Below are 130218 nucleotides of genomic sequence, written 5' to 3'. Positions count from 1 at the left end.
GCCTATTCCACTCATCCACCGCCCCATTAGTAAACCAATTCTTGCTCTATGTCCCTGTTGAATCTGGAATTTATCCAGTTTAAACCCATTACTTCGTGTCCTACCCGGATTCTCTTTACGAACAAAACCTTATGAATGTCTCTCCTTATTAAAGCTCCTTCATCCATTTGGTAAACTCAGACTATGTTCTCCACGCACCCTTCGCCTTTCTAGAGAATGCAAGTTTAACTGTTTGAGTCTTTCCTCGTATGGCAAGTTTCTCAACTCCCGAATCATCTTAGTCATCCTCCTCTGCACCGATTCTAACATTTTGATATCCATTCTATAGTAAGGTGACTCTCTCTCTCTCTCTCTCTCTCTCTCTCTCTCTCTCTCTCTCTCTCTCTCTCTCTCTCTCTCTCTCTGTTTAAATGTATATAACACTACTAGAGTAATAGTAGAATAGTAAAGGCGCAGGTGCAGCTTCCATTGTGACTGGCGGCCTTGAGGGAAGAGCCTTGAGATCTGTCTAAAATAATAAGTCCTCGCAGCTGGCGATGGGTGGGATGGCGACTGGGCTGAAATAATCAAGGGTCTGTGGGCTGGAAGTTTTAGCTATGAGAGTAACTTCAGAAATTTCCCGTCGCCTGAGCAGGTGTGCTGCTTTGGTGATGTTCTGTCTCACCCAGGTAGTTATGACTTGTGTACCTTTCTCAACACGACTGTCTTGCCGTCTGCTGCGATCCCGGAAAAGTTCAGTGTTTTTGAGGCACGTCCGTCTGTGTGAGGCCACACCAACACCTTTGTTTTTTTTAAGTTGCAGGGAGGGTAGTGAGAGGTGGCAGGGCGCACATTGTTTTCCCACACGACACGCACACTCGCACACAGAGACACTTGCAGCAGTGCAGTGTGGCGGCCTTTTAGTCACTCTTCGTTCGCGTTGTCCTGACCTTGTTTTGCCTCACACGGCCCAGCTCCACAACAGCTAATTCTTAGTTACATTTATATACTCTCTAATTTCCTGCTGCTGGAGTTAAGCTGAATATTTGCCCTCTCCTTTCCTCTCTGCTACCTTAAGTAGACTTTCTTATTTTGTGTTTCCTACTTTCTCCGTAAGTATCACAACAGCCCGGAAACTGCGGCAGATCAATCTCTGTTCGGTATGTTCTGTTCGCCTCACAGGAGCAGTGTGTTGAAGACAAATTATATCATTAGACAAATCAGTGAAACCGAAGATTTATTGGTCTACTGAATGTGTCAAAAGGAAGAGAAAATTATGATTCTTTAAATATTTTTTCATAACTGTATACATGAAACGAGAATGTCTTAAGTTTATATAGTATTATTAAATGGAAATCCCGTTAATATATCAAGAGGATGAATAATTTTGACGTAACTACTTTTTGCTTACCTGAAAATGGTCGGGAGCAGCGAGCAGCGAGATTGCTCGGCGTCGTGAAGCAGCTCGATGGGAAGATTTGGATGTCGCGACCTCACCTCCTGGACGGTCGACGTGTTGAACCACGGCAGGGAGAGGTTCAGGAAGGCAACCGTGTCGTTACTTTCGGGCCATGGTATGTTCGAGCAGTCACAGATCGATGCGTCTCGAGGCGCGGAGGTGACGAGGGGCGGAGGGTTGGTAGAGTGAGGCAGGACAGGCCTGGCGCCATCCTCCTTGATGACGAGGGGCGAAGGGTTGGGAGAGTGAGGCAGGACAGGCCTGGCGCCATCCTTCTTGATGACGAGGGGCGGAGGGTTGGGAGAGTGAGGCAGGACAGGCCTGGCGCCATCCTTCTTGATGACGAGGGGCGGAGGGTTGGGAGAGTGAGGCAGGACAGGCCTGGCGCCATCCTCCTTGATGACGAGGGGCGGAGGGTTGGGAGAGTGAGGCAGGACAGGCCTGGCGCCATCCTTCTTGATGACGAGGGGCGGAGGGTTGGGAGAGTGAGGCAGGACAGGCATGGCGCCATCCTTCTTGATGACGAGGGGCGGAGGGTTGGGAGAGTGAGGCAGGACAGGCCTGGCGCCATCCTCCTTGATGACGAGGGGCGGAAGGTTGGGAGAGTGAGGCAGGACAGGCCTGGCGCCATCCTTCTTGATGACGAGGGGCGGAGGGTTGGGAGAGTGAGGCAGGACAGGCCTGGCGCCATCCTCTTTGATGACGAGGGGCGAAGGGTTGGGAGAGTGAGGCAGGACAGGCCTGGCGCCATCCTTCTTGGTGACGAGAAGGATTACGATGACCGCCATGATTATCGTCGCTGCTGTAATTCTGATGAGAACAAAAAGAGTTGTGATAAAAAAAAACATTTTGTTAAAACGTGTCACTTTAATTACTGCAACCTGCACCACCTCAACCAGTGTAATGCTGGAATAATAATTGAACTTGTTTTTTAAATGGATATTAAAAGTAAAGTATTTGATCGTTTTGGCATTGTAGAAAAAGGCAATGAAGCAATGAAGAAATAATGACACACACACACACACACACACACACACACACACACACACACACACATATATATATATATATATATATATATATATATATATATATATATATATATATATATATATATATATATATATATATATATATATATATATATATATATTAAGCTCCTCATTAGTGGTCCTGATAAAAATTGGCCCAACCCGTTGTGGCGCAGGTGATGTTTATAGTATGCATCTTGCATTGGCTCCTTACCTTACGTAGCTCATGGCCTGGCCTCTCTTTGGAGAGATTATCTTGGTCAGGTTGATGGAGGAACTTCAGGGGCGGCATGTGGGTAGTCTTAGGCCGCAAGCGACCTGAATAATCCCAACTGTGTTCAGCCAAGATTCAACTGGCATCCCTCCTGGATCTCCCCAAGCGATGGCAGCAGCAGCTATCCTCTGTAGCCAAAATGATGAAAAAATTTGAGGAAAAAGGAGGCTGATGACTGGCTGGAATTGGGTCTGGGATGACAGAAATGATAATATGGTGTGGAGTTAGAAAGAGAGGAGAGATAGTGCTCCCTCACCAGGTTTCCTTCATGTAGGGAGCATGTAAACATGGTTGGTTCTTTGAGGCCCACTGTGATTACAGGGAGCTTGATATCGTATTTCACGGAATGTCATGGAGTGTAGGCATTAGAAATCCTCACACTATCAGTGTTTTTATAAAACTGTTCCTGAAGAAGTACGAGCTATATTTTTTCTATATTTGATATTGTTTGCACTTTATTTCTGATGAATTGAATTTTTATACAAGTATAATTTCAATTACCAATTTTTCATATAATAAGCCATATGCCTATGTTGTAGAATTTGTTTGATTTTAGTCATTCCACGCTACTGTCATCTGAGGGCCATAACTGAAAAATAATTCTAGGTTTGTAATACATCAAGTAAAAGCTGAAAACTTCATAGTTTCAAATTCAGAAAACGAAAATATAAACCAATTTTTGTGTAAAATTTTGAAGTTAGAAAATAGTGAAAAAAAATTTTTTGCAAAAAATACAATTTATTTTCCATTTTCATTAAATGAAAGGCTGTTGATTCAAGCCTTGATGTATGTTAAGTATGGTCAATGCTGTATTAGGTTAGGATGTAGTTGGTAATTCCTAAGCAATTTCGGTACTCAGTAATAATTAATTATGTAAGAAGCAATGTTGATTAAACTGACATGCTGAAAATTTGATGTTTGTTTTATGGAGTCAGTGATTTTTCAGGAGCAACAATATAACTTCCTTATCCAATTTAAGATTTAGTTGAAGGTACCTATGCACCATTAGCCTTTTCTCTCTATGGATATCTATTTTTTCTGTAATTACGTTCTTGATCGTTTCATAAAGGGTGAGCGTTTAGTCTGACAGCTTTTGTTGCCTGTGTGTAAGAATGAATCAGGATGCAGCAGCGCAACCTTCAACCTCTAGTGGTCCCTTTGCTTCGCGACAATCTTTAGGGAAAGCAGTCAAGCGTGTTACCAGTGCTCTTCCACGAAGCCCAAGAAAGCTGAAATTTGTAGCATCAAAAATTGCTACAATTGCTGGACTTCAGTTAAGTCACACCTACTACATCTCAATCATTAAGAGGTATTACACAACAAGTTAAGGAAAATGTGATCAAGTTCTACAAAAGAGATGATATCTCTAGGCAACTACCAGGTCGGAAGGATGTCATTAGGATTAAAGACCCAGTAACAGGTGAAAAGACTTCTGTTCCCAAACGAGTGATGATGTTTAACTTACGAGAGGCATATGCTATCTTTAAAGAAACTCATCCAACTGATGAAATAGGGTTATCAAAGTTCTGCACTTTGAGATCACATGAAGTGGGCATTGTTTCTAGCAAGTCTGAGAAGTTTGCTGTTGTCCCATATTAGAGAATGGTTTATATTCACTGCTTTCCAGATGGAAAGATGCTGAACTGAAACAATATCTGACAGTAGCTGCACAGTGGTGTGTGCTTGAGCCTCCATCGCCTACGCCATGAAGTATCAATGTAAGGGTGTCATATGCTACTGACCTTCAAGTGCAACTTACTCCAAGAAGCTCATGGATGATGACAGTAATTGCTGGTGAAGCAATGATGAAAGGAGGAGTCTATTGGAGATAAAGAGTTTGCAGTTACTGAGCTGTGTGAAATACATTCACAAATGTACAGTACCTAAAACACATAACATGAAGACACAAAACAATGCATTCCTGGAACAGAAGAACCTAACAGTAAGGCATCATTATTCAAACAGGCTGCTGAGGAATTATGCCATTAAACATAAATGAAATGTTAGCAGCCCACATGGATGCCAAGCACAGGAGATTCTGTGACTATATACACCTCAGTTGTCCACTATGCAAGATGAAGAACAACATACCAGAAGCATACTTGTGATTTCCCGAACACCACATGGCACATTTCCAAAGCCTTGAGGGCACAGGTGTTCAACAGTAAAATAATTGATGACCTGACTAACTCTGTTCCACATCAGCACATTTCTCTTTGGACAGATGGAGCAGCAGCCCATTTTATGAATAGATTGCTCACAACTGCTCTCACCTTCTGCCAGTCAGATCCATGAGGCTACTGCAGTGGAACTTTTTTGAAAGCTATCATGGGAAAGCGCTCATGATGTTGATGATTACTTGCTAATCAAGTGGAATATTAACTGCGTAAGTGCTTTACAGACACGATGCACTGTTACGCTCAGCATTGGACCTGTCTGGTACCTGAGATATCAAACAAAACAACCAACACTGTACACGTCTCGAAATGGAAATTGAAAGTGAAAAAAGCTTGAGCTAACGAGAAAATTTGGAAAGGATGTGAACAACACATAATACAAGTGTAGAAGTGTTAAGACTCTTGGACACTGTCGGTGGCACTATACTCTTTACCCACGATGACACTGCTTTCTCAATTGGCAATCTGGAACCCTGGCATCTCGATTCTGATGATGAACTTTTGACTAGTAAGCTCTACCACTGGCGTGAGTTTTCAGTGATGAGGATGTTGCATCGACAGGCATCAACGGTTAGATCTGATGTCGAAGATGTTTCTGTCACAGATACAAAACTTGAAAAATGCTTGGCAGTCTTCATGACATCACTTCTGTTTGTGAAAGAATGATGGGGTCCTATGTACTTTATTCAAAATATGTTTAGGAAGAGATGAGTTTACTTTGCTTGATTGTAGAAGAAAAGAACTAGTTGATGAGTGAGATGTTAGATCAATATAAGAATTGTTTGAAGTTGTCAGGCAAGAGATGTTGCAGGGGACCTCACATTTGTGTTCCCCTAAAATATGGAGATCTATTGACACTATTCAAAACTGACATGATTCTCAAGAATCTCCAGTGCAAGTATTACATGAGGACTATACATTTTGCAAATGTGTCATTTCTGTACTATCAATAAAATAATATTTCCTGTCTATATATATATATATATATATATATGAATATATATATATATATATATATATATATATATATATATATATATATATATATATATATATATATATAGAGATATAGTTTTTTTTTTTACAGCAAAGGAGACAGCTCAAGGCACAAAAAAGTAAACATTAATAAAAAAAGCCTGCTACTCGCTGCTCCTAAAAAGAATCCAAAGAGGTGGCCGAAAGATAGGTCAGTTTCGGGAGGAGAGGTGTCCTGATACCCTCCTCTTGAAAGAGTTCAAGTCGTAGGCAGGAGGAAATACAGATGAAGGAAGATTGTTCCAGAGTTTACCAGCGTGAGGGATGAAAGAGTGAAGATGCTGGTTAACTCTGCATAAGGGGTTTGGACAGTATAGGGATGAGCATGAGTAGAAAGTCGAGTGCAGCGTGCGGGGGGGAGGCATGCAGTTAGCAAGTTCAGAAGAGCAGTCAGCGTGGAAATATCGATAGAAGATAGAAAGAGAGGCAACATTGCGGCGGAATTTAAGAGGTAGAAGACTATCAGTATGAGGAGGAGAGCTGATGAGACGAAGAGCCTTAGCCTCCACTCTGTCCAGAAGAGCTGTGTGAGGGAGCCCCCACACATGAGATGCATACTCCATAATGAGGGCGGACAAGGCCCTGTATATGGACAGCAACTGTGCAGGGGAGAAGAACTGGCGGAGACGGCAGAACGCCCAGCCTCGAGGAAGCTGATTTAGTAAGAGATGAGATATGAAGTTTCCAGTTGAGATTTTGAGTTAAGGATAGACCGAGGATGTTTAGTGTTGAGGAAGGTGATAGCTGGGTGTTGTCAAAGAATAGGGATAGTTGTTTGAAGATTGTGTCGAGTGGATAGGTGGAGAAACTGTGTTTTGAGGCGTTGAAGGACACCAGGTTCTTCTTGCCCCAATCGGAAATAATAGTAAGGTCTGAGGCTAAGCGTTCTGCAGCCTCCAGCCTGAGTCGTTAAGTTCCTGAAGGGTGGGTCTTCTATTAAAAGAAGTTGAATAATGCAGAGGAATCATCGGCGTAGGAATGGATAGGACAGTTCGTTTTGGAAAGAAGATCATCAATGAACAACAGAAAAGAGGGAGATAGGACAGAACCCCTGTGGGACACCACTGTTAATAGATTTAGGGAAGAACAGTGACCGTCTACCACGGCAGAAATAGAACGGTCAGAAAGGAAACTGAGATAAAGGTACAGAGAGAAGGATAGAAACCGTAGGAGGGTAGTTTAGAAAGCAAAGATTTGTGCCAGACCCTATCAAAAGCTTTTGATATGTCCAGCGCAATAGCAAAAGTTTCACCGAAACGGCTAAGAGAGGATGACCAAGAGTCAGTTAAGAGCATAGAGATCACCAGTAGAACGCCCCTTGCGGAACCCATACTGGCGATCAGATAGAAGGTCAGAAGTGGAAAGGTGCTTTGAATCTTCCGGTTAAGGATTGATTCAAAAGATTTAGATAGACTAGAAAGTAAAGCAACAGGACGGTAGTTTGAGGGATTGGAGCGGTCACCCTTCTTAGGTACAGGCTGTATGAAGGCATACTTCCAGCAAGAAGGAAAGGTAGATGTTGACAGGCAGAGGCGAAAGAGTTTGACCAGGCAGGGTGACAGCACGGAGGCACAGTTTTAAGGACAATAGAGGCACCCATCAGGTCCATGTTTCTGAGGATTGAGGCCAGAGAGGGCCTGGAAAACATCATTTTGAAGAATCTTTATAACAGGCATAAAGGAGTCAGAGGGGGATGAGTAGGAGGAATATGCCCAGAATCGTCCAGAGTGGAGTTTTAGAAAAGTTTGAGAGAAGAGTTCAGCCTTAGAGATAGATGAGACGGCAGTGTTGTCAGGACTGAGGAGTGGAGGAAAGATGAAGAAGTGAAGTTGGAGGAGATGTTTTTGGCTAGATGCCAGAAGTCACGGGAAGAGTTAGAGAAAGCAAGGTTTTGACATTTTCTATTAATGAAAGAATTTTGGTTAGTCGGAGAATAGATTTGGTACGATTTCGGGCAGAAATGTAAAGTTCATAATTAGCATTAGTTTGAAGGCTCTGGTATCTTTGTGAGCTACCTCTCTATCATTGACAGCACGAGAACAAGCGTGATTAAACCAAGGCTTTTTAGCGTGAGGAGTAGAGAAGAACGAGGAATGTATGCCCATTCCAGAGACAATCACCTCTGTGATGCGCTGAGCACACAGAGGGTCTCTATCCTGGAAGCAACAATCATTCCACGAAATCTGAAAAGTACATCTCAGGTCGTCCCACTGAGCTGAAGCAAATGCCAGAAGCATCGCTCGGTGGGTCCAGAGGATGTACAGGAGGCGATAGGACAGGATGCAAATAAGATTGTGATCGAGGAGCCCAACGGAGAGAAATAGTTTTGACAAGAGGAATAAGCAGAAGGGTTTAAGGTGAGGAAGAGGTTCAGAATGTTGGGGCCGATCAGACTTCCAAGACGGTCAGGAATACGTGTGGTGCTGGACCAACTGCTCTGGAGTCGTTGAGATAACCAAAGTTGTGGCTTGTTCTGGGATGGTCAGTGAGATGAAAGCTAAAACTGGTGGTGAACATTAGAAATCTCCTAGGATGGAGATATATATATATATTAGTGGTCCAAAAAGCATAATGTCCTGGTACTTAATTATTGCCATTATTTTGCTTTATTTCTTAAGGAAATTGCAGTGAAACTTAAGTAACAAAATTTTGAAGCTTAATCAGAACGGCGTTCTTTATTTTTGTATGAAAAACTGAAATGGTAATTGACAAAACCTATACATATTTGCATAACTTAAAGCTTCATCTATAACATGCATATAAAATATTTGGAAATTTCTTTGTATTCTCACAGAGTTTTGCATATGTACAACACTAAGTCAAACTGCGGGTTGCATTTGTGAAACGACCGTAACGTCCTCTTCAACAATAAATAACAAGAACAACAATAAACACAGAATGTTCCGGATAGTCTCATTAACCTCTTTAGCCATTAGTACTATCTTGGTAAAAATCATATCAAGCTAACCGCATAACTTCTAGAGATACAGGTAAGAGTGCACCAATAAGTTACTTCCGAATGAAACGACCGTAACGGTGGAATGACCCTTTTCCAACTTTCCTCCAAGGAAATTTTACAAAAATGATGCCTACTTTATATCAATAGAAAAAAGGTTTTACACTGAGTAAAGTGTCACAATATGGCAGCAACACTAATTTACAAGCCTTTTCTATAGTCTAAGTTCCCGAAACAATGAAGTGAATGAAGTATTTTGCATTTTAGAAAAGATTCATTTTATCTTCTTTTTTTTTGCCAGTTTTGTAACAATTTTGGACTTTTTTCAAAATTTCACACATTTTTTAAGTAAAATAAATGCCATACATGAAAAAGGTAAGGTCTTTTCTCGATGTACGAGTTATATGAAGCCAACTGGTGCAGTTTCTTTTTTTGGGGGGGGTATATGACTCAACCTTGAAAAACCCCCAAAAAGCTCCACTCTGCATTATTCAACTTCTTTCAATAGGAGACCATCCGAACAGGAATTACATGACTCAAGACTGGAGGCTGCAGAGCGCTTAACCTAAGACCTTGCTATTATTTCCGATTGGGGTAAAAGAAACCTTGTGTCCTTCAATGCCTCAAAAACTCAATTTCTCCACCTATCAACTCGACATAATCTTCCAAACACCTATCCCCTATTCTTCAACAACACTCAGCTGTCATCTTTTCCTACACTAAACATCCTCGGCCTATCCTTAACTCAAAATAAAAAAAATGGAAACCACATCTCTTCTCTCACTAAATCAGCTTCCTCAAGGTTGGGCATTCTGTATCGTCTCCGCCAGTTTTTCTCTTCAGCACAGATGCTGTCCATATACAATAGCCTTGTCAGTCCTTATATGGAGTATGCATCTCACGTGTGGGGGGGCTCCACACACACAGCTCTTTTGGACAAAGTAGAGTCTTAGGCTCTTCGTCTCATTAACTCCTCTCCTCTTACTGACTGTCTTCTACCTCTCAAATTCCGTCGCAAAATATCTTGATATTTTCACACCGACTGCTCTTCTGAACTTGCTGACTACATGCCTCCCCCATTCCTGCAGTCCAGGGCACTGCACTTGACTTTCTATTCTTACTTACTCATATACTGTCCAGATCCCTTATGCAAGAGTTAACCAGCACCTTCATTCTTTTATACCTCTTGCTGGTAAACTCTGGAACAGCCTTCCTTTGTCTGTATTTCCTTCTACCTATGGCTTGACATCTTTCAAGAGAGGAGTGCCAAGACTCCTCTTCTGAAATTGACCTCTCTTTTGGCCTTTTGTTTCAGTTGCTGTTGTTGGAGCAGCGCCTGGAGGGTTATATTGTTGCTTTATTGTTTTGTGCCCTTGAGCTGTCTCCCTTGCTGTAAAAAACAAATAAAATAAAATAAATAAATAAATAAAATCCTAAAATAAGGTGACTATTTCTCTGTCAATGTCTAGACAAAATCTAAATCTCTTCTGAGTCTCCTGTTTCTTGTCCCCGCTGCCTGGCACCACTTGGAGCATGTGGCACCTCATTTGTCTTTGTTTTTCAGTTCTGGAATATTTGTCAACCACTTCAGAGCATTCGGACTACAGGTAACTCTCGATTTACGCGAGTTTGGTTTACGCGTTTTTTAAATAACGCGGGGTCCAAAATCCAAATAAATGTTTAATTTACATGTTTTTTTCACTTATACGCGATATTTTATGGAGTGGCCACCAGATGTCTCACGCAACTGGACTCACACGGCGCCGCGGCCACACAGCTGAGCTCAGTTCTTCCCGCGCGCCACTTGAACAACAATACACTACCCACGCTGCCACGCTACTCAGCAATAGGGGTGGGCAGGTACCGGTACTAACGGTACCAGCTATACGGTACGGTACCGGACCAGGCTGCTCGGTACCGGTACCAATACTAGCCAGCCGCTCATGGTGTCCCTCATTTCTTCCTCACACGAGTGAGGCTGAGACTGAGTGCCTGAGTGGATATCTCGGTGATATGGATATTCTCTCTCTCTCTCTCCACTGAATGAAGTGAATAAGCATATTATTCCCACCATCACTCGTAGGTTATGACAGACAACTAGGCAAGACACAATTCACACGGTTCTGGTGACACGCGGCATGCAGCTGTTTGTTGTATGGGTGTGGCTGTGTAGTTTGTAAACAATGCAAATGGCGGCCTGGCTGGTATTGCGTGAAATAACTCCTCGTACAAGACTCATGATGTACAGTTTCTGCTGTCATATTTACCCCATTATTCTCACTAATATTAACAATTAATAATGAACACATGGATATTTTTTTCCAATATGATTTTTTATGTAGCTTGTACTGCTCCTTAGTCATACAATCTTAAGCCACCTGTGACATCAAGATCAAGATCATACAAATGGCGCCCGACGGAAAAACGGGATAACAGCAAGGCATGGGCGATCCTCCACCGATTTAATTTTTGTATAGTAGTTATTTGATCGCCCTGTATTCTATGGTAACATATTATAAGACAGCTACAGACTATGAAGGATTATAAACAATAATAAAGGTAAGTTTGCCGTTGTTATTGGATAAGACGAAAAACAGATCCTTAAAAACACCCCAAAGAAGAAAAAGAATCATAAAAAATTTGTACATTCGGCGTATAACGCGCAGGGCTAAACTTTCAAGCATTTTTTATGTGAAAAAGGTGCCGCTATACGCCGAGAAATGCGGTATTTATTTTTCGACAGAAACCTACCTCTTGTTTGATTTACATTTTTTTTGATTTACGCGACCTCTTCAAGGACGCAATAATCGCGTATATCGAGAATTACCTGTATTGGGATTTTGGGGTTACCCGTGTTATGATTATAGGACTGTTACTGTATAAAGCTCAGCTGGATAAACCAAGGTATGGAGGTAGGACAAGATGGGACTAACTCATCCTGCATACAATATCTGGGTAAATATTAACACACTCAAAGTACACAAATACAATAAATGGATTAGTAGATAAGTAGTTGGCACATTCACATATAAGACAAAAAAGTGAATCAAGGCTTCTTAAACTGCACCGTATAGCTCTGGTAGGCTTTTCATGGCCGTCTGGGTTAATGGGTGGTCATCAGGACAGCATCTTGATTGTTTTCAGCCATGGCAATGATTGAAAATTGTTAGCTTGTAGCAGGAGATGAGACTTGAACCCAGGTCTTCCAGGGCCGCACCCGCACGCTGACCACTCACCCGCTGCCTACCTGAATTCTCTCCACAGTTCAGGACAGTTCTTTTCAGAAATAGTATTTTATGCTCAGGACCTCAAGTTTGGAATTCTTTGCCAGTAGAAATAAAAAATCTCCTTAATAGTAATAATTTCTCTCTATTTAAAAAGTCAGTAAAAACACACTTATTTGCAATCCAAAACAATCACGGTTAAAATTATAATTTATTCCTGAAACATGAACACAAATTTACATTATTAAATCTAATCAGTGAATTGCATAGTACTATTGTCCATATTATTTTTATTATTGTTATTATTATTATTATTATTATTATTGTTATTATTATTATTATTATTATTGTTATTATTATTATTATTGTTGATGCTGTTGTAGTTGTTATTGTAGTTAACATTTTAGATATAACTATTATAACTTCATCTGGTATTATAGTTAATGTTGTTATTTATTGTATATTTGTATTTAGCTTTATGGTTGGGAGCTATCTGCAACCTTTAGAAATATATTAATAGTGCAGTGAAATAAATATACAGTCTGTCGGGAAGCTTCGGCTTGACAGGCTAGATTCGTTGCCAGAATTATAATTATATTTATATGTATATATCAATGTGTGTATATTATGGCAATAAACATTACTTACTTACTTACTTACTTAAATTCAGTCAATCTTCTCATCTGCCTCAGTGATGGGAGTGCCTCGGGACACTTTGAATGCACCTAACAACATTAATCTTAGCCAATGCACCTGTGGCAGCAGCACCATTAGTGAGCCAAGGTTGCAATGTACTGGAATTTTCCTCACTACTTGAAGAATACTGAGGTCATACTGGGTGCCATAGGCAAAGTACATGTAGGGGAAGACAGCCACTCGGCACAGCGCAAAACTGGTGATCATGAGGAGCCCATTCACACTGTACCATCTGAGGAAAGGAAATTGTTTGTTACTTTATAGAAAAAAAAATTCTTTATATCAGAAAAAGTGAGATAATGTTACTAAAGTAATAGTATAATTTAAAAGAAAAGAAAAACTGAAGCCAAAAATATTTGTGTGACTAATAAAAAGTTTTAAAATACCTTCATTTTAACAATTACCAAATAATTCAAAACTTGCTGTTGTTATGATATATTCAGAGCAATGATCTCATCACAAAAGAAGAAATCTTCAGGGAAATACTTAAACAGTGGGCATATTTATGATGTCATGGATAAAGGCTGAGCATTTTCCTAGCTATGGGGATCACAATGAACCAATGACTAGTTGGTAATATGCAATGACATCACAACTTTTAAAAGCTTATGGTAAATACAGCAACAAAGTCTATTTATAAAACAAAGACTATGAAATACATTATTGTGGCTAACATCACAGCTGGTTAAGGGAAGAGGTGTGGAGTGGTAGAAGAAGTGAAGCAACAGACTTTAAAGTGGTTTGATCACATGGAGCAAATGGAGGAGAGTAAGATGACCAGGAGGGTGTATGTGAGTGAGATAGAGGGAGGGAATGTTAGAGGACGACCTCCAGTGAAATGGAGGGATAGGGTGCAGGAGTACGTTAGGGAGAGGGGGGAAAGATCCTTGAGAAACTCTGAGCAGGCAAGGAGGGAGTGTCTGGATAGAGAAAGATGGAAACTCTTTTGCTGTGGCCATCCCCTGGCGGGAGCTCCTAGGAGCAGACGTCGATGAGATGATGATGATCACGCCTGTACCTAAAGAATCATCATGTGTCTGACTTTTGACCCATATCAATTACCGTATTCCAGTTTTATCAAAGGTCTTTGAAAATCATTTGTCCACCCATTCTTGGCTAATGCAAAGTTCTGGCTTCACATATTGTATGTAAGGAAAACCTGAGTAACACTGATCATTTCTGATCAATGATCATAAACATTAGAATGCCCTGGATAATGGACCTGGTGCCAGACTGGGGCAGTTAGATTTGTCTAGGGCATTTGATTGTGTCAACCATGATGGCCCAAGGGATAGGAGTGGTGTCAAGTCAGCTGATGAAACAGTCCTGAGTGAGTTTGCTGCACATGACAACTTGTTGCATGCAACCTCTCACTCTTGTCAATGTACCTCACTGCCATCTATTGAGTGTGGTATGGCATCAAAGGCCTCTACAAGTGCTGGAAGGAGCACGGAGGGGACCTGGACAAAGACAAACCTCAAAGGAAGAAAAAAAAAGAGCCAAAATGCAGGTATGATGCGAGAAAGAAATTCAGGGCAGGACAGGACAGGGTGTGGCCGGTGTCACCACTGCTGCGCCTTCTTACCTTCTCCCGGAATCGTGCCAAATCTATTCTCCGACTTACCAAAACTTTTTTTATTAATAGAAAATGTCAACACCTTGCTTCTTCTAATTCTTCCCGTGACTTCTGGCAGCTAGCCAAAAATATCTCCTCCAATTTCACTTCTTCCTCTTTCCCTCCACTCCTTAACCCCGACGGCAGCACTGCCGTCCCATGTGTCTTTAAAGCTGAACTCTTCGCTCAAATTTTCTGTAAGAACTCCACCCTGGACGATTCTGGGCGTATTCCTCCTACTCATCCCCCCTCTGACTCCTTTATGCCTGTTATTAAGATTCTTCCAAATGATGTTTTCTATGCCCTCTCTGGCCTCAACTCTTAGAAGGCTTATGGACCTGATGGAGTGCCTCCTATTGTCCTTAAAAACTGTGCTTCTGTGCTGACACCCTGCCTGGTCAAACTCTTTCCTCTCTGCCTATCAACATCTTTCTTTCCTTCCTGCTGGAAGTATGCCTTTGTACAGCCTGCGCCTAAGAAGGGTGACCGTTCCAATCCCTCAAACGACCGCCCTATAGCTTTACTTTCCTGTCTATCTAAAGCTTTTGAATCAATCCTTAACCAGAAGATTCAAAAGCACCTTTCCACTTCTAACCTTCTATCTGATCGCCAGTATGGATTCCGCAAGGGGCGTTCTACTGGCGATCTTCTTGCTCTCTTAACTGACTCTTGGTCATCCCCTCTTAGCCGTTTCGGTGAAACTTTCTCTGTTGCACTAGACATATCGAAAGCCTTCGATAGAGTCTGGCACCAGTCTTTGCTTTCTAAACTGCCCTCTTTCGGATTCTATCCCTCTCTCTGTTCCTTTATCTCCAGTTTCCTTTCCGGCCGTTCCATCTCTGCGGCGGTAGACGATCACTGCTCTTCCCCTAAACCTATCAACAGTGGCGTTCCGCAGGGCTCTGTCCTATCACCCACTCTCTTCCTGTTATTCATCAATGATCTTCTTTCCATAACAAACTGTCCTGTCCACTTATACGCCGACAACTCCACTCTGCATTATTCAACCTCTTTCAATAGAAGGCCATCAACACAGGAAGTACACGACTCCAGACTGGAGGCTGCAGAACACTTAACCTCAGACCTTGCTATCATTTCCGATTGGGCCAGAAGGAACCTTGTGTCCTTCAATGCCTCAAAAACTCAATTTCTCCACCTATCAACTCGACACAATCTTCCAAACATATATCCCCTATTCTTCGACAACACTCAGCTGTCACCTTCAACACTAAACATCCTTGGTCTATCCTGAACTCAAAATCTCAACTGGAAACTTTATATCTCCTCTCTTGCTAAATCAGCTTCCTCGAGGTTGGGCGTTCTGAATCGTTTCCGCCAGTTCTTCTCCCCCCCGCAGTTGCTGTCCATATACAGGGGCCTTGTCCGCCCTCGTATGGAGTATGAATCTCACGTGTGGGGGGGCTCCACTCACACAGCTCTTCTGGACAGAGTGGAGTCTAAGGCTCTTCGTCTCATCAGCTCTCCTCCTCATACTGATAGCCTTCTACCTCTTAAATTCCACCGCGATGTTGCTTCTCTTTCTATCTTCTATCGATATTTCCACGCTGACTGCTCTTCTGAACTTACTAACTGCATGCCTCCCCCCCTCCCGCGGCCCCGCTGCACACGACTTTCTACTCATGCTCATCCCTACACTGTCCAAACCCCTTCTGCACGAGTTAACCAGCATCTTCACTCTTTCATCCTTCACGTTGGTAAACTCTGGAACAACCTTCCTTCATCTGTATTTCCTCCTGCCTACAACTTGAACTCTTTCAAGAGGAAGGTATCAGGACACCTCTCCCCCCGAAATTGATCTTTCTTTCGGCCACCTCTTTTAATTCTTTTTTGGGAGCAGCGAGTAGCGGGCTTTTTTTTATTATTGTTTTCTTTTTTTGTACCCTTGAGCTGCCTCCTTTGTTGTAAAAAAAAAAAAAATAATAAAATGTTTTGTTCAACAAAGATTGCAGTTTCTGCTAAATGGTGGCCTATATGAGCTGTCGAGGGGACATTGTTGGTAACCATTTTGTTGCATTTGGCTGATTGACTGTCGGGTTTGGTGCGCAGAGCATTACGTGACTAAAAAGTGAACCGTACCTGCCCATTGGCCTCTTCATAAGTGCAAGAGGTTTTTCCGCTGTGGGGTATTAGAGATGTTAGCCCTGTTACAAGTATGTTAGTCATAACTCGCATGTGTTGAAACTCTAGGACTACCTTATTGCAGACGGTAGGCCTATAAACCAGCAGAGTAGGACTGCAGTAGGGTGGGGGTGGGGGTGCAGAAGTGCTATATTAACAGACTGCTGTGGTGGGAAATTTAAAATGTCAACTCATTTTTTAACCATGTATTACTAATATCATTGGCCTTGTCGTAAGTGAGAGCGATTGTAAGTCGCATATGTCACAACTTTTTTGAGGACTATGTGTACTAACTAGTTTAACTACATGAGAGTATAGTGGCTGGTTATTATAAATAGTTGTCTAGAAATCCCACAGCTACTTCAATTCAGAAAAATCATAAAAACAAAGTCCAAAATAAAACAAATATAAATAGACAGAAGACTGAGCTAAACTTCTTTCGAATATGGTGAAATTGAGTCTCTTTCTAATCGTAATGTCCTCAGTCTGTATGATCTCCCTATCATGACATTTGGGTCAGAGACACTGATTCTGACCAAATATTTGGAAAGGTAATTGAGAGATGTCCAGAGAGCTTTGGAGAACTCAGTGGTGGATAAGAAATACCACAAATGGTTTTACACTTACAGCATGGATGGGTCTGACAGCAGCCGTGCACATCGTCTAGGTGTTTTTGCTTGAATTGAGGTGTTTTCCATGTCAAATTATTAGGCAGTACAACTATGAAACATGTCATTGTTTACTTGAATCCTTCTGCGGTAATCAGTGACAACTAGCTTCTTAGGTGTCATCGTTTCATCACAGTGAGGTGAGGAAACAACATATTTTCTGCCCCACCGCACCCTTCAGTGATCGACGTGTTTGCGTGGGTGTGCCATGTCAGGAATGTGGCTCCTCACATCAGGCACCACACTGCACTATAGGGATTATATACTCTTATTGATATTTTTGTTATTATACTGATTATGATTATGAGTACAGTAAACCCTCAGTTATCCGGGTGCACCATATCTGACCTCGCTCGTATCCGGGAGTTTTAAAAAATATTTGATCCCCCCCCCCCCCAAAGAATGTCGCGCACTGCCAAAAGTCATTCAAATTGCCCGCGCGATGCCTCTAAACTCTGCCCGGGCGGCGTACCACACCCGTAAGGTGTGCCCCAGCTTGCACGTAGCAACGTAGCAATGCTATTGACGTCTTGGTGCGAAGGTTTGCAGGAAAGCTGTGTGCTTTGCAGTACAACTGGCACGTAAATGTTCTTGCCGAGCGTTGCAGACCATATCAAAGTGACTAGAGTCAAGGTAGTGCAGGTTTAAATGGCGGGAGTGTCAAAGAACTGTTTAAATGAAACACACAGTGCAAACCTTAGCTTAAGCCTTGATGGCTGCCTAAATCCAGACTGGACTAGGTGAGTAGGGCTTCGTACCCGTGGAGAAGGCGTGCGGGTCTGCTAGCACCCCTGCATGAGTGAGGGCGGAATAAGAAATGTGGATAAGTACTGCCCTCGGTCCAACATGTGAAAGAAGGATTTTACCATGCTTACAGTAAGGCGGGTAAAGGGGCCCACAGTGGTTCGGGAGTCCCGTGGGCCAGCCCGATCTGGAGGTGCTGGCTGTAAATCATGGTTACTTCTTGTGGCTGGCCTTCCCGTGGTCCCACTGAATGCACTGTGAAGGTGGTACCCGCCCCATCTGGATAGAAAGGGAAACACAGTGTACCTAAACAGCAACAGATCAAATCGCAAGTGGATGTGCCAGACTATCATTGACTCCTAAGACTCCCCTCACGCCAGAGTTGGGCGATCTGGCGTGCCCGGCGCCTATGGGCTTGGCTCATTGCTGGGTTAAAAGGGTAGCGCCTGGGTGCCTGCCCGGCGTCCGTATAGAAGCCTGCTTTGAGCACTTGATGCCCATTGCCGCCCAGACCGCTTAGGGTATTACTCCGCATGCCTTCTGGTTGACCCAGATGGTAAAGCCCACGGTGCTCATAGCTACGAGGTTGCTAACGCAGCTACGCAGCAATAAAGCCACAGGCTCACACCTAAGAACAGCACAGAGCATCGGCCTTCCAGTTTTGTAAAACTGGACCCGTAAAAAGTTTCTTGTGGCAGTGCTGGGTCTGCTAGAAAGCCTACATGGTAAATATGATGGTGCAGACTTGGGCGGTTAAGCTGCCACAAATACCTGGGCTTTTCTGGGTTGGGTCCAGGCCCCGCTGCTGTGATTGGCCAGGCAGGGGAACATTAGCTGCTGCCTGTGAACCCGGGGCTAGGCACCCCAGCAATGGGTTAGCGGCTGAGGCTATCGTGCCTAATTGCCGAATCCCAAGTAACAGATCCCCACAAGGTGCAGCAGGACTGCGATAAGCCAGGGAGAAATTGCTGCAAGTGCTAACCGTGACGACGCTGCTCGAACCCTTTTCTCAGCGCCCGAAGCACGTCAATCACGCGCATTTCACTCCCTGGTGCAGACTGACTGCTACAAAGCCATGGCGCATTATATTATGAGTATGGACAGAAGCACCTATGCAGTACTCTGTCGGTGCCTTTATGGCAGGCCATGATCAAAAGTTGTTTTCGGGTCCGTAGACTTAACCTACACCATATCCGAGGTTTTCTCATATCCGGGTGCCCCCGTGACTCTATTAACCCAGATACCAGAGGGTTTACTGTATAATTATTATTACTATTATAAATATAATTATCCTATTCCTGTTAATGCAGTAAAAGTCCTTTAATCTGGAATGCTGGGGGTCACAGACCTTCTGGATTGGCAGATATTCTAGATTACTAGCAGGGAACTTCTGAATGTGAAAAACACCATTCCCAGACTCAGTCTGATAATCGCCAATAATCAGCAACTGCTCCAGACTTTTAGCACACTTTGCATGGCACATTCAAGCATCACATCTTAATATATTAACTACAACTAGTTATTTGAACACTTGCATTACATGATAAACAATGGATGCACCATCAGCGGCAGTCATGAAGTGTCCACCATTTCCTCTTTTGATTCAAGTGATAAACAAGAAAGTGAATTATTTACTAATGAATGCTTCTTTTAATAAGAATCAATTATGTAATAAATATGACCTGGGTAATTAAAACAATTGTGACTACATGACTACAAGCAGCAGCTGCTGCTGCCGCTAAGTTGATACATGTAAACAAACATGACGTGTCAGCGGTGGCAATGCCATGTTCGCCGTTTTCCTTTTGGCAACAGTGATTGCATAATACCTCCTCTTCTCCATGGAGGGTGGCATAGAGGGAGCCGATGCAGTGGAGGAATACAGATAAAACCGAGTGAATGGAGTAGACAACAGTGTAAGGGACGGCAGGCCAAGTAACGATGCGTGAGCTGGGTGGCTCACCGTGCCAGCATGGCTGCTGCAACTGACAATTTGCGCACCACTCACCTATTTTCCAGTAGTTCTTTATTTTTCCCGTTTTCTCAGTCACCAAGAAAAGCTGAAATTGACCAAAAATTCCAAACAATCAGGATTTCCAAATTATTGGATGTTGCTGGATCATTGGACTTTTATGGTATTAATGGCATTCATATTTTTATTACTAAGATTTTTATAAATAATATTATAATTACTAGTAATGGTAGTAGTTTATTATCAATGTTATTGTTATTATTATTATTATTATTACTAATATCATTATTATTATTATTATTATTATTATTATTAATGAGGTGGACGTGGTACTGAAAAATCAGTAGTGCGGTTGCGGTAGTGCGGTCCATATTTTTCTTTCCCAGCGGTAGGCGGTGCATCGGTGGCAGTAGTCAGAATAAAAAATACTTCAATGCCTATCCTGGCTGTCCAAACAAAGAAAACATGCTTAACACTTAAAGCGCGGGTTAGATTTTGCCGCGCCTGGCCTGCCACGCCTGGCCTGCCACGCCTGGCCTGCCACGCCTGGCCCGCCACGCCTGGCCTGCCACGCCTGGCCTGCCACGCCTGGCCTGCCACGCCTGGCCTGCCACGCCTGGCCTGCCACGCGGGCATATTCGCTCAAAAACACACCTCACTTCAACCTCAAGTATCTTCTCTCTTACTGAGCTAACGTTGCTGAATGAGGTGTCATTGTAAAGTCCTTTTCCTTAGCTGTCCTTTGACGTTAATTTGAACACCTATAAGCATTGGTAGAACGAGTACAGAGTTGGTGAGTTAGGAACTATGAAACATATTATTTATTATGATACCCAATTCTATTGTTTTCTATTTCTATTATTTAGTAATAAAAGCATCACTTTTTACAGTTTTGTGTACCACATCCCCATATAAACATAAAGCTCAAAACAAAGTCATTGCATTTGGATTCTGATAAACAATCCAAAAAATCTATGCAAGCGCTGCCTATTAAAAAAATGCCATGTCCACTATTAGATTGTTTCACGAGCCAGAGCCTGATTGAGTTGACAATTCGCCGCTTATGGGTTAACTTAAGCGCCGGGTGTCCACAACAGTGACAGCCGGGAGGGCTCTCCTCGTAGCTGGCAATTTCCCCCAAAAAATACATTTTTCGAGCCATACCTCAAAATTGTTTTTTTTACAGTTTTGTCATCCCTGAAATAATGCGGGTTTTCTGTGAACACCGCATCCACTTATCTCAATTCTTTCTTTTTTAAAATGCGCTTTGTTTACCGTCAACTAAAGGTTCTTTAAATGTCCCGCTCGCGTGGTGGCATGTATGCCGTCACTCTGCATCATTTTGAAGCATTTTTTTGGGGGGGCGATTTTTTAAAGTATTTTACAATTTTGAGCATCGTATGGCAATACCGAGTGTCGGTGGTGGTTTCATAGACTGTCATACGGGAAGGTTGTTGTCACCACCCTTGCCAGCGTTACCCTTCCATTGAACGCCTTACTTGACAGTTTTTCTTGGTTGTTTTTGTTTTCACATCAAGATGGGACGACTAAAAAGGCATAAGCGCAATCTGAGAAACCTTATGGCAGCTATAAATCAGCGAAGAGGGCTGCCAACCTCTGAAGAGGGTACCTCCACAGAGCGTGATGAGACTATCGCTGATAGTGATGGGAAGGAACGGAATATCACTGAAATTAGTGAAAAAATTGGTGTATGAAGCCCTCATCAATACCCTTGGAGCACCTGGACTGAACCGCATCATTGCAGCCCTCAGCATGCCTTCCATTTCTCAGGGTAAGTTTGACAGGTACGCAAGATACCTGTACAAGAGGATGGAGAGTCATTATGAAGATATAATGAAGAAGGGAATAGAGGCAGTTTTTCAGCACTACAAGAACACTGGTGTGGGGCCTGATGCAGCTACGGGATACCTGGATATTGCTGTATCCTACGATGGCACCTGGCAGAAAAGAGGACACACTTCTCACATGTAAAAGGGGATCAGGTGCCTTTTCTGAAAAATTATGCTCATAATAAAATGGGAAAAGAAGTCTTTATATCCTTAGTAGCCTTCAAATACACTATTACAACAATACACACAAATATTTTGATATGTTTATGTGGGAGCAACCATAAGTTTACAGAAAACAGGCCATATCTCGAAACGTAGGTTTTTGTTATTAAAGCTGATATTACTCACTTATTACAGGTAACTCTCAATTTGTGCGAGTTTGTTTTAAACGTTTCTGAAATAACGCGGGGTCCAAAATCCAAATAAATGTTTAATTTACACGTTTTTTCCACTTATACGCGATATTTTATGGAGTGGCCACCATATGTCTCACGCAACTTCGAAACATATATTCAGCTAAAAAGGTTGGCCCACAATATTTCGAGCTAGCGAGTGGGGAAGAGTTGGTGCTTAAGATTTGTTGTCTACAATACTCTATATGGAGACTTGAAACAAGTCTGTATTGTTTATATATTATATTTTCCTCTATTTTTATTTGCGCGTGTTTTAGTACAAGTCTTTATGAAGCCATTGATACCAAATGCATGGTGAGTGGAACAGAAACTTTTTGGAAACTTACGGTGCACGAAAGGGTTAATAGAAAATAATTACTTAAATATCAAATACATAAGAAATCATTTTGAACTCACAATTCAAAGTTTGATTGAAAAGTTATTTATAATAATAAGTGGCATTATATCGGAGTTGAAAGAATGATGCATACATTATTAAATATGCAAAGACTCTACATCTGTATTTAAAATCTGAAAATAATAAAAACTTTTAAACGTTTACCGTTTTCTATGAGTTTTTTGGGTTAGCGGACTTGAGTTAATGGAAGGTAAATGTAACAGAAGTTAATTAGTCCGATAATGATTTCCAAAGTTAACGTAAAAGTTAAATCGTTAACGAAAATGTTAACTTCGTTAATTAACAATTAACAGATTAACGATTTAGTGCCCAGGTTTGAGTAGTAGTAGTAGTAGTAGTAGTAGTAGTAGTAGTAGTAGTAGTAGTAGTAGCAGTAGTAATAAATGAGGTGCTTAGAATCACACTGTACCAAGTGCCATATTTTAAAAATCAAGAAAATCGCCTCCAAAGTTTGCCGACATTTAAACACACATATTTCAGGAACTAGAAGAGATATTCCATTGCATTTTCTTTGTAAATGTTGTGTAACATCTCTGCTATCACATTGTCATACTACTCATCACAATAATGACAGTAATAATGTATGTAATGATGATTAATTTAACTACAGTGATCATGAGAATACTAATATTGAAATTTGTTGTTTCCACTTTATCGGGTCCCTCGACCTTTTCCTGCCTCTCACAGGGTATGCAACTTCTCCCCCTTCCCTTTCACCACTTGAAGAACTCATAGGGATCATATTTCGGTGGTAAAACAGCACAGATATGATAATGCTTGTGTCTCCACCGTGTGTAAAGAGAATCTGGCACCAGCAATGGAATCGTGGATGCAGTATGGCCAGGAGGGCATGTCTCCCCCACTCCCTTTCACCTAGAAGAGCTCGACGGTGCCATGGTTTTGCATTGCTAACTCTCATTGGCTGAGAGTTCTCGACACCACAAGGTGCCTTTAACCCGTAGCGTGTGGGTGTCGGCAATAGTCGACAAATGGTGCCTGGGCTCGAATCGCAGGTGTCGACTAATAGTCAAAGGATTTTTTAATTAGCGCAGCGTCAAATTGAGTTTGTTTGTGCTGAAGTAGGGTTAGCATGTCGTTTTCTTTCAAACAATACCCAACCATGCTCCCTTGACTAATTATTGGTCAGTGTATGCCTTGTGTTAGCTTTGAGAAGATGTCTGCTAGACATCCACCTCTTCTCATTTTCCAGTGAATTTCATCAACAAGATGGGGGCCCTTCGACCTCAACATACATCAAGGGCATCAGGAAGGTCCGGAAGTTAGTTTTTTTTGGGTGTGTTTCACATAAACTGTATAAAAGTTATGCTTTTTATTACTAAATCATGGAAGGGAAGTCCACTAGCGGTGAAAAACTGTCTATAATAATGTGCTTTCAGCAGGGTTGGCAGTTTAAACCAAATGGTTTAAACCAATAAAAAAAAACCAGTGGTTTAAACCAACTAATAAAACAATTTTTTTTTCTTTTGTGTGTATCTTTGTTAGTTTCATCAGTATTGTGGTTTTAACTATATGTAAGATTTTAATTATGTACAGCAGGGTTGGCGGTTTAAACCAGGGGTGTCAAACTCAAAACCCTTGGAGGGCCAATTCATACTCTGAAGTGCCGTCATGGGGGCCAACAAGGGTAGAAAATACATTGACAAGATTGAAGTTACCGTGATACCGCGGGCCATTTATGACTATCCCGCAGGCCATGGGTTTGACACCCCTGGTTTAAACCAAAAAAACATCAATAAAACCAGTGTTTTTTGTGAATCTTTTTTAGTTTCATCAGGTATTGTGGTTTTAATTATATGTGGTTTTATTATTTTTTATCATGCACACTCATTTTACTAACACCAGGATGAAAACATCAGTTGGTAAACTCAAATCTCTATTCAAATGCTGTAACTCAGAGTAACTGGAAACATAATTTGGGTACATTATATATATATATATATATATATATATATATATATATATATATATATATATATATATATATATATATATATATATATATATATATATATATATATATATATTTTATTTTTTTATTTTTTTCCCCAGTTACTCTGAGTTACAGCATTTGAATAGAGATTTGAGTTTACCAACTGATGTTTTCATCCTGGTGTTAGTAAAATGAGTGTGCATGATAAAAAATAATAAAACCACATAATTAAAACCACAATACCTGATGAAACTACAAAAGATTCAAAAACACTGGTTTTATTGATGTTTTTTTGGATTATTTCCTGCCCGGGTGACTCTCAGCAACGGGGTGCACTTTTCAAAAATTTTTTTTCTCCCATTATGTCAGAGGAAATTAAACATAGGTTTATGAAAAGCAGTGTCAAAATGATGAAAAGTGTCAAATGTAAGTCAGAATTGTCGCGTCAGATATGTACGACGCCACGCTGAAGGTGACCAGCCTGTAGGCTATGCACGACGCCGACGCCAGAGAGGGTTAAACCAGGGGTGTCAAACCCATGGTTCAAGGGATAGTCATAAATGGCCCATGTATCACGGTAACTTCAATCTTGTCAATGTATTTTCTACCCTTGTTGGCCCCCATGACGGCACTTCAGAGTATGAATTGGCCCTCCAAGGGTTTTGAGTTTGACACCCCTGATTTAAACCCTGCTGTACATAATTAAAATCTTACATATAGTTAAAACCATAATACTGATGAAACTAACAAAGATACACACAAAAGAAAAAAAATGGTTTTATGAGTTGGTTTAGGCCACTGGTTATTTTTATTGGTTTAAACCATTTGTGGCTTAGTGCAGTACAGTATGTTATATGCATTTGCTCAGTAAGTTTCAGAAAACAATAAGTTTGAATAAGTTTTGTACTACATTTGAATTTACACATAATCTAGCTACCAGTATTTTTCTGTATGCATTGTTGGAAAGGATTTTTTTCAACAATTTATCTGTTGTTTAGTAGTGGCAAACATATATATATATATATATATATATATATATATATATATATATATATATATATATATATATATATATATATATATATATATATATATGTATGTATATATGTATGTATATGTATATATATATATATATATATATATATATATATGTATAAATAAATATATATATATATATATAAATATATATATATATATATATATATATATATATATTTGCCACTTCATTAAACAGCAGATGAATTAAAAAAAAAACAGAAAGCCCCCTCTCTCTCTCTCTCTCTCTCTCTCTCTCTCTCTCTCTCTCTCTCTTACAACTGTTTTTGTAGCATGCAACTGGAAAGTTAGAAGAGGTCTTTCATGTTTTACTACTCTTTAACATTGCAATTAAAAAGCATGTTAGAGAAGCTGCATTTTGCCTCTTTTACAGATTGTATGAAGATCAAATGAATATTTTCCTAAATCCATCTCTAAATCTATCTATAATTACTTTTCAAACTCAAATATGTATATACGGATAGAACTGCTGGAATAAACATACTGAAAAAAAAAAAAAAAAAATGTAGTTTAAACCAAACAAAAAAGTTTAAACCAAAAAAAACATGGTTTTTGTTAAAAAAAAAATAGTTTTTTGCCAACATTGGCTTTCAGTGATCCTAATTCAATATTCTGTACTTGCTCTACCAATGGTCATATAGTCTTCAACTTAACGTCAAAGGACAGGCAAGGGTATGTACTTTACAATGATGCTTCATTGCGTCATATGAGTGAAGTAGGAGTGAAGGTATGAAAGGTTGAATTGAGGTATGTTTTTGCCTGAATATGCCTGCCTGGGAGGACAGGCACGGCAAAACAAGCCCGCGCTTTAAGGGTTAAGAAGAAGGTTGGTATCTTATGCTTCCAAGCTCTGGGCTTATTTAGAGGCTGTACGATGGAGGGGCTAAAGTAATGTTTACTTAATGGGAATTTCGACCTTAGTGCGGCATGCATTCTGTACCTCTGACTCGTTTGCCAGATAGAGGGATGTTTGGGGAACACAGTACTATGCGGTACTATGGCGCTTGGTACAGTATGATTCTAAGCGCCTCAAATGTAGTAGTAGCAGTAGTAGAAATAGTAGTAGTAGCAGTAGTAGAAATAGTAGTAGTAGCAGTAGTAGTGGTAGTAGAAGTAGCAATGACTAATTGTAGTTGGGAAGTTACAGCAGAAGTAGTGGGCTGTTTTCCTCCCTCAGTCTCATCTGGCCCTTGTTTTCCCTCCTGCCATCAATATTACTTTGCTTTCTTTTCCACCCTGTTTGTCACTCTTTTTACACTGTCATTTGCCCTTAACAGCATGGTGAAGGTGTCCAACCAGTTATGTATTGTGGTGTCTGACGAGAAACTGAGCACATTAATGCGCAGCGGCGTCTGACAGCAGACTGAGCCTTATCATGTAGGCTGTACATTTTCCACAGATAGTGATTGTGAGGCTACAGAACTCAGAATCATATAAAAAGACTAACTCTATGAATGTGAACAGAAATAAAGCTTAACCTCTACGGGACGGGCCGGGTTGTAATTTCCTGTCTCGCCACACAGGCAAACACGCTCTTATTTTTACTCTTATTTTCATCGACATTCACTTTATCAATTCTCTTTAACTAGAGAAACGAGGTGAATGAAATATGCGTTCTGACTATCATTAACTCTTTCTCTTTCAAATGGAATCTTCCCAAATTGTCTATATTCTGTAGTTATTGAGATACAGTGTGTTGACTGGGAGTAATTACTGCAGATATTTGGTGACAGAGTCACTGTGTCCGTTTTCTTTCTCGACTCTGGCTTGCTATGGCTTAGACTAACACGCTGTGGAGGTGTGATAACATTATCACCCCGCACTCCCCTTCCCCTCCCAACTCGTGTTTGTCTTGCTCTCCTCCCTCTTATTCCTCTTCTGCCTGCCCTTCCTCGTGTATGGCCTCTTGCATCACTTCTGGGAGGAGAAGATTCAGCAGAGGAAGAGGATAATGCAAACTCAATCCTCCTCCTGGACCTTGGAGGAGATACAGGTGGAGAAGAACGTAGCAAAGATGTAAGGGGAGCAGAAGGCTGCCTTTTCCAAAGTCTATATATACCAAGTTAAGTCATACACAGCTTTGTTGGAGGACGTTGCTTGGAGCCAAACTAGAGAATGTAGATACTGGGATTTAGAGAGAATGAGGAAAGGCTGACTAATTTAAATCAATCATTTCAACATGCACCTCCCTCACACCCCACACTGCCATTTGTAGGCATTGAAATTACAGTCACGCATAGCACAATAAAAAGGCATATTTTTTTCGTCAATGGCTTGCCTGAATGCACGGTGAAAGAAGGCGAGAGACCACATCCAAAGTGCACACACCACCACAGCTTTAGTTACCCGTGAACTGGCGGGTATTTGGATTCAAATGACGTCACCACGCTGCTCCACCCCAAACAGTCCACTGCGTGTGCTAGAAGCAATTTTGAAGGCAGAGTGACTTGACTTGGCATGTATAGACTTTGGCCTTGTCATTTCCTGCCCTCTGGTGGACGGGGCAGTAACAGGTGTGGAAAGTGTCACAGCAGTGCACGTGGTCAGAGCTGGTGGACCTGAGGTGGTTGCCCCATCATCATCGCTACCTGTACTATGCCACTCAGAATCACTGTCACTCCACTCAGAATCACTTTCCAGTGTTACAACAGAAATATCAAGTTCATGTTCTATTGCACTGTCGGAAGGTCTAGCACTCAATTGAGCGATCAGTATGTGATGAATTAGCTATCGGAGTGGACGTAGCCACTGGCCGCACGGACCGACGAACGCAGACCACTAAGGAAGCCTCAGACGCAATGACTCGATGATACAAGTACTCAGGACAAGTGTTGACATATTTGGGGAGGAAAAAATTTGGGATAATGGCTAACATGAGTGAAATATAAGCAGAGCGGCATTTGCCGCTCCCCGTCCCACAGGGGTCAATCTCCCACATTTTGTTAGCCGAGGCCAGCCCTATATAGACACCACAAATACAGTGGAATCTACTCATATTTAGTGTATCATGGATCTTAACAATTAGAGCATACCGCTGAGCTCAACATCAAATTCGAAGGATATTCCAGAACATCACCTCATCATTGAGCCCATGATACTCATGACGTTTCAGAATATCACCCGTCCTCTGAGGGTTAATGGAACTGACAGAGATAGATCACATAATTAAAAGGAATTCACATTCTAAAAATTGTAATGGGTAGGATACATATTTAGGAGGGAGGACAACAGAGGAGCAAAATGAGTGACAGACTAGGAAGTAACTGAGAAAAAGACCCAAGGAAAGGAAATTAAGGTTATGAAATGTTTACACTGGAACTGGAAACTAGAGGAGCAGGACAGCAACTAGTGGAGAGACTTGGAAGAGGCCAATACCCTGCAGTGGAGCGATAAAGGCGATGATGATTATTAACCCTTTCCCGGCGGAGGATCTATATATAAACATTTTGAAATTGAGACTTTTTGTCGGCGCGTCTATATATAGATGTTTGCTCTCATTTGCCCACATTAGATTGTAGCATGGTCTATATATAGAAGATTCCTTACTACTAACAAAATTAACAAAATAAATCGTTATTAGGCATCTCAAACCCCGACACTTACCGACATTGCCTCTCAAGGACAGTCACCGCTTGTGCTTTGTCGGTGGTGGATGTGCAAGGCACCTCAGCTAACACTGGGAATTGTTGCATTTTGTCTATTTTCTTTTGTTATTATAGTCTATCATGTCAAGGAGAAAGATGCCTCTTAAGCTGGAAGAAATGACTTCTTTGGCAGCTGAGGATATAGTTGCTGATTTTTTTAATGATTTTGATGATCCTGGTTCATCTACTGTCAGTGATTACACTCTAAACCTTCATATAATTTTATAAATATACATATAACCAATCTAACTTAAATAACATCTATATATAGATTCAAATGTTTGTTCAGTTTTGCAGCAGAGTCAATATATAGACGTTAATCTGGAATGCCCACTTGTGGGGAATCTATATATACATGTATGGATGAAAATCGACAGCGTCTATACACAGACGATTTTTTTTTTGGTAGTACATACATCTGCCCTGCTGCCGGGAAGGGGTTAAGAAAATCACATGGGAAGTTTGTTTAACCCACCCATCAAGTTAAGATATCCAGTGCAGCCCCTGAAAGTCTCCTTACTAGTGTGACAGGGAGAAGGTCAACAATTTTCCCACAAATAAAATATGTTATGAGAGAGAAAGTAGTTGGAAAGTTTCGTTTAGTCGGCACAACATCTGTGGTCATATGCCGGAGAGAGACAGGAGGGGGAAGGAATTATAGGAGAAGGGAACAGATCCCAAGAGACGGGACACAACCCCCAATTAATACCTGGTACCCATTCACTGCTGGGTGGACAGGGGCGCAGAGTATCGGAAAAAAAGCCCAAATTTTTCCACTCCACCCGGGAATCGAACCCGGGCTCTTTCGATTGTGAGCCAAGTGTGCTAACCACTGCACCACAAAGCCCCCTGTTATGAAAGGGAGCCATCGTACCTTGAAGTCTTGAGGCCGAGTCTGCTCAACACAACTCTCATGTTAGTGAAAGGTCCACTAAGCTCCACACAGTAAAAGCAGCCCACAAAGAAGTCTCCCAGCCCGCTCCTGTACACCAGCACCTGAAAAAGAAGTGTTCTATATTTCATCTTATTCAACTAAACCAATTAACCTAAAAACAGTTCCTATTTTATTGATATTCATAAGTAAAGTCATGGTTGGATGATTACGGTTAGGTCACAGTGGTCACATGATCTCCGTGTATGCTCCACCATGAATGTATACAGAATCTTATTGAAGTCAATCCTTAACATTTGCTGATTTAAATAGAGCTGTCATGCCTCCACTCCTCCTCCTCCTCCTCCCTTCCCTTTTAATTGTCCCTATTCTTTCCCATTTCCCTCCCTACCTCCTGTTCCCTCTCTCCCTCCCCTACCCTGATCCCTTCCTTTGCCTTCTTGATCTCCACTTCTCTTCTTCCTTTTCCTTTTTCCATTCTTCCCTCTCTTCATCTTCCTACTTTGTTTCCTTTCTATTGATATTTCCTCTTCTCCTCCTCCTCCTCCTCCTCCTCCTCCTTCTTCTTGAGCATTTTTGTAGACAGCCAAAGTGCATCAGGCTCACTGCACACCCTCCCACCACCCTGCTCATGATCATGCTGTTAATGCTGCTTACTTTTCTCTTTTTTGAGCAGGCTTTTTTTCCTACACTATCTTTTTGTTGCCCTGAAAAAAAAAAAAAAAAAAGTTAACCCGGTAGCATCGACGGGCTAAATTTGTAGCTTAACCGTGTACCAGCGACGGGCCAAATTTGTAGCTTAACCGTGTACCAGCGACGGGCCAAATTTGTAGCTTTACCGTGTACCAGCGACGGGCCAAATTTGTAGCTTAACCGTGTACCAGCGACGGGCCAAATTTGTAGCTTTACCGTGTACCAGCGACGGGCCAAATTTGTAGCTTTACCGTGTACCAGCGACAGGCCAAATTTGTAGCTTAACCGTGTACCAGCGACGGGCCAAATTTGTAGCTTAACCGTGTACCAGCGACGGGCCAAATTTGTAGCTTAACCGTGTACCAGCGACGGGCCAAATTTGTAGCTTTACCGTGTACCAGCGACGGGCCAAATTTGTAGCTTTACCGTGTACCAGCGACGGGCCAAATTTGTAGCTTTACCATGTACCAGCGACAGGCCAAATTTTTGCCATGATATAAACCCCCCAAAATAAATGATGCATAAACTGATCACAAATGCGTTAATATATATTATGAAATGGTTTGAGTGATGTTTTTTTCTCATTTTCTCGCTTAGAGGGGCCTTTAAGAAACATGATCCTCGCAGCTACCACGTTAACTATTTGTAAGAAATGTGTAAGAAATATACAAAATGCATTCCAAAGGATGTATTTAATAAAACACATATAAATGATCATATGCACCCAGTACATGTGTATGAAGCTGTTCTAATTACAGGTAGGGAGGGGCAGGTCTATCTGGATGAGGAAAGTAGCGTCCTCAACCTCTATGGGCTGACTTTCTTTTTCTTTCCTGCTTATGCTTCTTTCTTTGGGTAACCAAGGGACCTATCCTCAGTCCAGCCTGTTACCTGGGCTGGTTTAAGGGATGAGTTTGCACCTCCAACCCCAACAAAAAACATATGCTAGCCAAAACCAAGACAGGAAGTAGAGGTTGGGGTCATGGCATGAGCCTTGACCCTGATCCAGTTTTGCTGAGGGGCCTGACCACAAGGCAGGTTCCCCTGATGTATTCACATTCGGGGAGCCTGCTGTCAGTGATGGGCGCAGGGCAAAGCCTACGGGACCCCCACCTTCACCTTCTTGTGCAATGCCTCAAGAGCCATCGTCAGAAAAACAAGGTCAGTGAATCTGGTATTGCCAACAGATGCTCCACAACAACTCTGGTCCACACCTCTGCCTAGTACCCAGTCTGTACAAGTGTTGAAGAATGATGGGGTAAGGACAGCCTTGTCTCACTCCCACATTCATGAGAAAGAAGCTGGACAAGCCCCCCCCACACTTCACAGCACTCTCATTCCCACAGTACAGGCCAGTCAATAGACTAACAGCCTTGCAGGAATCTCATTATGTCTGGAGATCCTAGAGAGCCTCAAGATGCACTGAATCAAACGCCTTCTTGAGGTCGACATAGGCTGCAAGCATCCCCCATTAAAATTACTGCTATAGCAGGTTCACTTAAGCTAGATTCCTGGCGCCTAGGCAGATTGGTGAGCTTGCAACTGATTGGCTGAACCGCTCTCTCGCAGACACTCATGTCGGACCACATCTTGTATGCTCGAGTGAGACATGTTTTTTTGTTATATGCCATAGCTCACCTCATATACGAGATAGCCAGTTTTGGTTGACACCATGAGACTCAGCAGTGACTGTAGAATCAAGATGTATTGTAAAAACTACAAAACAAAAAAGAAAATGGTATTACGATGAGTTGAACCGTGTAAATGTTAAAACATGTTCATAACATGTTTTACTTATGCTGGCTGTTTTCAACAGTTGTTCATTTACTGCGGAAATATATTACCACGTTACGTAGGAAAACCTCTTGTGAACACGGAAAGCGTGATCAGAATACAGATATTGAAAACACAGAGTTATTTATAGCAACATGTCACTCGCTGCAACCATCACAGCGCAAGCGACACTCGGCGTGTGGAGGCAGTGAAGTTGGACACTAAACAACTGCTGATTAGAAAGTTTTGTTGTATGTATTGATGATGAGGAAACTGACGATGAATGTATGTAACACGCCATTATCTTCTGAGTAAAATCAGAAGGAATAGAGAAATATATATACAGGAGCAGGCTACAGTTATTGCTACATAACATGTTATTCAAAATACTATGTACATCTTTATCCTTACTCGTTTTTATTTTGTATTTGACATTACTCACATACTTTGCTACGATGATGAAGCTTATGATGAAAGTAACTTTGTTTTTCCTTCTTTGTAAATACAGGAAATCCCCTATATACGAAAGGGTTAGGGACTGAAAAAACCTTTCGTTTATCGATTTTTCGTATATCGAAGCCATTTCCCCCATAGGATTGTTAATAAATAGGGGGGTTAGGGACCAGCGCCAGCAAAAAAAAAAAAAAAAAAAAAAGAAAAAAAAAGTTAAATATAACTATGCTTAAAAGCAATTTACTACTCACAATACAATGAAACGCAAGGCTCATAAATAATTAAAAACAATTACCATTTCCTGTTCCTTTACTGTTATAGAAATGCATTACATATGTTAGGACAATCCCCTCTAACTCGTCACTACAACTCATCACTTAACATTGCCAATGTTTACTTCCCAAGCTGTGAAAGGCCAGTTTCGACTCGTGCTTGAAACACGTGCCAAACAGTACACCACCGCTTTTCCACTCAAGCCCCCCAACCTCCATCACCCTCACGTTTCCTCACGCTGGCTGGGATGTGTTTGGATTCGAGTCGAAGCAAGGGGTTCATAAACTGGCAACGCTAAGTGATGGCGTTGAAGTGGAGGACTGGACATGGGCACTTGCTGCCTAATCACTGCTTGGTGGTGCTGCTGCTGATGGCTGTGGGGCTAAAGCTGGCTTGAAATAAGCTGTGATTCTCTGCTGCTTCTTTTCCATTTGCTTGGACCTCAAGAGCTCCTCGTAGCACCGTATGGCTCCTTTTACAGAGCTACGCTTTAAAACTCCTGTCCATATCAGGGTCAATTTGGAGCAAGAAGTCATTTGCTTCATAGTAGAGCTCAAAGCCTTTTGTAGTTGCGTGATCGTCAGAGGAGGGACGGGAGACTGGGGTCGGCAGCATCGGTCCTGGTCTCCTCGAGTTCCAAGAGGTCTTGCGTTGTTAGCTCCTGGTCGTGAGAATTGAGGAGCTGCTGCACGTCTTCCTCTGTGACCTCCTTTCCGTCTCCGAGGGCAGCCGTTGGCCAAGGCAGCAATCTCCTTGCTGAGGCGGCAGTGTCGGGCACAGCAAAGCCAGTGAAGTTATGCACAGCCTGTGGCCATAGTTTCCTCCACACGGCATTCATGGTTACAGGGTGATCTCCTGCCACGCCTCGCCAATCATCTCGACGGCCTTTTTGATATCGAAGGTCTTCCAGTAAGCCTGAGGACCATCGATAATGCCGTCTCTGTGAGCAACGCTCAGCGCATGCATTGCTCGTCTGGTGTAATAACTCTTGAATGTCGAAATCAACCCCTGATCACATGGCTGAATGAGCGATGTGGTGTTCGGGGCAGAAAGCACACCTGTACGTTAGCACACCAATCGACCATCGCGGGGGTGTGTGCTGGTGCGTTGTCCAAGAGAAGCAACGCCTTGTTCGCCAGGTTGTTTGCGGAGGTGTAGCGGGAGACGAAAGGAGAGAAGTAGTTGTAGATATAGTCGTGAAAAATGCTGGTTGTAACCCATGCCTTCTTGGAGGACTTCCAGTAAACAGGTAGTGATGGCTTAGAAGTGTTTTTCAGTGCCGAGGTTCTCATGGCTATAAACTAGAAGAGGCTTCAGCTTGACATCACCCTCAGCATTTCCTGGCGCCAACGTAAGGCGGTCCTTTGCATATAAATCCAGGTGCCGTCCTCTCCTTGGTGAATATGTAGGTGCTGTGCAACAAGCGAGGGGGAAAAAAATAAGGACATGACGGACGCAGCAACACCACTGTACATATATTTAAAAAATAATAATTTCTAAAGACAAACAATAAATACACATTACAGAAAGTCACGGCAACACCACTGTACTTATATTTTTAAAATAATATTAAAGACAAACAAATATATAAATACTAAACTATACAGTGTCACATGAACGCCGTTGTTGATTTTATTTAAGTTTTGGTACGTACGTGTGTGGCACCACAGCACCCGTCTCAACCCACCCTCCCTTGTTCCCATTCATTCGCCTATCCCTCCACTCACATTTTCTCAATCACACTTCTTTCACCTTGCAATACTACCGTAGGAAATAATGCATATCTTTTGAGTAAGGATAAATAATGGGACTACTGTCTCTATTTTGCAGTCTCGTCAGATGGGATAGTGGGGACATGGAGTGTGTGTGTGTGTGTGTGTGTGTTTGTTAAACGGCTCGTTTCACCTTAATTGACGAGTGATAGATATTCCACAAACTTGAGCAATCGTTTCTGCCACGGAATAATAATTTGTATCTGTAGTCCTGGTAATACTAACTGTAGTACTTTTTAGTTGTTATTTGAAAGACATTTTTAACATCATAACAGGATGATGGAAGTGCGACTGGCATTTGATTCAGACAATGGGACTATGCAGACCTGGGTGTGATATCGTGATTACGAGTGGAGCAATGATCGATGTGATGTAGGGGGAAGTGGAGGGTAGGCGAATGAATGGGAACGAAGCAGCGAGGGTTTAAAGGGGTGGCGGTGCCACATTCCATTCTGCTGATCAGCTGATCGCGGTTGGACATTTGATTCAGACAATGGGACTATGCAGGCCTGGGTGTGATAACGTGATTACTGGCGGTGCGATGGTGTGATGTAAGGGGAGTGAAGGGTAGGCTAATGAATGGGAACGAAGCAGAGAGGCTTTAAATGGGTGTGTGGATTGCCACATTCCATTCTGCTGATCAGCTGATCGCATACGATTATCGCGCCATTATTGCTGGAGACTCAACTTATATATTTTCAAGTAATTTTAAAGACAAGCGTACAATAAGAACAAAACACAAAGTCACGGTAACACCACTGTACATATATTCTTTAAATAATTTTATAGACAAACAATACGTGTAAATACTAAACAATACAGAATGTAACAGGAACATCACTGTACAGCTGGCAACACTCCCGCGGTCCACCACTGTTGCCAAGACTGGCCGAGATAGTAACCCGAAACACTAGCAGTGAGCTCGTCAAGCATTCATTGATGGGAGGAAAGTTGAAGCTCACTGCTAGTGTTTCGAGGTTGCTATCTCGGCCAGCCTTGACCACAATAAACAAACAATAAGCAAACAATACAGAGAGTCACAACACCACTGTGGTACATATATTTTAAATAATTTTAAAGACAAACAATAAATACATGTACTAAACAATAGCGAAAGTCAGGAACACCACTGTATTTTAGGTAAGTCCTAATATGATGGATGCAACACCACTGTACATATAATTTTAAACAGGGATTTCAACCTTTTCAGCACAAGAGCCCCATTAGGTAATGACTGCATTCACGATGTCCCGTCCCCCCTCTGAAACATACTCCTACGGGCCCGTAAGAGGTGCGCCCCCCAGGTTGGGTAACACTGGTTTAATAGGCAAACAATAACTACTAAACCCTCCAGCAAGCCACGACAACGCCACTGCGGATTTTTGGTAAATTTTAACACAACGGACGCAACACCACTATTTTTTTCATAATCGTTTCAAGACAAAAATAACTAAAATAACAGTGAAGCTCAATTTTGGTACTCACCTTGCGGCATCTTCTTCCAGTAGAGGCCAGTTTCATCAATGTTGAACACTTGCTTTGGGAGAAGTCACCATCCTCAATCACCTTCAAGAACTGGGCAGGAAGGCTTCAGCAGCCTCTTTATCAGCGCTGGCGGCCTCTCCCTGAAGCCGTCGTTGCTGAGACCGGCCCTCTTCGGCAGTCAAACCACCCTCGACTGGCCTTAAACTCCTCCAGCTCCTTGGACTGACTGGCGAACCTGGCGAAGGTCCGGGCTGGTCCGGGTCGTCCACTGCCTCCTCGTCCACAGGCTGCATGCTTCCCCACAGGGCGTGCCGTTCCTGAATCAGACAAGCGAAATAGGTATTTTCTTTGCACTGCAGTCGTCTATCCAGGCCACCAGCAACTGCTCCATCTTCTCCAGTCTGGCGCTCCTGACTCTGGTGATCCTGCAGGCTGAAGGAAATTCTGCAGCAGTTGTCACCATCTTCTTGTAAATGGCCTTTTCTTTGTCACTGTCCCCACCGTGGAAGGTGCAAGACCCATGGCGCGCCGATGTCAATGACACCCTGGCCTTCCTCATGGCGTTTGATGATCTCTAGCTTCTTCTCAAGGGTCAGGATCTTGAGCTGCTTTTTCTTTGGAGGCTGCTCAGAGGAGGAGGAAGTGACTGGGCGCTTGGGAGCCATGATGGAGGCAGATAAAAACACGAGTGGCGAGAGTGTGCATGAGGTTGTTGACGACGCATGACCGATATAGACATCGGCTGAAACAGTGGCGGAAACTGTCGTGCTTTTTCATATATCTGACATGTCTTTCGTGAACCGAAAATTGTCCTATATTTTTCACTTTAGTATCCGAATTTCCTCGCCAGACCTACGTGTATAGGATTTCCTGTAAATGAGGACACTAAGTACTCTACCTCTTGAACACCTTTTCTGTGTGAAGGTATCGCTGCAAATACCCAGAACGGAGCAATGATTCCCTCAAAGTAAGTGTTCTAGAGCATGAAAATACATATCACTGACAATACCATTTACATGTGATATTCTGATATTCTGTGAAAAGGAAATGTGTCACCACCACACCAACAGAGTGGGAGATCAGCAGTTGTTTAGAGTCTAACTTCACTCTGCCTCCACACGCAGCGTGTCATGCGCGCCGTGATGGTTGCAGGGAGTGACATGTTGCTATAAATAACTCTGTGTTTTCAATATGTGGAGCTTTATCTGTATTCTGATCACACTATCTTGTTCACGAGAGATTTTCCTACGTAATGTGGTAACATATTTCTGCAGTAAATGAGCAACTGTTGAAACAGCCAGCATAAGTAAACATGTTATAAACATTTTTTAACATCTTCACAGTTCAACTCATCGTAATACCATTTTCTTTTTTGTTTTGTAGAGATTTTACAATGTATCTTGAGTCTACAGTCACTGCTGAGTCTCATGGTGTCAACCAAAACTGGCTATCTCGTACATGAGGTGAGCTATGGCATATAACAAAAAAAACATGTCTCACTCGAGCATACAAGCTGTGGTCCAACATGAGTGTCTGCAAGAGAGTGGTGCAGCCAATCAGCTGCACCGGCAGGCGGTGGCTGAATTGACAGAGTAACAGCACCGCGTTCAGGAGGACGCGAGTTCAATCCCCGCCCGGTGCCACCAAGCTGGGATTTTTCAGCCGCCACCGAGTGGCTTAAAACTACCCACATGTTGTCCAGAAGACCACCTATACACCCGGACTCTAGATTCTAGGATTGAAGATGAGCTCCAGGAGGGCAGCATGAGCCAATGCAAGATGGCGCCACTATAAACACTCGCCTGCGCCAGAACTGGCTGGGCCGACCATCAGGCCCCACCGGGAAGAAGCCTTGGGCCGACCATCAGGACCCACCGGGAAGAAGCCTACCGGCGCTATCGGCCGCGACTTAAAAAAAAAAAAAAAAAAAAAAAAAAAAAACTTGCCTAGGCGCCAGGAATCTAGCTCAAGTGAACATGGTTTAGTGCTCCACCAGTATGCTACGTGGTAGGATATGGTCAGTTGTTAATTTACCAGGCATGAACCCAGACTGCTCAGGTCTCTGCAGCTTCAGCAACTGGTTATGAATCTGCATGATCAACAGATGGGCAAGCAACTTGCCTGGCACACTACAGTGTTAGGTGCTGCAGTACTGGCAGTCCCTATTTGCTTTTACCTATTCTTCTCAGGAGGAATGGTGCCACATTGCCATATGGCAGTGAATGCTGCATGCACTCATTGAATATGGCTGCACTTTCAGCATTCAGCAGCTCTGCATTGAATCCTTGTCACAGCTTCTCTGACCAGCATCTGCTACCTGCACCCCAGCAGATGCAAGCTGTCCACTCAGAGGGTCTGCCATGTAAAACTGCTCAGAGTACTCGGCCCCACAAGTCCTCTATCCATCTATGTCTGACACAAGGGAACCATCTGCCATTCAGATACAGAGCTTACCATCCTTGTAAATAATGAACAGCCATGATGACCTACCACACCACTGTTTCACATCCACACCAACTTCAACATATAAATTCTCACTCAGCTCCCTACTCATGCTCACAAAAGCACTCACATGTGTGTAGAAAGACCTGATCCCTTAGAATAAATGCCTCCCACACCATACATCCTTTGAAAATCCAATATAGCCTTTTCCAGGCCCATGAATGCAACAAACAGCTTACTGCCCTTTTCTAGGTAGTTCATAACTTATTTGCAGTGCAAAAATCTGGTCCTTACACTGGTTTAAAACTTTCAGTATGAAAATAAAGATCTACATACTCACAGGTACAAGGACAAAAGCCACAACAACATGGTGAAGAACTAAGAGTGTCCTCCGCCTCAGGTAGCTGCATACTCGGTCAATGAACCTCTTGGGAACTTCTGCCAAGCTTGCCAGGTGGACCTGCGGAGAAATTGTTGTGGTCATGGACATAGCCGGGCACGATAACAGAAAACCCTAGCCTCAATAACTGATAACTGATAATGGAAACCCTTATCAGTGAGAACCGATATTCGTTAACTGGAGACACAAATATAGGCAATAACTGATACCCGATATAAATCCACAATTCCGATACTAGCTAGTGATAAGTCCGATAGGCGAAAACGATACTATATTGATATTTCAAATAAAAAAACATAGATGAATTCAAATTTTCATTATCTGTATTTTAGAAAACTTACAAAACCTGAAAACCACACGTTGACACGTACCTATGGACGGTAATATTAGAAACGCCTGCACCGGTGTTGTGTTATTTGGCGTCCCCATCATCCAAAGCTGGCGCTTTTGTTTACAAAAGCCACAACAGCTCAGGCTCAGACCAGCAAGCATAGACCTGTACAGTCTCACAAAGCTTTTTAACCCCTTCAATACGATGACGCCTACGTAGGCGTCATGAAGCCCCAGTAGCATATACGATGACGCCTACGTAGGCGTCATATTTATATTCTGTTTCTTCTTCTATTGAGTTGTCCCGTACTTTGTGTTGGTTACTAAGTAAAGACGCTGTATGCTGTCCTTGAAATCCTATTGCTCCTCCCACCATCCTTGTTCCCACCAATCACAAAAAATGAGCTACAGTATGCACTACCTTCTTCCCGCCTTGTGTCTTAAATTAGGAAGTCTCTCTCTCTCTCTCTCTCTCTCTCTCTCTCTCTCTCTCTCTCTCTCTCTCTCTCTCTCTCTCTCAGACACTGAGGCGCCGACCAACGTTGCCAGATTGTCGTACTCGGCCTCCTGTCTGCCAATTTCCGACCCAAAAATCTGTCTGCTCGACCCCAATGATTGGCTTCATATACAGTTATCATTAGAATGGTTAATTATTGGTGTGTTTTGGCAATAGTTATGGCTCAGAAACCGGTAAATACGAGGCTACGAGTATGATAATCTGGCAACGGTGGCGCCGACACCATCACGTCTCGCCCACCTCTCTCTCTCTCTCTCTCTCTCTCTCTCTCTCTCTCTCTCTCTCTCTCTCTCTCTCTCTCGCTGATAATTTCTCGACATTCTTCCTCCTCTACACAATCATCTGCTTTCTCTATTTCTTTCCCCCTTGCCCCTTTCTCCCCTTTCTTTATTTCGCTTTTTTTATTTTATTTCGCGTTGACGCAATTTATATTATGCATAGCAAGTATATGTTGACTCGTCGTGTATGCTGCTTTGCAAATACGGGATACATGTAATGAGGGCTTTCAGCAGCATAATATACGGAGGCGACAAGCAGATACATGCTGGCTCAGGTTTCCCGCGCGCTACCGTGCGCGGCCGAGTACGCCGTATATCAGCCAGGCGGGCTTTTTGAACATCCGGCGCGAAGGGGTTAACCGTAATTAAGAGTTGCTGGAAGGCTGATTCAGACATACAGTACCACTACCACCATCCCCGCTGTTTCTAGAACGACACTCTGTACGAGTTGTATTTATATGTACAGAGTATCGTTCTAGAAACAGCAAGGATGGTGGTACTGTTTGTCTGATTCAGCCTTCCAGCAACTCTTAATGTGTTAAAAAGCTTTGTGTGGTGCCCCGAGGGCTGCGACACCACTCGTGTCATCATCATCTTCACCGGCAATATTTTCCGATGACAACAGCGGTATCGACCGCTAAAACACAACACGGACTCCAACACATGATTGTCCCCACTGTTCATTTACCAACCTATACACAATTGTAATTGCCCATTAACGCACCCGCTTATCTCTCTAAGCCAAAACACAATCACCGCGGCCAAAACGCGATCAGCCGCGGAACAAAATGTTATGAAAACAAAGCTGCGTCACCGCGTGAATTAAGCATGTCGGTTAGGTAGATTATTGTATGAGCTCGGTGTGAGTTTGATGTATGACTCACACGCCTGACGTATTACCCTCGCGATGTCTGCCTATATAAGAAGCATTTTCTCCAGGCTTGACCTCAGATTAACCAGCACTCTGTTCGTTGCTGGACACTCAGTTGTCCTTCCCTAGACAACATGGGTAGAACATTCATCGTTGCTACTGTGAGTATGGAGTGAAGAATTACCATAGAGGAAAGCGTATCTAACATATCTATTGTGTTCTATTATCTTAGTTTTATTTAGGATTATATTTCTGTGATACTTTATTGTGTGAGTTTTTACTCAATATTATACCAGTGCTAACGTCAGTAACCAATAGTGAAAGAAAACCTGAAGACTCATTGAGTCTCGTAAGCCAGTCGCTGGTTTAAACAATATATTTACCCTTTGTAATATTAAGTAGTATTAAGGTAGAATAAAATACTTATAAGAAAGGCGACACCGTTTCATCACCCCATTTACGAACTCCTTTAAATACTCCTAAAGTACCAGAATTTTAAGTCAAGTGTCACTAATACAAACAGTGTGTCGTCTCCCCTGTGTGCCCGGATTGTGGGTTACAACATTTGTGAAACTGTACAGGGCTACGCTTACTGATCTAAACATGCGCAGTTCACGAGAGACCAGTGTTTGTAAACAAAAGTGCTAGCTTTTGATGATGGGACACCAAATAACACGTATAACACAGGGTGCCTTCAAAACCATGGCATGCTCACAAACGAATATGGAATATCAAATTTGAGGCAGTGAATAATCATTTTTTGGTTAAAGTTAAATGATTTTTCTCTTTGATATATTGATTTTTGAGTCTAACATAAAAAAAATAACCTAGTGTTCTAATGTTGATGATCTAAGTATGAAATCTTTTCACCGAAGATATTTCATACCCCAAAGTTTTTTCAAACAACACTGGGCTCCCGGGCCACGCATGCGCAGTAGGGAGGAGACAACGTTTTTTTTTTCTGAGGCGGAAAAAAGTAGCGATTATCGCTGGTTTGGTTACAACAGTAACAAAGATACCGATACATATTTAAATAAGTAGCGGATGGCCGATAACCCGATTTTGTTATCATCGATAAAGTATCGCGATAACTTATCACGATAACGCCCAGCAATGGTCATGGACATGTAATAATATGGCTTCTTAGTCTCAACTTACTGCATGTTGTGCACCTTATGGATTGGGTCTTGATGTTACAATATATACTAATTTCATAGTTGTGGCACATTCAGGGGAAGTATCTTCAAGGTGAGGTGCTTAGAGCATATTAATGATTAGCAAATTACCTCCTGTTGTCCTGCAGCACCAGACAACCAGTCACCATTAAACCACTCTCTTTGCCTACATGGCATTATTAATGGCTGACAACTAAGGATCATCCTTTTCTCTTGTAGTGATTTATTAGAACATATGAGGACCTGCGTACAGGAGGGGCTCAGCCCACACCACACCAGCCTTTTTCTTGTTTTCAGGGAAAATACTGCAATTTCCAATCATCCAACTTTTGTAAATAAGGTAGAATGTTCCGTGGTAAAACAGGTTTTCCTGGTATATCACTTTGCGCCAAGCGAGCAGAGGCGGCTCAAATAGCATAAACATCACGTGTCGACTGGCCAATCAGCACGCCGCGTTTACTCTTAGGCTGCTTCTTAGCCAATCACGCACACCCAGCCAAACCCCAGCACGTGTCATGCCTGCCTAACAGTTGTGTAAACACCATTGCAATGCTGTGTTGTTTGTGCATTAATAATGGATTTACCAATCAATGCCAGCTAAATGTCTTAGAGATTTGTTTTACCCCCCCTACCACTGGCCCCGCCACCACACACCTGCCGGATAAACTCCACTGCCGCCGCCTCATCACCTGACCCACCCTAAAAGCTGACCCCTCATACCATTCTTTATTTTTCCCTAGATACAGTAACAATGCCTTTGAAGAAGTGTTCATTATGTTCAAGTAATTTCTCCTCCCATTTCTTTATAGTCATTCTTCCGTCTGCAGGATGTCCCTATGGAAACAAAATTCCAGGAGCAAGGCTTGAAGCTGGCAGCTGGCCAGGAGAAAATTACTGAATTAACCCGGCCAGTTGAGGGTTTACAGGAATTTGTCCAGACGATCATTGGCGTATCTTCCACTACTGCTGCACCTTCATCCACTTGCCCTGCACTCCACGCCTCGACAACAGCTGAAAGTGCATCGTCACAGGTCTGGCAGAGGTGGTCCTGATAGTACAGGCTTCATTACAGTGAAAGGAGGTGCCAGACCTAACCAGCATGATATTTACCAAACACATTGGTTCAAAAGATTCACTATATCAGAAGAAGAGGAGGAGCAGCAAAGCACTTTCTTGGTTGGGAATTCCATGCTTTGCCACCATGAGGTTGAATTCTGTGGAAGAGTGTCCCGACAAAGAAACATCCATTGTTACCCTGGAGCTGGTGTTGATGGCATTACAGCTGCATTCAAAGAGGTCTCTGCCGAGGCTTATAATGACCCTCTTTTTGTTCTTCATGCAGGTACTAATGACGTCTGCAAGACCCGGTCAGAGGAACTGCAGGATAATTACCGTAGGCCAGGGCATGTAGTACGGTACGGTACGGTAATATTTTTTGTAATTCGAACCTTAGGAAAACACCAAACCGTACCTGGAAAATGACTCCGTACTGTACTATTACGATACATTACCGTACCATAATTTCATACATGTTTTTGTACCCCCCAAATACAAGGGCTATGCACACTCGGCAGACACGAAACAGAGCAGACGTGCAGAGAAACGGTCCTCACCCCACTCCCTGTGCTGGGATCAGCTGATCGCCGGCACCTGTTGTAGTGGTATTTACGCCACTACAACAGGGGCATCAGAGTTGCTCCCGCAACTCTGATACCCCTTACTTGACGAGATAATACCTTGCCTTTAGGAAGGACAGAGGGGGACTAGGAGCCTGATATGCTTAGAAATACAGTCGTCCCTCAAATAGTATGGTTTCCAACAGTACGGTTTCGATTTGATACAGATTGTCATAGATTTTTTTATGATTTTAAAATTTCCCGCTCGTCGTTCGAGAAAGGTATTCACCTTGCAGAACAATTCAGATTTAGGAGAAGTTACGTTTTGGTATGAGTTAAGTTGCGGTAAGGAGAGGATACCACACGAATGAGAGCAGTGTTCGCTGCATCTATCATAGTGTAAAAGAAATTCTTGCCGCAGCAACTGCCAGTGCTGCAAGAGTAAAGATAAAGGCCGTCCTTTTCTGTTTGTTCATAAATTAACCTATTATAAACATAAGTAGGCATTTTCTTACCTTAAACAAGAAATTGGTGGCCAGGAGTGGGCACTCCTATGGAATCCAGATACCGCCTGGCTCAGTTTCTATCCACAGGCGAAAGTTGTCAGTTATGCATTTTCTGCTGTAGTGTTACCACACTTGGCAAACGATCCATCCTGGCAGTGCTCCCTTCCACATTGTCAGTGAGCGAGCCATGTCACACACTCACACTCTCTCTTACTCTCTCTACCACAATTTCTATTGCTCTCTAAATCATACTTGAAATTAGATACGGAGCGGTAATTGCGGAGATTGACTCCGCGCCTCCAAAATACAATATTAAACCTCAATTTTATGTAGTTTTGGGACGCATATTTAAACTACTCCAACTGAACTTAAAATAACCTGACCTCTAACGTGGGAGGCTTCGCCCCCCTCGACCCCCCCAGCGTGATAACACTGCACTGTGACTGCAGCAGAAAATGCATAACTGGCAACTTGGGCCCGTGGGTGAGATGAGCCAGGCAGGACCCGGATTCCATAGGAGTGCGCAGGAGTGTTTCTAGGGGGGGCACTAATTTTATATGGATTTTCGAATAGTACGGGGGTCCTGGGTCCCTAACCCCCGTGCTGTCTGAGGGATGACTGTACATCTGATGGTATTATCAGATTGTAAATAATCATAAAAAAACACAGTATACCTGAAAACACTTCCTACTGTGTTATAACAAGTGCAAGATCGATCAATAAAGTTGATCGGCCCGTATCTCAAAATATAAGTTATTCCCCTTCTAAAATCTATTTTGGAGCCAGTTTTAGCTTGATTTCAATTAAACAAAAACAAATAAGCAGAGGAATATTTTTTTTCATCCGATGTCCGTTACTGCTTTTTTGATATATGAGAGCTGTCATTTTGTATTAATATTTTCTTGGTCAAAAAAATCGAAAAAATGCTAAAATAAAAAAAATCTAATGATGGAGAAACAATTCACATCAAAACGTGTCTTAATCATAAAAAAAATTAGGGTTGTGGGGCCAACAATAACGCCAGAATAACACTCGTAAGTTTCGGAAGGGGCTGTTGGGGGCTGGCGGGGTTGGGGGCTCGAATGGGGCTGAATGTCTAAAATTGATGTACGTGTTTAATGAAGAGATTTTCTATTCTCTTTTTCTATTAGTCTCCCGGCTGCCTGGGATTGAACCCGCGACCAGCGTGACGGGAGAGCCAATCCTTACCGGGTCGGCCAAAGAGGTACCCCATTCGCTGAATGGGTTATGGGAGGCTCGCTCATCAGGCCATCACTGCACTACACACGTTGTCAATATTTCATAACATAAAAATCAGAGTGATTCATGCATATTTACCAGAGATATGGCAACACCGTTCCTACCCGGACGCTTGCCTTAAGTGCCTAAAAAAAAAAAAAATAATAATAGTAATAAAAAAAAACTGAATAAACTTCGGCCAAATCCAAGCCAAGAGGTTAAAATTTGGTGTTGCTACAATGGGTTTAAGTGCCTCAAATTTCACTTACAAACCCTCAGCCCTTAGCGTATTAATGTTATAGATTGTAATAATAATAATAGTAATAATGATAATAATAATAATAACAATAATAATAATAATAATAATAATAATAATAATAATAATAATAATAACAGTAATAATAATAATAATAATAATAATAATAATAATAACAGAGCTGGGACTACCGATTGACATTTGGGATCGGTACTACCGGCGGTAGATTACTGCTACCGATACCGATCATTCGGTATTTTGAAGAAACTACCGAATACCGCTACCGATCGCATGATTGGCAGTCAATCGGTATCGGTAGATTGAAAAAGCGAGCGCGGGACTTTTTTGTTAAGACTTAAGAGAAGACGACCCCGGCAAAATGAAACGGACAAGTTTCAACACGTTCGAGCGCATCTATGGGAAGCAGTTAGCAGGAAATTCCAGGTATTACTTTGACGTCATCACGCTTAGCCAATCACCGGCCGTTCTGGGCGTTCTCAGCCAATCAGAGGCAGCCACGACCTAGCAGATTCTCGCTCCCGCCAAAAGTTTTGGCGGGAGCCCCACTCTTGTTTGGCCTGCCGACGCGAGTAGCCTACACCTACGCTCTAGCTCCTACGCTCTCGACAACGTGCTCAGCCTCATCGCCTAGTGTTTTAAGTGGCAGTGTTTTTAAGTCCACCCGCCGCGGCAGCAGCACTTAATCGTTTTGTGCTTTTAACTTTTCAAGTGATTTTCCTTTTTTAAACTTTATTTTACATTAAAAAAGTTTTGATCAAGTCAGTGAACTATTTAATCATATTGTTACGAACCAGAGGTTAGGATATGCTGTGTGTTGAGTGAGTGTTTTGTATGTGGCGCGGCGGGGCCCGTGTGTAGGAGTGTGTGAACCCTGTAAGAGGGACGCGGCAGAGTGAGGCTAGTCACGTAAGCCAGTGTCACGTGTGAGGCAGCGTGGGGGAGAGGTGAGGTGTGGAGGCAGCGTCTCCTTTTGTTTGTCAAATACAACACCTCCCTGCCCAGTTCCGCTGCCGCTGAGAGGTTGTTCAGCACCGCCGGCAACATCCTCCGCCCCAAGAGGTCCTCCCTGACTGCCAACAACTTTGAGCAGTTGGTGATGTTGAAGGGCAACAGCGAGCAGTTCAAGACATTCCTCAAGGAGGACCTCAAGAAGGGCGCCGACACCGACCTGGAGTAGGAGGCTCAAGACTGCTTCAGTTGTAATTTTTTTTTGTGTTGGGAAGAAATTTATTTTGTGAAAGTTAATAAATAATGCTGTATTGTCTAGTTTGTTTAAATTTAACTTTTTTTCAGTTTGATGTTTATTTTTTGAGGGAGAAATTCATTTATTAAATAAGTTATGTATTTTTGAACTTAAAAAAGGTATTAAAAGACTCTAATTTACTTCTATTCTTAAGTTAACCGAAATAAGAGAGAAATAACTTAAAAAGTGTGTTATGGGCCTTTAAAAGCATTTTTTTATTATATAATTATAGAGTTTTTTAATCTACCGATACCGAATCTATACCGATCGGTAGATTTCTGAAAAATCTACCGATCTACCGATACCGATTGGACGCGGCTCGCTACCGACTACCGATACCGGTGGTAGATTTTTTCTACAGAATCCCAGCTCTGAATAATAATAATAATAATAATAATAAAAATAAATAATGGACCAAGATATTAATGAGAAGAGGCTAATAGCTGATAGTGGCCCAACATCCATCAAGGCAAAATGGCTCTAAATGACAAAGATACAGTCAAGTCGCGTATGACGCGGATTCATAAGGCGCGGTTTCCTATGACGCGGTATGGTTTTAGAACCATGTGTTCAAATCACGCAGTTAAAACCATCTATGACTCAGTTTGTGGTCTCCCCTAGCCAAACGACCGCAGAGTTGCCAGGTTGGATTTTTTTTTTTCTGAGGTGGAAAATCTCATGGCGGTTGGGTTGGTTTCTGGGAGGATTTCTCTCTCTCTCTCTCTCTCTCTCTCTCTCTCTCTCTCTCTCTCTCTCTCTCTCTCTTCACAGTGATTTTGTTTGTTTTGATCGTTACCAATGGCGGCAATCGATGGAGGCTATAGTTTTTCACATGAAACTGGCCTATGAGGTAGTGGTGGCTGCAGAGGAAGCAAGAGGTTCAAGTTGAAAGTGTGGGGCTAGGCTAACCCCGCAGTCGCCACTACACCTTGGCCAGTTTTACGTGGAAATACTATAGCAGCGATCGCCGCCATTGGTAACGATCTAAACAAACAAAATCACTGTGAAAGCGGCCCTAGTCAACCCCCCGGCCCACGCACGGCAAGGAGTCGGCTCACTTACCACGCACGTGCTGCACATGCAATGGCTTGCAAGTCTGCTGGGAAACCCACGGGCAAGATTCGGCCACTGACATACGAGCAGAAACTGGACGTCATCAGGAGGATTGAGAGAGTGATAGGCGGGAAACAATGAATTTTCCCTGTATGTGAGCGCAGGTGGGATAAAATGGCGGCTAGCCAGTACCAAATTATATTTTCCCCATAGCTACGTACTGAGTGAAAAAGTGGGTGTTGGCAGTGGCCGGGTGGATAAGGTGGTGAGCATGGGGTCGGACTGAACAACATCAAAAGGCAGATAATGCCTACCGGTGCACTCGGGCTAGAACGAAAAAAAAAAAAAAAAAGTGTGGGTGTGGCAAAATGGCAAGGGCCAGAACCAAATTGTATTTTCTCCATAGGTTTAGTTATTCCTATGACGCGGCCGTTACTCAGAAGCAATTAACCGCGCCATACACGACTCGACTGTATATTCAAGGACTGATTACTAAGGTAGTTAGTTCTCCAACATCCCTAAAAACTCACCTGATACATTGCTATTGCATCATAAATGAAGTAGCTTCCTGCAACCCAGGCATACCAGGAAGCAAGAGGATGGACTGCCTTCATCACATCATGCCTGCAGGAGACCACCACCACAACTCCACAAACAGAGGATGCCACGGCCTGGAAAAGCACACTTGATACATAATGGTCTAGGTGATGCAAAGCCAAACAAATTGTGTCCCTTGTTTTATTAACCCCTTGGTGCACTATGACATGAATGACATGAAAATAATATTCCTCGAAAATTAACCCATGACACCACAACAAAATATTATACAGTAAGCCCTCAATATAATGGACTAATTGAGAGGAACTTAGTCCGATAATGCTGAAATCCATTATAAGCGGCAGAAATTTTAAAATACGTAAAATATTAACGATTAACCTTATAAACTTGGGTATATAGTTTTATTATTGTATATCTTATGTGCACGTTGTCTATATAGCCGCACAGCACACTTGGCAACGGACTGCAAGGCACTGAGGTTGCCAGGTTGGCAGTGGGGTACTGCGGGGGGGCCATATTGTTACGGATATGGATAAAATTTTACAAGTGCACCAATCTCGCACTGGCAGACGAAACTTTTTTGGGGTAGTTTTTGGTGTTATGAAATAATCTGGTAACTGTTTCTGTCATAAATCATTAAGTGATTGACTTTTCAATGCCTATTGTACACCCGCTGCCACAGCCGCAAAATAGATCGCAGAGAGGTTCAACTTGCTTACTGTTTTTACATTTCACTCACCGCTCACAAAGATCAGAAGTAGACAAACTATAGTCGGATGCAAATATCAAGATACTTTAGGTGGAGTGGGTGCAGGAATTCCCTACCCGGCAGCGTTGTCGCTTCAGCCACAACAAGGGTAGGCGGTGGCCGAAGTGGTAGCGTGCTGGGCCCACATTCACCACGTGATCGACGACGCGGGTTCGAATCCCCACGCTACCACCTCGGATTTTTCAGTCACCGCCGAGTGGCTTAAAACTATCCACATGCTGTCCTGAAGACCACCCATCAACTCAGAGTCTAGAGGAACCCGTCCAAGCGAATCAAGAACGAGTTCCGGGGGGCAGCATGAGCCAATACAAAATGGCGCCACTATAAACACTCGCCTGCGCCATAACGGGCTGGGCCGACCATCAGGTCCCACCGCGAAGAAGACTTGGGCCGACCATCAGGCCCCACCGGGAAGAAGCCTACCGGAGCAATAGGCCGCAACGTAAAAAAAACAAAAAAACAAAAAAAAGGCATACAGTAGCTCATATGTCGGTTGTTTAGTATCTGAAATAGTCTTTAAATTTTTGTATGTTGTGAACGTATCGAATTTGAGGATAGTAACGATGATTTATAAACTTGACCATAGACATGACAACGTCGCTGGGTAGCACACTGTTGTCACGTATTGTGAATTCATTTCCATACATAAGTCATCGTTACTATCATAAAATTCGATACGTTGACATAATATAGACCTGTTTTACAATATACAAAAATTTTAAAGACTTTTTCAATTACTAAACAACCGACATATGAGATATTGTATACCTTGTTGTGATTGAAGCGACAACGCTGCCGTGTAGGATATTCTTGCACCCGCTCCACCCAAGCATCTTGATATTTGCATCCGACTATAGAACAAAACCAGGCAAATGAGTGTTTTTCCTGCTGTGTATTCCCCATGTGTGGTGGAGAGCAGAGTGATTTTTTTCTGTGAGGAGGTATTTCTTGCAACACCAGCCTGCAGAGTGGACCACCGTGCTGCGATCCTGTCCTGTCATGCAGTGCTTGTTTCCACCACCCCGCACTGTGTGCAAATTAATTTAACTAACCAAACCTAACTTAACCTAATCTAACCTATCTAATGGGGGGGGTACTTCACTCCCTTCGACCCCCTTAAGCTGTGTCAGTACCGACACTCACAAACACTTGGCTATTTTCCATTACATTCATGTCCTGAAATGATGCATAAGACTTTCTTGTGGTGCAAATACATTCTTCATTTCAATGCAACCACAAGGAGGAAAATATTTCATCAGGTGGGCTGCAAAATACTACTGTAACCAATAGCTGGGACAACAAATAAAGGGAGGAGGGTGAGGTGGCTAACCAAAGACATGCCAGTCCTTGTCGACAGACCGACTTGGTCAACTCGGCTGACGTCAGCCGATAGAGTCGGACTGTTGGCACCCTGCTACGGGCCGTCATTGGCAAAGGCCCGTGCTCCCCCCTATAAGGAGAGCGCATTCTTTGAACAACAAAACCAGGTGGCTAGTAGACGCTGTTATAGTTACCAGGCGTGGTTAGTTCAAAAACTATTCTCGGTCAGTCCCCGTGGGTTTCTGACCCTCTGACCTTGTCCGTTATATCCGAAATCCGTTATAAGTGGGTCTGTTATATCGAAGGTTCATTGTATTATAATATTTGCGTCTTGCGTCCAAGATAGGGATTCGGTCAGAAATTTCTCCGTGCTGGGAGAACCTAACATTGGACAAACAAAAGAACCTTTTTCAAAAATTAAATTTGTCAGAAAATTTCTGAAAAATACTTTCAACTCTCAATTTTTTTGGACAAAATCCGGGCTCCAGCGATTGTCAGACATATACCTGGTCAAGTCCAGGAATCGAAATACATTCCAGGTAGAATAGCTGAGGTTGGGCTAAGTCTGGCAATTACTGGACATATGCCTGACCAACTCTGCCTTTGAAACACATGCTAGGTGGTCGCATGTTACTATTGTTGTGGTGGTGATGGTCATGTAGCCTCTATAACCAGTTCACTAAGTTACTATGCTTCGTAATCTTGTCCAGATTTGTTGAAATTCTTTGACCCATATACTGCGCCAGACATCTTACGATGCTATAAGTTAGACTGCACCAAACATCTTAAGATGACACTTTTTTTTTTTTTTTTACAACAAAGGAGGCAGCTCAAGGGCAACAAAAAAAAAACAATAATAAAAAAAAAGCCCGCTACTCGCTGCTCCTAAAGTAAAACAAAAGAGGTGGCCGAAAGGAAAATCAAATACAGGAGGAGAGGTGTCTGATACCCTCCTCTTGAAAGAGTTCAAGTTCCAAGGTGGCTATTTATATTTCCTGCGCTGCCAAAGTACATTCCAATGAACCTTGTGTGGCAACATGATCCCTCTTTCCAGAGATAGGCAAGTACGGTATTTAGTGCGGTAGTACTGCATAACAAAAAAAGTACCGCACTATCGCAAACTTTCTGAAAATACCACACTACCGCGGACCGCACTAAAAAATCCTGTGGTACTTTTTGTGGTACTTAGAAAACTATCAAAGACATTTGCAGGGCGGCATGCTCACATATTTTTTTTTTTTTTTTTTTTTTTTTTTTTACAGTGAACGGACTCAATCAGTCAATCGGTATCAGTCATCAGAATCAGTGATTCAATCATTGACTTTTCAGTTATTATTCAAAATTAAATACAAATTAATTAATACTAAGCCAGTGGTTCCCAATCTTTTTTTCAGGCGACCCCAATCATGCACTTCTAGACATGACCGCGACCCCACTAGTTTTGTTGTATGTACTATATGTGTTATTATTATATAATAACACCACGTTTGATATTTTGAGGTCTTGGTGACCCCACTTGGGGTCACGACACCAGGGTTGGGAAAGGGGGCAATAAGCGGAGCATCTGAGTTAAAGCCCGGGAAATAAACATTGTTCTCAGGGACTCCTTGTATGATTATTATAAAAATTCATAAAAAATCACCATTTTGGTTTAAAATGAAATGGTTCATACCGTAGTTTAGGTGAGCAATATAGATTTTAAAAATCCACATACATTATGGATATTCTAATTATCATAAGCAATTTGCAAAGGGGGGTATAAAAATTTAGCTATAAAATTGATTTATTTTTCAATACAACAGAAAAAAAATTCTTACTATTATACAGCAAGGCCATACAATTAAAATGAATACAAACAATAACTTGGTAAGTCAAGAGGGAAGTGCAGTACACATAGCTAAATTTTGAATGCAATTTACTCAAAACTAGATTTTGATGATATCGCCCCTTTACCTCCGGACGCCACATATTAGAAAATGACAAGGGAGACCCTAAACAAGTAGATACATAAAGAAAAACTGCATGTTGTCCACACACCTTCCAGAGACCAGGGTTTGAAGTCTAGGCTTAAAAAATATCCTTGATAACCAGAGGCTTCTTCCACTCACCAACTCCCTCCATTGGTCATCCCGAGTCGGCACCTCAGAGATGCCTTAATTAACAAGAGAGACCTGGGTGTTTGTTGAACTTGTTCCCACACCCAATCATGCAACAGAAGTGTGGCATCACAGTTTTCACACACACACACACAAAAAAAAGCAAGCAGGAGCCAGCGACAACTCGTCCTCCCCCCTCAGCTTTGGCTTGGTAGGAACACAGCATAGTTCAAATTACCCGCATTTGATGATGGTCTTACACTCCCATGATGCACCGCGGCGTGACGTCGATTGAAATCACTCTATTGGGTGCCACAATGAGCTTCATTTGGGCACCAAGTTAAGAAAAGTAAAAGTAAAATGCTTCTGAAAATCAAGTAGCTGCTTAGCTGATAATTGTAAACAGACAGACAAGAATGTATGTCACAAGCAGCAGCTTACTGAACCCGTCGTGGACATTTCATTGAAGACACAGACAGACATAAGGAGAGTGAATTACAGGTAGCTCTCGATTTACGCGAGTATTGCGTTCTTGAAGAGGTCACGTAAATCAAAAACAATGTAAATCAAACAAGAGGTAGGTTTCTCTCAAAAAATAAATACCATATTTTGCGGCGTATAACGCGCACCCCAAACTTTGAAAAAAAAAAGTTCTTAAAATGCTCAGAAATATGTACGGGTTTAAGAACATTGACAATGTACAGTTTCCCGAAATTTATATATTTTTGGTGTAATCTTTACTGCTTGAATTGACAAGTGTCCTTGAGTAAAGCAATGAAAATGGCGGCCGGGCTGGTGTTGTGAGAAATACATCCCCGTAAACATACTGATGATGCACAGCTTCTGAGATCATAATAAGCATATTATTCTCACCATCACTCGTAGGTTATGACAGACAACTAGGCAAGACACAATTCACACGGTTCTGGTGACACGCGGCATGCAGCTGTTTGTTGTTTGGGTGTGGCAACAGTGGTTGTGTGGTTTTCAAACAATGCAAATGGCGGCCGGGCTGGTGTTGCGAGAAATATTTCGTCGTACATACTGATTATGTACAGCTTCTGAGATCATAATAAGCATATTATTCTCACAGTCACTCGTATGTTATGACAGACAACTAGGCAAGACACAATTCACACGGTTCTGGTGACACGCGGCATGCAGCTGTTTGTTGTGTGGGTGTGGTTGTGTGGTTTGTAAACAATGCAAATGGCGGCCGGGGGTGAAATAACTCCTCATACAAGACTCATGATGCACAGTTTCTGATATCATATTTACCCCATTATTCTCACTAATATTAATAATTAATAATGAACACATGGTTATTTTTTTCCCAAAATAATATTTTTTTTATGTAGCTTGTACTGCTCCTTAGTCATACAATCGTAAGCCACCTGTGACATCAAGATCAAGATATACAAATGGCGCCCGACAGGAAAACGGGATAACGGCAAGGCATGGGTGATGCTCCACCGATTTCATTTTTTTATAGTAGTTATTTGATCGCCCTGTATTCTGTGGTAACATATTATAAGACAGCTATGGACTATGAAGGACCATTAACAATAATAAAGGTAAGTTTGCCGTTGTTATTGGATAAAACGAAACACAGACCCTTAAAAACAACCCAAAGAAGAATAAAATCATTAAAAAATTGTGCATTCGGCGTATAACGCGCAGGGCTAAACTTTCAGGCATTTTTTATGTGAAAAGGTGTATAATACATTCAGTGGAGAGAGAGAATATCCATATCACCGACATATCCAATCAGACACTCAGTCTCAGCCTCACTCGTCTGAGAAAGAAATGAGGGACAGCATGATCGCCTGACTAGTATTGGTACCGGTACCGAGCAGCCTGGTACCGGTACCGTACCGTATACCTGGTACCGTTAGTACCGGTATTGGTACCGTTACCTGCCCACCCCTATCGTTGAGTAGCGTGGCAGCGTGGGTACTGTATTGTTGTTCAAGTGGCGCGCAGGAAGAACTGAGCTTAGCTGTGTGGCCGAGGCGCCGTGTGAGTCCAGTTGCGTGAGACATATGGTGACCACTCCATAAAATATCGCGTATAAGTGGAAAAAACGTGTAAATTAAACATTTATTTAGATTTTGGACCCCGCGTTATTTAAAAACGCGTAAAACAAACTCGCGTAAATCGAGAGTTACCTGTACTAACACACAAATAGCAAATAAAATTACAGGAACTGAACAACTCTGAACAAGAGTACCATGCTTTGTGAATTAGTGAACCCGTTATAGAGGCTACATGGCCATCACCGCCACAACAACAACAAGATGTGGCCACCTAACATGTGTTGCAGAATAGGACGTGGCCAGGCATACGTCCAGCCACCGCCAGACTTAGCCAAACCCCAGATTCTTTACCTGGGTTTTCTACTTTGGTTCCTGGACTTGACCGGGTATATGTCTGACAATTGCTGGACCCTGGATTTTGTCAAGGAAATTCAATATCTGGGAAATTGAGGGTCAGGAGTATCTTTCAGAAATTCCCTGACAAAATTCATTCTTCCCATAGATTATTTTCTTTTCCAACACGACATAATCTTTGACCCAATTTCTGTGTTGGACACAAACCCATTGTACATCTCACCTCATCAATCCAACCGGGCCATAACTTCCTTAACCCCTTGACTGCAGATTTCCTACAAGAAGACCTTACCAAGCTACAGGAATGGATCAAAAAGTGGCTGCTACAATTCAGTGAAGGAAAATGTAAAGTCCTGCACCTTGGGAGGGGATATCCAGCATATCAATACCACATGGGAAACACTCCACTATCCACCACTGAGGCAGAGAAAGACATGGGAATATATGATACCAGGCTACCAGTGAAAGCCAAATCCATACCAATCACAGCGGACGGGTCAAAAGGCAATGAGACAAAAAGCCAGACAGTATCTCAAAACCCATAAACTTTTGTAAAAACATGTTGATAAAAGTAAATTTGTAAAAACAACACAAACTAGCTCACTATGCTGAAACTCCTTTATGCTGAAAGATTCGATGGGTTTCTCAACCCGTCCGCTGCAATTGGCAAGGATTTGGCTTTCAGTAGTAGCCTGGTAAATAGTCCCAGGTCTTTCTCTGCCTCTGTGGTGGATAGTGGAGTGTTTCCCATGTGGTACTGGTATGCTGGATATCTCCTCCCAAGGTGCAGGACTTACATTTTTCTTCAGTGAATTGCAGCAGCCACTTTTTGTTCCATTCCTGTAGCTTGATGATGTCTTCTTGTAGGAAATCCACAGTCAAGGGGTTAAGTAATGCATCAGTGACTCGCGCCCAAAACAGGAATTTGGTCAGAGATTACACTGTGCTAGAAAAAGAAAAGAGTCTACAGGATAAATCAATTTTGTCATATAATGAGGCACCTGCAAGCTGGAAACAATGGCTTCACTCATGTTCATTATGTGGTGTGCCGAGACACTCCACTTCTTGGCCTTGAAGAGCTGGGTCATCAGGTGATTTGAGAGGCGGAAAAGTCCCATCCAGAGCAGCCCTGAGGCCGAACACAGGGCACAGCCAGCCACCACTCTGTTCATGGCAGTTCACAAGCCCACTTAAGGCTTCGTCTATCTGTGAAAGGATTTATATAAGCAAATAACACAAGGAAGTACATGAAAAGCCTAAGTTATAAAAAATTGAAATACCCGAGTCCACAATATGCATCATCATCATTATTTCATCAATGCCTGCTCCTAGGAGCTCCCACCAGGGGATGGCCATGGCAGAAAAGTTTCCAACTTTCTGTATCCAGACACTCCCCCCTTGCCTGCTCAAAGTTTCTCAAAGATCTTTCCCCCCTCTCCCTAACGTATTCCTGCACCCTATCTCTCCATTTCACTGGAGGTCGTCCTCTAGCATTCCCTCCCTCTATCTCACTCACATACACCCTTCTGGTCATCTTACTCTCCTCCATTCACTCCATGTGGCCAAACCACTTTAAAGTCTGTCGCTTCACTTCTTCCACCACTCCACACTTCTTCCCTTCACCCACGTAACACATTCCAAAATGCTTGTACACACTTTCATTACTCATTCCATCCATTCTACTCACACCACACGCACTCCTCAAATAACTCATTTCCACTGCCTGCACTCTAGACCTCTGACTTTCATTCCAGGCCCACGTTTCACTTGCATATGTGAAGGTTGGTACTATTATTGTATTTCTCAAATCCCTCTTTACCTCCATGCTCACACTTCTGCCATTCATGATTTGTCCCTTCTTCCTTGCAATGCCCTTTCTCTTATCTTTCCCTCCGTACCACCATGCTTACACATAACTGATCCAATTTACTTAAACTCATTGACCTCCTCCATTTCTTCACCATTCAAAATTATTTTGCATTCTTTTTCACATTCAATTCCCACTCTATATGGACATACAAAATCTACAACCTCACTTCTACTTCGCTCACAAACCATCACTTTACTTTTGTTGACATTTACTTTCAGCTTTCTCCTTTTACAGACACTATCAAAAACATTGACAAAATTTTGTAAGTCACTTTCATTTTCTGCAGTGAGCACTGTGTCATTAGCAAACAGTATCGAATTCAGTACCCACTTCCTTCCCTCAGCGAACATTTTTACTTCAACTTCCCCAACTTTGCCCTTCATTTCTCTAATAACACCATCCATATAAATATTGAACAACCATGGTGACACGACACACCCCTGCCTTAACTCTTTCATTGCTCGCAGCGAGCGTTAGGCGTATTTGCAGGTGGTGCTAAGCGCTCGCTGCAAGCTCCACCCACACTCAAATCTCCCGCGTATGAAAGTGTTCCAACACTAATTCTCACAACACAGGATTGCCAATTGAGTTGGTTCTTCACTAAATTTTGTGGAAAATCATATCAGCCCAGCGCGACAAATCTACGGACGAGTAACTGGTGGATGTTCTTGCCCAATATAGCGGCATTTTTGCATAGCTTCACCTATCACCTGACTGATTCTTTGACCAAATAGTTGTAAATATTGCAGTTGGCAATACTCCCTTGCCAGAATCTGAAGGAGAGATGTCCGCAGTTCCCTCAATATATTGATCATCCCATACGCTTGACGTAAGTGTTAACATTCAACTCTCCCTGAACGTGCATGTAAGTTCGCAAGAGAGGCATACATAACCGACTCCTATAGATCTGGACCTCCTCTTTCCAATGGTGTTCAGTTTTTAGCTGTGATGAATAGTTTTTGAGATACAGAGGTTATAAGAGACCCCCCATTGGGCTGCCCGACTGCGCCTGAGGGGATAGTCGTGTCCGTCCCCTGCACGCATGAAAGGGTTAAGCCCACTTTTATCTCTAAATGTTCACTTGTTTCTCCATTAATTTTAAGACATGCAGATGCATCTTCATAGAAAGACTTTATTGCACTAAACAGTTTTCCTCCCACACCATAAATCCTTAAAACATCCCACAATGCAATCCAATCGACTCTGTCATAAGCTTTTTCCAAATCCATGAAGGCAGCGTATAGTTTCTTTCCTTTTGCTATTATTTTTTCTACTGCCAACCTGAAGGCAAATATCTGATCCACACATCCCCTTCCCTTCCTGAAGCCTCCTTGTTCTTCACTGATTTTCTCTTCTGTAAGTCTTTGCACCCTCTCTATTATGACTTTTCATATACCTTTCCGGGTATACTCAGGAGACTTATATCTCTATAGCTCCCACATTCCCCTCTCCTGCCCTTCCCCTTGTAAACTGGGACAATGATGGCTTTTGTCCAGTCTGCTGGCACCTCCCCTCCCATGCTACTTCACATATCTTGACCATCCATTTAACAACTACATCTCCTCCACACTTAACATTTCTGCTGTGATTCCATCAATTCCTGCTGCCTTTCCATTTTTTAATCTTTTTATTGCCTGATTTACTTCTTCATATGTTATACTTCTTTCTTTATATACTCCTCCTCTACCTCTACTCAAAACTGCTGCTGTTACAGCTGCTGGACGTCCATCCTCAAAATTCATTAAGTTTCTGAAATATTCTCTCCATCTCTCTTTCACAACTTCCCTGTCTTTCAACATCTTTCCATTTTCATCCATAACTTCATTTATTTTACTTGAGGAGATATTTTCTGCATTTCTTTCATTTTTTACTTCTTTCCAATATGATTTCCTGTTCCCTTTATATTTTTCACTTAGTCTTTTTCCAAAGTCTTCATCAACTCTCTTACTTTCTTTTATTGCTTGTTTTAATTTCATTTTGCATTCTCTATATTTCTTTTTCCTTTCCCTTTTTATTTGCTCAGCCACATTTCTTTCTTGAGTTTTCTTAAAAAGTTCCCTTTTCTCTTTTACTATCCTCCTTATCTCTTCTGTCCACTATGAATATGCACACCATGAACATGCACACCTAACATAAAGCTCAGTGGAAATTACTCAAATCATTGTAAATTTGTGTATATTTTTAATGTATATGGTGATGAGTAAATGGGGAGGCAGTGGCCTGAGTGGTTAGTGTGCTGGTCCTGCATGATGCGGGTTAGGAAACCGCCACTACCCCTGCGATTTTTCAATCACTGAAAGTGGTCCAAGACTACCCACATGCTGTCCTGAAGACCACCCACCAACCCGGACTCAAGAGGAACTGTCCAAGGAAAATCAAGAGAGAGCTCCAGGGGACAGAATGAACCAAGAATAGATGGCACCACTATAAACACTTGCCTGCACAATGATGGGCTCTGGGCGACCATCAGGCCCCAAAAGAAAACCTACTGGTGCCATAGGCCAGGACGTAAAAAAAAAAAAGTTCTGGGAGTTAGTGATAAATATGTATCATAAAGATTTATGAGCACGATCCTGAAATGGTTCTGTGACAGCTAACCGAGCTACAAGTAGGGGAGCCGCCATATTGGAGTTAGACCATCGTGAGAAGGCATGGAGTCAACCACCTTGTTGGTCTCCTCCAACTTAAATTTTGCTGTCTCTCATTTGAGACTGAAGGTCTCCTGGGCCAAAACCAAGGTCTAGTCATTTGGAGGCTTGCTGGATGACAATATAGTCTGTCCATGCATGTGGTGAGGATGTTGAGGTCACCAAACGTTTCACATACCATGGTAGTGTAGTACAGGGTTTCTCAACCTTTTTTTGGCAGTGGCCCCCTCCAAGGTAATTTGAGTTCTCGTGGACCCCCTTAAGTTACTACATCTTGGGAAGTAGGTATAGTAATGATCGTTGTTAGGATCAGCCTTCCTGAGTCCTAATGCGTCCAATACTGATACCACTATGGCCACGAACATGCTATGACAGTCTGACTCAATAGGCACACCTAACATCACCATATAGCCGGTCCAGGATTCAGGACGTTTCCGAATAAGGTAGAAGAGGTAATGTTATAATTGTATTTTGTAAATAATCCTTATAATCAAAAACTAACTAAAATTATGAGTATTCTTTTTCTTAAGCACAACATTATTCAAACAGAACAATAATATGAAAATACATATAGCCACCGTTGCCAGATTGTCGTACTCAGAGCATAGTATTTACCTGTTTCTGACGGCTAACTATTGCCAAGAAACATCAGAATCTACCTCTTTTATCGATAACTATAAATTAGTTTCGTTACTGGAGCCCAGAAGACAGTTTGGGGGTAGGAAGTCGGGAAATGTAATCGGCTGAGTACGACAATCTGGCAACGTTGGTCTGTAGCCTCGAGGCCTGAGGCAGCAGCGCCGGCCATTTTGAGGGTATCAGATACCTTAAATAGCATATTTTTACTGCGCAAAGCAGGTGATGTCACTTATTGTGACTTTGTGAGCTTTCATATTTATCTATTTGTGTCACTTGGTGATGTTAGGTGCGCCTATTTGCTAGCGCTGCTTAACGTGTAAGCAGGAAAAAGATATACAGTCATCCCCCGCCGTTCGCGGGTATTTCGTTCCCGGACTTCGGCGCGATGCGCGAAACCGCGAACGGCGGGACTATAACCCTATGGGAAAATATGCATTTGGGGAAGTCACCTCTGACACGTCATATAAAACATGTTTTTTTCGTTCTTTTTAATGACTGAAATGAGACAAGACCTTGTTAGACAACAATATGTAATCAACACTCACCCTGGGGTCAAAATTTAGTAGCACAGAAGACCCAAAAGTAGCCCAATTTGCGATAAGTAGCCCAATCTGGCAACACTGCAGTGTGGCGGCGCGTGAATTTTTTTTTTTAGGATAATGTTGCTATGAGAAAATCTCGACCACAGTAGGGGAGCTGCCATATTGGAGTTAGACCATCGTGAGAAGGCATGGAGTCAACCACCTTGTTGGTCTCCTCCAACTTAAATTTTGTTGTCTCTCATTTGAGACTGAAGGTCTCCTGGGCCAAAACCAAGGTCTAGTCATTTCTTCCTGGATGACAATATAGTCTGTCCATGCATGTGGTGAGGATGTTGAGGTCCTCAAACGTTTCACCTTCCATGGTAGTGTAGTACCTTTCTCAACCTTTTTGGCAGTCCTCCCTCCAAGGTAATTTGAGTCCCTCCCCTCCTCTGTTACTCTCTTGGGAAGTAGGTATAGTAATGATCGTTGTTAGGATCAGCCTTCCTCCCTCCTAATGCGTCCTTCCTCCCTCCTCTCTATGTACTCCTGAACATGCTATGACAGTCTGACTCAATCCTCTCTAACATCACCATATCCCTCCCTCCAGGATTCTGTTTCCTTGCTCTCTAATGTTATAATTGTATTTTGTAAACCTCCCTTATAATCCTAACTAAAATTATGAGTATTCTTTTTCTTAAGCACAACATTATTCAAACGAACAATAATATGAAAATACATATAGCCACCTCCAGATTGTCCTCCCTCAGAGCATAGTATTTACCTGTTTCTCGGCCCTATTGCCAAGAAACATCAAAATCTACCTCTTTATCGATAACTATAAATTAGTTTCGTTACTGGAGCCCAGAAGACAGTTTTCCTCTCTGGGAAATTCCCTCTCTGCCTTGACAATCTCCCTCCTCTCTCCTTCCCCCTCGAGGCCTGAGGCAGCAGCCTCCCTCTGCCATTTTGAGGGTATCAGATACCAATGCATATACGAAAGCAGGTGATGTCACTTGTGACTTTGTGAGCTTTCATATTTATCTATTTGTGTCACTTGCGATGTTAGTGATTAAACCGCGATGGGCTGCTTAACGTAAGCAGGTGACTGTAGTGTAAAAAAAAAAGGCGGATAAAGGCTGTCTTCTTTTTTTCAGAAAAATTAAAGGACAAGCGGACCAAAATGGGACAGAATATCTTTAAAAGGACAAACATAGCAACCCTGAATCCAGTGTTGCCAGCTCATGGGAAGTGAATGTCCAGGATTACAGCAAAAAGACGCTGAAGTCGCTAAATGAAGCAGTAGAACAGGTGATAAGAAAACACCATGAAACAATTATGAAAATATTAAGCTCATATGAGCAACGTAAACTTAGGAAGTTCTGTGGCCCTCTGTGGTCTCCCATTTCCCTAATTTTGTTCTATGGCCCCTGAAAGTTTCTCATGGGCCCCAGGGGGGCCATATGGCCCACGTTGAGAAACCCTGGACTGTAGTGCATAGCAATGGTGGGTAGTCACTCAATGAATTGGCCTGGCCCACAATGTAATGGACTCCCTCAATACAAGAGTATATGGAGTTGTCGACATCTATGCTGGAGGACAAAGATTCAAATCTTCAAGTTGCTTGTGCTCCCTGTCTTACTGTACGGCTGACACATGAACACTGAATAGAGACTTAGAGAGGCATGTCAATGACTTTCATACCAAATGCCTTCGCAGGATCATGGGGTATGGCTGGAATGACTTTGTATCAAACCAGCAACTACTCTGCAAAACTGACTTGAGGCCTGTTACCAGCTTAGTCCATGAAAACCAACTCCGGCTATGTGGGCATGTGGTGCACCTCCCAGACGTCAATCCTGCACACAGGGTTGTTTATGAATGAGACAACCCGAGTGGAGAAGACCAAAAGGACACCCACGTAACTCATGGCTGCATGGGAGCTTGCTCGGGAGGACCACTGGGAGTATGAACGGTGAGTGAGAGAAGTGACGTGCCCCTGGGCATGTGCTCTCCATTAGCCCATTGTAACACTGATGTGAAAGCCCGCTTCTTCTCATTGAGAGTAATCAACATTTGGAACAGCTTGCCAAATTCTGTCATCTTGGTGAATTCCTTCAAGCACCAGCAGGGCAAGCATCTTGGTCAGATCTTATATGAGTTTGATTAATTTGCCATGTGGTTTGATTGTTCTTTTGGGTGTTTTGTTTGTTGTTATTGACTGTGTCTTGGAAATAAGTAGATGTCCATGCCATCGCGTGATGTCATATTAGCCAACCATCTGACCATCTTAATGAAAATCATCAGCTGCAGTTTTGGTTGGAGACATCACACAGTTTTATGGATGGGGCGTGTCCCCACCCCCAGAGACAGGCTTACCACACGCAACAGGGTTGAACATTTACATTATGGCAGGAATACAAAGAGCTAAGATGACAACGCAACAATTGCTCGAGGAACAACAGCTTTAAAAGTGGGAAGTTGACTTTTGATTTCATTCTACGCACTCTAATATTTTGATATTTTTAATTGAGGTACTGACGTGCATGCAAGAATAGCAAATAAAGTCTTAACTTTTATGCTTTCTTTCTCCTTGTAATTTTATAATACAAAAAATCTCTTATAACGGAAAAATATCACATTTCATTACTTACATACTAAATTGTTTCACACTGGTAGGGAGGCCAGAGTGACCAGGGTGGGAGGTGAAGTGACCAGGGTGGGAGGGCGGAGTGACCAGGGTGGGAGGCAAAGTGACCAGGGTGGGAGGTGGAGTGACCAGGGTGGGAGGCGGAGTGACCAGAGGTGGGAGGGTGGAGTGACCAGGGTGGGAGGGCAAAGTGACAAGGGTGGGAGGCAAAGTGACCAGGGTGGGAGGGCAAAGTGACCAGGGTGGGAGGGGTGGAGTGACCAGGGTGGGAAGGGTGAGTGACCAGGGTGGGAGGGTGGAGTGACCAGGATGGGAGGGTGAGTGACCAGGGTGGGAGGGTGGAGTGACCAGGGTGGGAGGGTGAGTGACCAGGGAGAGAGGGTGAGTGACCAGGGTGGGAGGGTGAGTGACCAGGGTGAGAGTGTGAGTGACCAGGCTGGGAGGGTGGAGTGACCAGGATGGGAGGGCAAAGTGACCAGGGTGGGAGGGCAAAGTGACCAGGGTGGGAGGTGGAGTGACCAGGTGGAGGCAAAGTGACCAGGGTGGGAGGGCAAAGTGACCAGGGTGGGAGGGTGGAGTGACCAGGGTGGGAGGCAAAGTGACCAGGGTGGGAGGTGGAGTGACCAGGGTGGGAGGGGCAAAGTGACCAGGGTGGGGAGGTGGAGTGACCAGGGTGGGAGGCGGAGTGACCAGGGTGGGAGGCAAAGTGACCAGGGTGGGAGGGTGGAGTGACCACGGTGGGAGGGCAAAGTGACCAGGGTGGGAGGGTGGAGTGACCAGGGTGGGAGGGTTGAGTGACCAGGGTGGGAGGTTGAGTGACCAGGGTGGGAGGGCAAAGTGACCAGGGTGGGAGGGGTGGAGTGACCAGGGTGGGAGGGTTGAGGACCAGGGTGGGAGGTGGAGTGACCAGGTGGGAGGGCAAAGTGACCAGGATGGGAGGGTGGAGTGACCAGGGTGGGAGGGCTGAGTGACCAGGGTGGGAGGGTGGTGTGACCTGGGTGGGAAGGTTGAGTGACCAGGGTGGGAGGGTGGAGTGACCAGGGTGGGAGGGCAAAGTGACCAGGGTGGGAGGGTGGAGTGACCAGGGTGGGAGGTTGGTGACCAGGGTGGGAGGGTGGAGTGACCAGGGTGGGAGGGCAAAGTGACCAGGGTGGGAGGTGGAGTGACCAGGGTGGGAGGGCTGAGTGACCAGGGTGGGAGGGTGGAGTGACCAGGGTGGGAGGGCAAAGTGACCAGGGTGGGAGGTGGAGTGACCAGGGTGGGAGGCGGGTGACCCGGGTGGGAGGGCAAAGTGACCAGGATGGGAGGGTGGAGTGACCAGGGTGGGAGGGTGGAGTGACCAGGGTGGGAGGCTGGTGACCAGGGTGGGAGGTGGAGTGACCAGGGTGGGAGGGCTAAGTGACCAGGGTGGGAGGCAAAGTGACCAGGGTGGGAGGGCTGAGTGACCAGGGTGGGAGGGTGGAGTGACCAGGGTGGGAGGGGGGAGTGACCAGGGTGGGAGGGCAAAGTGACCAGGATGGGAGGGTGGAGTGACCAGGGTGGGAGGGCAAAGTGACCAGGGTGGGAGGGCAGAGTGACCAGGGTGGGAGGGTGGAGTGACCAGGGTGGGAGGGCAAAGTGACCAGGGTGGGAGAGCTGAGTGACCAGGGTGGGAGGCAAAGTGACCAGGGTGGGAGGGTGGATTGACCAGGGTGGGAGGCTGAGTGACCAGGGTGGGAGGGTGGAGTGACCAGGGTGGGAGGGCAAAGTGACCAGGATGGGAGGGATGAGTGACCAGGGTGGGAGGGTGGAGTGACCAGGGTGGGAGGGCAAAGTGACCAGGGTGGGAGGGACAAGTGACCAGGTTGGGAGGGCAAAGTGCCCAGGATGGGAGGGTGGAGTGACCCGGGTGGGAGGCAAAGTGACCAGGAGGGAGGGCAAAGTGACCAGGGTGGGAGGGCAAAGTGACCAGGATGGGAGGTGGAGTGACCAGGGTGGGAGGGCAAAGTGACCAGGATGGGAGGGTGGAGTGACCAGGGTGGGAGGGCAAAGTGACCAGGATGGGAGGGTGGAGTGACCAGGGTGGGAGGGCAAAGTGACCAGGATGGGAGGGTGGAGTGACCAGGTGGGAGGGCAAAGTGACCAGGGTGGGAGGGCAAAGTGACCAAGGTGGGAGGTGGAGTGACCAGGGTGGGTGGGTGGTGTGACCAGGGTGGGAGGGCAAAGTGACCAGGGTGGGAGGGCTGAGTGACCAGGGTGGGAGGGCTGAGTGACCAGGGTGGGAGGGTGGAGTGACCAGGGTGGGAGGGTGGAGTGACCAGGGTGGGAGGGTGGAATGACCAGGGTGGGAGGGTGGAACTACCAGGGTGGGTGGATGGATATACCAGGGTGGGAGGGTGGAACGACCAGGGTGGGAGGGTGGAGAGACCAGGATGGGAAGGTCGAATGACAACGGTGGGACGGTTGAGTGACAAGGCTGGGAGGGTGGAATGACCAGGGTAGGACGGTGGAGTGACCAGGATGGGAGAGTGGAGTGACCAGGGTGGGAGGGTGGTTTTTTTTTTTTTTTTTTTTTTTTTTACGTTGTTGCCTTTTTGCGCAGGTAGGCATCTTCCCGGTGGGGCCTGATGGTCGGCCCAAGGCTTCTTCCAGGTGGGCCCTGATGGTCGGCCCAGCACGTTCTAGCGCAGGCAGTGTTTATAGTGGCGAAATCTTGCATTGGCTCATGCTGCCCCGGAACTCGTTCTTGATTCGCTGGACGGCTTCCTCTGGAGTCCGGGTTGATGGGTGGTCTTCAGGACAGCATGTGGGTAGTTTAAGCCACTCGGCGGTGACTGAAAAAATCCGAGTGGTAGCGTGGGGATTGAACCCACGTCGTCCATCACCTTGGCAGTGAATGTGGGCCCAGCACGCTACCAGTTCTGCCACCGCCAGGGTGGGAGGTGGAATGACCAGGGTGGGTGGGTGGAGTGACCAGGGTGGGAGGTGAAATGGCCAGGGTGGGAGGGTGGAATGACCAGGGTGGGTGGGTGGAGTGACCAGGGTGGGAGGGTGGGTGACCAAGGTGGGAGGGCCGGAGTGACCAGGGTGAAAGGGTGAGTGACAAGGGTGGGAGGGTGGGTGACCAGGATGGGAGGGTGGAATGACCAGGGTGGGAGGTGGAGTGACCATGATGGGAGGTGGAGTGACCAGGGTGGGAGGGTGGAATGACCAGGGTGGGAGGGTGGAATGACCAGGGTGGGAGGGTGGAGTGACCAGGATGGGAGGGTGGAGTGACCAGGGTGGGAGGGTGGAGTGACCAGGGTGGGAGGGTGGAATGACCAGGGTGGGTGGGTGGATTGACCTGGGTGGGTGGGTGGAGTGACCTGGGTGGGCAGGTGGCATGACCAGGGTGGGTGGGTGGAATGACCAGGGTGGGTGGGTGGGCGACCAGGGTGGGAGGGTGGAGCGACCAGGGTGGGAGTGTGGAGTGACCAGGATGGGAGGTGGAATGACCAGGGTGGGAGGTCAGGTGACCAGGGTGGGAGGTGGAATGACCAGGGTGGGAGGGTGGAGTGACCAGGATGGGAGTGAGTAATGACCAGGGTGGGAGGGTGGAATGACCAGGGTGGGAGGGTGGAATGACCAGGGTGGGCGGGTGGAGTAACCAGGGTGGGAGGGAGAAATGACCATGGTGGGAGGGTGGAATGACCAGGGTGGGTGGGTGGAGTGACCAGGGTGGGAGGGTGGAGTGACCAGGGTGGGAGGGCGGAGTGACCAGGGTGAGAGGGTGAGTGACCAGGGTGGGAGGGTGGAGTGACCAGGATGGGAGGGTGGAATGACCAGGGGTGGGTTTCATCATAGTGCTCTCCCAGGCGTGGTGACGTCACGCGCAGTTGGGAGAATTCCTTGGGTGTGTTTCATCACCGCGCCACAAGCACTTCCAAGTAGGATTGGGGGCGGTCTTGGGAGAAACCAGCGTTGCCAATCTTCCGCGTCGCTTTGACGTCTAATATGTCTTTAATTAACCTAAATTACACTTCTTATGTGTAATTATGGAATTATAAATATAAACAATTGATATCTAATTGAAATACACCGATAGTATCTTCATATTAAGGAATATGTGCACGTATTTTTGTTCCGTCTGCATCTTCAACGGCACCACAGTGTAAACAAACATTTAGTGAGTCGTGAGTAGACCCTGGCCACCTCGCCACCATGTCCCGCAGCTAGTACTGTGCATCAAATAACACTTGCACATTGATGCTGTGGTAGTTCTTGCGGTTGACGTACACTACTTCGTGCTCATGTGGGGCCACTATTCTTACATAGGTGCCATCAACAGCACCCACCACACCAGGAAAACCAGTAATTTCGGCAAACTCCGCCTTCATTCTCTGCTGCTCCCCCCGGTTTAAAGGGAAGCCCATGAACCGCCTCATATTCTCTTGTGTCACGAGAGCATCCACGGTCTGGGTGATGATTCTGCTGACTGTGGCCCGGGAAACTCCAAAGTCATCTGCCCTGCACTGCTGCATTTTCCCGGTGGCAAGGTATCGCAGAGTCAACGCCACTTTCAGCTCCGCTGTAACGGCACGGCTCCTCTCAGTCCTGTTGCCAATCACGTGTCGCACCAAGTCCGTGACGAACAACAGGCCAGCATGATCCACCCTGTACCTCTTCTTGAATTCAGTGTCATCGTATTCGTTAAAGATGTCCCTTCTCGGGAGAAAATTCCTTGGTCGGTGCTGGCAGGGTTGTTCACGGGCTGCCATGTTTACAGTCTGACGCTTGGAACCTTCCTTGGGAGTGCTTGGGAGACCCCGCACGACCTCCCAAGGCGGCGAGCGAGATAGGCAGAGTTCCAAGGCTTGGGAGCTTTCGTGAAACATGCCCAAGGTTTCTCGCACGCTTGGGACTCCTTGAGCACACTTCCAAGGACTTGGGAACTTTGATGAAACCCACCCCAGGGTGGGAGGGTGAGTGACCAGGATGGGAGGGTGGAGTGACCAGGGTGGGAGGGTGGAATGACCAGGGTGGGAGGGTGGAGTGACCAGGGTGGGAGGGTGGAATGACCAGGGTGGGCGGGTGGAATGACCAGGGTGGGAGGGTGGAGTGACCAGGGGTGGGTTTCATCATAGTGCTCTCCCAGGCTTGGTGACGTCACGCACAGTTGGGAGAATTTCTTGGGCGTGTTTCATCACCGCGCCACAAGCACTTCCAAGTAGGATTGGGGGCGGTCTTGGGAGTAACCAGCGTTGCCAATCTTCCGCGTCGCTTTGACGTCTAATATGTCTTCAATTAACCTAAATTACACTTCTTATATAAAATTATGGAATTATAAATATAAACAATTGATATTTAGTTGAAATACACCGATAGTATCTTCATTGTAAGGAACATGTGCACGTATTTTTTTTCCGTCTGCATCTTCAACGGCACCACAGTGTAAACAAACATTTAGTGAGTCGTGAGTAGACCCTGGCCACCTCGCCACCATGGCCCGCAGCTTGTACTGTGCATCAAATAACACTTGCACATTGATGCTGTGGTAGTTCTTGCGGTTGACGTACACTTCTTCGTGCTCATGTGGGGCCACTATTCTTACATAGGTGCCATCAACAGCACCCACCACACCAGGAAAACCAGTAATTTCGGCAAACTCCGCCTTCATTCTCTGCTGCTCCCCCCGGTTTAAAAGGAAGCCCATGAACCGCCTCATATTCTCTTGTGTCACGAGAGGATCCACGGTCTGGGTGATGATTCTGCTGACTGTGGCCCGGGAAACTCCAAAGTCATCTGCACTGCACTGCTGCATTTTCTCGGTGGCGAGGTATCGCAGAGTCAACGCCACTTTCAGCTCCGCTGTAACCGCACAGCTCCTCTCAGTCCTGTTGCCAATCACGTGTCGCACCAAGTCAGTGACGAACAACAGGCCAGCACGATCCACCCTGTACCTCTTCTTGAACTCGGTGTCATCGTACTCATTAACCCTTCATACGATGACGCGTTCGCGTCATCAAAGTAAAAGGTCCTGGCGCGCGATGTTGTGAAAACGTCATAAAGTTAAAAATTATTAAAATTAAATGTTCGGTGAAAGTGCGTAAAATTTGGAGTGTCATTTGTTGAGATAAGTTTCTTAGAGGTAACATATGGCAACCTTTCTAAGGAACGTAAATGAGGAACGTGGAGCGATTTTTATTTGTTAGCCTACTCTGACGGGAGAGGAAAAATAGTTTTCTTTGTGTAACTCAGGAACTAATAGGCGTACTAAGAGTTTTAGGATACCATAAGAATCCTCACTAACTTCCGCTTTGAAACATATATTCGGCTAAAAGAGTGGGCCCACAAAATTTCGAGATAGCAAGTGGGGAAGAGTTGGTACTTAGGATTTATTGTCTACAATACTCTATCGGAGACTTGAAGCAGTGTCTATTAGCATGTTCTAGTATCTTACTGTCTTGAGAGGGTTAAGATGTCCTTTCGGTGAAAATTCCTTAGTCGGTGCTGGCGGGTTGTTCACGGGCTGCCATGTTTACAGTCTGGCTTGGAACCTTCCTTGGGAGTGCTTGGGAGACCCCACGACCTCCCAAGGCGGCCGAGATAGGCAGAGTTCCAAGGCTTGGGAGCTTTGTGAAACATGCCCACGGTTTCTCGCACGCGTGGGACTCCTTGAGCACACTTCCAAGGACTTGGGAACTTTGATGAAACCCACCCCAGGGTGGGAGGGTGGAGTGACCAGGGTGGGAGGGTGGAGTGACCAGGGTGGGAGGGTGGAGTGACCAGGGTGGGAGGGTGGAATGACCAGGGTGGGAGGGTGGAGTGACCAGGGTGGGAGGGTGGAGTGACCAGGGTGGGAGGGTGGAATGACCAGGGTGGGAGGGTGGAATGACCAGGGTGGGAGGGTGGAATGACCAGGGTGGGAGGGCAAAGTGACCAGGGTGGGTGGGTGGAATGACCAGGGTGGGAGGGTGGAGTGACCAGGGTGGGAGGGTGGAATGACCAGGGTGGGAGGGTGGAGTGACCAGGGTGGGAGGGTGGAATGACCTGTTACCGTCTTCGCAGTGTCCCTCACAAGTTGGTGCCAAAGACTTGAGCCCAGCGAGCGGCGGCAGCACCTCCTTCTTCGTCTTCTCCTCCTACCAGTGCGTCCGCGGCCCAACAAGTCTAATGTTTACTTTTAAGCGCTTGATCATGAGCTTTATGTCACAAGAAAAAAAAAATTAAGTGAGTCCCAGAGTACCGACCTTGGAGGAAGAATACATGGAGTGGCCCTCAGTCAGTAGCCAGCCGGAAGCGGTGGTATATGGGTTGCTTGTTCTTGTCTAATCACAATGCCTTGCAGTTGTTCAGTATCTTAGAGTTTATAGTTTTACAGGAACGACCTCGTGTAGGTCAACTGGCCTCTTGCAGATTCCTTATTTTCTTATGTATGTATTTTTTAAGGAATGTAAGTAATTAACCCTAGAAGGGTATTCCTAGCTGTGCCATTTGGAATCACACACTTGCGTGTTTCTAATTTTCGCGCGCATTGTTCACACAACAATGGTTATTTTGCAACATTTGATGTGTATATCCTCTTTATTCCACTTGCTCTCGTAGGGGAAGGGTGTGCGTCAGTGCTCCGCATTTGTTTCTGAGTATGGTAAGTAGTTGTGTATCCATTGGACCGTATTGGCTATCCGCCGAGTATCCGGCGGCGACTCGGAGACAAGTACTGTTTTGACTTAACTCGGTTTCTCTTTTCTATTTCGGAAAAAAATAATACTGGCTGTCGTTTGAAGCCAAATGTCCAAACGTGGTACATGCTGGTAGAAAAGAAAAGTATTAACCCTTTGCTGGTCAGGTTCTAAGGTTTGCGTCTGTGTGTGGTGTGTGTGACCACTGAGGGGCGAATGTGCCGCGGGCCGCAGTCTCCTGAGCGACCCAGACAGACAAAACACAGCTTGGAAGGTTTCGTATTTTTTCGCCCAGGGCTTAATTTTGCTCTCCAGCAGCTTATATAAGAATGATTTAACTTGCTGTTAGATAATTGTTCGTAGCTATTTTGACTTCGGGACTTAAGATAAGTGTTTATAGACGCCGTCTCGCTGGAGAGGGCGTCTGTAAATCACTTATCTTAAGGCCAGAAGTCAAAAGTAGCTACAGGTACTTAAACTAGCAATTATTTAACAGCAAGTTAAATCATTCTTAAGCTGCTGGAAAACCCTGGGCGAAAAGCAAACCTTAAAACCAGCAAAGCAATCATTTTTTTCTACCAGAAGGTACCACGTTTGGACATTTGGCTCCAAACGATAGCCATATTTTCCGAAATAGAAAAGAGGAACCGAGTTAAGTCAAAACAGTACTTGTCTCCCAGTCGCCGCCGCATATCCAATACGGTCCATTGCACATGTATAGGTACCCGAATCGTTTTTAGGATAAAAAAAAAAAGTGTGAAGGAAAGCAGTCATATGTTTTGTTATGTTAGATCAATTGGCACGAATTTTCCGAGTGTTACAGTGAGTAAAAATTGCTGATCAGGAAATATGACCCATATACAAAACCAAGTTTTATATATTATCTACGTTTTTTTTTTTTTTTTTTTTTGCGGGTTTGAGTCATGGCCACAAAACGAACGCGACCAATTCCTAATGATGACATATGTAAAATACTGAACTCCAGTGTGATGTCTCAGTCAACAAACATCACACTGGAATCATGCAATCACTGATGCTGGGAACTCCTCAGTGAGTGTGTGTGGAGATGTCCCCACTCCCCCTCTAAGAATAACTTTTAAGTCAAAGTCAGATTCTTTTTATTTTGTTATTATCAAACATAGCTAGTAGTAGTCCGGATCACTTACTTTTGTACCAGAATACCATTTAAAATCAATAAAACGTGTCTTTATATTTTATTTTTATTTTTTCCTACAGTGAGGCCAATTGGAATCACCCATTTCTATTCATTCCAGGCACCATGATTGCTGTGCACCCCAGGGTTGAGAGGCAGACTGGGGCATCTAACATCATTCTAGTTTAGTGTGGGCACATTTTATTTCTTAATTTAATTTTTTTAATGAAAAAAAAAATCAATTTTTGGGGGGGGGGATTTTTTTTTTCAATGATCTAAAAGTCAGATTTTTATTTATTTTGTTAATAGTGTTACTCCGGAAAACTTATTTTTGTACCACAATTTCATTTATAATCAATAAAACATGTCTATATTTTATTTTTGTTTTTTCCACACGTATACCCGGTGTGGTGTCATGAGACATCCGGCTATAATATCCCATCCCATCCTGATCTGCGCTTGCGCGGAACCCAATGTTTACAAACACAGCGTTGATATCATCGTTTGTCCCAGGCAAGATGGCGACAAGGCACCATGGCAGCTATTGTGGGAAAAGGGCCAAATTCAAGGATGACATATAGACCCTTTTATTCAGATACTACTAACTGGAGAGTATCCAAGAAACATGACGGTCAATGAGAAGAGAAATCTGAGGAGACAGCGGGAGAATATTTATTGAAATACAAGGGTGCAAGTTATCTCATTTATCACATTTACTGACATACAGGGGGTGTTACCTCGATCATTTATCATTGACTGATATACAAAGGGTGTAGGTTATCTCAATTATCACTTTCAAAAAGATAAAGAATAACTTAGGTGGGACGTTTCATGATAGGCAGTCGACAAAAGACACGGTACCGTGTCATAGCTCATCCACCCTCTGTTTGTAAACAAAGCCCGCGCATGCGCAGATCAGGATGGGATGTCTTATTTTAGCGGCTGTCTCATGACACCACACCGTAACGTTAAATTTTTGGGGAATACCTTTCTAGGAAAGGAATCTATTTTCTATAATGTCTTATTTTAATTATGTATATAGGATAAACTATTGAATCCTATTGTAAGAGGATCATGCTCGTTAGAGAGGATTTGAATGTAAGCTTATAGTTTTCATTGTACCGTTACAAGGGCAATCCCACGCTTACTACTGTGAACCATAACAAAGGGACGGGCAGTCATTATTCGTAGATTTGAGGTTTAGAAGCTCTCCCATTGTGGCCAAAAAGGTATTTAGCATGTTTTGTATTTTTATACTGTGTCGAGAATATGCATATATAGACAGTCAAGTGAATTATAGTGTGTATAAGCAAGAAACATTACCTAAAGATGTGTGTACGTAATTTCTTTGTGTGTTAAATTCACTACAGAAACCTGAAGATACGATATTTGTCAATCAAAGACAAAGACAATGAAAGCCTGTTTAAATTCTATTTGAGGTACCGCTCGGTGTAAATATTCGATTTTATTTGCGTTACCGTTCAACGTGAATACTTTCGTTTTCTATTTCATCTCTCCTCGTTCCACCTGCTGACGTCATTTTCTGCACGCCGGTTGACCCACTGTCCTTTGATCCTATTTACATACTGTACCACAGTAAGTCCTACTGCGCAGGGGAGTGAGAACGGGCGAGTGACGCTGTTTGATGGGGAACTCAAACAGACCTCCCAGACACTCACTCGCGCATACCCTCACCTACTAAGTGTTTTTTTCTGTCTTCGTGTGTGTGTGTGTGTAATAATAATAATAATAAACGGTTTATTTCATGAAGTACCAGGCAGCCCTCGAGCTGAAAATATACATCAATGGAAGATGAAATGAAAAGAATGAGACAAATGAACAAAGTAGTATGATTGAAAATAAAAAGGAAAATAGAAATAACAATAATAGCAATAATCATAGTAAAGATAATAATAATAATCATAATAATCACGATAATAATAATGATAATAATAATACTAATCATAATAATAATAATAATCATAATAACAACAACAATAAGTCCTAATGAAAAATATTTACAAAACATACAAATTGTGCTGCTCTTAATTTGCATTGTTGATATATTTGACCATCATGGGCACTGCGCTGTTCTTATAGCGGTCAGTCCGTGCCCGTATCGGGGCAATAATGTTGTGGTGTCTCACTGAGTGCTGAGGGCGGTTCACTGCGGGTGGGAGGATGTGTCTGTGTCTGGGCTGGTTGAGAAGCTTGGTTGCGAACCGGTGTAGTAGGGTCTCGTGACGGTGTTGTAGGCTGGTGAGATGGAGGGAGTCGAGGGCGTCCTGATAGCTGGTGTAGTGAGGGCCCAGGATGATTTTGCAGGCTCGCTTCTGGACGCGTTCAAGTTGGCGGCGCTGCGTGATGTTGATGGAGGAAGACCACGCTGGGGACGCGTATGTCAGTTTGGGGAGGATGAACGAGGAGTACACGCTCGCCAGCGCACACTCAGGGCCCCCCAGCGTTTTGAGTCTCCTCAGCAGGTACAGTTTATAGGTGGTAGATCTGGTGAGCTGGGAGACGTGCTCCTTCCATGTGAGCTTGTTGTCCAGGGTGACTCCAAGTAGTTTTGCAGATGTAACTACCCGGAGGGGAGTGTCGTTGATGGACACCACAGGGGGGGCAACAGGGGCAGAGGAGGTGTTGATGTGTAGGAGTGTAGTTTTGGTGTCGTTGATGGTTACCATGTTTTGTGTTGTCCATGTGTGTAGGTTGTGTAGTGTTTCCTGGAGGTGGGAATAATCTGGGTTGCTGTTGTCAACTGTTACTCCCACTGTGGTGTCGTCCACGTACTTCCAGCGGTGGGGTGTGTGGGTCAGGGCGTCATTAATTAGTATAAGGAAGCACAAAGGGCCCCTTTGGACCCCTGAGGTACCCACCAAGTAAGGTGTAGAGGAGGAGGCCACTCCCTGAAATCTCACCACCTGTTTACGCTGGTGCAGGAAATCAGCCAGCCAGGAGACCAGGTTAGGGTGAAGCCCTAGGTTTATTGCTTTATTGATGACTGTGGTATGGTGAACTAGGTCAAAAGCCTTTCAGAAATCAATAAAAGCGAGAGAAACTGATGTTTTGCGTTTTTCAAGATTTCTGTAGGCAAAGTCCAGGAGATTAATTAGGCAGTGTGTGGTGGAGGTTGACTTGATATTGCCGTACTGTTGTGGGTCTATGAGGGGAGCAAGATGAGTGTAAGTCCACTTGAAAATGAAGGCTTCACACAGGAGGCTGGGAATGGGGGTGATAGAAATAGGCCTCAAGTCACTCAGTGATTGAGGGGTGGTGGTCTTGGGAATCGGAGTGACATATGCTGTTTTCCAGTCAGCAGGACACTGGCTTTGACGGAAGGAAGCTTTAAAAATAGAGGCGAGGGGGATGGCCAGCTCGGGGGCAAACTCCTGGTACAGTTTGATGGGGAGATCAGTGGGCGTGGTGGACCGCTTTGTTTTAAGTTGGCTTAGTGACCTGGCGACCTCATAGGCCTCAACCGTGGGGAGTGGTGATGGGGCGGGCAGGTAAGCTGGGGTGAGGTCAGGTCAGGCTGGGAGGGACTGACAGATGGCCGAGAAGTGGAGATTGATGGCCTCGGCTGCTTCAGGTGGCGGGAGGTGAGATACGCCCGGGATGGAGGGGGCGCTGTTGTTGAGGCCACACAAGGCCTTAATTTTTGAAAACCATTTCCCAATGTTAGCTTGCTTGAGGCTGTGGATCTTTTGGGGGTAGTATGTGGCCTTGGCTCGTTTGATTTCCCGGATAACTTTGTTGCGGAGGGGCTTGTAGAGTGTAGGGTTGGTGTGGAAGGCGTCATTTCTCTGTTCAATGAGACGTTTTATTCTGGGTGTAATCCATGGGGTGTCTGAACGGTGCACTCGTCATGATTTCAGAGGGAAGAAGTGGTGGTAGGCTGTAGTAACTGTGTTGGTGTAGTCGCTCCATTTTTGGTGTACGTCATCCACGGTAAGGACCTCAATCCAGAGGTGGCGTGTAATCCATTGGCCGAAAGCGCGGATGGCTGAGTCCACGACAGACCTGTAGGACTTGGTGACTGGCGGTGCTTTGTTGGATGTGGTGGGTGCAGGTGTCCAAAGAACTGACAGGTGTGTGCTGCGTCCCATGGGAGGGAGGGGCTTAGGGGGAAGGTAGTGGGAAGTGAGGTCAGTGAGGATTAAATCCAGTGTGTTTGTGCCGTGTGTGGGGAAATTTACTACTTGTGTGAGATGTAGCTGGTCCTCAATATCACTGGTGTGGAGTTGATTGAAGTCACCGCAAACAACTACTTTTGCAGAGGGAAGAGAGTGCGCTGGGTCATTTCTTCGATGATGTGGTTGATCAGCAAGGTGGCGGAGGCGGCGCGGGGAGGGTAGTAGACCAGACAGATTAGTACCGAGGGAGCGAGGCGGGGGTGGGAGGGGGGTGAGAGCCTGACCCAGAGGGTTTCCACACCCTCGGGTGTCTCAACGGGGAGTAGGCAGGGGTTGAGGTGGGTGTGGCAATAGAGCGCTAACCCACCGCCTCGTTCCTCTTCTCAGACGATGGAAGAGCTGGAACTCAGTGATGTTAAAGAGCTCGGGTACTATCTGCCACGCCTCTGTGATGGCCACAACGTCAGCGCTGGTGGATTTGATGGTGGTGATGACTTCGTCTAGCTTGTTGTTGAGGGAGGTAACGTTGGAGAGTAGCAGGGTTGGCAGGTTGTACCACTGGCGCGGCACTTCGATGTGTTTGTAGTCCTTGGCATGCTTGGGTTTGGTATTTCTCCTGGTGGTGGTGATCACTGGTATGTTATGTGTCACTCGTGAACTTTTCCTGGCACTGCGGTTTTTTAAAAATATGTAGTTCCTTTAGCTTCCGGATAACGTTCGCTGGGGGGTAGGCGGAGGCACGTCGTAGGCGGTATAGATAAGTAGTGTTGTATCTCACAGTAGAACACATCGCACTAAACACTAATGACGAGATGAGAGCAATGATGAAGAAAGTGGGTGTGGGTGAAAGTGTGAGAGAGGTCAACACCTGACCCGGGCTGCTCTGAGGAGCGCCAACAACCATGACCTCTTCGCGCGAGCGATGGAGGCCTTGTGTGTGTGTGTGTGTGTGTGTGTGTGTGTGTGTGTGTGTTTGCTTGTTGATATTCCACTGATTGACAGCATTTTTCTTATCGTTCTCTCTCTCTCTCTCTCTCTCTCTCTCTCTCTCTCTCTCTCTCTCTCTCTCTCTCTCTCTCTCTCTCTCTCTCTCTCTCTCTCCAGATTCGGAAGGCTCCTCAACGACGCAGTACGTGTCATCCGAGCAAAAAACGAGTCACAGCCACGTCCCTCCACCCCGCCCGTGTAAATAGACGCCGTGCATCGCAATAAACCCGTAACCGTGATCCCGCAAGTACCACCACCTCTATTACCAAGCCTCTAGATAACTTAAAAATCCTCAGTTTCAATGCGCGTAGCCTAAGAAACAAATTTGATGAACTGAGATGTCTTGCTCTAACAGAAAATTTTGACATAATTGCCATAACCGAAACATTTATCGACACCACAAATATTGATTTAAGTTCCGAATACAACATAGATGGCTACAGACTCTTCAACAAAGATCGTGTAAACCGTAGAGGCGGTGGCGTCGCCCTTTTTGTCAAAAGCTATTTGCAACCCACTGACAAAACACCGGGAAACAATAACGTTGAACATTTGTGCGTGCGAATAAACATTGCAAAAGTCAATTTAAATATATCTGTCACCTACAGGCCTCCCGGGCAATCACTCGATGACGACCTTGAAATGTACAGCGTCTTAAGGCAGTCACTTAATAACAACGTACGACTCACTGATATTTACATAGATTTACATAGAAAATCAGACCACACAGACCCCATGGTCCAGACTTGGTGGTCTGTCCTTAAACCTAAGTGATTTTACATTAATCAGAAGACTCCAAAACGTTGCATTTCTACTCTAGTTAATATTAAGTTGAAGGAAGTGACGGTCGAGCTTATTTTTGAAGGAGTCAATCGTGTTACACTGGACCACTGACGGTGGAAGCTTATTCCATTCTCGCACTACAACGTTGGTGAAGAAAAATTTGGTGCAGTCTGAATTTACTTGTCTACATTTGAGTTTTATGCCATTGTTCCTCGTTCGCAAAGTGTCATCGATCATAAACAATTTTGTTCTCTCTAAATTCGTGAAACCATTAAGTATTTTAAAACATTCGATCAGTTTTCCTCGGAGGCGACGTTTCTCAAGAGAGAACATGTTAAGGGTGGAAAGTCTTTCTTCGTAGGATTTGTTGCGCAAGGAAGGGATCATTTTTGTTGCCCGACGCTGAACACCTTCTAATTTAGCAATGTCCTTTGCATGGTGGGGAGACCAAAACTGTACCGCATATTCCAAGTGGGGTCTGACTAAACTGTTGTAGAGCGGAAGTATTACATCTTTATTCTTGAATAAAAAGTTTCTTTTAATGAAGCCCAACATTGTTTGCTTTATTTGCTGCATCGATGCATTGATGTGAGAATTTGAGGTTTGACGCGATTTTGACCCCCAGGTCCTTAATGCATTGAACGCTTGTGAGTTTTACGCCGCGCATTTCGTAATCGAACTTATTTTTTGTTCCAACTTGAAGGACCTGGCACTTGTCTACGTTAAAGGGCATCTCCCATTTATCCGACCAAGCTGAAATTTTGTGTAAATCCTCTTGAGGCTTTGCCTGTCTTCGTCAGTGAGAACCGAGTTACCAATCTTTGTGTCGTCTGCAAATTTACTAATGCGATTATTGAGTCCAACATCCACATCGTTGATGTAAATAATGAAGAGCACTGGGCCAAGAACAGAGCCCTGAGGAACGCCACTAGTGACCGGCGCCCACTCTGAGTTAAATCCATCAATCACCACTCTTTGTTGTCTGTTGCTCAACCAATTCGCGATCCATTGGTTTACTTGACCGTCAATACCTATTTGCTTTAATTTATAAAGTAATTTATGATGTGGGACTTTATCAAACGCTTTCTGGAAATCAAGATAGACTACGTCCAGTGATTTGATTACGTCATAAACAGTGAAAAGGTCGTTATAAAAGGTCGATAGGTTTGACAGGCAGGATCGTTTGTAACGGAAGCCATGTTGTGAGTCCCCAATTAATGAGTGGCTTTCGAGGTAACTCACAATTTTGTCTCTAATTATGCTCTCGAGTAGCTTATCTACAATTGAAGTTAGATTAATGGGTCGGTAGTTACCTGTTTTTTGTTTTGTTTTTTGTCTCCTTTCTTAAAAATCGGTGTCACGTTAGCCTTTTTCCAATCCGAAGGGACGATGCCTTGTCGCAAGGACATATTGAATACGGTAGTGAGAGAGGAGAGTATTTCGCTCTTTGTTTCTTTAAGCAGTATAGGATATACTTTGTCAGGTCCAGGACTTTTATTTGTTTTAAGTGAATGGAGAGCTTTAAGGACTTAATCGGTTGTTATTTCAAAATTAGGCAATGCATGTTCGAGATTTACAATAGTACTGGTGTTGGTGGTAGTGGGAGGAAGACTGTTAGTATTAAACACCGAGGAAAAGTAGTTATTTAATAGGTTTGCAATGTGTTAGCTGTCAGTTACTAGTGCATCGTCGCTGTTTGTTAAAAGTCCAATAACTCTTTTGATCGCCTTTCTGTTGTTTATGTAACTTAAGAAAGATTTCGGATTATTTTTACAGTTGGCTGCAATATTTTCTTCGTATCTACGCTTTGCCTGACATACTAATCTTTTTACTCGTCGCCTGGCATCATTATAAAGTCTAATGTTTTCGGGCGTGCTTTGTTCTTTTTTTAACCTGTAAAACAATTTTCTCTCATTGACTGATTGTTTAATTTCGGTATTAAACCACGGTGGGCTTTTATTAGTGTTAATTCGCTTCTCGCACAAGGGGACAAATGTGTTCTGCTGAGTGAGTAAGTGATTTTTAAAGCTTAGCCAGGTGTTTTCTAAGTTGCCGTCATCTGATAGGTGAATTTCTGTTAGTTTTTGTCGGATTTCTACGAAGTTAGCTCTTTTGAAACTGGGCACCTTTACTTTATTTTCAGTCACTGATGATTGAGCTCTAATGTCGACGCGCACTAATTTATGATCGCAAGAACCGAGGTGTTCTCCTACCGTGACATTACTGACTAGGTTATCTTGGGTCGTTATAACAAGGTCGAGTATATTATTTTGTCGAGTTGGTTCAGAAACCATTTGGCTTAGATAATTTTCTTCTAGAAATTCGATCATTCTATGGGACTAGCCTTCTGTACCTGACAGTGTTGCCCAGTCGATATGGGGGAGGTTAAAGTCTCCTAATATCAGTGAGTCATTGTTATTAAGTGACTGCATTAGACGTTGTACATTTCAAGGTCGTCATCGAGTGATTGCCCGGGAGGTCTGTAGGTGACAGATATATTTAAGTTGACTTTTGCAATGTTTACTCGCACGCACAAATGTTCAACGTTACTGTTTCTTGGTGTTTTGTCAGTGGGTTGCAAATAGCTTTTGATAAAAAGGGCGACGCCACCGCCTCTATTACACTTCAGTCAGTAGGGGTTACGTGTTTAATGTAAATAAACAATTCCCTTTAAATACCATGATTAGTGAAGATACATTTCCACAATAAATCACGAAATGCAGAATAAAACAAAAAACTAATGATTTACTAATACACAATATTGTGAGTATATTATTATAGCATAACCATAGACTGCGTGATTCTTACCAAAATAATTTCTTTATATTAATAACCAGTCCTACCTCCATCCTTCTTTTTTCTTTTTTCTTTTTTTACGTCTTGGCCCCGGTAGGCTTCTTCCCGGTGGATCCTGATGGTCGGTCCAAGGTTTCTTCCCGGTGGATCCTGATGGTCGGTCCAAGGCTTCTTCCCGGTGGGGCCAGATGGTCGGCCCAGCCCGTTCTGGCGCTGGCGAGTGTTTATAGTGGCGCCATCTTGCATTGGCTCATGCTACCCTCCCGGAGCTCATCTTTAATCCTAGAATCTAGAGTCCGGTTTGATAGGTAGTCTTTTGGACAGCATGTGGGTAGTTTTAAGCCACTCGGCGGCGGCTGAAAAATATAACAGCTTGTAACCTTTGACGCATATCATAACAATATTTATACACAAGTTGTGGATTTGCCTGGAATAATCGCCACTGTTCTTGCGTGTGCTTCACAAGCTGTTGTGGTGTCCTCTCTTGTTGTGGTTCCCACGAATTCACCATGCTCGCCCATAAACCCTCAATTGGGTTTAAGTCATATCCTTTCATGGGCCAGTCAAGCAACTCTAAATTGGGATGATTTGCAAACCATTGCTGGACAACCCGAGCTGTGTGGATAGGACATCGGTGATGAACAAAAATGATGGGTCCAGTAAAAGGGAGGTTGGTTTCTTGGAGAGATGGCAGAAAACTTTATTCTAATTATATTGATATATTTAACAGCTGTGAAGCGTTCTTCAATATGCGTTAGGTTTCCCACACCATGAAGACAGACCCTTCCCCACATGTTGCACGTCACATGGCCGCTTTGTGCTTCTTCATAAAAAAAATTCTGTCGAACCTGGAGAAAATGATACAGCCTTTTAATAGTAGATGCACAGTTTTCATAAAATTTTAATCCCTGTTAATCATTTGCCTCGTAGTTGTATATATATTCTGAAATATTTTGTCCAACAACTCCCTAACTTTCCTTTCTTCCTCTTCCCTCCCCTTCTTTTCTCTCTCCCCTCCACCTGCCTCACCCACTACTGCACCATATTATAACAATACTGTTGTGCTGGAAGCTTCCCCCGGTGACCATAGGCCTCTAGAAGGCTCCCGGAGAAACGAGCAAAGGGGCGGGGAGCAAGGCAAGCCGTCCGCGGCCAGGCGCCAGGCGGGAAGTGTTGCCAACTCGCATATATTTTTGCTACATGTTCTTGTATGATCTAAAGTATACTGTAATATTCTAGACTGTACTGTTCTGGATATATATAGGAGAAGAGGGCGAGAGAGGCCCAGTCCCAGTGATAGTAAGCTAGTGGTAAGTGAAGAGTCAGAGTGAAGTGTACTACTAAGGAAGAACATTAAACTACAGAAGCTGTGCAAAGTGTTTACATATCTCCCTCCCACGGAGTCTCCTGACGGCGACACGGAACCCAAGTAACACGTCCGGCATAACACTGGTGTCAGGAGTGTAGGCATTTGTTTTTCGCCATGGAGACTCGTTCCCAAGCTGCCCAGAGGGACGACATGTTGACTGAACTTTTGGAAGCCTTGAGACTACAGGGGGAGAAACAAGAAAGAGCACTCCAAGAACTCAAGGAACAACAAGAAAAAGCACACCAAGAACTCAAAGAACAACAAGAAAGAGCACAGCAACAACAAGAAAAAGCACACCAAGAACTCAAAGAACAACAAGAAAGAGCACAGCAACAACAAGAAGGATCACTCCAAGAACTCAAAGAACAACAAGAAAGAGCACAGCAACAACAAGAAGGAACACTCCAAGAACTCAAAGAACAACAAGAAAGAGCACAGCAACAACAAGAAAAAGCACACCAAGAACTCAAAGAACAACAAGAAAGAGCACAGCAACAACAAGAAGGATCACTCCAAGAACTCAAAGAACAACAAGAAAAAGCACAGCAACAACAAGAAAAAGCACACCAAGAACTCAAAGAACAACAAGAAAGAGCACAGCAACAACAAGAAGGATCACTCCAAGAACTCAAAGAACAACAAGAAAGAGCACAGCAACAACAAGAAGGAACACTCCAAGAACTCAAAGAACAGCTAGAAGATCGCTTCACGGGATTACAGCTACAGCTAAAAGCAATACAAGATGGAAGTGAATCAGTGCGAAGAGAAATGACTGATGTGACCACGAACTTGGGACAACGCCTGATAGAAGTGGAGAAAGAACACACAAATCTTCAACAAGAGATGGAGGTGGTACGGGAGACGACACACAAAGAAATACTAGAAGTAAGTGACAGAGTGAAGGCCCTTGAAGACTGCTTGGCTGGAAACGGACAGCCAGTGAGTGCAGGGGCTAGTCGTACCCAAGATGCTTCTCCTACGCAAGTCCGTAGTAGTTTGAGCCCTGTTTCGCCTGAGTTTATCCCCGCAAGAAGTTCCGCCAGCCCCATGGGTCTGCTGGGTTCGCCTGTTAGAAAGAAACCTCAGGAGTTTGATGGCAAGGTCTCCTGGGAGGCTTACCGCGCTCAGTTTGAGCTGTTGGCAGCTCGGAACGGATGGGATGACCAAGAGTGTGCGGTACAGCTGGCCACTAGCCTGAAAGGGGCGGCGCTGGAGGTCCTTGCTCAGCTCGACAATGCGACAAAGGGCAGCTACAGCGGGCTGGCACAGGCGCTGGAGCAACGATATGGGACCAAGCACCAGAACGAGCTCTTCAGGGTTAGGTTCAGAACCCGCAACAGGAGGCGCGGCGAGTCTCTCCAGGAACTCGCTCAGGACCTTGAGAGCATGGCGCACAAGGCATACCCAGATGCCACCCCTGACCTGCTGACGGTTTTGCTGCGTGATCAATTCATCGATGCCCTGGACAGCCCTCAGCTGAAGATACAAGTGAACCAAGCTAAGCCAACATCAATGCAGGAAGCTCTGGCACGTGCCATGGAGTTTGAGTCCTTTGTTAGGTCTAGCTTATCAAGCTTCAGGGACGACTCGACTTCTGGCTTTAGGGCACGAAAGGGCGCTGTCAGCGACACAGACAGGTTCCAAGGAACGTGCTGGTACTGCGAGAAGGTTGGGCACAAGGAGAACGAATGCTATAAGAGGAAGAAGGAATATGAAGGTGCCGCTAAGAAGAAGCCCAGGGAAGGACCCGAGTGCTGGACCTGTGGAGAAAAGGGGCACTGGAAGAATGAGTGTCGGAAAAATGTGCGAGGGACCACCACTGGGAAACTAAGAAGGACTGGTTCACGGGGGCAACGACCAGTCTGTCCTGTACATGCCCCGAAGATATCAGTGTGCAGGAGAACCACCATGACAAGCTGCCAAGTGGAGGGCAAGGTTGACGGAGTGTTGTGGCCTGTGGTCGTCGACACAGGCTCGGAACGCACATTGGTGCGGCCTGACGTGGTGAGTCATCGTCGGCTTCCTAAGACGCCGCATCGACTGTGCGGAGTCACAGGACACTACGCAGAGCTCAGATGCCCAGTGGACGTGAAGTTTGAGCTCGGAGGAAAGGAAGAGTTCCTCTGTTTACGTGGCCGACTTGGATGACCCCTGCATCCTAGGTATGGATTATCTTGTCTACACAAGGTGCGAGCTGGACTTCCTCGCTAAGCAGCTGACTGTATGATGTTGGAGGGTGCCACTGACTACTGTTAACAAGGAAGACCAGTGACGGTCAAGCGCACCACCATTATTCCTCCGAGGTCGGAGATGCTGTTACCCTGTCAAATTACGGGTGCCCCCCCGGCTAGCCTGTGTGTGGTAGAGAGTGGAAGTCGATGCCCGGTAGAAAACGAGGTGATTGTAGGAAGTACTTTGGTAGACCCTGCGGCAGCGGAAGTGCCTGTCGTCGTGGCCAATGTCTCCTTCAGCCCAAAGAAAATAAAACAAGGGACCATGGTGGGATTGTGCCAAGAGATCGACCAGAAACCAAGAACCTGTGTCTGCAGGAGAACCCTGACGAAGCCCCAGGAGGAGCTGCCTGACTACCTGCGCGATCTGTTTGACAGGAGCTCCAAGTGTCTAGAGGAACCCCAAGTGGAACAGCTCAGGGAGCTTCTCGTGAGAAATGCAATGTGTTTTCCACAGGAGACCTGGACTTGGGGTGTACGGACCTGGTAGAGCACCACATCGACACAGGTAGCCACCGCCCAGTGAAGCAAGCTCCTCGAAGGATGGCACCAGCCCGTCGCAAGGAGATGGATGAGGTAATGGATGATCTCCGGCAACAAGGGTTAATCGAGCGGTCCAGCAGCCCGTGGGCGTCTGCTGTAGTGCTCGTCAGAAAAAGGACGGTTCCCCAGGTGCTGCGTGGACTACCGAGCCCTCAACGATCTCACCATCAAGGATTCATACCCACTCCCACGGATCGACGACACGCTCGACGCCTTGGTGGGCTCCAAGTGGTTTTCAACACTGGATATGAAGTCTGGGTGTCACCAAGTCAAAATGGCGGAGCAGGACAAAGAGAAAACAGCCTTCTCCTACGGTCAAGGCCTGTGGCAGTTTAAGGTCATGCCCTTTGGCCTGTGCAACGCGCCGGCCACGTTCGAGCGGCTGATGGAGAGGGTGCTGGAGGGACTTCACTGGAAGACGGCACTCATCTACCTCGACGACGTGATTGTCTTTGGCCAGACCTTCGAGCAGGAGATGAAAAGGCTATCAGAGGTTTTCGCCCGGTTTAGAGCTGCACACCTTAAGCTCAGCCCGAAGAAATGCTGTCTGTTCCAAAAGGAGGTCCAATACTTGGGACACATCGTGAGCGAGGCTGAGTACGCACTGATCCTGAGAAGGTGGCTGCGGTAAGGGACTGGCCGACACCCACCAACGTGAAGGAGCTGCGGAGCCTCGGTTGTGCTCATACTACCGCAGGTTTGTGAAAGGCTTCGCTACGATTGCTGCACCACTGCACCTCCTGACGAAGAAGGGCGCAAGTTTGAGTGGACAGCGGAAACTCAGGTTGCCTTTGAGAAGCCTGGCGAGGCCCTCATCAGCTCGCCCGTACTCACCTACCCAGACCCCTCTAAGCCTTTATACTGGATTGTGATGCCAGTGATGAGGGGATTGGTGGAGTGTCCCAGGCATGTGCCGACATGGAACGGGTTGTGGCCTACTTCAGCAAGAAGCTCCCAGCCGAGAAAACTATTGCGTGACCCGGAAAGAACTCCTGGCAGTAGTCAAGAGCCTTGACTTTTTCCATGCTTACCTGTACGGTGCAACTTTCACCATCCGCACGGATCACGCTGCATTGCGGTGGCTGAAGTCACTGAAAACCCTGAGGCCAGCTTGCTCGCTGGATAGGTAAACTAGAGCAGCATCACTATACTATTGTGCACCGATCTGGACCAACACACGGTAACGCGGACAGCTTGAGCCGGCGCCCCGGCCTACCTGAGTGTCAACATTGCCTCCAGAGGAAAGCGTCCAGAATATGTGCTGCCGCACCACAGTGGAACAGACAGCGGAGGTGCCATGGAAGACTTGGGAAAACTGCTGCGGAGGACCGAGATCTGAGACCAATTATGGAGTGGCTGAGTCAGTCGTCAACGCGACCTGGTGGGAAGTAATCTCGAGAGAAAGCCCTACCACCAAGAATTACTGGACTCAGTGGACACTCTTCGGATAGACGACGGGGTGTTGCAGCGACGCTGGGTCTCTCATGATGGTCTTGACCACTACTGGTCCACGGTGTTACCTGTGAAGTCCCGGGAAGGCGTCTTGAAAGAAATGCATGACAGCATCACCAGCGGACACCTAGGGTAAAGAAGACACTGAGTCGCCTGCGCCAAAGGTTCTACTGGGTTGGCATGAGCAAGGACGTGGAAGAATGGTGTCACGCGTGTGAGGTGTGCAGTGCAAAGAATGGCCCCAAGAAGCTTCACCGTGCCCCACTGAAACTATACCAGGTTGGAGCCCCCATGGAACGGGTTGCAGTGGATATAACAGGACCCTTGCCTCTGACGACGAATGGAAATAGGTACATCTGCGTCACAATGGATTATCACCGCGGCCGGAAGTTCACGCCATCCCCTGACCAGGAAGCCACTACCATCGCCAAGGTTTTGGTGGAGGAGTTCTTCTGTCGCTTCGGTGTGCCTAACGAGCTCCATTCCGACCAGGGAAGGAATTTTGAGTCAACAGTCCTGCTGAGTGCTGCAAGCTTCTGGGTATCAAAGACCCGGACCACCCCTCTGCACCCACAGTCAGATGGAATGGTGGAGAGGTTTAATGGACGTTGGGCCAGGAGTTGGCCAAGCAGTGCAACAATGATCAGTCTTCATGGGATCAGAAGCTGCCTGCGCTTCTCATGGCCTAGGTCTGCCGCCCACGAGACTACGGGTATTCACCGGCAAAGCTGATGTTTGGACGGAGCTGCGATTGCCGGTGGATCTACTGACAGGAAGGCCTCCTGGGGAAAGCCTTCCAAGGACGCCCAGTTTTGCCCGTCAACCAGAGGAACGGCTGGAAGAGGTGCACCATCGTCCGAGGTGCCTTGAAGTTCTCCGAGGAGGCCATGAAGCGCGGTTACAATATGAGGGCAAGCCACGTTGACTTCAAGGAAGGAGACCGAGTCTGGCTTACAACCCGCAGAGGAAGAAAGGACAGTCTCCGAAGTTACAGAGCCCTGGAAGGCCCTTATACTGTGCTAGAACGCCTCTCCGACGTGACTTACAGAATCCGGAGAACGGAAAAGACCAAGCCGAAAGTTGTCCACGTCAACCGCCTGTGGAGGTACCACGGTCCGGGACACTACACCTGGAACAACTACAGACACCCAGCAGCCGACGAAAACGCAAGGGACGTCCAGGACCGAGAGGAGGTCGACGACGACGTAGGCCTCTGGCCCTTTCAGCCGAGGGAGATAACCTCCGGCTTCGGCAGATGTTCCAGGGACACCCCAAGAAGCGGACGACGACGAGGCGCACCAGGAGACAGACGCGCAGGAGGCAACGAACAGAAGACAGAGACAACGCAGGCGTCCACAGCGATACGACGATTATTATGTTTTTGATTAATTCTCTTATGTTTGTACATAGTTAAGTGTGTGATCGGGACGATCACAATTAAGAGGGGATAGTGTTGTGCTGGAAGCTTCCCCGGCGACCATAGGCCTCTAGAAGGCTCCCGGAGAAACGAGCAAAGGGGCGGGAGCAAGCCGTCCGCGGCCAGGCGCCAGGCGGGAAGTGTTGCCAACTCGCATATATTTTTGCTACATGTTCTTGTATGATCTAAAGTATACTGTAATATTCTAGACTGTACTGTTCTGGATATATATAGGAGAAGAGGGCGAGAGAGGCCCAGTCCCAGTCATAGTAAGCTAGTGGTAAGTGAAGAGTCAGAGTGAAGTGTACTACTAAGGAAGAACATTAAACTACAGAAGCTGTGCAAAGTGTTTACATATCTCCCTCCCACGGAGTCTCCTGACGGCGACACGGAACCCAAGTAACACGTCCGGCATAACAATACGTATATCCCTTCATCCTGACATACTTTGCACTGCCTGAGGAATTTAGTGTTCATACTCAGTTGCCAGTTAGCCAAATACTAATTTTTCGGATGGAAAATTAAAGTCTGGGGCATAGCTTAAATGTTGTTTCTACTGTAGTACTACTATTTAAAAACTATTCATATATTCTCATTTTCGCTTTGGCTTACTTTCATATCAGGGCCCGTATCCTCGACAACTATTAATACTAAACTTGGTATTAACTTTCGACTTTGGTATTAACTTCACTCTCAAAGTGTATCCTCAACAACTATTAGCCTAATACCTACTCTTAACTTTGGTATATCAATCAATCAACTTGAGAGTGCTGGCGAGGACTTCTAAACACTTAATAGTAAAGTTAATAGTGAATCCCAGACACAGAACCATATCAACATGGCCACTGGACTTCCTCGTCCAGCCCGCCTCCGCAATTTAGAGTGTGATAGGGCGCTTTGGAACTCTATAACGATGGTGAACTTGTCAAGACATACATATTAGACCGTGCAGGAATGGAGTATGTGACTGATTTGGTGAGAAGAGAGCTACAAGATCCAGTTCTAAGGGAGCATTCCCTCACCCTGGGGTTGAAAGTGATTTGACTTAAAGGTACTTGGCTACAAGAAAATGCTGCAGTGTTCAAGTGATGAGTTAGGGGTAAGCCAGAGTGTAAGCAGGGTGATTGCGGAAACTCTGGCCGCCCTCAGTGACCCGTAAGTAGTCGGAGGTTTATCCAGTCCCTTGATAGGATGGAGATCCGTGAAATGCAAGCAGAATTCTACCAACTTGCTGTGGGAGTGATAGACTGTACCCATGTGAAAATAATGGCACCAAAGGAAAACGATGTAGTTTTATGTCAACAGAAAAAAAAATAAACATAGCTTGAACATACAATTAGTGTTTGATGCCTTTGTTATTGATTAAAATGTGAAATATTCGAGTTAAGGAAAACAAAACATGGGAAAAAACTTTTATTTGTAGCAGAAAGGTACACACATGCAATGAAAAAGATGACATTAAAATTGCATTAAAATGTCATTTAGAATATGATTTATAATTATTGCTGCTGGTTATTCATATTGAGATAATGGTAAGAAAGCTTGTTAGAGGCGTCTGCCAGTGTGAGGGAGGAGGAACGAAAGGTCGAGGTGACCACATCGCGAACATCATGACTTATGAGTGAAGTAAAACGAGGTTACTTTGGTTTCTGTTTACAAAGTTCCAAGTGGAAAACAACTTTATTGTGAATTCAGTGTATACTTTCTGAGTATTGTGTTTACCAGTGAATTGGTGACCAATCTGTTGCTATTTGTGTCTTGCTTGAAGATATTCATCATTGATTCAAAGCTATGGTATTAATGTGCAATAGTCATCATAACAAATACGTAGTAATTAATTATATATGTCAACCTATTTATTTTCATGAGATCATGGTATAACCACTGAAAACATAGCTTTATCTTGGCTCCATTACAAATTCAGTATATAATTACTCTATTAGTGGAATCTAGTTTTCAGCATCTTTATTATTATGCTAATATTCTAAGCACTCAGCTTGCAAACATGCTTAGGTTTATGTTGTCAGCTTGGGTCGGACTTATGTGAACACTTTACCAAGTGACCTAAGATTACTCAATGCTAGCAAAGCTATGGTATTAACGTGCAATGGTCATCATACCAAAATACGTAGTAATTAATTATATATGCCAACCTAATTATTTTCATGAGATCATGGTATGACCGAAAACATAGCTTTTTTTATCTTAGCTCTATTACAAATTCAGTATATAATTATTCATATATTCAATAAAGTAGTGGAATCCAGTTTTCAGCATCTTTTATTATTATGCCAATATTCTAAACACTCAGCTTGCAAACACGCTTAGGTTTATGTTGTCAGCTTGGGTCGGACTTAGGTGAACATTTTACCAAGTGACCTAAGATTACTCAATGCTACCATATAGGTATACTACATCTTTGATTGTGAGTTCATCAGAGAGCACTGGAGAGCAGCATGAGTCTAATTAGGTGCAAATGAATATCCTGCCTGCCTAAAGGTGTTATAAGCTAATGCTCATCTCCGTGACCTTGGCCCTTGAGCCTGTGGTGGAGGAAGCCCATTACCCTGGACACAGGGCCAGTTTGACATCCGGGTTACCACAGTTTCCCCAGGTAGTCATTTATCGACCAGCCCGAGAGAGGAGGATGATCAGCTGGGTGAGCTGCACGCCGACTGCCCGGGCCGGATTCGAACCTGGGCCTGCGTAGAAGCCAGGCATGCTGACCACTAGACCACGGAGGTGTATTGGAGCCCAATCTCAAGTGAACCCACTCACAGTGGCACACAATTTTTGTTTCTGGTAAATTTTGTGCTTTGAATGAATTTGCTAACCATTTCTGTCGAAAACAGCACAGATTATTTTTCACCCTTCCACCCTAACCTCCTCAGTAATACAAAAAAAAAGTGAAAATCATAGCCTTGAGGCAGTAATATTCAGCCCCAGCATCAAAAAATTATACTGCTGCCCTATGAAAGGCATCTCTTAACTCCGATGAAGTAGGTGGTGACTGTGGTGGAGCAGCTTCATTGTCATCCCTTGCAGTGGCAGGTGTCACTGGGCCAGCAGATGATGAAGCAGTGGCTGGTGTCATAGGGCCAGCAGATGATGAAGCAGTGGCAGGTGTCATTGGGCCAGCAGATGATGAAACAGTGGCTGGTGTCATAGGGCCAGCAGATATTGAAGCAGTGGCTGTTGCCGGAGCAGCTAATGGTATCTTTTCCACAAGTAATGAACAATGTGCTGGGATGGTCTCTAGCAATACTGATAAAGTGTGTATCTACAAAGAATATTAATTTAAGGGTGATTAATAAATTGTTTTAATGAGAATATAAAAGTTTTTGCCAAAAACATACAGGCCAGTCAATATTTCACTGCTGCTTGACTGTTGCTGCTGTCCTATCCCTAGCACATCATGTCAATGCTGAGTGGCTCTGGTTCACCTTCAAATACATGAGACGAGCAGCCTATGATGTCATACACCAGTTTATCTACCACAGTTAATGTCATAGTTATATAGGCAGGCGCCTGCGTATCTGTGGTGCCACACGTGTGGGGCACTCAGGTGCTGGGGGAAATGTCATTGTTATGAAGGGGCAGGGGTAAACCAGTGTATGCTGTGAGGCCTTGGTGGAAGTTCTGTCTGAACTGTGCAACTAATCCCATACAGTGAGGGCCTTTTTACTCCCTCAGGGCTGTGCAGCTGAGAGAGTGGTGTACATGGGTGTGAGTGTGAGTAAGTGTGTGTCTGTCTTGGCTAAACCCTTCACTGGGGGAAGACAACCAAAGTATTTAGATAGATTGATAGTCATTGACAGATGAACGTTAAAAAATTTATATCAAATATGCAGTTCACTGATATGAACTTATTAACTTTAAGCTGAAATAAAGGCATTGTGGCCAGTATAGCTGCATTCTGTGAGCACATAAAAAAACTAACTAATATAAGTTTTACATTTAAAGACATAACAACTAAAAAAAATTACCAGTCTACCGCTGCTCATTCTTGCACTTGGCAATGAGAGGCTTTGATTTTTGTTGTAAGTTGTACCAACGCCTCTCACAGTCATCCCATGCACGGGGTCCACTCCCAGGAAGGCACTGTCAGGGTATAAATGTAGTAAGTTTCTTAATCGTTTCACTATGGCATGCTTTTTTATTTCCCATACCTTCTCCAATAACATTTAATACATGCTGTGATGGAAAGCTAAATCAGTACCAGTATTTTATTTACATGCATCATAAGACATTAACTTTAGTTGTTATGAATATGGCCATAAATACTACTTTTCATTACCTACTTTTCTAAAATGCTTTTCTCTAAGTAGGATGATATTACACAATACAGCTATACAAAAAATCAAAGCATTAATCTTAATTCCATTCTTTGAGTACTTTTAACCTAACATTATATCACCATAAACTGTTTGACCAATGAAATCCAAATAATATTTTAATCTTACTTTACCATTCTCATCAAATCTACATATTCCGATATATTCTTAACATAAAATACTTGTAAAAGTGTTGATAGTCTGGCATGCCCAACCCAACCCCCCAAAAAAAAAATCTCAATAAGGAATAAATAAAATAACAGGTAAATATGACTTGACTTCTTATAATAACCCTCTTTCCAACCTAACAAACTTGGGGACCTAACAGGTTAGGTTAGGACGTGGTAGGTAAGATCAGTTTAGCAGGAGTTGGTGTATTTATGTTAGGTTGTTGAGGTAGTGGGGGTTGCAGCAGAAATGGTCATGATGATGCTATTCATGCACATGGAGCAGTCGGAAAAAGTATGTCCTGTTTGGAAACTCTGTGGTTGTGTTTGTTTACAAAAATACCCATTTGACGAGGTTAGGTTAGTTTGCAAGTTACTTGAATCATGGATATGTGAATATGTAACAAAAAAAATAAAAGCATTAACCTTAATTTCATTATCTTGAGTACGTTCCAATCTAACATTATATCACCATAATCTGTTTGACCACGTTATAAAGAACGTAAATTGAATGAATAAATGTACTACCAACAAGAATGTAGAGCTAAAAGTCAAACAAGAAACTTAATGAAAGAATGTAGATGTTGGATAAGCATGTATATACCATACATAAAAGTAATGTAAATTCTATGAAAATATATAAAATACATGTAAATAAGTATAAAACATATATATCAAATAAATATTAAATAATGAAAAAATACACATACAAAATAAACATAAAATAAGGTAGATTTGTAATAACATATGTACAAATACATAAATAATGTAAATTTATATGAATATATATACAAATACATAAAATACCATGAATTGTATATAAAATATATATTCAAAATAAATAATGAGCGTATAAATATATTTACAAAGTACATATAAAATAATGTAAATTGTATCAATATAAATCAACAAACACCAATAAAATAATATATATTTGAATGAAAATAAATTTACAAAATACACATAACATAACTAAAATTTGTATTAAAATATATACAAAAATACATAGAAATAATTTGAGTTTGCATGAAAATAGATATACAAAATACACATAAAACTAGGTAAATTTCTTTTGAAATGTATATACAAATCCCCATAAAATATTGTAAATTTTCCAAAATATATAACAATTACACATAAAATAACGTAAATTTGTATGAAAAATATATACAAAATACACATAGAATAATGTCAATTCCTATCAAAATGAATGAGCAGAATATCAATAAAATAATGTAAATTTGTATGAAAATAAAGATGCAAAATACCAAAAAATAAAGAATAAGTTTATAAAAATACAGATACAAAAATACACATCGAATAATTAAATTTGTATTAAAATTAATATACAAAATGCGTATATAATAAGGTAATTTGAATTGAAAAATATGCAACATACACGTTTACTCATACAAATTTATATTATTTTATTGGTATTTTGTTTATTTATTTTGATACGAATTACATGATTATATGTGTATTTTGTACATATTTTTTTATACGTATTTACATTATTTAATGTGTATTTTGTTTATATATTTTCATACAAATTTACGTTATTATATGTGTATTTGTATAAATATTTTGATACCAATTTAATTTATTTCATGTATTTTGTATATATATTTCAATTCAAATTTAGCTTATTTCGTGTGTATTTTGTATATATTTTCATACAAATTTAATTACTTCTGTGTATTTTTGTATATAGTTTTATATAAATTTACGTTATTTTATGTGTATTTTGTATATTTATATTTATACAAATAAACATTATTTTATTGGTATTTTGTTTATTTATTTTGATACGAATTTACATTATTTTATGATATATATTTTATCCAAATTTACATTATTTTATGAGTATTTGTTTATATATTTTCATACATATTTACATTATTTTATGTGTTTTTTGTATATATATTTTTCTACGTATTTAAATTATTTTTTGTGTATTTTGTATATACATTTTCATAAAAAAATTACGTTATTTTATTGTGTGTATAAGTATATATTTTGATACGAATTTTATACAAATTCATGTTATTTAATGTGTATTTGTATATATATTTTCATACAAATTTATATTATTTTATGTGTATTTTTTCATATATTTCATTACAAATTTACCTTATTTTATGTTTATTTTGTATATTTATTTCATTCAATTTTAAATTATTTTATGTGTATATTTGTATTTGTATTTAGGTTATTTTATGTGTATTTTGTATATATATTTTCATCCAAAATTACATTATTTTATTGGTATTTCTTAATTTAATTCGATACGAATTTAGATTGTTTCATAGGTATTTTGTATACATATTTTTATACTCATTTACATTATCTAATGTGTGTTTTGTATATATATTTTTATGCAAATTTATTTAATGTTCATTTTTGTACATTTATTTTATAGAAATTTGTTATTTTATGTATATAGTTTTATATAAATTTACGTTATTTTATGTGCATTTTGTATATTTATATTTATACAAATACACATTCTTTTATTGGTATATTGTTTATTTATATTTATACGAATTTACATTATTTTATGTGTATTTTGTATACATTTTTTTATACGTATTTACTTAATTTTATGTGTATTTTGCATATGTAATTTTATAGAAATCTACGTTATTTTATGTGTATTCGTATATATATTTTGAAACAAATTTACATTATTTAATATGTATTTTGCATATCTATTTCAATACAAATTTACCTTATTGTATGTGCATTTTGTATATTTATTTTAATACAAGTTCAAATATTTTATGTGTATTTTGGTATCAATAATTTTATAAAAAATACGTTATATTATAGGTATTTTGCATCTTAATTTTCATTTTATATGTACTTTGTATATATATTTTTATACGCTTTAACATTATTTAATATTTATTTTGAATATATATTTTTATACAGATTCATGGTTTTTTATGTGTATTTGTATATATATTTTCATATAAATTTACATTATTTTATGTGTATTTTGTACATATATTTTATTACAAATCTACCTTATTTTATGTTTATTTTGTATGTGTATTTAGTATTTTTATATTTATCCAAATACACATTCTTTTATTGGTATTTTGTTTATTTATTTTAATTCGAATTTACATTATTTTATGTGTATTTTGTATACATTTTTTTATACGTATTTACTTAATTTTATGTGTATTTTGTATATATATTTTTATAGAAATCTACGTTTTTTTATTTGTATTCGTATATATATTTTGATACAAATTTACATTGTTTTATATGTATTTTTGCATATCTCTTTCAATACAAATTTACCTTATTGTATGTCCATTTTGTATATTTATTTCAATACAAATTTAAATATATTATGTGTATTTTGGTATATATATTTTTATCAGAAATGCGCTATTTTATGGGAATTTTGCATCTTTATTTTCATACAAATTTACATTATTTTATTAATATTCGGTGTATTTATTTTGATACGATTTTACATTATTCTATTTGTTTTTTGTATATACTTTTTTATACATATTTACATTATTTCATGTGTATCTTGCATATATATTTTATACAAATTTATTATCTATTATCTATTTTCATACAAATACACATTCTTTTCATGATATTTTGTTTATTTATTTTGACACGAATTTACATTATTTGATATGTATTTTGTATATATTTTTATACGTATTTACATAATTTCATATGTATTTTGTATATATATTTCTATAGAAATCTACTTTATTTTATGTGTATTCGTATATATATTTTGAAACAAATTTACATTGTTTTATATGTATTTTTGAATATCTCTTTCAATACAAATTTACCTTACTGTATATGCATTTTGTATATTTATTTCAATACAAATTTAAATATTTTATGTGTTTTTTGGTATATATATTTTTATAAAAAATGCGATAATTTTTGGGAATTTTGCATCTTTATTTTCATACAAATTTACATTATTTTATTGATATTCTGTGTATTTATTTTGATACGATTTTACATTATTCTATTTGTTTTTTGTATATATTTTTTTGTACACATTTACATTATTTAATGTGTATCTTGCATATATATTTTATACAAATTTACGTTATTTTAAGTGAATCTGTTTATATATTTTCATTCAAATTTACATTATTTGATGTGTATTTTGTATATGTATTTCCATACAAATTTACCTAATTTTATGTGTATTTTGTATATTTCTTTTCAAACAAATTTAAATTATTTTTGTGTATTTTTGTATATAGTTTTATACAAATTTAGGTTATTTTATGTACGCATTTACATTATTTAGTGTGTGTTTTGTATATATATTTTTATGCTAATTTACTATATTTTATGTGCATTTTTGTACATATATTTTTATAGAAATTTGCGTTATTTGTATATGTTTTCTCATACAAATTTACATTATTTTATTGCTATTTTGTTTATTTATTTTGATACGAATTACATGATTATATGTGTATTTTGTACATATTTTTTATACGTATTTACATTACTTAATGTGTATTTTGTTTATATATTTTTAAACAAATCTACGTTATTATATGTAATTGTATAAATATTTTGATACAGATTTACATTATTTTATGTATTTTGTATGTACATTTCAATTCAAATTTAGCTTATTTTAGCTGTATTTTGTATATATATTTTCATACAAATTTAATAACTTCTGTGTATTTTTGTATATAGTTTTATACAAATTTACGAGATTTTATGTGTATTTTGTATATTTATATTTATACAAATACACTGTCTTTACTGGTATTTTGTTTATTTATTTTGATACGATTTTATGTGTATTTTATATTCATTTTTTATACGTATTTACTTCATTTTATGTGTATTTTGTATATATTTTTATAGAAATCAACGTTATTTTATGTGTATTCGTATATATATTTTGAAACAAATTTACATTGTTTTATATGTATTTTGCATATCTATTTCAATACAAATTTACCTTACAGTATGTGCATTTTTTATATTTATTTTAATACAAATTTTAATATTTTATGTGTATTTTGGTATATATATTTTTATAAAAAATGCGTTATTTTATGGCTATTTTGCATCTTTATTTTCAAACAAATTTACATTATTTTATTAATATTCTGTGTATTTATTTTGATACGATTTTTCATTATTCTATTTGTGTTTTGTATATATTTTTTTATACATACTTACATTATTTAATTAGTATTTTGTATATATATTTGATACAAATTTACGTTATTTTAAGTGCATATGTTTATATATTTTCATTCAAACTTCCATTATTTTATGTGTATTTTGTATATGTATTTCAATACAAATTTACCTAATTTTATGTGTATTTTGTATATTTATTTTCATTCAAATTTAAATTATTTTTGTGTATTTTTGTATATAGTTTTATACAAACTTAGGTTATTTTATGAGTATTTTGTATATCTATTTTCATACAAATACACATTCTTTTATTGATATTTTGTTTATTTATTTTGACGAGAATTTAAATTATTTAATGTGTATTTTGTATATATATTTTTATACGTATTTACATCATTTCATGTGTATTTTGTATATATATTTCTATAGAAATCTACGTTATATTATGTGTATTCGTATATAGATTTTTAAACAATTTTACACTTTTATGTGTATTTTGCATATTTTTTCAATACAAATTTACCTTATTGTAAATGCATTTTGTATATTAATTTTAATACAAATTTAATTATTCTATGTGTATTTTTGTATATGTATTTTTATAAAAATATGCTTTATTTTATGGGTATTTTGCATCTTTATTTTCATACAAATTTACGTTATTTTATTGATATTCTGCTCATTCATTTTGATACGATTTGACATTATTCTATGTGTATTTTGTAAATATTTTTCATACAAATTTACGTTATTTTATGTGTATTGGTTTATATATTTTGACACAAATTAACAATATTTTATGGGTATTTTGTATATATATTTCAAAAGAAATTTACCTAGTTTTATGTGTATTTTGAATATCTATTTTCATACAAACTCAAATTATTTTTATGTATTTTTGTATATATTTCAATACAAATTTTAGTTATGTTATGTGTATTTTGTAAATCTATTTTCATTCAAATATATATTATTTTATTGGTATTTTGTTGATTTATATTGATACGAATTTACATTATTTTACATGTACTTTTTACCAATATTTTTATACGCATTTACACTATTTATTATTTATTTTTAATATATAATTTTATACAAATTCATGGTATTTTATGTGTATTTGTATATATATTTTCATATAAATTTACATTATTTTATGTGTATTTTGTACATATATTTCATTACAAAATTACCTTATTTTATGTTTATTTTGTATGTGTATTTTGTACATTTATATTTATACACGTTTACTCATACAAATTTATATTATTTTATTGGTATTTTGTTTATTTATTTTGATACGAATTACATGATTATATGTGTATTTTGTACACATTTTTTTATACGTATTTACATTATTTAATGTGTATTTTGTTTATATATTTTCATACAAATTTACGTTATTATATGTGTATTTGAATAAATATTTTGATACCAATTTACTTTATTTCATGTATTTTGTATATATATTTCAATTCAAATTTAGCTTATTTTGTGTGTGTTTTGTATATATTTTCATACAAATTTAATTACTTCTGTGTATTTTTGTATATAGTTTTATATAAATTTACGTTATTTTATGTGTATTTTGTATATTTATATTTATACAAATACACGTTATTTCATGGTATTTTGTTTATTTATTTTGATACGAATTTACATTATTTTATGTGTATTTTGTATACATTTTTTATACGTATTTACTTCATTTTATGTGTATTTTGTATATATATTTTTATAGAAATCTACGTTATTTTATGTGTATTCGTATACATATTTTGAAACAAATTTACATTGCTTTATATGTATTTTGCATATCTATTTCAATACAAATTTATTTTATTGTACATATAAACAATGTAAATTTGTTTCAAAATATGAATACACATAAAATAACGTAGATTTCTATAAAAATATATACAAAATACACATAAAATTAAGTAAATACGTATAAAAATGTAAACAAAATACATAAAATAATGTAAATTGAAACAAAATAAATAAGCAAAATACCAATAAAAGAATGTGTATTTGTATAAATATAGATGTACAAAATACACATACAAAATAAACATAAAATAAGGTAAATTTGTAATGAAATATATGTACAAAATACACATAAAATAATGTAAATTTATATGAAAATATAGGTATATACAAATACACATAAAATACCATGAATTTGTATAAAATTATATACTCAAAATAAATATTAAATAATGTAAATGCGTATAAAAATATATATACAAAGTACATATAAAATAGTGTAAATTCGTATCAATATAAATCAACAAAATACCAATAAAATAATATATATTTGAATGAAAATAGATTTACAAAATACACATAACCTAACTAAAATTTGTATTGAAATATATACAAAAATACATAAAAATAATTTGACTTTGAATGAAAATAGATATTCAAAATACACATAAAACTAGGTAAATTTCTTATGAAATATATATACAAAATACCCATAAAATATTGTAAATTTGTGTCAAAATATATAAACAAATACACATAAAATAACGTAAATTTGTATGAAAAATATATACAAAATACACATAGAATAATGTCAAATCGTATCAAAATGAATGAGCAGAATATCAATAAAAAACGTAAATTTGTATGAAAATAAAGATGCAAAATACCCATAAAATAAAGCATAGTTTTATAAAAATACATATAGAAAAATACACATAGAATAATTAAATTTGTATTAAAATTAATATACAAAATGCATATACAATAAATTTAAATTTGATTATATTAAATGAAATAAATATACAAAATAAACATAAAATAAGGTAAATTTTTAATAAAATATATGTAAGTATACACATAAAATAATATAAATTTGTATGAAAATATATATACAAATACACATAAAATAACATGAATTTGTATAAAATTTGTTTCAAAATATATACGAATACTCACAATAAAATAACGTAAATTTTTATGAAAATGTATATATAAAATACACATAAAATAATTTAAATACTTAGAAAAATATATATACAAAATACACAAAAAAATAATGTAAATTGTAAAAATTAAATACACAAAATTCAATAAAAGAATGTATATTTAGGAAAATATACAAAAAACAAATAAAATAACTAAAATTTGTATAAAAATATATACAAAAATACACAAAAATAATTTAAATTTGTTTGAAAATATATATGCAAAATACACATAAAGTTAGGCAAATTTGTATTGAAATACATATACAAAACTCACATAAAATAATGTAAATTTGTATGAAAATATATAAACAAATACATATAAAATAACGTAAATTTGGATAAATATATATACAAAATATACATTAAATATTTTAAATATGTATAAAAATATATTATATTATATATATTTTTATTGATATTTGCGTTATTTATGTGTATTTTGTATATGTTTTCTCATAGAAATTTACATTATTTTATTGGTATTTTGTCTATTTATTTTGATACGAATTACATGATTATTTGTGTATTTTGTACATTTTTTTATACGTATTTACATTATTTAATGTGTATTTTGTTTATATATTTTTATACAAGCTTACGTTATTATATGTGTATTTGTATAAGTATTTTGATACAAATTTACATTATTTTATGTTTTTTGTATATATATTTCAATTCAAATTTAGCTTATTTTATGTCTATTTTGTATATCTATTTATTTAAATACAAAATCAAATATTTTATGTTTTTTCGTATATATATTTTTATAAAAAATGCATTATTTTATGAGTATTTTGCATCTTAATTTTCATACAAATTTACATTATTTTATTAATATTTTCTGTATTTATTTTGATACGATTTTACATTATTTTATTTGTGTTTTGTATATATTTTTTTTATACATATTTACATTATTTAATGTGTTTTTTGTATATATATTTGATACAAATTTACGTTATTTTAAGTCTATATGTTTATATATTTTCATTAAAATTTACATTATTTTATGTGTATTTTGTATATGTATTTCAATACAAATTTACCTAATTTTATATGTTTTTTGTATATTTATTTTCATACAAGTTTAAATTATTTTTGTGTATTTTTGTATATAGTTTTATACAAATTTAGGTTATTTTATGTGTATTTTGTATATCTATTTTCATACAAATACACATTCTTTTCATGATATTTTGTTTATTTATTTTGACACGAATTAACATTATTTAATGTGTATTTTGTATATATATTTTTATACGTATTTACATTATTTTAAGTGTATTTTGTATATATATTTCTATAGAAGTCTGCGTTATTTTATGTGTATTCGTATATATATTTTGAAACAAATTTACATTGTTTTATGTGTATTTTGCATATTTTTTTAATACAAATTTACCTTATTGTATGTGCATTTTGTATATTAATTTTAATACAAATTTGATTAATCTATGTGTATTTTTGTATATGTATTTTTATAAAAATATGCTTTATTTTATGGGTATTTTGCATCTTTTTTTTTTCATTCAAATTTACATTGTTTTATTGATATTCTGTGTATTTATTTTGATATGATTTTACATTATTCTATGTGTATTTTGTAAATATATTTTATATAAAATGTATTTGTTTTCATTTCATACATTATTTTATGTGTTTTTTGTACATGTATTTAAATACAAATTTAACTAGTTATATGTGTTTTTTGTATATCTATTTTGTATGTATATTTTCATAGAAATTTACTCTATTTTATGAGTATTCGTATATATATTTTGATACAAATTTACATTATTAATGTGTATTTTGCATATCTATTTCAATACAAATTTACTTTATTGTACGTGCATTTTGTATATTTATTTTAATACAAATTTAATTATTTTATATGTATTTTTGTATATATATTTTTATGCAAATATGCGTTATTATATGGATATTTTGCATCTTTATTTTCATACAAATTTACATTATTTTATTGATATTGTCTTTATTTATTTTGATACGATTTAACATTATTCTATGTATATATATATATATATATATATATATATATATATATATATATATATATATATATATATATATATATATATATATATATATATATATATATATATATATATATATATATATATATATATATATATATATATATTATTTAATGTTAATTTTGTATATATTTTTTATCCAAATTTACATTATTTTATGTGTATTTGTTTATATATTTTCATACATATTTACACTATTTTATGTGTTTTTTGTATATATATTTTTCTACGTATTTAAATTATTTTATGTGTATTTTGTATATACATTTTCACAAAAATTACGTTATTTTATTTTCTGTATAAGTATATATTTTGATACAAATTTTATACAAATTCATGTTATTTAATGTGTATTTGTATATATATTTTCATACAAATTTATATTATTTTATGTGTATTTTTTTATATATTTCATTAAAAATTTACCTTATTTTATGTTTATTTTGCATATTTATTTCATTCAATTTTAAATTATTTTATGTGTATATTTGTATTTGTATTTAGGTTATTTTATGTGTATTTTGTATATATATTTTCATCCAAAATTACATTATTTTATTGGTATTTCTTAATTTAATTCGATACGAATTTAGATTATTTCATAGGTATTTTGTATACATATTTTTATACTCATTTACATTATCTAATGTGTGTTTTGTATATATATTTTTATGCAAATTTATCTAATGTTCATTTTTGTACATATATTTTTATAGAAATTTGCGTTATTTTATGTATATAGTTTTATATAAATTTACGTTATTTTATGTGCATTTTGTATATTTATATTTATACAAATACACATTCTTTTATTGGTATATTGTTTATTTACCTTTATTCGAATTTACATTATTTTATGTGTATTTTGTATACATTTTTTTTATACGTATTTACTTAATTTTATGTGTATTTTGTATATGTATTTTTATAGAAATCTACGTTATTTTATGTGTATTCGCATATATATTTTGAAACAAATTTACATTATTTTATATGTATTTTGCATATCTATTTCAATACAAATTTACCTTATTGTATGTGCATTTTGTATATTTATTTTATTACAATTCATATATTTTATGTGTATTTTGGTATCAATAATCTTATAAAAAATGCGTTATTTTATAGGTATTTTGCATCTTAATTTTCATACAAATTTACATTATTTTATTAATATTCTGTGTATATATTTTGATACGATTTTACATTATTCTATTTGTGTTTTGTATATATTTTTTTATACATATTTACATTATTTAATGTGTATTTTGTATATATATTTCATACAAATTTACGTTATTATATGTGTATTTGTTTATATATTTTCTTTCAAATTTACATTATTTTATGTGTATTTTGTATATGTATTTCAATAGAAATTAACCTAATTTTATGTGTATTTTGTATATTTCTTTTCATACAAATTTAAATTATTTTTGTGTATTTTTGTATATAGTTTTATACAAATTTAGGTTATTTTATGTACGGATTTACATTATTTAATGTGTGTTTTGTATATATATATTTATCCAAAGTTAATTTATTTTACGTTCATTTTTGGACATATATTTTTATAGAAATTAGCGTTATTTTATATGTATTTGTATATGTTTTCTCATACAAATTTACATTATTTTATTGCTATTTTTTTTATTTAGTTTGATACGAATTACATGATTATATGTGTATTTTGTACATATTTTTTATACGTATTTACATTACTTAATGTGTATTTTGTTTATATATTTTTAAACAAATTTACGTTATTATATGTATTTTTATAAATATTTTGAAACAAATTTACATTATTTTATGTATTTTGTATATACATTTCAACTCAAATTTAGCTTATTTTAGCTGTATTTTGTATATCTATTTTCATACGAATTTAATTACTTCTGTGTATTTGTGTATATAGTTTTATACAAATTTATGTTATTTTATGTGTATTTTGTATATTTATATTTATACAAATACACATTCTTTTATTGGTATTTTGTTTATTTATTTTGATACGAATTTACATTATTTTATGTGTATTTTGTATACATTTTTTTATACGTATTTACTTCATTTTACGTGTATTTTGTATATATATTTTTATACAAATCTACGTTATTTTATGTGTATTCGTATATATATTTTGAAACAAATTTACATTGTTTTATATGTATTTTGCATATCTATTTCAATACAGATTTACCTTATTGTATGTGTATTTTGTATATTTATTTTAATATAAATAAATTTTTTTATGTGTATTTTTGTATATATATTTAAAAAAAAAGAGTTATTTTATGGGTATTTTGCTTCTTTATTTTCATACAAATTTACATTATTTTATTAATATTCTGTGTATTTATTTTGATACGATTTTACATTATTCTATTTGTGCTTTGTATATATTTTTTTTATACAAATTTACGTTATTTAAGTGTATTTGTTAATGTATTTTCATTCAAATTTACAGTATTTTATGTGTATTTTGTATATGTATTTCAATACAAATTTACCTAGTTTTATGTGTATTTTGTATATTTATTTTCATACAAATTTAAATTATTTTTGTGTATTTTTGTATATAGTTTTATACAAATTTATGTTATCTTATGTGTATTTTGTATATTTATTTTCATACAAATACACATTCTTTTATTGACATTTTGTTTATTTATTTTGACGCGAATTTACATTATTTAATGTGTATTTTGTATATATATTTTTATACGTATTTACATCCTTTCATGTGTATTTTGTATATTTATAAAAAATGGGTTATTTTATGGGTATTTTGCATCTTTATTTTCATACAAATTTACATTATTTTATTTACATTCTGTGTATTTATTTTAATACGATTTTACATTATTCTATTTGTGTTTTGTATATATATTTTTTATACATATTTACATTATTTAATGAGTATTTTTATATATATTTTATACAAATTTATGTTAATTTAAGTGTATTTGTTTAAATATTTTCATTCAAATTTACATTATTTTATGTATATTTTGTATATGTATTTCTTTACAAATTTACCTAATTATATGTGTATTTTGTATATTTATTTTCATACAAATTTAACTTATTTTTGAGTATTTTTATATATAGTTTTATACAAATTTGCGTTATTTTATGTGTATTTTGTATATGTATTTTCATACAAATACTCATTCTTTTATTGATATTTTAATTATTTATTTTGACACGAATTTACATTATTTAATGTGTATTTTGTATATATATTTTTATACGTATTTACAACATTTCATGTGTATTTTGTATATATATTTCTATAGAAATCTACGTTATTTTGTGTGTATTCGTATATATATTTTGAAACAAATCTACATTATTTTATGTGTATTTTGTATATATATTTCATTATAAATTTGCCTTATTTTAAGTTTATTTTTATATCTATTTTCATTCAAATTCAAATCATTTTATGTGTATATATTTATTTGTATTTACGTTATTTTATGTGTATTTTCTATATATATTTTCATTCAAAATTACATTATTTTATCGGTATTTTGTTCATTTATTTCGATAAGAATTTAGATTATTTCATGTGTATTTTCTATAGATATACATATAGAGTAAATTTCTATGAAAATATATATTCAAAATACATATAAAATTATGTAAATAAGTATAGAAATATATATATCAAATACACCAAAAAAAAAATGAAAATTCGTATCAAAATAAATAAACAAAATACCAATAAAAGAATGTGTATTTGGATAAATATAAATATACTAAATACACATACAAAATAAACATAAAATAAGGTAGATTTGTAATATAATATATGTTCAATATCGACATAAAATAATGTAAATTTATATGAAAATATATATACAAATACACATAAAATACCATGAATTTGTATAAAAATATATATTCAAAATAAATATTAAATAATGGAAAAGCGTATAAAAATATATATAGAAAGTACATATAAAATAATGTAAATTCGTATCAATATAAATCAACAAAACACCAATAAAATAATATATATTTGAATGAAAATAAATTTACAAATTACACATAACATAACTCAAATTTGTATTAAAATATATACAAAAATACATAGAAATAATTTGAGTTTGTATGAATATAGATATACAAAATACATATAAAACTAGGTAAATTTCTTTTGAAATGTATATACAAAATACCCATAAAATATTGTAAATTTGTGTCAAAATATATAAACAAATATACATAAAATAACGTAAATTTGTATGAAAATATATACAAAATACACATAGAATAATGTCAATTCCTATCAAAATGAATGAGCAGAATATCAATAAATAATGTAAATTTGTATGAAATAAAGAGACAAAATACCCAAAAATAAATAATATGTTTATAAAAATACAGATACAAAAATACACATCGAATAATTAAATTTGTATTAAAATTAATATACAAAATGCGTATATAATAAGGTAAATTTGTATTGAAAAAATATGCAACATACACGTTTACTCATACAAATTTATATTATTTTATTGGTATTTTGTTTATTTATTTTGATACGAATTTCATGATTATATGTGTATTTTGTACATATTTTTTTATACGTATTTACATTATTTAATGTGTATTTTGTTTATATATTTTCATACAAATTTACGTTATTATATGTGTGTTTGTATAAATATTTTGATACAAATTTACTTTATTTCATGTATTTTGTATATATATATTTCAATTCAAATTTAGCTTATTTCGTGTGTATTTTGTATATATTTTCATACAAATTTAATTACTTCTGTGTATTTTTGTATATAGTTTTATATAAATTTACGTTATTTTATGTGTATTTAGTATATTTATATTCATACAAATACACATTCTTTTATTGGTATTTTGTTTATTTATTTTGATACGAATTTACATTATTTTATGATATATATTTTATCCAAATTTACATTATTTTATGTGTATTTGTTTATATATTTTCATACATATTTACATTATTTTATGTGTTTTTTGTATATATATTTTTCTACGTATTTAAATTATTTTATGTGTATTTTGTATATGCATTTTCATAAAAAAATTACGTTATTTTATTGTGTGTATAAGTATATATTTTGATACAAATTTTATCCAAATTCATGTTATTTAATGTGTATTTGTATATATATTTTCATACAAATTTATATTATTTTATGTGTATTTTTTCATATATTTCATTACAAATTTACCTTATTTTATGTTTATTTTGTATATTTATTTCATTCAATTTTAAATTATTTTATGTGTATATTTGTATTTGTATTTAGGTTATTTTATGTGTATTTTGTATATATATTTTCATCCAAAATTACATTATTTTATTGGTATTTCTTAATTTAATTCGATACGAATTTAGATTATTTCATAGGTATTTTGTATACATATTTAATACTCATTTACATTATCTAATGTGTGTTTTGTATATATATTTTTATGCAAATTTATTTAATGTTTATTTTTGTACATATATTTTTATAGAAATTTGCGTTATTTTATGTATATAGTTTTATAGAAATTTACGTTATTTTATGTGCATTTTGTATATTTATATTTATACAAATACACATTCTTTTATTGGTATATTGTTTATTTACATTTATACGAATTTACATTATTTTATGTGTATTTTGTATACATTTTTTTATACGTATTTACTTAATTTTATGTGTATTTTGTATATGTATTTTTATAGAAATCTACGTTATTTTATGTGTATTCGTATATATATTTAGAAACAAATTTACATTATTTTATATGTATTTTGCATATCTATTTCAATACAAATTTACCTTATTGTATGTGCATTTTGTATATTTATTTTAATACAAGTTCAAATATTTTATGTGTATTTTGGTATCAATAATTTTATAAAAAATGCTTTATTTTATAGGTATTTTGCATCTTAATTTTCATTTTATATGTACTTTGTATATATATTTTTATACGCTTTTACATTATTTAATATTTATTTTGAATATATATTTTTATACAGATTCATGGTATTTTATGTGTATTTGTATATATATTTTCATATAAATTTACATTATTTTATGTGTATTTTGTACATATATTTGATTACAAATCTACCTTATTTTATGTTTATTTTGTATGTGTATTTAGTATATTTATATTTATCCATATACACATTCTTTTATTGGTATTTTGTTTATTTATTTTAATTCGAATTTACATTATTTTATGTGTATTTTGTATACATTTTTTTATACGTATTTACTTAATTTTATGTGTATTTTGTAAATATATTTTTATAGAAATCTACGTTTTTTTATTTGTATTCGTATATTTATTTTGAAACAAATTTACATTGTTTTATATGTATTTTTGCATATCTCTTTCAATACAAATTTACCTTATTGTATGTACATTTTGTATATTTATTTCAATACAAATTTAAATATATTATGTGTATTTTGGTATATATATTTTTATAAGAAATGCGCTATTTTATGGGAATTTTGCATCTTTATTTTCATACAAATTTACATTATTTTATTAATATTCGGTGTAATTATTTTGATACGATTTTACATTATTCTATTCTTTTTTTGTATATACTTTTTTATACATATTTACATTATTTCATGTGTATCTTGCATATATATTTTATACAAATTTATTATCTATTATCTATTTTCATACAAATACACATTCTTTTCATGATATTTTGTTTATTTATTTTGACACGAATTTACATTATTTGATATGTATTTTGTATATATATTTTTATACGTATTTACATAATTTCATATGTATTTTGTATATATATTTCTATAGAAATCTACTTTATTTTAAGTGTATTTGTATATATATTTTGAAACAAATTTACATTGTTTTATATGTATTTTTGAATATCTCTTTCAATACAAATTTACCTTACTGTATATGCATTTTGTATATTTATTTCAATACATATTTAAATATTTTATGTGTATTTTGGTATATATATTTTTATAAAAAATGCGATAATTTTTGGGAATTTTGCATCTTTATTTTCATACAAATTTACATTATTTTATTGATATTCTGTGTATTTATTTTGATACGATTTTACATTATTCTATTTGTTTTTTGTATATATTTTTTTATACACATTTACATTATTTAATGTGTATCTTGCATATATATTTTATACAAATTTACGTTATTTTAAGTATATTTGTTTATATATTTTTATTCAAATTTACATTATTTGATGTGTATTTTGTATATGTATTTTATACAAATTTACCTAATTTTATGTGTATTTTGTATATTTCTTTTCAAACAAATTTAAATTATTTTTGTGGATTTTTGTATATAGTTTTATACAAATTTAGGGTATTTTATGTACGCATTTACATTATTTAGTGTGTGTTTTGTATATATATTTTTATGCTAATTTACTATATTTTATGTGCATTTTTGTACATATATTTTTATAGAAATTTGCGTTATTTGTATATGTTTTCTCATACAAATTTACATTATTTTATTGCTATTATGTTTATTTATTTTGATACGAATTACATGATTATATGTGTATTTTGTACATATTTTTTATACGTATTTACATTACTTAATGTGTATTTTGTTTATATATTTTTAAACAAATCTACGTTATTATATGTATTTCTATAAATATTTTGATACAGATTTACATTATTTTATGTATTTTGTATGTACATTTCAATTCAAATTTAGCTTATTTTAGCTGTATTTTGTATATATATTTTCATACAAATTTAATTACTTCTGTGTATTTTATGTGAATTTTGTATATTTATATTTATACAAATACACTTTCTTTTACAAGTATTTTGTTTATTTATTTTGATACGATTTTTATGTGTATTTTGTATTAATTTTTTTATACGAATTTACTTCATTTTATGTGTATTTTGTATATATTTCTATAGATATCAACGTTATTTTATTTGTATTCGTATATATATTTTGAAACAAATTTACATTGTTTTATATGTATTTTGCATATCTATTTCAATACAAATTTACCTTACAGTAGGTGCATTTTTTATATTTATTTTAATACAAATTTTAATATTTTATGTGTATTTTGGTTTATATATTTTTATAAAAATGCGTTATTTTATGGCTATTTTGCATCTTTATTTTCATACAAATTTTCATTATTTTATTAATATTCTGTGTATTTATTTTGATACGATTTTACATTATTATATTTGTGTTTTGAATATATTTTTTTATACATATTTACACTATTTAATTAGTATTTTGTATATATATTTGATACAAATTTACGTTATTTTAAGTGTATATGTTTATATATTTTCATTCAAACTTCCATTTTTTTATATGTATTTTGTATATGTATTTCAATACAAATTTACCTAATTTTATGTGTATTTTGTATATTTATTTTCATACAAATTTAAATTATTTTTGTGTATTTTTGTATATAGTTTTATACAAACTTAGGTTATTTTATGAGTATTTGGTATATCTATTTTCATACAAATACACATTCTTTTATTGATATTTTGTTTATTTATTTTGACGAGAATTTAATTTTTTTAATGTGTATTTTGTATATATATTTTTATACGTATTTACATCATTTCATCTGTATTTTGTATATATATTTCTATAGAAATCTACGTTATATTATGTGTATTCGTATATAGATTTTTAAACAAATTTACACTTTTATGTGTATTTTGCATATTTTTTCAATACAAATTTACCTTATTGTATATGCATTTTGTGTATTAATTTTAATACAAATTTAATTATTCTATGTGTATTTTTGTATATGTATTTTTATAAAAATATGCTTTATTTTATGGGTATTTTGCATCTTTATTTTCATACAATTTACGTTATTTTATTGATATTTTGCTCATTCATTTTGATACGATTTGACATTATTTTATGTGTATTTGTTTATATATTTTGACACAAATTTACAATATTTTATGGGTATTTTGTATATATATTTCAAAAGAAATTTACCTAGTTTTATGTGTCTTTTGAATATCTATTTTCATACAAACTCAAATTATTTTTATGTATATTTGTATATATTTCAATACAAATTTTAGCTATGTTATGTGTATTTTGTAAATCTATTTTCATTCAAATATATATTATTTTATTGGTATTTTGTTGATTTATATTGATACGAATTTACATTATTTTATATGTACTTTTTATATATATTTTTATACGCATTTACATTATTTAATATTTATTTTGAATATATAATTTTATACAAATTCATGGTATTTTATGTGTATTTGTATATATATTTTCATATAAATTTACATTATTTTATGTGTATTTTGTACATATATTTCATTACAAATATACCTTATTTTATGTTTATTTTGTATGTGTATTTTGTACATTTATATTTATACACGTTTACTCATACAAATTTATATTATTTTATTGGTATTTTGTTTATTTATTTTGATACAAATTACATGATTATATGTGTATTTTGTACACATTTTTTTATACGTATTTACATTATTTAATGTGTATTTTGTTTATATATTTTCATACAAATTTACGTTATTATATGTGTATTTGTATAAATATTTTGATACCAATTTACTTTATTTCATGTATTTTGTATATATATTTCAATTCAAATTTAGCTTATTTTGTGTGTGTTTTGTATATATTTTCATACAAATTTAATTACTTGTGTATTTTTATATAGTTTTATATAAATTTACGTTATTTTATGTGTATTTTGTATATTTATATTTATACAAATACACATTCTTTTATTGGTATTTTGTTTATTTATTTTGATACGAATTTACATTATTTTATGTGTATTTTGTGTACATTTTTTATACGTATTTACTTTATTTTATATGTATTTTGTATATATATTTTTATAGAAATCTACGTTATTTTAGGTGTATTCGTATACATATTTTGAAACAAATTTACATTGCTTTATATGTATTTTGCATATCTATTTCAATACAAATTTACCTTATTGTACATATAAAACAATGTAAATTTGTTTCAAAATATATGTACGAATACACATAAAATAACGTAGATTTCTATAAATATATATACAAATACATAAAATTAAGTAAATACGTATAAAAAATGTAAACAAATAGACATAAAATAATGTAAATTGAAAAAATAAATAAACAAAATACCAATAAAAGAATGTGTATTTGTATAAATATAAATGTACAAAATACACATACAAAATAAACATAAAATAAGGTAAATTTGTAATGAAATATATGTACAAAATACACATAAAATAATGTAAATTTATATGAAATTATATATACAAATACACATAAAATACCATGAATTTGTATAAAATTATATACTCAAAATAAATATTAAATAATGTAAATGCGTATAAAAATATATATACAAAGTACATTTAAAATAATGTAAATTGAATATGAATATAAATCAACAAAATACCAATAAAATAATATATATTTAAATGAAAATAGATTTACAAAATACACATAACCTAACTAAAATTTGTATTGAAATATATACAAAAATACATAAAAATAATTTGAGTTTGAATGAAAATAGATATTCAAAATACACATAAAACTAGGTAAATTTCTTTTGAAATATATGTACAAAATACCCATAAAAAATTGTAAATTTGTCAAAATATATAAACAAATACACATAAAATAACGTAAATTTGTATGAAAAAAATGTACAAAATACACATAGAATAATGTCAAATCGTATCAAAATGAATGAGCAGAATATCAATAAAATAACGTAAATTTGTATGAAAATAAAGATGCAAAATACCCATAAAATAAAGCATATTTTTATAAAAATACATAGAAAAATACACATAGAATAATTAATTTGTATTAAAATTTATATACAAAATGCATATACAATAAATTTAAATTTGATTATATTAAATGAAATAAATATACAAAATAAACATAAAATAAGGTAAATTTGTAATAAAATATATGTAAGAATACACATAAAATAATATAAATTTGTATGAAAATATATATACAAATACACATAAAATAACATGAATTTGTATAAAATTTGTTTCAAAATATATACGAATACGGACAATAAAATAACGTAAATTTTTATAAAAATGTATATATAAAATACACATAAAATAATTTAAATACGTAGAAAAATATATATACAAAATACACATAAAATAATGTAAATTCGTAAAAAATTAAATACACAAAATTCCAATAAAAGAATGTATATTTGTAGGAAAATATATATACAAAAAAACAAATAAAATAACTAAAATTTGTATAAAAATATATACAAAAATACACAAAAATAATTTAAATTTGTTTGAAAATAGATATGCAAAATACACATAAAGTTAGGCAAATTTGTATTGAAATACATATACAAAACTCACATAAAATAATGTAAATTTGTATGAAAATATATAAACAAATACATATAAAATAACGTAAATTTGGATAAAATATATATACAAAATATATAAATTTGTATAAAATTGTTAATATGTAAATTTGGATAAAATATATATACAAAATATACATTAAATATTTTAAATATGTTTAAAAATATATTATATTATATATATTTTTATTGATATTTGCGTTATTTATGTGTATTTTGTATATGTTTTCTCATAGACATTTACATTATTTTATTGGTATTTTGTCTATTTATTTTGATACGAATTACATGATTATTTGTGTATTTTGTACATTTTTTTTAAATGTATTTACATTATTTAATGTGTATTTTGTTTATATATTTTCATTCAAATTTACATTATTTGATGTGTATTTTGTATATGTATTTCAATAGAAATTAACCTAATTTTATGTGTATTTTGTATATTTCTTTTCATACAAATTTAAATTATTTTTGTGTATTTTTGTATATAGTTTTATACAAATTTAGGTTATTTTATGTTCGGATTTACATTATTTAATGTGTGTTTTGTATATATATATTTATCCAAAGTTAATTTATTTTACGTTCATTTTTGGACATATATTTTTATAGAAATTAGCGTTATTTTATATGTATTTGTATATGTTTTCTCATACAAATTTACATTATTTTATTGCTATTTTTTTTATTTAGTTTGACACGAATTACATGATTATATGTGTATTTTGTACATATTTTTTATACGTATTTACATTACTTAATGTGTATTTTGTTTATATATTTTTAAACAAATTTACGTTATTATATGTATTTTTATAAATATTTTGAAACAAATTTACATTATTTTATGTATTTTGTATATACATTTCAACTCAAATTTAGCTTATTTTAGCTGTATTTTGTATATCTATTTTCATACGAATTTAATTACTTCTGTGTATTTGTGTATATAGTTTTATACAAATTTACGTTATTTTATGTGTATTTTGTATATTTATATTTATACAAATACACATTCTTTTATTGGTATTTTGTTTATTTATTTTGATACGAATTTACATTATTTTATGTGTATTTTGTATACATTTTTTTATACGTATTTACTTCATTTTACGTGTATTTTGTATATATATTTTTATACAAATCTACGTTATTTTATGTGTATTCGTATATATATTTTGAAACAAATTTACATTGTTTTATATGTATTTTGCATATCTATTTCAATACAGATTTACCTTATTGTATGTGTATTTTGTATATTTATTTTAATATAAATAAAAAAAATTATGTGTATTTTTGTATATATATTTAAAAAAAATGAGTTATTTTATGGGTATTTTGCTTCTTTATTTTCATACAAATTTACATTATTTTATTAATATTCTGTGTATTTATTTTGATACGATTTTACATTATTCTATTTGTGCTTTGTATATATTTTTTTTATACAAATTTACGTTATTTTAAGTGTATTTGTTAATGTATTTTCATTCAAATTTACAGTATTTTATGTGTATTTTGTATATGTATTTCAATACAAATTTACCTAGTTTTATGTGTATTTTGTATATTTATTTTCATACAAATTTAAATTATTTTTGTGTATTTTTGTATATAGTTTTATACAAATTTATGTTATCTTATGTGTATTTTGTATATTTATTTTCATACAAATACACATTCTTTTATTGACATTTTGTTTATTTATTTTGACGCGAATTTACATTATTTAATGTGTATTTTGTATATATATTTTTATACGTATTTACATCCTTTCATGTGTATTTTGTATATTTATAAAAAATGGGTTATTTTATGGGTATTTTGCATCTTTATTTTCATACAAATTTACATTATTTTATTTACATTCTGTGTATTTATTTTAATACGATTTTACATTATTCTATTTGTGTTTTGTATATATATTTTTTATACATATTTACATTATTTAATGAGTATCTTTTATATATATTTTATACAAATTTATGTTAATTTAAGTGTATTTGTTTAAATATTTTCATTCAAATTTACATTATTTTATGTATATTTTGTATATGTATTTCTTTACAAATTTACCTAATTATATGTGTATTTTGTATATTTATTTTCATACAAATTTAACTTATTTTTGAGTATTTTTATATATAGTTTTATACAAATTTGCGTTATTTTATGTGTATTTTGTATATGTATTTTCATACAAATACTCATTCTTTTATTGATATTTTAATTATTTATTTTGACACGAATTTACATTATTTAATGTGTATTTTGTATATATATTTTTATACGTATTTACAACATTTCATGTGTATTTTGTATATATATTTCTATAGAAATCTACGTTATTTTGTGTGTATTCGTATATATATTTTGAAACAAATCTACATTATTTTATGTGTATTTTGTATATATATTTCATTATAAATTTGCCTTATTTTAAGTTTATTTTTATATCTATTTTCATTCAAATTCAAATCATTTTATGTGTATATATTTATTTGTATTTACGTTATTTTATGTGTATTTTCTATATATATTTTCATTCAAAATTACATTATTTTATCGGTATTTTGTTCATTTATTTCGATAAGAATTTAGATTATTTCATGTGTATTTTCTATAGATATACATATAGAGTAAATTTCTATGAAAATATATATTCAAAATACATATAAAATTATGTAAATAAGTATAGAAATATATATATCAAATACACTAAAAAATGAAAATTGTATCAAAATAAATAAACAAAATACCAATAAAAGAATGTGTATTTGGATAAATATAAATATACTAAATACACATAAAAAATAAACATAAAATAAGGTAGATTTGTAATAAAATATATGTACAAAATACACATAAAATAATGTAAATTTATATGAAAATATATATACAAATAAACATAAAATACCATGAATTTGTATAAAAATATATATTCAAAATAAATATTAAATAATGGAAAAGCGTATAAAAATATATATAGAAAGTACATATAAAATAATGTAAATTCGTATCAATATAAATCAACAAAACACCAATAAAATAATATATATTTGAATGAAAATAAATTTACAAAATACACATAACATAACTAAAATTTGTATTAAAATATATACAAAAATACATAGAAATAATTTGAGTTTGTATGAAAATAGATATACAAAACACACATAAAACTAGGTAAATTTCTTTTCAAATGTATATACATAATACCCATAAAATATTGTAAATTTTTGCCAAATATATAAACAAATACACATAAAATTACGTAAATTTGTATGAAAAATATATACAAAATACACATAGAATAATGTCAATTCCTATCAAAATGAATGAGCAGAATATCAATAAAATAATGTAAATTTGTATGAAAATAAAGAGACAAAATACCCAAAAAATAAAGAATATGTTTATAAAAATACAGATACAAAAATACACATCGAATAATTAAATTTGTATTAAAATTAATATACAAAATGCGTATATAATAAGGTAAATTTGTATTGAAAAAATATGCAACATACACGTTTACTCATACAAATTTATATTATTTTATTGGTATTTTGTTTATTTATTTTGATACGAATTTCATGATTATATGTGTATTTTGTACATATTTTTTATACGTATTTACATTATTTAATGTGTATTTTGTTTATATATTTTCATACAAATTTACGTTATTATATGTGTGTTTGTATAAATATTTTGATACAAATTTACTTTATTTCATGTATTTTGTATATATATATTTCAATTCAAATTTAGCTTATTTCGTGTGTATTTTGTATATATTTTCATACAAATTTAATTACTTCTGTGTATTTTTGTATATAGTTTTATATAAATTTACGTTATTTTATGTGTATTTAGTATATTTATATTCATACAAATACACATTCTTTTATTGGTATTTTGTTTATTTATTTTGATACGAATTTACATTATTTTATGATATATATTTTATCCAAATTTACATTATTTTATGTATTTGTTTATATATTTTCATACATATTTACATTATTTTATGTGTTTTTTGTATATATATTTTTCTACGTATTTAAATTATTTTATGTGTATTTTGTATATGCATTTTCATAAAAAAATTACGTTATTTTATTGTGTGTATAAGTATATATTTTGATACAAATTTTATACAAATTCATGTTATTTAATGTGTATTTGTATATATATTTTCATACAAATTTATATTATTTTATGTGTATTTTTTCATATATTTCATTACAAATTTACCTTATTTTATGTTTATTTTGTATATTTATTTCATTCAATTTTAAATTATTTTATGTGTATATTTGTATTTGTATTTAGGTTATTTTATGTGTATTTTGTATATATATTTTCATCCAAAATTACATTATTTTATTGGTATTTCTTAATTTAATTCGATACGAATTTAGATTATTTCATAGGTATTTTGTATACATATTTAATACTCATTTACATTATCTAATGTGTGTTTTGTATATATATTTTTATGCAAATTTATTTAATGTTTATTTTTGTACATATATTTTTATAGAAATTTGCGTTATTTTATGTATATAGTTTTATAGAAATTTACGTTATTTTATGTGCATTTTGTATATTTATATTTATACAAATACACATTCTTTTATTGGTATATTGTTTATTTACATTTATACGAATTTACATTATTTTATGTGTATTTTGTATACATTTTTTATACGTATTTACTTAATTTTATGTGTATTTTGTATATGTATTTTTATAGAAATCTACGTTATTTTATGTGTATTCGTATATATATTTAGAAACAAATTTACATTATTTTATATGTATTTTGCATATCTATTTCAATACAAATTTACCTTATTGTATGTGCATTTTGTATATTTATTTTAATACAAGTTCAAATATTTTATGTGTATTTTGGTATCAATAATTTTATAAAAAATGCTTTATTTTATAGGTATTTTGCATCTTAATTTTCATTTTATATGTACTTTGTATATATATTTTTATACGCTTTTACATTATTTAATATTTATTTTGAATATATATTTTTATACAGATTCATGGTATTTTATGTGTATTTGTATATATATTTTCATATAAATTTACATTATTTTATGTGTATTTTGTACATATATTTGATTACAAATCTACCTTATTTTATGTTTATTTTGTATGTGTATTTAGTATATTTATATTTATCCATATACACATTCTTTTATTGGTATTTTGTTTATTTATTTTAATTCGAATTTACATTATTTTATGTGTATTTTGTATACATTTTTTATACGTATTTACTTAATTTTATGTGTATTTTGTAAATATATTTTTATAGAAATCTACGTTTTTTTATTTGTATTCGTATATTTATTTTGAAACAAATTTACATTGTTTTATATGTATTTTTGCATATCTCTTTCAATACAAATTTACCTTATTGTATGTACATTTTGTATATTTATTTCAATACAAATTTAAATATATTATGTGTATTTTGGTATATATATTTTTATAAGAAATGCGCTATTTTATGGGAATTTTGCATCTTTATTTTCATACAAATTTACATTATTTTATTAATATTCGGTGTATTTATTTTGATACGATTTTACATTATTCTATTTGATTTTTGTATATCCTTTTTTTATACATATTTACATTATTTAATGTGTATCTTGCATATATATTTTATACAAATTTATTATCTATTATCTAATTTCATACAAATACTCATTCTTTTCATGATATTTTGTTTATTTATTTTGACACGAATTTACATTATTTGATATGTATTTTGTATATATATTTTTATACGTATTTACATAATTTCATATGTATTTTGTATATATATTTCTATAGAAATCTACTTTATTTTAAGTGTATTTGTATATATATTTTGAAACAAATTTACATTGTTTTATATGTATTTTTGAATATCTCTTTCAATACAAATTTACCTTACTGTATATGCATTTTGTATATTTATTTCAATACATATTTAAATATTTTATGTGTATTTTGGTATATATATTTTTATAAAAAATGCGATAATTTTTGGGAATTTTGCATCTTTATTTTCATACAAATTTACATTATTTTATTGATATTCTGTGTATTTATTTTGATACGATTTTACATTATTCTATTTGTTTTTTGTATATATTTTTTTATACACATTTACATTATTTAATGTGTATCTTGCATATATATTTTATACAAATTTACGTTATTTTAAGTGTATTTGTTTATATATTTTTATTCAAATTTACATTATTTGATGTGTATTTTGTATATGTATTTCATACAAATTTACCTAATTTTATGTGTATTTTGTATATTTCTTTTCAAACAAATTTAAATTATTTTTGTGGATTTTTGTATATAGTTTTATACAAATTTAGGTTATTTTATGTACGCATTTACATTATTTAGTGTGTGTTTTGTATATATATTTTTATGCTAATTTACTATATTTTATGTGCATTTTTGTACATATATTTTTATAGAAATTTGCGTTATTTGTATATGTTTTCTCATACAAATTTACATTATTTTATTGCTATTATGTTTATTTATTTTGATACGAATTACATGATTATATGTGTATTTTGTACATATTTTTTATACGTATTTACATTACTTAATGTATTTTGTTTATATATTTTTAAACAAATCTACGTTATTATATGTATTTGTATAAATATTTTGATACAGATTTACATTATTTTATGTATTTTGTATGTACATTTCAATTCAAATTTAGCTTATTTTAGCTGTATTTTGTATATATATTTTCATACAAATTTAATTACTTCTGTGTATTTTATGTGAATTTTGTATATTTATATTTATACAAATACACTTTCTTTTACAAGTATTTTGTTTATTTATTTTGATACGATTTTATGTGTATTTTGTATTAATTTTTTATACGAATTTACTTCATTTTATGTGTATTTTGTATATATTTCTATAGATATCAACGTTATTTTATTTGTATTCGTATATATATTTTGAAACAAATTTACATTGTTTTATATGTATTTTGCATATCTATTTCAATACAAATTTACCTTACAGTAGGTGCATTTTTTATATTTATTTTAATACAAATTTTAATATTTTATGTGTATTTTGGTTTATATATTTTTATAAAAATGCGTTATTTTATGGCTATTTTGCATCTTTATTTTCATACAAATTTTCATTATTTTATTAATATTCTGTGTATTTATTTTGATACGATTTTACATTATTCTATTTGTGTTTTGAATATATTTTTTTATACATATTTACACTATTTAATTAGTATTTTGTATATATATTTGATACAAATTTACGTTATTTTAAGTGTATATGTTTATATATTTTCATTCAAACTTCCATTTTTTTATGTGTATTTTGTATATGTATTTCAATACAAATTTACCTAATTTTATGTGTATTTTGTATATTTATTTTCATACAAATTTAAATTATTTTTGTGTATTTTTGTATATAGTTTTATACAAACTTAGGTTATTTTATGAGTATTTTGTATATCTATTTTCATACAAATACACATTCTTTTATTGATATTTTGTTTATTTATTTTGACGAGAATTTAATTTTTTTAATGTGTATTTTGTATATATATTTTTATACGTATTTACATCATTTCATCTGTATTTTGTATATATATTTCTATAGAAATCTACGTTATATTATGTGTATTCGTATATAGATTTTTAAACAAATTTACACTTTTATGTGTATTTTGCATATTTTTTCAATACAAATTTACCTTATTGTATATGCATTTTGTGTATTAATTTTAATACAAATTTAATTATTCTATGTGTATTTTTGTATATGTATTTTTATAAAAATATGCTTTATTTTATGGGTATTTTGCATCTTTATTTTCATACAATTTACGTTATTTTATTGATATTTTGCTCATTCATTTTGATACGATTTGACATTATTTTATGTGTATTTGTTTATATATTTTGACACAAATTTACAATATTTTATGGGTATTTTGTATATATATTTCAAAAGAAATTTACCTAGTTTTATGTGTCTTTTGAATATCTATTTTCATACAAACTCAAATTATTTTTATGTATATTTGTATATATTTCAATACAAATTTTAGCTATGTTATGTGTATTTTGTAAATCTATTTTCATTCAAATATATATTATTTTATTGGTATTTTGTTGATTTATATTGATACGAATTTACATTATTTTATATGTACTTTTTATATATATTTTTATACGCATTTACATTATTTAATATTTATTTTGAATATATAATTTTATACAAATTCATGGTATTTTATGTGTATTTGTATATATATTTTCATATAAATTTACATTATTTTATGTGTATTTTGTACATATATTTCATTACAAATATACCTTATTTTATGTTTATTTTGTATGTGTATTTTGTACATTTATATTTATACACGTTTACTCATACAAATTTATATTATTTTATTGGTATTTTGTTTATTTATTTTGATACAAATTACATGATTATATGTATTTTGTACACATTTTTTATACGTATTTACATTATTTAATGTGTATTTTGTTTATATATTTTCATACAAATTTACGTTATTATATGTGTATTTGTATAAATATTTTGATACCAATTTACTTTATTTCATGTATTTTGTATATATATTTCAATTCAAATTTAGCTTATTTTGTGTGTGTTTTGTATATATTTTCATACAAATTTAATTACTTCTGTGTATTTTTTATATAGTTTTATATAAATTTACGTTATTTTATGTGTATTTTGTATATTTATATTTATACAAATACACATTCTTTTATTGGTATTTTGTTTATTTATTTTGATACGAATTTACATTATTTTATGTGTATTTTGTGTACATTTTTTATACGTATTTACTTTATTTTATATGTATTTTGTATATATATTTTTATAGAAATCTACGTTATTTTAGGTGTATTCGTATACATATTTTGAAACAAATTTACATTGCTTTATATGTATTTTGCATATCTATTTCAATACAAATTTACCTTATTGTACATATAAAACAATGTAAATTTGTTTCAAAATATATGTACGAATACACATAAAATAACGTAGATTTCTATAAAAATATATATACAAAATACACATAAAATTAAGTAAATACGTATAAAAAAATGTAAACAAAATAGACATAAAATAATGTAAATTCGAAACAAAATAAATAAACAAAATACCAATAAAAGAATGTGTATTTGTATAAATATAAATGTACAAAATACACATACAAAATAAACATAAGATAAGGTAAATTTGTAATGAAATATATGTACAAAATACACATAAAATAATGTAAATTTATATGAAATTATATATACAAATACACATAAAATACCATGAATTTGTATAAAATTATATACTCAAAATAAATATTAAATAATGTAAATGCGTATAAAAATATATATACAAAGTACATTTAAAATAATGTAAATTGAATATGAATATAAATCAACAAAATACCAATAAAATAATATATATTTAAATGAAAATAGATTTACAAAATACACATAACCTAACTAAAATTTGTATTGAAATATATACAAAAATACATAAAAATAATTTGAGTTTGAATGAAAATAGATATTCAAAATACACATAAAACTAGGTAAATTTCTTTTGAAATATATGTACAAAATACCCATAAAAAATTGTAAATTTGTGTCAAAATATATAAACAAATACACATAAAATAACGTAAACTTGTATGAAAAATATTTACAAAATACACATAGAATAATGTCAAATCGTATCAAAATGAATGAGCAGAATATCAATAAAATAACGTAAATTTGTATGAAAATAAAGATGCAAAATACCCATAAAATAAAGCATATTTTTATAAAAATACATATAGAAAAATACACATAGAATAATTAATTTGTATTAAAATTTATATACAAAATGCATATACAATAAATTTAAATTTGATTATATTAAATGAAATAAATATACAAAATAAACATAAAATAAGGTAAATTTGTAATAAAATATATGTAAGAATACACATAAAATAATATAAATTTGTATGAAAATATATATACAAATACACATAAAATAACATGAATTTGTATAAAATTTGTTTCAAAATATATACGAATACGGACAATAAAATAACGTAAATTTTTATAAAAATGTATATATAAAATACACATAAAATAATTTAAATACGTAGAAAAATATATATACAAAATACACATAAAATAATGTAAATTCGTAAAAAATTAAATACACAAAATTTAAATAAAAGAATGTATATTTAGGAAAATATATATAAAAACAAATAAAATAACTAAAATTTGTATAAAAATATATACAAAAATAAAAAAAATAATTTAAATTTGTTTGAAAATAGATATGCAAAATACACATAAAGTTAGGCAAATTTGTATTGAAATACATATACAAAACTCACATAAAATAATGTAAATTTGTATGAAAATATATAAACAAATACATATAAAATAACGTAAATTTGGATAAAATATATATACAAAATATATAAATTTGTATAAAATTGTTAATATGTAAATTTGGATAAAATATATATACAAAATATACATTAAATATTTTAAATATGTTTAAAAATATATTATATTATATATATTTTTATTGATATTTGCGTTATTTATGTGTATTTTGTATATGTTTTCTCATAGACATTTACATTATTTTATTGGTATTTTGTCTATTTATTTTGATACGAATTACATGATTATTTGTGTATTTTGTACATTTTTTTTAAATGTATTTACATTATTTAATGTGTATTTTGTTTATATATTTTTATACAAATTTACTTTATTATATGTGTATTTGTAAAAGTATTTTGATAGAAATTTACATTATTTTATGTATTTTGTATATATATTTCAATTCAAATTTAGCTTATTTTATGAGTATTTTGTATATCTATTTATTTTAATACAAAACCAAATATTTTATGTTTTTTCGTATATATATTTTTATAAAAAATGCATTATTTTATGGGTATTTTGCATCTTAATTTTCATACAAATTTACATTATTTTATTAATATTTTCTGTATTGATTTTGATACGATTTTACATTATTTTATTTGTGTTTTGTATATATTTTTTTATACATATTTACATTATTTAATGTTTTTTTTGTATATATATTCGATACAAATTTACGTTATTTTAAGTCTATATGTTTATATATTTTCATTCAAATTTACATTATTTTCAGTGTATTTTGTATATGTATTTCAATACAAATTTACCTAATTTTATATGTTTTTTGTATATTTATTTTCATACAAGTTTAAATTATTTTTGTGTATTTTTGTATATAGTTTTATACAAATTTAGGTTATTTTATGTGTATTTTGTATATCTATTTTCATACAAATACACATTCTTTTCATGATATTTTGTTTATTTACTTTGACACGAATTAACATTATTTAATGTGTATTTTGTATATATATTTTTATACGTATTTACATTATTTCAAGTGTATTTTGTATATATATTTCTATAGAAATCTGCGTTATTTTATGTGTATTCGTATATATATTTTGAAACAAATCTTCATTATTTTATGTGTATTTTGTATATGTATTTCTTTACAAATTTACCTAATTATATGTGTATTTTGTATATTTATTTTCATACAAATTTAACTTATTTTTGAGTATTTTTATATATAGTTTTATACAAATTTGCGTTATTTTATGTGTATTTTGTATATGTATTTTCATACAAATACTCATTCTTTTATTGATATTTTAATTATTTATTTTGACACGAATTTACATTATTTAATGTGTATTTTGTATATATATTTTTATACGTATTTACAACATTTCATGTGTATTTTGTATATATATTTCTATAGAAATCTACGTTATTTTGTGTGTATTCGTATATATATTTTGAAACAAATCTACATTATTTTATGTGTATTTTGTATATATATTTCATTATAAATTTGCCTTATTTTAAGTTTATTTTTATATCTATTTTCATTCAAATTCAAATCATTTTATGTGTATATATTTATTTGTATTTACGTTATTTTATGTGTATTTTCTATATATATTTTCATTCAAAATTACATTATTTTATCGGTATTTTGTTCATTTATTTCGATACGAATTTAGATTATTTCATGTGTATTTTCTATAGATATACATATAGAGTAAATTTCTATGAAAATATATATTCAAAATACATATAAAATTATGTAAATAAGTATAAAAATATATATATCAAATACACCTAAAAAAAATGAAAATTCGTATCAAAATAAATAAACAAAATACCAATAAAAGAATGTGTATTTGGATAAATATAAATATACTAAATACACATACAAAATAAACATAAAATAAGGTAGATTTGTAATAAAATTTATGTTCAAAATACACATAAAATAATGTAAATTTATATGAAAATATATATACAAATACACATAAAATACCATGAATTTGTATAAAAATATATATTCAAAATAAATATTAAATAATGGAAAAGCGTATAAAAATATATATAGAAAGTACATATAAAATAATGTAAATTCGTATCAATATAAATCAACAAAACACCAATAAAATAATATATATTTGAATGAAAATAAATTTACAAAATACACATAACATAACTAAAATTTGTATTAAAATATATACAAAAATACATAGAAATAATTTGAGTTTGTGAAAATAGATATAAAATACACATAAAACTAGGTAAATTTCTTTTGAAATGTTTATACAAAATACCCATAAAATATTGTAAATTTGTGTCAAAATATATAAACAAATACACATAAAATAACGTAAATTTGCATGAAAAATATATACAAAATACACATAGAATAATGTCAATTCCTATCAAAATGAATGAGCAGAATATCAATAAAATAATGTAAATTTGTATGAAAATAAAGAGACAAAATACCCAAAAAATAAAGAATATGTTTATAAAAATACAGATACAAAAATACACATCGAATAATTAAATTTGTATTAAAATTAATATACAAAATGCGTATATAATAAGGTAAATTTGTATTGAAAAAATATGCAACATACACGTTTACTCATACAAATTTATATTATTTTATTGGTATTTTGTTTATTTATTTTGATACGAATTACATGATTATATGTGTATTTTGTACATATTTTTTATACGTATTTACATTATTTAATGTGTATTTTGTTTATATATTTTCATACAAATTTACGTTATTATATGTGTATTTGTATAAATATTTTGATACAAATTTACTTTATTTCATGTATTTTGTATATATATATTTCAATTCAAATTTAGCTTATTTCGTGTGTATTTTGTATATATTTTCATACAAATTTAATTACTTCTGTGTATTTTTGTATATAGTTTTATATAAATTTACGTTATTTTATGTGTATTTAGTATATTTATATTCATACAAATACACATTCTTTTATTGGTATTTTGTTTATTTATTTTCATACGAATTTACATTATTTTATGATATATATTTTATCCAAATTTACATTATTTTATGTGTATTTGTTTATATATTTTCATACATATTTACATTATTTTATGTGTTTTTTGTATATATATTTTTCGACGTATTTAAATTATTTTATGTGTATTTTGTATATACATTTTCATAAAAAAATTACGTTATTTTATTGTGTGTATAAGTATATATTTTGATACAAATTTTATACAAATTCATGTTATTTAATGTGTATTTGTATATATATTTTCATACAAATTTATATTATTTTATGTGTATTTTTTCATATATTTCATTACAAATTTACCTTATTTTATGTTTATTTTGTATATTTATTTCATTCAATTTTAAATTATTTTATGTGTATATTTGTATTTGTATTTAGGTTATTTTATGTGTATTTTGTATATATATTTTCATCCAAAATTACATTATTTTATTGGTATTTCTTAATTTAATTCGATACGAATTTAGATTATTTCATAGGTATTTTGTATACATATTTAATACTCATTTACATTATCTAATGTGTGTTTTGTATATATATTTTTATGCAAATTTATTTAATGTTTATTTTTGTACATATATTTTTATAGAAATTTGCGTTATTTTATGTATATAGTTTTATAGAAATTTACGTTATTTTATGTGCATTTTGTATATTTATATTTATACAAATACACATTCTTTTATTGGTATATTGTTTATTTACATTTATACGAATTTACATTATTTTATGTGTATTTTGTATACATTTTTTATACGTATTTACTTAATTTTATGTGTATTTTGTATATGTATTTTTATAGAAATCTACGTTATTTTATGTGTATTCGTATATATATTTAGAAACAAATTTACATTATTTTATATGTATTTTGCATATCTATTTCAATACAAATTTACCTTATTGTATGTGCATTTTGTATATTTATTTTAATACAAGTTCAAATATTTTATGTGTATTTTGGTATCAATAATTTTATAAAAAATGCTTTATTTTATAGGTATTTTGCATCTTAATTTTCATTTTATATGTACTTTGTATATATATTTTTATACGCTTTTACATTATTTAATATTTATTTTGAATATATATTTTTATACAGATTCATGGTATTTTATGTGTATTTGTATATATATTTTCATATAAATTTACATTATTTTATGTGTATTTTGTACATATATTTGATTACAAATCTACCTTATTTTATGTTTATTTTGTATGTGTATTTAGTATATTTATATTTATCCAAATACACATTCTTTTATTGGTATTTTGTTTATTTATTTTAATTCGAATCTACATTATTTTATGTGTATTTTGTATACATTTTTTTATACGTATTTACTTAATTTTATGTGTATTTTGTAAATATATTTTTATAGAAATCTACGTTTTTTATTTGTATTCGTATATTTATTTTGAAACAAATTTACATTGTTTTATATGTATTTTTGCATATCTCTTTCAATACAAATTTACCTTATTGTATGTACATTTTGTATATTTATTTCAATACAAATTTAAATATATTATGTGTATTTTGGTATATATATATTTTTATAAGAAATGCGCTATTTTATGGGAATTTTGCATCTTTATTTTCATACAAATTTACATTATTTTATTAATATTCGGTGTATTTATTTTGATACGATTTTACATTATTCTATTTGTTTTTTGTATATACTTTTTTTATACATATTTACATTATTTCATGTGTATCTTGCATATATATTTTATACAAATTTATTATCTATTATCTATTTTCATACAAATACACATTCTTTTCATGATATTTTGTTTATTTATTTTGACACGAATTTACATTATTTGATATGTATTTTGTATATATATTTTTATACGTATTTACATAATTTCATATGTATTTTGTATATATATTTCTATAGAAATCTACTTTATTTTAAGTGTATTTGTATATATATTTTGAAACAAATTTACATTGTT

General features: G+C 36.4%; 2 protein-coding genes across 7 annotated transcripts; both read right to left on the bottom strand.

The window, feature by feature from the left end:
- Window positions 1-1390: 1390 nt before the first annotated feature.
- On the bottom strand, window positions 1391-2330 carry LOC126990538 (uncharacterized; the record flags this gene model as incomplete). The annotated part of the gene is given in 1 exon segment (XM_050849137.1): window positions 1391-2330. A coding segment is annotated over 1 exon segment (896 nt), but the record flags the coding sequence as incomplete, so codon positions are not given.
- A 6311-nt stretch (window positions 2331-8641) lies between these two features.
- LOC126990537 (TLC domain-containing protein 3A-like) lies at window positions 8642-71719 on the bottom strand. 6 transcript variants are annotated; one of them, XM_050849132.1, is made up of 7 exons: window positions 71045-71210; window positions 56703-56907; window positions 49099-49239; window positions 39404-39523; window positions 30155-30276; window positions 12796-13063; window positions 8642-10301 (listed from the first exon to the last, which is right to left on the bottom strand). In XM_050849132.1, the coding sequence occupies exons 2-6, from the start codon at window positions 56871-56873 to the stop codon at window positions 12802-12804; spliced, it is 816 nt and encodes a 271-aa protein (XP_050705089.1). In that variant the 5' UTR covers window positions 56874-56907; window positions 71045-71210; the 3' UTR covers window positions 8642-10301; window positions 12796-12801. The 6 variants fall into 6 exon arrangements, with proteins under 6 accessions (XP_050705089.1, XP_050705090.1, XP_050705091.1 ...); XM_050849133.1 differs by lacking the exons at window positions 8642-10301; window positions 71045-71210 and adding an exon at window positions 71238-71717 and having other exon boundaries at window positions 11472-13063; XM_050849134.1 differs by lacking the exon at window positions 8642-10301 and having other exon boundaries at window positions 11472-13063; window positions 71038-71215.
- Window positions 71720-130218: the final 58499 nt, after the last annotated feature.

The sequence above is a fragment of the Eriocheir sinensis genome, unplaced genomic scaffold (genome assembly GCF_024679095.1).
Source record: "Eriocheir sinensis breed Jianghai 21 unplaced genomic scaffold, ASM2467909v1 Scaffold172, whole genome shotgun sequence".
Lineage (NCBI taxonomy): Eukaryota > Metazoa > Arthropoda > Malacostraca > Decapoda > Varunidae > Eriocheir > Eriocheir sinensis.
Note: the sequence above shows the minus strand (reverse complement) of the source record. Positions and strands in the feature narration are given on the sequence as shown.

Bases quoted from the DNA above. Each gene is read 5' to 3' on its own strand.
- LOC126990537 (XM_050849133.1), bottom strand. From the start codon at position 56,873: ATGAACAGAGTGGTGGCTGGCTGTGCCCTGTGTTCGGCCTCAGGGCTG. The intron at 49,240-56,702 runs GTGCCTCATTAT...GTGCTTTTCCAG, and splicing joins CCATTGTTTCCAGCTTGCAG to GCCGTGGCATCCTCTGTTTG. The intron at 30,277-39,403 runs GTGAGTATGTAG...CTTCTTTTTCAG, and splicing joins TGGCTTTTGTCCTTGTACCT to GTGCTGGTGTACAGGAGCGG.